The sequence below is a fragment of the Hippopotamus amphibius genome, chromosome 8 (assembly GCF_030028045.1).
Source record: "Hippopotamus amphibius kiboko isolate mHipAmp2 chromosome 8, mHipAmp2.hap2, whole genome shotgun sequence".
In the NCBI taxonomy this organism is placed as follows: domain Eukaryota; kingdom Metazoa; phylum Chordata; class Mammalia; order Artiodactyla; family Hippopotamidae; genus Hippopotamus; species Hippopotamus amphibius.
In genome coordinates this window covers 42,268,028-42,394,770 of record NC_080193.1, presented here as the reverse complement: position 1 = coordinate 42,394,770, position 126,743 = coordinate 42,268,028, and the positions used below count along the sequence as shown (strand labels likewise).

The window sequence follows — 126,743 nt, the reverse complement described above, 5'->3', positions numbered from 1 at the left end:
CATACAACTGGGTTAGGGAGGTAAAAAATTAAAAAAAGCATACTGCACAATATGGGGAAAAGAATTTGAGGTTGGGCATGGTGGAGAAAGGAATGTGAAAGCACATGTAGAAACTGATTCTCACAAGTCCCCAATGAGACAGGCAAATGTTTCTAAATCCAAAGGTTTTTTTTTTTTTTTTTTTTTTGGCCTCTCCCAAAGACACCAATTCTCAGTTGAAAGTAGTGGGCACTGGAGGAATCGGGCTCCCTGACTTCAGACTATACTACACAGCTACAGTAATCAAAACAGTATGGTCATGGCACAAAGACACAGATCAATGGAACAGAATAGAGAGCTCAGAAATAAACCCATTCACATATGGTCAATTAATTTATGACAAAAGGGGCAAGAATATACAATGGAGAAAAGACAGTCTCTTCAATAAGAGGTGCTGGGAAAACTGGACAGCTACATGTAAAAGAATGAAATTAGAACATTCTCTAACACCATATGCAAAAATAAACTCTAAGACCTAGATGTAAGACCAGAAACTATAAAACTCCTAGAAGAAAACATAGACAAAACACTCGACATAAATCATAGCAATATTTTTTTGAATCTGTCTCCTAAAGCAAAGGAAATAAAAGCAAAAATAAACAAATGGCACCTAATTAAACTTAGAAGCTTTTTCACAGCAAAGGAAACCATCAACAAAATGAAAAGACAACCTACTGAATGGGAGAAAATATTTGCAAGTGATATGACCAATAAGAGGTTAATATCAAAAATATATAAACAGCTTATACAACTCAACATCAAAAAAAAACCCAATTTGATTAAAAAATGGGCAGAAGGGGACTTCCCTGGTGGCACAGTAGTTAAGATTCTGAACTCCCAATACAGGAGGCCCGGGTTTGATCCCTGGTCAGGGAACTAGATTCCACATTCATGCCACAACTAAGGAGCCAGCAAGCTGCAACGAAGGAGCACACATGTCACAACTGAGGAGTGGGTGAGCTGCAACTAAGAAGCCCATCTGCCTCAACTAAGACCCGGCACAACCAAATAAATAAATAAGATAAATATTTTTTTAAATGGGGGCAGAAGACCTAAATAGATATTTCTCCAAAGAAGACATACAGATGGACAACAGGCACATGAAAAGATGCTCAACATCACTAATCATCAAAGAAATGCAAATTAAAACCACAGTGAGATATTACCTCACACCTGTCAGAATGGCCATCATCAACAAGAACACAAATAAATGTTGGCAAGGATGTGGAGAAAAGGGAACCTTTGTACACTGTTGGTGGGAATGTAAATTGGTGAAGCCACTATGGAAAACAGTATGGCAGTGTCTCAAAATACTATAATTAGAGCTACCATATGACCCAGCAATTCCACTCCTGGGTATATATCTGAAAAAAAAAATGAAAACACTAATTCAAAAAGATACATGCACCCCTATGTTCACAGCAGCATTATTTACAATAGCCAAGACATGAAATAGACATGAAATAGCCAAGACATGAAAGATGAATGAATTAAAAAGATGCGGTATACATATATATATACCATATTCCATTTCATATATATATATATATATATATATACTCAGTCATAAAAAATGAATGAAATAAAGCCATTTGAAACAACATGGATGGACCTGGAGGGAATTATGCTAAGTGAAATAAGTCAGATAGAAAAAGACAAATACTGTATACCACTTATATGTGGAATCTAAGAAATACAACAAACCAGTGAATACAACAAAAAAGAAACAGACTCACAGATATAGAGAACAAACTAGTGGTTACCAGTGGGGAGAGGGAAGGGGGGAGGGGCACGATAGGGGTAGGGGATTAAGAGGTACGAACCACTACGTATAAAATAAACTTCAATAATACATTGTACAATACAGGGAACCTAGCCAATATTTTATAACTACAAATAACCTTTAAATTGTAACCTTAAAATGATTATGTTGTACATCTGAAACTTACAAATATTGTACATCAACTATACGTCAATAAAAAAAAGAAAGAGAAAAAGAAAATAGTGGCCACTGCGTTAGCTTGGGTATGCCACGTGAATGAATGTATTGGTCTTTTCATTGTTTTATGAAACTGAGTAAGATTACATTTCCTCCTTCAGAGGCTGTAACTGAAATATCCTATGGGTGAGAAAAAGGAGAAAATTTTTGATAACAGATGTGTTGACCCTTTATGATGCAGAGCTGAGGCTATCAGACACAACCAACAATCACACTTTCTGCAGTAGACAAATCATGGCAATAAAAACGTTTGTCTACCTATTAAGTACTTTAATTTGAAAAATGGAGTCTCACATTGTTTCTCTGATTTCTATGAAGATTTTAATGAAACTTCCAAAAAATCAAAACGAATGAATGTTGATGGTATTTGACCAAATACGAAGGAGATTCTGCTCATCTGTCTGTGTATTTGGCAGATAGGGCAAGTGCAAAGCTCTGTAAATTCCGTTCACTCTATAAACTCCTACAGAGAAAATGCAGAGGTCTTACCTGCTGAGTGTCTTGTACAATTTGTCCACAGCATGGCTATGGGGGTGTGGGTTGCTTCCTGGGATAGCGAGGCTTTCATGATGAAATGTGTGGTGACTTCTGTTTCCTTAAAACATGCAAAAGCACTGAATGAGCTACTTGAGGTTCTAGAAATGGAAGGAGATGACCTCCTGTAGACATGTGCCTACAAGCTGGCTGGCACTGTGGTCAGTCACAGAAAAGATGTTAAAAAGTAGTCTGCCATAAAACCATCTTTTTAAAGTGTAGGACAAGAAGGACGTCCTTCGCTAACTTGGAGACAGAATGAGAATGGAGAAAAGGATTACAGTCAAATAGAAATTTCTAAACTGTTCCTCCAAAACTGTTGATGATCTTTGAAGAGGCCATATGGACCCTAAAAAACAGGTAAGCTGACGGCACCTGCGTTGTGCAATGTGATGAAATTTGAGTCATTACTCAAATAATTAAAAATGACTCACCTTGGGGGGAATAAAACAAAGGACAACCAATTTAAACAAGACTATCATTTCTTTACTAAAACTGGAAATTATTTGTCATTCAACTTTAATTTTCTAAGTTCAAGTATCGCTGTGCTTTAAAATCATGTTCCCTAAGAAAGACGTTTAACTTATGACATCCAGAGTGCTTCAGAATGTTTTAAAAGGACATTTTAGACATGGGTATCCTATATACTGAATTTATAGATACAAAGGAGCTGACTAACAGCTGGTCGACCAAAACCAGCCTGTAGGTACACAGAGGATGGACATTTTTGGAGAGCCGGAAACTAATCCCTACAGTCTAAAAACCTGCTGTTGTTGTAAGACCCTAAGTATTCCATGCTCAAATGATTTTGTTGAGAGGATTGTTAGCTTGACGCCATCACACTGGACTGACAGCCGGAATCAGTGTAATGTGGGCTTAATAACAGCAGGGTTGCAAGTCAAAGAATTCTATGTTTGACCACATTCAGTTTGATCACTACGTAAAAGAAGCGTTTCCTAAAGGCTGCAGGCAAGGAAATAGAAAGAGGTAAAAACAGCCTTTGTATCATAGGACAGAAATGTCATTGTTATTTTTTTAATTAAATATTGGTAATATTTGTTTAAGTAGTCCTATTATATTTACATTCTCCTTTTTAAAAGTTTTACATGTATGTATTTTTTAAAATTTATTTTTGTAGAGCAGTTTTAGGTTCAAAGCAAAATCGAGGGGAAAGTACAGAGATTTCCCATATGCTCCCTGCCCCTGCACATGCGTAGCCTCCCCCACTATCAATGTCCCCATCACAGTGGTGCATTTGCTGCAACTATGAACCTGCACTGACACAACATCATCAGCCAAAGCCCATAGTTTGTATTAGGATTCACTCTTGATGTTGTGCTTCAGCTATACACCTCTGGCACTACCCATCTCCCTCCCCAACCCCTGGAAGCTTATGATCTTTTCTTTCTCCTCATAGTTCTGCCTTTTCCAGAACGTCTATAGTTGCAATCATATAGTATGTAGCCTTTCATATGTATGTATCTTAATACAAAATTTAACCCGTAATGGGTTAAAATAAATTGCCCTATCAGAGGAAAGAAACATTGTAAAACTATTTTTCTATTTTTTTCATACATGTTATTTAATTAGTCCTATTAATTATTAATTGCCATTGTTACTAATCTTATTGTTTTGTTTAAACAATAGCATTTAGGTAACAGAAAAGTAAATACAAGTAAACAATAGCATTATGTAACAGAAAAGTAAAAATTTCATATTTAATATGTGTAATTCTAATATATATTTCAAATAAACGATTCGGTCGTATTTCTATGTTAAAGAAATAAATATGTGCGTGTAGAATTTTTTTTCATATTGTATTACTATGGGAATAACAAATATGTGTCTATTTTTTACCTATTATAGTAGTATGGGTTTGGGGGATCTGGTATGGCTGTGTCTCAGGTGGGATCTACAAAGCTGGTTACACGAATACATGTCCACCTCCTCCTCTGGCCAGGCTTTGTTTAAGCCCCAGGGCTGCAGAGCCAACTGAGCTCCGGTCGCTGCCAGACACAAAACAGGCAGGCGAAGAGCAAGGTCGACGGTGCCTGGAGGGAGATTCCCCAGGCAACCCTGTAGCTGGTCCTACCTAGCCCGGAGGGGGCCAGCCGGGGGATGGAGGGGCTAGGCGTGGGCGGAGGGCCCGCGCGGGTGGGGAGGACGGGGCGGGGGCGTGGCTGGAATTCCGAGAGAGGGCGAAGGTGGGAGGAGCCGGCGCATAGGCCTGTCCTGGCCGGGGACTGGCCCCAGTGGACCTGCGCAGCCAGGGTCTCCCACCCGGCCTCCCCGCCTGCGGGCCCCGGGTTTTCCGGGCCTGGCCTGCGCGGGGGTCTGCCGTCCTCTAGAGCCCAGTGAGAGCACCGCAGCGGGCAGCGCGGGTCGCCCGGCCCCGCGGAGGTCAGGAGCCCGCAGGGCCGCCCTTGCGGCGGGGCGTGCGCCCGGGGCCGCGCCGCTAGGTCCCCACTGCGGCCGCCGCCACGCCCCTACCTCCGCCGGCAGCGCCGCCAGCCCGCCTGCCGTGAGCCCGCCCGGCGCCCAGCCGCCCGGCCGGGGCGTGTGCTGGCTGCGCGCCTGCAGCTGAGTCAGCCTGTGAGTCAGCGCCCCCTGACCGCTGGCCGCCGCGTCTGGGCTGCAGTCGGGGACCCGCGCGGAGAGCGGGGGAGGAGGGAGGGATGGGGGTGGGGAGAGGGAGGGAAGGAGGGTCACTTCCAAAGCCAGGGTTTGCGACCTATGGCCTGCGGGCCAAATCCAGCATCTCATGTTTTTGTTGTGTCCGGGAGCTAAAAATGGTTTTTACATTTTCAAATGGTTGAGACGTACCAAAAAATGATTTATTTTGTAACGAACAAAATTATATGTAAAATTCAAACCGCAGCGTCCATGAAAAAATTTATTGGAACAGCAGTGCTCATTTGTTTATCTTCTGTCCATGGCTGCTCTGCACGACAGCTGCAGAGCTGAGTAGTTGTGACGGGCTGTGTGGCCCCCAGAGCCTAGACTCCACACCTTCACAGAAGGTTCGCTCAGTGCCGGCTGTTCAGGAGGCAGTTTGGTCTGCAGGGAGCACGTCCTGGGGTGAAGTTGGAGAGGGGAGCGGATTCCGGCCTCAGGGGGATTCCCACCCTGGGAACGATTCCAGCCCAGCGAAGTTACCCCAGGAGAGCCCTCAGCACAGGCGCCCCCAGGCCTCCTCTGTGGTTAAACTTGCTAGGCTATGGGGCAGGGGGCTCCCCGCTGCAGCCCTAGAACCCAGGTTTGTCCCACACCACCCCTGGGAGCCCTATACTCTGCGGTGTGGCAGGGTCCCCCATGGGACCGTATACTCCCGGCTGAGTGGTTGTTGCTCCTGGTTACCCATTAACTAGCTAGTCCTCACGTAAAGTTTCACGGAAGTCAGGCCTGCACATTTATTGCCTGTTGGATCCCAGGAAGGTGACATGCGCTGTCACTGGCAGCCTGGGGCAGACTGTCTTGGTGATCCAGCCTTATGACAGTTGTGGCTTAAGGCAGTGTTTTTCAAACTTTAAAAAGACAACAAGGCTTCAACGCTCAGTAAGAAACACATTTTACGTGGTAACAAAGTTTCACAAAACTACCCCTAATACAGTGATGCACTTTCTCCATTGCCTATTCCTTTCTCCTCCCCTGTCCCCTTCTTTTAATGGAAAGAAAAGCTGCCTAGGAGATATGTTTTTACAGAAACTGTTGTGGAACGCCTCAAACACAGAGAAGTAGAATAATGTCATCAGCTTCCATATAGCAGTCCGTCAGCTTCAACAATGAGCGTTCTGTCCATCTTGTTTCATTTACTGTATTTCCCTCCTTTTCCCCTAGAATATCTTTCCTATTTTTAAAAAGTGGTGGTCATGAGACACTAAACTGATTTTTTGACCTACTAATAGGTTGCAGCCTGTTAGTGCAACACCCATGTGTTTGATGGTATCCAGACATATCTGGCTTTTCCCTTTTGAATACAAGGCACAGCAGCAGGAAATGACCTCCATCACATTGGCAGAGGCTTTCTGGCTCTCAGTCATCATGACCCTCCTTGACTTCCTTTGACCTAAGACAGAGCCCCCAACCTCTATGGGCAATAAATACACATACCTGTTTGTTATTATCTGATGTGCATCAAATCCGTAACTGTGATAACCTGGGGGTGGGGGAATGGGGTGGGGGGAGGGGAGGAACTGGGGATGGGAAGAAGACTTTTCACTGTTGTGTTTGAATTTTGTCACATATATATTACTTTAAATTTTTAATTTAAAAACATTTTGAAGCTATACAGAGGTGTCGTGAACAAATGTAACAGTCCTATACCCACCACCAAGTTCACCTGCTTGGCCTTTTTCCCACTCCCACTTCCCTCCACCTCCCCACAGACAACTGCAGCCTCAGCACTGCCCCTGGGAGTGGATGAAGCTGAAGAATTAGCATTCGAGGCAGCCCTGAGTTGAAAGTTATTTGGCATCTTGTAGGCTGTGCCCTCCTGACCCTGTCTACCAGCACCCAGTCTTTTTATTTTGAAAATCCCACATGTCCTTTAATTGTGTCTCCTCCTGGGTCTCCTCCCACCTGGGACAGTGCCTCAGTCCTTGGCACTGCAGCACTTTGGCCAGTTATTTTGTAAGACATTCCTCACTTTGGGTTTGATGTTTTTTCTTTCCTAGATTGAGGTTATGCATTTTGAGTACCACGGAAGCGATGTTGTGCCCGTCTCAGGACACCACATCAGGTATCGTTGTCACGTCTAATTATAGGAACACCTCATTTTATTGCTCTTTGCTTTATTGCACTTCACAGAGGTTGCATTTTTTACAAATTGAAAGTTTGTGGCCACCCTGCATCAGGTAAGTCTATTGGCACCATTTTTCCAACAGCATTTGCTCACTTTGTGTCTCTGTGTCACATTTTGGCAATTCTCATGATATTTCAACTTTTTCCTTATTATTATATTTGTTATGGCTGTCTGTGATCATTGACCTTTCATCTTCCTACTACCACTTGCTGAAGGCCCAAAAGATAGTCAGTGCTTTTTAGCAATAAAGTGTTTTTATTTATTTATTTTTGTTTCTTTTCTATCATACTCTTTTTTAAAAAAAATATTTATTTATTTATTGGCTGTGTTGGGTCTTTGTTGCTGTGTTCGTGCTTTTCTCTAGTTGTGGTGAGCGGGGGCTACTCTTAGTTGTGGTTGCGGTGCTCAGGCTTCTCATTGTGTGGCTTCTCTTGTTGCGGAGTACAGGCTCTAGGCATGCAGGCTCAGTAGTTGCGGCACACCAGCTTAGTTGCTCCGTGGCATGTGGGATCTTCCCAGACCAGGGAACAAACCCATGTTCCCTGCATTGGTAGACGGATTCTTAACCACTGTGCCACCAGGGAAGTCCCAATTAAGTGGTTTTAAATTAAGGTATATACTTAGCTTTTTTTAGACATAATGCTATTGTACGCTTAATAGACTAAGGTATAATGTAAAGTTTTATATGCCCTGGGAAAATAAAGTGTGACTCCCTTTATTGCAATTTATGCTCTGTTGCAGTGGTCTGGAACCCAACTCAAAATATCTCCCAGGTACACCTGTACTAGTCATGGTAACTTTCGTCACTTAGTTAAAGTGATGTCTCTCTGAGGTTTCTCCACTGTAAAGTTACTGTTTCCCTTTGTAATTAATAAACATCCTGTGGGGAGAAGCTTTATGACTATGTAAATATCCTGTTTCTCATCTTACATTTTCATTCTAATTTTAGCATCCATCAGTGATTCTTCTTTGCAAGAGTTATTATTGTGTTTTTTTTATGAAATCGTGATTTTTCTATTACCATTTTTCTTTCTACATTTGTCCATTCGGCTGTAAAAAAAAAAAAAGGTTGTCTCTTTCCCCCATGTATGTATTTATTCCATTATTTCTATGTCTGTATGGACTTTGGGGTGTTTATTTCATTCTATGGGTTATAATCCATTACTATTACCTTTTAATTTTTGTTCAGATTGTACTACATTGGCTACTGGGAGCTCCTTCGAGTTGGTCCCTGTGTCTATGATGTGCCCCCGTTATCCTTCGAGTACTTCCTTATTGTCTGACACAAGATGTTCCAGGCTCATCTTGTACTTTCCCTGCTGCAGCTCTGGGATGAACCCTTTCTCTAGGAGCCTGGTTTGTTTCACTGGAGACTGGTATTTAGAAAGTAACATCTAGGCATGAGTCAGATTTAACTTGGTTAAATGAAAATGCAGAACTGGGCTGGCATTGGGGCAGCTTGGGAAGGTGATGAGGAGAGGGGCAGGGGGACACATAGACCATGAGACTGAGAGCGAGCCAGTGCAAGGGAGGGCAACTTGGCCCTTCAGTCCTTGGCTGGGAGCCCCTTGGCTGGGAGCCCCTGTGCAGACCTGGCCTTCATACAGGTAAAAGGATGGATTCAGAGCAGCGGTGCTTCTCCACTGGGCTCCACACAGAGCTTGCCTCTGGGATGTGTACCTGGGGCTGGAGTTGAAAGGGAGAGGAGGAGTTTTCTTTAATCCCTTGCATCAGTACTGTGTGAATTTTTTTTTTAAACCACAGCATTATTTTTAAAACAGTACAGGACTTCCTAGGTGGCGCAGTGGTTGAGAGTCTGCCTGCCAGTGCCAGGGACATGGGTTCGAGCCCTACTCTGGGAAGATTCCATGTGCCACGGAGCAACTAAGCCCGTGCACCACAACTATTGAGCCTGTGCTCTAGAGCCCATGAGCCACAACTATTGAGCCCGTGTGCTGCAACTATTGAAGCCCACCCGCCTAGAGCCTATGCTCCGCAACAAGAGAAGCCACTACAATGAGGAGCCCATGCACCACAATGAAGAGTAGCCTCTGCTTGCAGCAACTAGAGAAAGCCCGTGTGCAGAAACGAGGACCCAACACAGCCAATAAATAAATAAAATAAATAAATAAACCAAAAAACAGTACAGAAGAGATCTACTATTTTTTTCTTTAGCAATGTCTATATTGTTTCTTTTATATATATATATATATATAAATTTATTTATTTATTTTATTGGCTGTGTTCAGTCTTCGTTGCTGCACATGGGCTTTCTCTAGTTGTAGGAGTGGGGGCTACTCTTCATTGTGGTGGGCAGGCTTATTGTAGTGGCGTCTCTTGTTGCAGAGCACGGGCTCTAGGCAGGTGGGCTTCAGTAGTTGTGGCACATGGGCTCAATAGTTGTGGCTCATGGGCTCTAGAGTGCAGGCTCAGTAGTTGTGGTACATGGGCTTAGTTGCTCCACGGCATGTGGGATCTTCCTGGGTCAGGGATTGAACCCATGTCCCCTGCATTGGCAGGCGGATTTTTAACCACTGTGCCACCTAGGAAGTCCCTATGTTGTTTCTTTTTCTCAAACTGAAGAACAGTGGAGGGGATGTGGATGAATTGTTACAATGAGGTGTTCATCCCCCACCAAAAATGTTTGTGGGGGGGCCACCTGCACTCCAGTTCCGAATGATGAAATCCTCGGGGCTCAGAAGGAGCAGGGCTTTCAAGTTCTCCTGATTGTCACCCACAGTAAAAAATATATTTTACAAAATATCCTGCCCTAGAGACACACATTGAACTTAAAATTTCACAACACAGTAGTCACTCGTGTCATGTGTGACACTTTCTACCCCATGCAGGTTATTTCCTGCTACTTTGATTTGACAACATACTAATGAATGGATCAAGACCTGCAGTTTAAAAAACACCCCGCTAGGCCAACTTCTTATTGTGCAAACAGGGAAACTGAGGCCCTAAGAAGGGGTATGAGTGCCCATACTGCTGTGGCTTTTCAGGATACATTTACTTATAGCCTTTAAAATGATGCTACATTTTTACATCTATAGGGGAGAAATACGTCTAAATAGTAAGAGTAGATTTTTTAAAAAAGTGTCCAGAGCTGGATGAAATTAGGCTAAGGGTCATGAACCAGAGAGTTCCTGCCCTTATTCAATAGCCTCAAATTCCTAATGTTGGAGGCTTTAGGCTCTTTAAAGTAAATGTTTTGTCCTTCACCTACCCATACCTCCACTTACTCAGCAATATGCACAACTGGTCCTAGGCAGAAGCAGACATGAAGGATGGAGGTGGGGTGCTTTGCCCTTGGGGTGCTTTCAGTCTCATTGGGAGGCAGCTGTATAAACAGCCACAGAGGACCTTGTGGTAACAGAGATGGACAGGGTGGGAGTGAGGGCTGTCAGCCTGGCAGGATGGGAGTGTGACTGTCGGAAAGTCATCTTTCTGAGCCTCAGTTTCCTCCCTATAAGATGGGGCAGCTAAGACCTGCCTGACTGAGTCATGGTGAGCCTGGGAAGCACCCAACACAGGGAGGCTAGGGAGGGCCACCGGAGAGCATCTCAGGGAGACCTGTGGAAGGAGCAGGAGGAGAGGAGGAGGCATTCTGCGGGGAACCTGCTGGCCTGAGAGGTGAGGCTGGTTGAGGATTTGGGGTGTGTGGAGAGCAGGGGGTGATGAGAATGACAAGGAGGGGCTGAAGAGACAGAGGCCCCAGGACAAGACCTTGTCTCCCTACCATACAATGGAATTTAAACTTCATCCTGTGGGCAAGGAGGCCACTGAGGTGCTCTGTGAAGGGGAGTTGAGAGAGGCTGGGACCTGGGACCTGGGACCCTTTGCTGCAGTGCTTACACCTGGACAAATGTCTCCTCGAGCAACCAAATGCAAAGAAACTATAAGGGACTAAAAATAACTGAATATGTGTGCAGCTGGGGCAAATTCTGGACAACAAGATACAAAAAGATCAAAAACCCAGCTGCCACTTCTAAAGATCTGTGAGCAAAAGCAGGGTACTGTGCATGCCCCATGCACACAACACCAGCAAAGGGGGAGGGCAGACCGCCTAAGCCACCCTTCTGGCCTGAGCCCTGGACACACCCCGACCCTCACCCCATATAAGGAACCAGCTTGCCCCGACTCAGGCAGTAAGCAAGGGAACCGTTACTTGTTCTCACTCCCCTTGCTGCAGCAGGAGCCCCAATAAAGCCTTTCCTGAATGTATCTGGCCTCTGATCAATTTCTATTGATTAAGGAGGCCAAGAACCCTGGTCTGTGATAGAGTGACATGGCCAGATCTGTATCCTTTACACTGACTGAAGAGATTCCTGCAGCAATAAGGAAACTGGTCCAAATCCGACACTGTGCAGCCCTAGCAAGACGCCCGGTGAGGTGACTCAAAAATAGTAAAGGGAAGCTGGAGTTTCCAGCAAGAGCAGGCAAGCTGAGGCATGAAGGCAGCCGCAACCTCTCCCAGCCAAGTGCAAGGACCATCCAGGCTAGTCTGTGACCTGGCCCTGATGTCAGAGGGAATTCCCCAGCCCTCCATCCTCTGAGGGGCTGCCCTGGAGAACTGCCTCAGGTTGAGCCCAGGAACTCAGTCCCTGAACCCCTGGGAGGGGCCAGGTATTTGAGCACTTGAGGTGGGGTGTCACAGTGAAAAGACAGGGCGCTGTACCACACAGATCCAAGTTGGAATCCTGCCTCTTCCACCTACAAATTAGGTAGTTTTAGGAATGTTAGTTAAGACTACTGTTTCCTCATTGTCAGTTGGAGGGGGTCGGGTAAGCGTGAATGAGGTAATGTGTTTAAAGTCTGTTGTAAGATTAGGAGTCGCACGAAATGTGATCTCATACTCTTCCTTTACACTTGAGGAGGCTGAGGTCAGAGAGGTTAAGGGACTTGCCCAAGGCTACGCAGCTGGCGGAATCAGGAGCCCAGTGGTGGTCTGACTTTGTGCAGCCCACGTTCCTTCCAGGAGCTCGCGCTGCTCTAGGCTGGGTTCCACAAGAAGAGCCCTGGCCGGCTGCACTCAGCCTGAAACGACGTGTACCTGGTCACCCTGTCCCAGGGGCCACAGTGTGCAGGGATGAGTCACCGCAACCCACTACAGCAAAGAGACCCCCCCTCTGCAGCCCGTGGGCGGCCCAGACCTGGTTGCCAAGCAACAAGACACAACACATGTAAACACCGCGCGATCTCTGGCTGTAACAGTGAGGCTGTCTACCGCGCTGCTGTCTTTCCCCTGCCCCAGCCCCGGCCCCTCAGCCTTCCCTCCGGCTTCTCCTGGGGCAGAAGGTTTGTCTTAGGGCTAAGGCCTTCCAGACCACGGTGCCTGTGGACTCCCCGGGGTGGATGTGGGGCTCTGCCCGGCGATGAATGGGACGAAACTGCGCGGGGCAGGGCGGAGGGAGGGGCGGCCGAAGGCGCAGGCGGCGGCAGGCGGTGTGGACTTTCACCATTCTGGCTGGGTGAGGTGGTGCCCGGCAGGATTTCCTGAGGCCTAATCGAAGGACAGCAGGATGGCTCCACGATGGGAATGCGTGCCCATTTCACAGGGGCACTAGGGGCTTCTGCTGCTCTTGGTGCCCCAAGCGCGGTGACAGCGGCCTGCGTGGGTCTCCAGGACTCTGCGGCCCCTCTTCTCGACCCTGCGCTTTCCTGACTCCACCTCTCACCTCCTGGTTACTCAGTTTAGCTGCGAACGTCCTGAGAGAGTGGCTCCCTGTGCGGCCTCTTGCCTGCACACTCGCCTGCTCAGCCGAAGCCTGTGCGTGTGGTTAACTGCGATTATTTCAGGCCTCCTGTCCTACTCAGGCACTGAACTTGGAGCTGCATGTATATCATTCCATTAACCCTCACAACTACATTGTAATGTAGGTATTTTAAAATCAGCTTCATTAGGCTTAATTGGCATACAACAAAATTCAGCAATTTTATGTGTACAATTTGATGAGTTTTGAAGAAAGTATACAAGCTTTTAACCATGACCGCCACAGTCAGTGTTCAGGACATAGAACATTCCCATCACCTCTCTGCAGACAGTCCTCCCCTCTTGGTCCCTGGCAAACACTGACCACGACAGCCTTACCTTTTCTAGACTTTCATATAAATGGAATCCTGTACCCTCTAGACTTTTGTCTGGCTTCTTTCACTCACCATAGTGCTCTTGAAATTCATTCATATGAGCACTGGTTTGGTCCTTTCTTTGCTAACCGGTTGATGAATAGTTGGGTTGTTTCTGGTTTGGGACTATCATGAAAAAAGCAGCTATGAACATAGATGTGCAAGTCTTTGTGTGGACATACGTTTTCATTTCTCTTGAGGAAATACTAGGAGTGAAATTGCTGATTCATTCAATAGGTATCATTATCTCTATTATAGAGATGAAAGATTGAAGCTCAGAGAAGTGAAGCCACTTGCCTGAGCTCACATGGTTTGGCAGAAATTCAAAGTCAAGTCTGACTTGTAGGCCAAGTGGCCACCCATAGAAAACAGGCATGTTTTGAGTTGAAAGTACTTCTTTGGTCAGTAATCACTGTAGTCATGTGTATGTGGGCTGAATTCCGCTGCTTTCAAGTTCATAACCTGACGCTGAGCACAGGTTGCTGAGCACAGCATGTGCACAGCGACAAAGGTCACTGCTGGAGGGCACTTCAGCAGGTGATTTCTGCACACTTACGTAGCAGGGCTGCAGGGTGTTTGGTAAAGGTGGTGATTGCCAGGTTTCTCCACTGTAAAGTGACTATTTCCCCTTTGTAATAATAATTAGAGAGACTTTGAAAGTAAGTGTCCTGTGCCTCATCAAGCTTTCACTCAGTGGTTTGAATATCCAATATGAATTTCATTGCTCCACCAGTCCTTCTACATTTGTTAGTTGACATTCTTCTGCTGCGGAGGGTTTTCCCTTCTTCCTCCTTTGTGTGTCAGTATGCCCCTTGGGTTATTTAGTGATATGGGATACAATTCATTACTATCACTGTTTTAATGTTCAACACGTCCCATATTTGGCCAGAAGTAGTCCCTTTAAGCTGACTCCTGAGTCGTTTTAACATGCCCTCATGGTTTTCCCAGCACCTCCTTACTCTATGGTGTAAGATGGTCCAGGCTCTGACACTTCTGCAGCAGCCCTGGTCCCTTGCGTGGACATGGTATTCAGAAACCAAGATCAGGGTGGTAGATATACTTTTTGTCACTGGGCTGTCTGACCTCTAGGCCCCCTCAGGCTATAGGGTCTTAAGGTGAAAGGCAGGGTCCAGAGACCAGACTTGCAAGTGAGGGCTCAGCAAAGTCAGGCATCAGCCTGTAAGGGAATCTATAGTAAGAGCCGGGTTCACTGGCTCTGGGAACCCAAGCCAGGCCAATCACAGTGCTCAGAAATATCTCTACAAACTTCCTAACTTTATAAACCTCCAAGGGTAACATCCTTCAGTTCTTCCGGCTTTGGTGTGAATTACTTCCAGGGCAGAGGACATGAGAGGCTGGTTCTCAACAATGAGGAAGAGGGTCAGGGAGAGTGGAGGCAAGTGTGGTGGGGGGAGGGTGGTCTTAGGGGCTCCAGATGGGGAGGTTGTGTCTCCCATGGCGACAGAAGGCTGCATAGATTTCTCCTGGCACAGACCCTGTGCTGTGCTCAAGGCTGCCTGTCAGCTGGTTCACGAGAGCCTGATCATCAGCGTGAACTCCAGGAATGAGAGGTGGTGACGCATACAGTGAGGCCACAATCTCAGAGCTGGTCTCCCTGAAAATAACTGTGACTTCCGGTGGTGTTGGGCGCCCTCCATTCTGAAGGGCCTGCTGGCTCTTAGTCTACTGGGGAGGGGCCACTGCTGGGCTTCCTATGGGCAGCAGGTGGGGACAAGTGCTGCCTGTTTCCAGTGGCTTCCACGTGCTTTACCCCACTGCGTCCACCACAATCCTGGGGCAGGATGCCTTCTTCTGTCTTCAGACAAGGATGCTGAGCGAGGTGTCAAGAAGAGCGGGCACCGGTGTCTGCCAACTCCAGGGTTCTGCGTGGTTCAGCCTGGCCAGAGCCACCAGGCCTGGTCACGGCAGGGAGGTCACCATTTGAGGGCCCAGGAAGCCCCACTGGTCTGAGCAGTCTGGAGGGCCTGAGGGGTCTGTGGTACTGCTGTCTCTTGGGACACTGAACCCTGCCCTGCTCAGCTCCAGCCTGGCTGGCCTATGATGAAGAACCTGTGGAACAAAGGACCCCAACCCTTGTGATCTGACTTGTAGAAACCATCTGTGGAAGGAGCTACATCACACTGGGTTGAGAGATGTGATGAGCTCTAAGGATGAAGATGACTAACCCTTAACTCACCTCTGCTGGTGTCAACCCCCTTGATGGTGTACCAAGGGGGTTTAGGGTCCTGCAGAGGAGCTCTGAGACAGGGCTGGGAAGGCTTGGAGTGAAGGACCAGTGGTTTCAAGAGTGGCGAGGCTGAACCTGGAGAGCAGAGCCCGGGTGCTGGGAGGGGCCCCGGGGGCATGAGGCAATCAGGGAGGGACCCAGCATCAGGGAACCACGTGAGACATCAGGGAGCCACGTGGGACATCAGGCAAGGGGGAGGCCGGACAGGCGGACTCCAGTTCAGGGCTCCTCCATCAGGTGTCCCAGGGGCCTGGTGACAGCAACCCAACCTTTGTCTGCCACTTTTTCCTCATAGGCAAATGAGAACAATAATTCCGCTGATCTACTACTTGAGATGTTTGTGAAAAGTAACGAATAAAACTTGGTAAATTAAAGAGAGTGGGGAAGCAGCAGAGAAAGAAGGAAAAAGAGGAACAGGAAGCAAATAAGAAGACAGTATAAACAGGAGAAAGGGAAGAAATAGCCTTGTTTTGTTGACAGAGGAGTCCATGGTGTGTGTGTGTGTGGTGGGGGGGGGGGGGGTGGGTACTGCCGCAGTGGTGGAGGTCACCAGGAGGCCCCAAGCAAACAGCTACCTTCCAAAAAAAACTGGTTATTCGTGTTCACAACTTGATGCTTTAAAAGTATATCTTTTACTATACAGTCTTAGAATGCACAAACTCAGATAAACTGTAAGATACACGTACCTCCGGGTCCTTTTCCAAAACAGGAAGTTCTCCCCCAATGCAAATCCACAATATTCCTTTCGCATTGTAAGCAAAACTAGCTCACGCTGGGACAAGGGCTAAGGAAATATGAAAGGGACAGTCATTTCCCATATGAGGTTCGCTTCTCAGACTTAGGTTAGCATTGGGATCGCCCAATGGTTGCTCTCACTTTGCCTCAAATGCTAAGGACAAAAAGAAATCTCTGACATGTTCCATGGCAGCTGAGAAGCTGTCATCGGCTCTACATATATCCATTTTATGAACATTTTTCATTAAAAAGATTAGAAGAAAGGTAAAATTTTAAGTATATGTACCAGCAATTCAAATTTATGTTCAGAAGTATAAGGGAAAATAAAGTCAAACTACTTACACTGTGTAAGTGAAAAAAGGATATAAAATTGCGTGTACAACTACCTAAAAACTATCTAAAAATGTATCTAAAACTAAAAATCACCCCCACAACAAAGATCCACGCGTAGAGAAAAGATGGGATGGAAATAGAGCTACGGGAGGAATTAGAGGGTTCTTTCTCTTGTGTTTTCCACATTTTTTGTTAATATATATAACAACATATGTAACAACTACAATTTTAAAGATATGTATGTATCAGCAACAGATAAACGGAAGAATTGGAGATGATCAAGATTATAGAAAATTCAAGATAATCCTCTGTTAGAAATCTTTCATATGGCTTTTTCCAAACCTGGAAAACTTCTAGGGCAGTTCCAAACAGCAAAAATCCCAGAAATGACTTTACTTTGGTTGTGGAAGCACTGTGCACTTTGATCAGGAGATGTACCTTACTAATGTTTTGCTTTTTGAAGCAGCAAAATGAGTTTCCACGACGACTGCCCTGAGGATGATAAGAATAATAGACTAGCCACAGATCATTTACACAATACAAGATATGCTTAGGGGTCCTGCTCCGGCTGCCCGGGTCCTGACTCTCTATGGCCGCTACGCAACAGCCATCCATCCCTCCCAACAGCCATCCATCCCTCCACTCCCCTGTAACGTAACCTGGGTTTCTGTCCAGACGTGGCCTGGCAGTGTGCCCAGCCACAGGGCAGGTCTCATGTGGGCTGAACCCATCATGGTAAAGCTGAGTCCTTTGCAGGGACAGGCACGTGGCCCAGCTCCTGCCTACAAGATGCTATTAGGAGTAGGTTCAGCTACTGGTGACAGGTATTTACTCCTCTCTCATGAGAAAGTACAGAGCCCTGTGGTCCAGACTGGGAAGGGGGCTCTGCTTCCAGGCCCACCATTCCTGTGTGTGGTCCCTTGTCCTCACTCTCCAAGATGGCCAGGAGGTATTCCAGGATGGAGGAAGGGATGAAGACAGAGGGGCAAAAGCCGTGGTCTGTTGAGGAAGGATCTCTTGAGGCAGGTACTTGGACTAGACACTTCCACTGATTTCCCTTTAGCCAGTACTTAGTCACATGGCCACATTTAGCTGTAAAGGAGACTGGGAAATGAACTCTTTATTATGAGGGGAGGGGGGGCCCAGGTATTAGGCTAAAATCTGATGACTTCAGAAAGAAAAGAATGAACTTGGGGCCACCATTAGCAGACCTTGCCTCAAAAACAAAAGAGGCAGTCTTCTGGGGGTGGGGTGGGGCTGGGAGACTGATGTGACATCATTGTTAATAAAAAAAGAACCTCAAGCATACCCAGCCTCAGATCTTCATTTCTAATATCACTCCCCAATAAAAGGAAACAAGGCGCCTTAGAGAAATCGCTGAATCTAGGATTGGGGCAGGAAACAGTCAAGATGCATCTGGCCCCTCTGGTAAGGCCAGAAAGTAAGGGAGCGCTCAAAAAGTAAAACAAAAACTCGTAAGGATGTCTATTTGCTCGTGAATGATTACAACTGATTTAGAACTCATGTGTATAGAAATAAAGATTCAGTGCTATTGTGTACTACTAAAAAAAAAAGTAAAACAAAAAACAAAACAAAACAAAAAAACCTCCTCACGATGATATGTGGGTATGTCAAAGGGTCACAGGAGTCAATGGAGAGAGTTCCTAATGCCCAAACCTGGAGCAACTTGAACAAAACAAATAACACGGTATCGGGTTATAAACCAGAGTACAACATAAATATCCGTGAGTCCACAGTAATATAAATAAATGACTGCATATGCAAGTAACTGAGAAAGAAGGGACCCATCTCCCACGCAGAAGAATTCCGCAGAATTCACGTTGATACCCTGCACTCCAGGGAATGGAGCGTAACTCCCCACTCCTCAGGTGTGAGCACGGTGACTTCTCTGCAGAGAGTACCGTATGGAAGGGGAGCGGGAAAGAGTGGAGAAACCTGATGAACAATACTTCAAACAGGCAATCAAGGTCAAGCTCAACGGTCATAAATCATATGGACAGGAATATCCTTGACAGGCTGCGGTGAGAATGGCATGTTACCTCTGTTATCTGCATTTCCCACACCCATAACCCTGGTCTAATCACCAGGAAAACAGCAGACATACCACAGTGAAGGGATATTCTACAAATCACCTGCCTAGTACTCTGTAGAACTGTCAAGGTCATCAAAAACAAGGGAAGTCATGGCCAAGAGGAGCCTAAGGCAGCATGATGACTAAGTGTAATGTGGTGTCCTGGATGGGATTCTGAAACAGAAAAAGGATGTTAGGTAAAAACTAAGGCAATCTAAATAAAGTATGGACTTTAGTTAATGATAATGTAGTAATATTGTTTCCCTAATTGTGACAAATGTACCACTTTAATGTAAGATATGAATAATAGAGGAAACCGGGTGTGGGGTATACGGGAGTTCTCTGTACTATCTTCTCAATTTTTCTGTAAATCTAAAACTATTCTAAAATTAAAAGTTTATTAAGGAGAGAGACAGGGACTTCCCTGGCAGTCCAGTGGTTAGGATTTGGAGCTTTCACTGCTGTGGCCCTGGGGTTCAATCACTGGTCAGGGAACTAAGATCCTGCAAGGCACGTGTGTGGCCCACCCCACCCCCCCTCAAAAAAAAGGCAAAAAATTGACTTCTCCTCTCTTTCCTGAGTGGGAGGTCATAATGTTTGGAGCTGAAGCAGCCATCTTCTGACTGCAGAGACAATAATTCACAGCCCTAACCAACTTTAGACCCATATTGGATTTTTGTTATGTGAGAAAATAAACTTCATTGTTTAAGCTGTTTTTGGTCCAGGTGTTTTGTTCCATCCAGCCTAATTCATCTCAACTGACAATTTTTTTAAAAATTAATTTATTTATTTGGCTGCATTGGGTCTTTGTTGTGCTGCGCAGGCTTTTCATTGCCGTGCCTTCTCTTGTTGCAGAGCATGGGCTCTAGGTGCGAGGGCTTTAGTAGTTGCGGTGCGTGGACTCAGTAGTTGCAGTGCGTGGGCTTAGTTGCTTCATGGCATGTGGGATCTTTCTGGACCAGGGCTCGAACCTGTGTCCCCTGCACTGGCAGGCGGATTCTCAACCACTGTACCACCAGGGAAGTCCCCTCACGAACTCTTTAAAGGCAGACAGTTTCCTCTGGCCGGTAGCAAAAGAGGAAGTCAGATATTCAATATGTGAGGGGGATCTGCCAGAAATCCTCTGTTCTGGCTCTGAAGATGGAGGGGGTCCTGTGGTAAGGAATGCCAGTGGGCTCTAGGAGCTGACAGCAAGCTCTGGCTGACTGCCTGCAAGGAAATGGGGATCTTGACCCTACAACCACTAGGAACCGAATTCTGTCAACAAGAATGAGTCTGGAAGTAGATCTTTCCCACGGCCTTCAAGTGAGCACTCAGCCCAACTGACATCTTGCTTTCAGCCTGTGATACTGACCAGAGAACCCAGCCAGGATGCTCTGCAAACTTCTGACCTACAGAACTGTAAGCTAACAAATAGGTGCTGTTTGAAGCCACTAAGTCTCTTGTCGTTTATTATGCAGCAATAGAAAATAAACACATCATGCCTCCTCTCGGAAGTTTTCCTTCACTTCTTGGCACCGAGGACTCCAGCAGGCTCGAGGGGACCGAGCTGCGTGTGTGTGCGCGCGGCACACCCGCCCGGAGCCGGCTGCCACGAGCTTGGCACCTGACACCGCAGCAGCTAGGCCAGGGCCGGGTACCTCCGCACCGCGCAGCAGGCGTGGGCAACGGGGTGTGCGTGGGCGCAGCGGGCCACTGCGCAGGCGCGGACACGCTCCCCTCGGCCGGCGCGCGCCCGCGGCGGGTTCCGCTCCCGACAGGCGGAGGGCTGCGCGCGCACGAGCGAGCCGGCCGTGACGTGCAACGCGCTACGCCCGACGTCACGGGTCCGTGTGTAGTGGCGGCCGGGCTGCCCTCAGCAGCGGTTCCTGACGAGGGTGGTGCGACCGCTGGGTGCGGCGTTCGGGGGTCCTGCGGCCCGCGGCGGCGGCGACGACGACGACCGGGAGGCCCGGCGCTCCGAGCCGCGGAGTCGCCGCTCCCGCCGCTTCTCCGGCCTCGGCGGCGCCCGGCCCGCGGCTTCCTCCTTTCCTGCCCAGCTTCCCGCGGGCCTCCGGGCCGCGGCGGCGAGAAGCACCGAGGGGCGCCGAGAGGCTCCGGCCGGCCGCCACGGTCCACGCGCCCGCCGCCGCGCCCGGCCCGGGCTCCATGTGAAGGAGGGACGGGCCTGGCCCCCCGGCCCGCGCCCGACTCCTCGTGCGCCCCTCCGGCCCCCGGGGGCCCGCAGCCTCCTCCGACCGGGGGGCGCGGTGACAGTCCGCGCGGGGGCGGAGAGGCGGGCCTGCGGCTCTCTATGTCCCCGCGGAGCGGCCGGTACGTGTATGTGTTTGTGTGTCTGTGTCTGTGTGTGTGTCTGTGTGTGTGTGTGTGTGTGTGTGTGTGTGTGTGTGTACGCGCGCGTGCGCACGGGAGCGCGCGGGTGGGGGCGGGGGCGGGGGGGGGGGTTGCGGGCCGGACGTGGGGAGGGGGCCGCCGCCGGCCTGTGCGCTGCTCCTGGGGCGGAGATTTCGCTAGGTGGTTGCCTCGCTCCGGGTGGGCGGATCTCGCGTGCCCTGCATCCTGTCCTGAAGTCCAGGTCTGAGCGAAGTAGACTGCTGGGCGGTGGAACTGTCAGACGCGTACTCTGCAGGGCTTTTGGAAGGAAGATTGCCCCTGGTCCTTGGGAGAAGCAGACATGTTACATGCAGTAAGCGAGAAAGTGCCTGTCTTTGCACTGCTGTATCGTGGTGCACTAGTGATGAGGGTCATGCCCCTTTCTCTCTCCCGACTATTTAGCGAGCACTTACCACTTACTGCGTGCCCGGTCCTTGTCTTGCGTTGTCTCACTTCACCTTCGAAGCCCAGGGAGATGGGTACCTGTCTCCCCATTTCACAGATGAAAAAACCCAGACTCAGATTCAGGAACACGCCCAAGGTCGTGCCGCTTGGTAATCTGGGAAAGCCTTGATTCGAATATGATGTCTTTTCTGTCGAACCTCATTTCTGGGTCTTGCAGAAGTACGTGTGTGAGGAAAATGAGAATAGCTGTAAAGTTTCTTGGGAGTAAATTCTAAGTACATAGGTGGATAGAGTTTACTTGCCCCTCATGTAGGCTGTTCGATGAGTTTTGCTACAGCCTAGCTAGATGATTTTCTTGGCTCTTTTTAAAAAAAAATTTATTTATTCATTTTTATTTATTGGCTATGTTGGGTCTTCTTTGCTGCGCATGGGCTTTCTGTAGTTGCGGAGAGCAGGGGCTACTCTTCCTTGCGGTGCGTGGGCTTCTCATTGCAGGGGCTTCTCTTGTGGCGGAGCACGGGCTCTAGGCGTGCGGGCTTCAGTAATTGCAGAGCATGTGCTCATCATTAGTTGTGGCTCACAGGCTCTAGAGTGCAGGCTCAGTAGTTGTGGCACACGGGCTTAGTTGCTCCTCGGCATGTGGGATCTTCCTGGACCAGGGATAGAACCCTTGTCCCCTGCGTTGGCAGGCGGATTCTTAACCACTGTGCTACCAGGCAAGCCCTCTTGGCTCTTTTTAAAAAAAAAAAAAAATTAGAAGGCGACTCTATGCAGCTTTACCTTTTTTAAGCAGTGGGATTGACTGAACAGAAAGTATTTACCCTCTTATCAAAAAGAAGAAGTAGATTTGGTAAAACTCCATATTTCTTGAAACATTATGGTTTTACTTGTGCAGTTTATTTTTGATGCATACAGGGAACTCACAGTTGGGTTATTTGCTTGAGATTTCCTTATTGCAAAATTTTTTGCTGGATTATGTGGCAATGGCAACACGCTTAGTAATTTGTGCATTAACTTATGCAACATTTCTGAGTACAGTGTCAAAATCTAATGTGTAATCCACAAATGGGCGGAAGACCTAAATAGACATTTCTCTAAAGAAGACATACAGATGGCCAATAAACACATGAAAAGATGCTCAGCATCACTAATCATTAGAGAAATGCAAGTCAGAGCCACAATGAGGTATCACCTCACTTCGGTCAGAATGGCCATCATCAAAACGTCTAGAAACAGTAAATGTTGGAGAGCGTGTGGAGAAAAGGGAACTCTCCTGCATTGTTGGTGGGAATGTAAGTTGGTACAGCCACTATGGAAAACAGTTTGGAGAGTCCTTAAAAAACTAAAAATAGAACTACCATATGATCCAGTAATCCCACTACTGGGCATATACCCAGAGAAATCCAAAAAGAATCATGTACCATAATGTTCATTGCAGCACTCTTTACAATAGCCAGGACATGGAAGCAACCTAAATGCCCATCAACAGATGAATGGATACAGAAGATGTGGCACACATATACAATGGAGTATTACTCAGCCATAAAAAGGAATGAAATGGAGCTATATGTAATGAGGTGGATAGACCTAGAGTCTGTCATACAGAGTGAAGTAAGCCAGAAAGAGAAGAACAAATACTGTATGCTAACTCATATATATGGAATCTTAAAAAAAAAAAAATGGTACTGATGAACCAGTGACAGGGCAAGAATAAGGATGCAGATGCAGAGAATGGACTGGAGGACATGGGGTTGGGGGGGCAGGGGGCGAAGGGGAAGCTGGGATGAAATGAGAGAGTAGTATACACATATTTCCACTACCAACTGTAAAATAGATAGCTAGTGGGAAGTTGCTGTATAACAAAGGGAGATCAACTCGATGATGGGTGATGCCTTAGAGGGCCAGGACAGGGAGGGTGGGAGGGAGTCGCGGGAGGGAGGGGATATGGGGATATATGTATAAATATAGCTGATTCACTTTGGTGTACCTTCAAAGCTGGTACAAGAGTATAAAGTGATTATATTCCAATAAGGAGCTTAAAAAAAATCTAATGTGTAGAATATCATAAAAAGTTATCTTTTAATGGTGTGATTTTTTACGTAGCCACTAATGAGCGTTTATAAACTAACTGAAATTCTCATTTTAGCATTGGCCTGTGCTGCTTCTTTGGTTGTGCTTAGGGAAAAACTAAAGAGCCTTTACATTTCTCTTTACAGAAGAAAGTGTTGATGATTTCCTTTGAGTAGTTCAAGCTTCATGGGTAGTTGCAGATGTTTAAGAAATCTATTGATGCCCAAATCATAGTACTTTATAATTTCTTTTAGCGTATTATCATGTTTAAGAAAATTTGTAGTTGAATGTCTGTAGAGAAAAGGTTGACTTATCTAGTTAAGAAGTGGATGGCTCACAGATTGATTTGTTATTTGGTTAAAATATGAATGTATGTTGAGTCTTGTTAAATACAGTGTCATTATAGAATGTTTATCTAATCATGCTCTCTCTCTCGAAAGAAATAACTATTAAAGATTAATCTCAAATAATTGGATTACATTATAGATTCAATCTTTTAAGCAGTGCTTTAGTTGGAGCTTTCATTCCTAGTTTACCTTATTGCTACCAAAGGGGTAAACTATTGATATATTTAATAGATGCTGTGTTAAAATGAAATCGTGTTTGGTTCTAGACAGTTCCCATAGCTTTGGTTTCAGGTTGGTTTTTTTTAAATTTTTTTCCTTTTAGAATTGGAGCTCTCTTGCCATATTTGCTTTATCTGTAAATGTGTGTATATTATTTTTTGCTGTACCATTTGGAAACTAAGCTGTAGACATCATGACATTTTACCCATAAATATGTCGGTAAGGATGTTTTCTTATATAGCCAAAATAAGGATGTTTTCAAAGATAAGGATGTTTTCTTACATAGCCAAAATACCATTATTGTTAACTTTCTTAATTAATAATTTTTGTTGACAGTTAATAGTTTCTTATTGATAATTTATTAATGTAATCTACTATCCATCCATATGTAAATCTTGTGCTGCAAAATTTGTGCTGCAAGGCCTTTTACGGCTTTTTATATTCAGTCCCACGAAACCAGGATCCCATCAAGGTTTATTCACTGCATTTGGTTATGTCTCTTTGAGCTCTTCAAATCTAGAACAGCCTCACCTCACTCATTTATTTATTTATTTATTTTTTGGCACACGGGCTTAGTTGCTCCGCGGCATGTGGGATCTTCCTGGAGCTGGGATCGAACCCGTGACCTCTGCATTGGCAGGCGGATTCTTAACCACTGCGCCACCTAGGAAGCCCTCATTTATTTATTTATCTACCTATCCATCCATCCATCCATCCATCCATCCATCCATCCATCCATCCATCCATCGGCTGCACCATGTGGTGTATGAGATCTTAGTTCACTGATGAGGAATCAAACCCACAGCCCCTGCACTGAAAGTATGGAGTCTTAACCACTGGAGAAGTTCCATCACCTCTCCCTTTTAAAATGATTTTTTATTTTATTTTATTTTTTTTAAAGAGATCAAGCCAGTTGTCTTATAAAATGAGTCACATTCTGGATTTGTTTGATGTTTTCCCTCATGGTGTCATTTAGCATGTTCCTCTATTCCTCCTACACTAACTAACTGTAAGCTAGGTTTAAACGATTGATTAGTTTCAAATTAAATATTTTGGGCAAGAATAACTATGGCGTGTTACTGTGTACTTTATATTGCTTCCCATTAGGGAACGTATATTGTCAAGTCCTATTATTTGTTATGCTGAGTTTGATCACTTGGTTATGGGGGTTAAGGTGAGGTATATTTTCCCCACTGCAATTGGAAAGTAGTCTGGCATGATAAATTACTACTGTAGTGTTAGCCTGTTCTCCAGTAATCTTTCACCTAATAGTTGTATCAGTTGCTGCATCTGTTGCTGATTGTTGTCAAGGTAACTTTTGAATTTCAGTGTTAACAGGCTTTGTTGGCCTATGGATAGTAACAAAATTGCAGGAATTGTAAAAATAATCTATGCAGCTGTATTAATCAGGTTCTGATTTCGAGGATGTTAAAGATTATTAATTATGAATTCATGGTTATGAATAAAACGAAACCTGGCCTGAGAAGAATGGGAAAAATTCAATGCCTGTCTTTTCCTGTATTTCAAGGAGTTTGTGTGTGTGTGCACGCGCGCGTGTGTGGCGGGGGGGTGGGGGGGTGGTTGGCTGCGCTTTGCGGCTTTTGTGGCTTCGAAGATCTTAATTCCCTGACCAGGGATTGAACCCAGGCCCTCGGCAGTAAAATCGTGGAGTCCTAACCACTGGACCTCCAGGGGATTCCCTCAAGGAGTGTGTTTCCTTTAAGTTTTTCTTAGCCAATGATTTGTTGCACGAGAATAGCCAGAAATGTAATAAAGGGAGAGTAGCTTTACTAAAAAATGTTTTGAGAAAACTGTTTGTTTTCTGGTGTAATGCAAATGAGCACTGGATTGAGAATCAGAAGATCTAAACTCTAGGCCTAATTCTACCATTCTATGAAGCCAAGGATTATAAGTTTTTAAACTTCACTCTGTATTCTCATGTCATAATTATTGTTAGTAAACATTTGTGAATTCTGATAATGAGACATTTTGTTTACATTCAGAGGCAAACTGCACTTTAATTAAGCCAGGTAGAAAAAAATATGTGCAATATGAAATTGAATTTATTTCACAGTGAATGAACTGACATTTAATAGGTGATTGTTTTGCTGAAGGGTTCATAATAGGGCTTACTTAAGTAACACATTTTCTCATAAAAAATATGATTTATTTCATGAAACAAGCTTACATGAAGTTTTTCCACACATCTCTTTTATAAACAGGATGAACTGTATATATGGAAGTTAAAAAACTTTTCCCTTATTCTTAAGTGTTGTGAGAGGTATACTTCCCTGTACACACACATTTATAAGAAACATGTCTGTAAAATTTAATCTTTTGTCTAGGATATCCCTGGGATTTTTTGGGAACATTGGCTGACTGTGTTTCTTATGGTGGTTAATCACATATTTGCTTTGTAACATGTCTTGTTGCCTTTATTGTTACTTAACTCTTGTTGCTTACTTTTTTCGTTATGCATACTTTGTCAGGAGGATAGGGATAGAATTTTCTTTGGAGTTCCTCTGGTAACTAGCTCACCACAGTTCTTGTAAGTGCTCAAGAGTGTTACGCTTGAGATTCATAGTACCATAATTTTAAAAAGCACTGTGTGGTTTATAAACTTTGGAAGTTTTTCTTAGAGTTTTCCCCCCATTTGTGCAGTTAGTCATTTAGTGTGGACTTTAATAATTAATAATGACACATTAAAAAATGTTTAAGATATGATTTTATCAGTATTCTTTTGATAATTCCCCAGCTGGGTCCCCTCAATGCCACTACTTCAGGCAGAATGCTCCTTGAGCACTCTGCACCTGTCTCTGCCACCCACTGACCACACTGTACTGTGGTCACCTCTGTGTCCTCCACTGGGAAGTTAGCTATTCAAGGACAGAGGCAGTGTTTTGTTGATTTTGGTGCTCCAACACCTAGCACAATACCTGTTGCCAAATGTTTTTTAAATGAATAGGGAATTGACAGAAGAGACCTCCTTTTACAGTGCTCTAAAAGTCTTAAAAGATGGTGCCTTCCTGAGTTGTGTAGGGTGGGAAGTTCAGTAAAATATGTCCATATGCCCAGGAGAAAATCAAGTATTTGTGAACAGCTCTACCTCAGAGGCAAGGCTGTGGAAAAGTTTTTGAAAATTATTAATAGGAGCCAGTGGGAGACTATGAGATATATTTATTATTTTTTAAGTCTTTGAGAACACATTCTGCAGTCTAAGGTGAAGTCAGTTTTTAATTGTTTCTGTGCTGTTGTTTAGTAATAAAGTGCTCCCAACTCATATCATATTTTAGATTTGTGACTTGAAGATGCTTCATTATCATTATTTGATAAGTTTGTAATTACTCTTAAGTTTGACTGACTTGTTTACATTTTAATGGTATTGGTGGAGTTTTAACCCAAAATATGAAATGAAACCAATGTCCTCTAAATTTAAGGAGAGATTAATATCATGATTTATGTGATGGCCTTTAATGTATTTTTTTAAGAACTTTTATTGAGATACAGTTAACAGACAATAAACTGCGTATATTTAGAGTGTACAATTTGGCATCCCAATCTCCCAGTTCATCCCCCCCAACCCTCCCCGCTTTCCCCACTTGGTGTCCATATGTTTGTTCTCTACATGTGTGTCTCTATTTCTGCCTTGCAAACGGGTTGATTTGTATATGGTCGGCATATATGTGTTAATATATGATACTTGTTTTTTCTATAGTCCGCATATATGTGTTAATATATGATATTTGTTTTTCTCTTTCTGACTCACTTCACTCTGTATGACAGTCTCTAGGTCATGATGGCCCTTAATGTATTTTTAAATCAGTTTAGGCATTTTCAGGTAGCCTGTTGAATCATTTGTAAATTTAGTAATATTTTATTGTATAGTATGACATAATGTATAAGAACAGTATGTCAAACAATATTTACAAACTTTCTGATTTGCATAGACATTATAAGGAAACAAAAGAAGTAGAAGGTAGCTCAGCCTTAGCGTTGATAAATATCTGCTTTGAGAGATGGTGCAACATTAACCATCTGATATGTGAGCAGTACCTTGCTGCATTATATTGACTTCACTGCCAAACCACTGTGTACCTGCGTATATAAATCTTGCCCCATGATTTGAGAAAGGGTAGATTAATTATGTGTTCTGAAATCATGTAATGTATTTTAATCAGCATCTCAAAGTTATGTCCCGTAGTCATGGACTGCTGCATACTGCCTTAAAGTTAGAAGGCTTACTCAGGGATGTACCTGAGGAGTTTCTTGCCTAGAGTGTTCCTGAAATAAGTACCACAAACTACAAACTGTATTTCATAGTTTGTTGAACACTGATGGTAGGTAGGAAGCCTGAGTTATTCTTAAATCTGCCATTAATTAGAAATAGACTGTGACAGAGTGACCTCAACATTTCTGAATTTGAAAAAGTTGCCTTAGTTGATTTCTTAACGAACTGTCTAGCCTGTGATTCTGTGAGATCCACAACATAATAGAAAATAGTTAAGAGTCAAAAGAGATTTAAGTTTTCTTGCTTAGAAGGTTGTAAAGATGACAACAGCCAGGGAAGATTTGTTATAGGGCAGCATTTAGAAGATAAATAGCTCTGTTTAAATGTGATTAATTTGTCAGAATGACATCTTTCACTTAAAGGTTTTTTTTTTTTTTTTTTTTACTTAAAGATATTTTATAGCCAGGTACCTTGTGTTGAAGTGTGATGACCTATAGTAGGCTCTCAGTAAATACTTGTTGAAAGAGTACGTGAATAACTTCAGGACTGATGTGATATAGAAATCAGAATTACCCATGGATCAGTTTAGTGATAAAATCCAGGATAGTAAGCATTGAACCCTAGAAAATAACAGAGAAGAACTAAATTATTCTCATGATTGGGGAACCAAGACTAGTGAAACACATTTTCGGAAATACTGTAGCCAAAAGGGAGGGAAGATCTCTTTTGGAAAAGAAAACAAAAATTATTGAAAAAATTGTACATGCAGTCTTTTGTGCCCACTAGAAATTTTAAAATAATTTATGGATGTATTTGGATAAGCCCAAAATAATTACATAAAAAAATAAAGCTTCCTACTTCCCAATGGAAAAAACATTTGGGACAAACCATGCATCAGCAATTTTTTTTTCTCAGAATCTTTCTGTATCCTCATTCTTCCTTTCTCCATCTTCACATCTCTAACCAAAGCATAGAAGTACCTTAAGTGTTCTTAGCTTCTTTTGTTCTTAGTTAATAAATTGGTATTGGCGTTTGTTAATCTGATACCTACTCTAGTGTTTTCTTGTATTTAAATCTTGCTCTTTTGCAAATGGGAGGATCAAGTAAGGGCGATATGAAGAATGGGAAGAATGAGGGACACTTCAGCCTGTTTTCAAAGATGGGCATCTTAGAACTGATAAAAGAAGGCTTCATTGGAGATTATGAAAGGACTGAATGGCCTAGATTTGGTTATGCTGGAAGATCTTAGAAGGGAAAGTTGCAGAAATCTTCCTCAGTAGACTGGGGGAAGGCCTGAGTAGTTGCGTGAGTTAGGGTTCAATCACAGAAGCAGAACTGCTGTGGTATTATGGAATTAAGGGATTTGTGAAAGGAGGAAGACCTTACTGAGTTGTGGGAGAAACTTAGAAATCAGAGTCTGTAAGGGGGAATTGGCTGATCGGAGAAGTCACTAATCAGCCCTCCTGAAGCAGTGGTGCAGTGGGCAAGTGAGAGTTTGCAGGTGAATCTGAGAAGCTAGGTGTGCCCAGCTGCTGGAGTGGGACCACACAGTAGAGTGGTAGAAAGTATGGAAAGCTGTTGCCTCTGCAGTCAAGCTTTTGGTGGTGGGTCTGAGGTTGCTGTTTGGTCTGCAGGGTTGGCAATCAGGAAGAAGAGCTGCATGCAGTACAGAGGAGAGCAGAGACATGGTGAAATCCCCTGGCAACTCTGCATCGGTCTATCTAACCATAATCTTCAGAGAGTAATTTCTGTCTTTGACCAGCTCTAACCTGGAACCATGTGGGAAGAGGATTTTGGGAAATGTAGTTTGTACTTAAAAGTCCACATAGTACAAACTGTCACAGCAGATGAGAGTGGGGGGTGGGAAACCACAGTGGGGAATGTGATAGTTGTTTGAGTCCACAGTGATATTTTATAGATCTAGGTTCATCCTGTGGTGAGAGAGCAGGTTCTTTAAAATCTCCAAGCCTTTTTCTTCCTCTGTGAAATGGGGAGATGATATCTACTTTACAGGGTTATTGTGAGGATTAAACAAAATGTTTGTAAAGCATTTAGCAGAGTGTCAGCACAATGTAAAGTATTGTAAATAGTAGCTTTTATTATTAGTAGTAATTGTGGTAGTAATGAGAAGGGATTGAGAAATAGTAAGGGAGTATTTTGAAAGGGAGGGGAGAAGTAGAGAACATGAATGGAGATAAGAATGAAGTAGAAGACATGATTCTTACACAGTATTTGAGAATGTTATAGTCAAGCTGCAGAGGGCACATGTAAACATATAGCATGGTTGGGAAGCTGTTAAATAAGGTAATATCCTTTAAGGAAAATGACTCTGTCGTGATGAGTGGAGAGACAGCAAGTACCGTCATTCCAGTGTAGTTAAGGTTAAGTGGTAATGTATGTGAAATTCCTATACACTGGCAGTCCACAGAGGTTAACTGTTTTCCACTTCTTATCATTTATAGAAGGAAAGATGGCCAGATAAGAGGGATAGGGAAGGCTTAAGCTGGGTCCTTGTTTAGACAAGTAGAAAAAAGAGAGGAAGCATTTCAGACAGCAGAAATAGGAGGAGGCATCAACAAGGCTTGTAGTGCTTCATTAACACATTTTGGTACCTGATGACCCCTGTTCTTTGCTTTTGGTAATCTGTTTGTAGTTTCTAGAGATTGTGTTTGCTCCTGCTTTGGCCGGTTGCCCACCTCTGGACCATCACCTATGGTGTGGGACCATACTGAACTAATTTGGTGACACTTAGTAATCAAGTGGGTGGTTGGAGGTGGTGGTGGTAGGGGGGACAAGCCTCCAGAAGAAGGCCACTATGGATGAGTCATTCCTTTTGTAGTCATTCAGTGTAATAATTCTACCTTGTTAGTTTCAGTTCCTTGAATTAAGCACTTTATTCTTTGAATACAATTAACATTTGTTTAAGTTAACCATGCTTACCAGTTTCTTGCTAGCTTTTGTTCTCCTGGAATCACTTTCCTTCTTCATGAAATATATCCTTTAGAAATTCCTCAACTAAGGGTCTGTTGGTGATAAATTATGATTTTTGTTTGTTGGAAGTCTTTAGCTCTTGTTCTTGAGTGATACTTTAATTGTGAATGAAAGTCTAGATTGGCAGTTATTTTTTCCCTCAGCATTTTGAAGATACTATTCCATTCTGTTGTCTCTCATATAATCAGACCTGAAAGACTGTATGGATGTTTTATTAATGATAATTTTTTTATTGTGTTGTTAGAATATATAATTGACATTTAAAAAAATAAATTTATTTATTTATTTGGCTGTGTTGGGTCTTTGTTGCTGCACATGGGCATTCTCTAGTTGCAGCGAGTGGGGGCTACCCTTCATTGCAATGCGGTGGCTTCTCTTGTTGTGGAGCATAGGCTCTAGGTGCATGGGCTTCAGTAGTTGTGGCACACAGGCTCACTAGTTGTGGTGCACGGGCTTAGTTGCTCCACGGCATGTGGGATCTTCCCGGACCAGGGATTGAACCTGTGTCCCCTGCATTGGCAGGCAGGTTCTTAACCACTGTACCACCAAGGAAGTCCCTACAATTGACTTTTTAATAAAAGTATTCACATTGGTTTTTCTTTTTTCTTTCTATTTTAATTTTTAAATTCACTGAATGTTTATTGAAAATTGTAGGAATGTCTTAGGAATCAGTAAAATAAGCTTTTAATAAATTTGTTATCTAGTTTTAGTTGTTTGTGTGCACAGTTACTAAAATGTTTGACTCCCTTCTCTGTGTTAGCACTGAAGATAAATAAATTGGTCATTGTTCCTATAATCATAGAGCTCCATTCTGGGGCAGTGGAGACAGACGTATTAGGGTGACCTCATGATTTGTTATCCAAACTGGGCTACTTTTGAGAGTGAAAGGATGCTGTTTTAATAATTATCTTGGAGCAACAAAAATAAACTGGGACTATTCTTAGCAAACTGGGACTTATGGTTTACCCTTCTCATGTGCAAATGAGTTTGATACAGTGAAGTATGTACAAAGTACCATGGGAATATTATAGATAATATATTATAAAATATGAAAATAATATTAAACACAAAAGTGTAGGTAGTAATACAGTATACAAATACTGAGGCTATATGTAATTAAATAATGATAGCAATAATACTTTTGATCTTATAGGAATGAAGGATACCTAGATGTCAGCTTAGCCTAATGAAAACATGACAAAAGCCACAGTGGACAAAACATTTTAAGAAATTTCAGATTGGATATGTAGGAGATCATGCCCAGAAATGGGGGAAATGGGGTGCAAAGTGCACAGAGTGGCAATTAAGTTAATTGGAAAAGGTTTCATGAGTAAGTTGTTTTGAGATGAATGTTGGGAGTAAGAATTCCTAAAGAGGAGGGGGAAATGGGTGTTCAGGGGATGAACAGAAGCCAAGGCCCGGGAAGTGGGATCTATCAAGTCCTTTGGGGAAGGCAGGTAGAGTGGATTGACTGAAACAGGTGTGTGCTGTTATGTTGTGGTAGTAAAATGATTCAGATTTGAGGTTTAAGGTATTTGTTAATGGCCTGGCTATTTACAAAGTACTTTTAGGTGCTGTGAGATATAAAGATTTGTTAGTAATGTTTCTTGCCCTCCAGGAGCTTACTGTATAATATGGACACAGCCCGGTACACGTAACTTTTTTACAAAGCATGAAATGAGAGGGATTATGGGAATTGATTTGATGAAAATTGGCTAGCCTTGGGGTTTTATATTGGAGTTTGAAGTTCTGGCAATATATTGCTAACTTCAGCGTTCTGACAGAGAAGTTCTGTGGTTCATATTATTTGGTTTATATGATAAGCAATTTTGATTTATATGATAAGTAATAGAAAGTGTCCGACTCGTGCCAGCAAAACAAGCGTACTCAACGTAATCCTATTTCGATTATAACCCTGGCTGTGATTTTATTATACCAGTATAAGGTATACGTATTTGCTTACTCTTTAAGGTTTGGATAGATTTTAGAATTTTAAAAAGAAATTAGTATAGAATTTGGTATTTTGTTATTTTTAAAATCTGGGAGATTAGCGAAGGGAGCATATTGGTACACAGTAGGCATGGTGGGCTAAGTGATGGTGAACAAGTGAACAAATGGGAGGCAGTATAATATAGCATGTAAGCCTGGATTCTAAACAAGATTCTCTGGGTTCCAAAGCTTAACTTAATAAATAAATAGATGTAGCTTATTATTTTTTTGAGTGTTCACTGTGCTTTGGTATTGTTCTAAGTGCTTTACACATGTTTTATTTAAGCCTTATAATAATCACATGAAGTAGGTACAGTTACTGTCCCCATGTTATAGATGAGGAAATGAGCACTGAGAGCCATCATTGTCATTATCGTCAATGAATTTTGAGTGGCATTTTTTGTAAAGTAATGATGAGTTATAATGACAGTCAGGGTACAAGTACATCTGCATCAGCCTACAGTGATTTGAGACTTTTAAAAAAGCCCAAATTTCTTAGAGTATTGACTAAAGAGCTGCCTCATTCTCCTTTAAGATCCATTTAATAAATGTACAAAAGAATTAAGATTTGTAGACATTTAAAATAAATATCCTGACATTCTCAGTATGAATTAAGAACTAAGAAATAGGGAAAAAAACCTTAATATATCAACTTAATTTTAACAAATATTTACATAATTATTACTATATGCTAGGCCCATTCTAAGCACTTTATGAATATTAACTTGTTTAATTTCCATGGCAGTCTAGTGATGATTATACTTCTATAAATCTTCCTATTACAGATAAGGAAACTAAGGCAAAGAGAGATTGAGTCATTTGCCTAAGATTACACAGCTAGTGAGTGGTAGATGCAGATTTCAAACCCAGGCATTTTGGCTCCACAATCTGAGCTCTTAACCACTGTGCTTGCTATTTTTGTTTTTATAGGGAGCATGACCTGTTGAATGTTAAAATGCGGGTGAGTATGCCATAATGTTACAGATTATAAATATATTGTTTTTGTGTAATACTTAAAAAAGGAGAAATGGTAGAATTTGCTTTTTAGAGTTTAGTCTGCCTTTAGCTCTGTGTTGTTTGATGGAAGAGAAGGCAACCAATATCTATTTTTTTTTTCTTTTTAACAGTTTATTTATTTATTTTTTATTATTTTTTTGGGGGTACACCAAGTTCAATCATTTGTTTTTATACACATATCCCCGTATTCCCTCCCTTCCTTGACTCCCCCCGCCTCGAGTCCCCCCCACCCTCCCCGTCCCAGTCCTCTAAGGCATCTTCTATCCTCGAGTTGGATTCCCTTTGTTATACAACAACTTCCCACTGACTATCTATTTTACAGCTGGTAGTATATATATGTCTGTGCTACTCTCTCGCTTCGTCTCAGTTTCCCCTTCACCCCCCGCCCCCTCCCATACCTCGAGTTCTCCAGTCCATTCTCTGTATCTGCATCCTTGTTCTTGTCACTGAGTTCATCAGTACCATTTTTAGATTCCGTATATGTGAGTTAGCATACAATATTTGTCCTTCTCTTTCTGACTTACGTCACTCTGTATGACAGATTGTAGTTCTGTCCACCTTATTACATATAGCTCCATCTCATCCCTTTTTATAGCTGAATAATATTCCATTGTATATGTATGCCACATCTTCTTTATCCATTCATTTGTTGATGGGCATTTAGGTTGCTTCCATGTCCTGGCTATTGTAAATAGTGCTGCAATAAACATGATGGTACAAGTTTCTTTTGGGATTATGGTTTTCTTTGGGTATATGCCCAGGAGTGGGATTAGTGGATCATATGGTAGTTCTATTTGTAGTTTTTTAAGGAACCTCCAAATTGTTTTCCATAGTGGCTGTACCAACTTACATTCCCACCAACAGTGCAGGAGAGTTCCCTTTTCTCCACACCCTCTCCAACATTTGTTGTTTCCAGACTTTGTGATGATGGCCATTCTGATTGGTGTGAGGTGATACCTCATTGTGGCTTTGACTTGCATTTCTCTGATGATGAGTGATGTTGAGCATCTTTTCATGTGTGTGTTGGCCATCTGTATGTCTTCTTTGGAGAAATGTCTATTTAGGTCTTCTGCCCATTTGTGGATTGGGTTATTTGCTTTTTCGGTATTAAGCTTCATGAGCTGCTTGTATATTTTGGAGGTTAATCCTTTGTCCGTTGTTTCGTAGGCAATTATTTTTTCCCATTCTGAGGGTTGCCTTTTAGTCTTGTTTATGGTTTCTTTTGCTGAGCAAAAGCTTTTAAGTTTCATGAGGTTCCATTTGTTTATTCTTGATTTTATGTCCATGATTCTAGGACCAATATCTATTAAATTAGAACCTCTATGTCAGGTATTTGTGTTAGGTGCTATACGTATCATCTTATTCAGTGCTTAAAGCAAACCTGGAATATGACCTCTGATATCTTCATTTTATAAACAAGACCGTGAATACTCTGTGTTCTGAATGGCCAGAGTTTTGAATGCAAGTCCCTGTGTGTCTCTAAAACATTCTGCTATAGTACTCTGCTTCCCAAGGAAATGTGAAAACTCAAATTTGATTTGCCAGATAAACTACATGTTCTTTTGAAATGTCAACTCAAGAAATAATAAAACATTTTATTAACTAAAAAATGTTTTAGAACTTGATAGCAGGGAGCAAAAATATCCTAAATATGATGATTATCATGACAACAGGGACCACTAGTTGGACATTAGATTTTTCTCTGCCTTTCTGAGGATGTGCAGGCCTGTGTACAAATGATTGCCACTTTATATGAGGTGATCATTCAGCCAGTTTGAAATTACTTTAGAGCTAGGGCTATTAATTTTTTTTTAAGAATTAACCAAATTTATTGCATCTGGGTATTTTCTTTTTATTTTTTAATATTTAATTTATTTGGTTGTGCCAGGTCTTAGTTGCAGCAGGTGGGCTCCTTAGTTGTGGAGGGCGGGCTCCTTAGTTGCGGCTTGCTGGCTCCTTAGTTGTGGCATGTGAACTCTTAGTTGCAGCATGCATGTGGGATCTAGTTCCCTGACCAGGGATTGAACCCTGGCCCCCTGCATTGGGAGCACGGAGTCTTTAACCACTGTGCCAGCAGGGAAGACCCTAGGTAAGTATTTTTTTAAATCATTCTAGGAGGCTATGTATTGTTGTTATTACTTATGTCATTACTTAAAATGTTTTGGGAACACTTTTAAAGTTCTCTTTAAATTTGAATTTTAAATGATTTTGAGTAGATAATATGGTACAAAGTTCAGAAATTATGAAAAGGTACACAGTGCAAGTCTCCCTTCCCAGCTACCTAGTTCTTCCTAACTGGAAGTGACCAGTGTTACTAGGGAAATACTCCTTTGAAATTGTCTTCAGAATTTTTGAATACCTGAAATTGGGATGTGTCTGACAAATGATGGCAGATTTTCTTTTTTAAGAGTCAGAATTCATTTGTAGTCTGGCAAATAAGGGGGCTACCAGTCTGTGTAACATTTTTAAAAATCAAAAGCAAGGGATATCTGTAAGGTAGTAAGAGTTGTGTAACTTATAAATTGGCTTAAAGTCAGTGGTCAGAGTTGCAGTGCTAGTAGCACTGTAGAATAAAATTTGTAGCTAGATTGAGATAATTGACAGACTGCACATTTAAAGTATGTGAGTTGGTAAAATTGGACACATGTACATAGCTGTGAAACCATCACTCCATCAAGATAGTGAACATATCCACCCCACCCCCAGAAGCTTTTTCATGCCCTTTTGTAGTCCCATCACTGTTTTGCCTCTTTCCATTGTCCCTAGGCAACCAGTGATCTGCTTTTTGTCACCATAAATTAACTGTTCACCTGGTGATGGATATTTGAATTTCCAGTTTGGGGCTATTACACATAGTGCTGCTATGAATGTTTGTGTACAAGTATTAGTGTGGACATATGCTTTCATTTTTCTTGAGCAAATACCTAGGAATGGAATGGGTGGGTTGTCACATTTTGCCAAACTTTCATAAAGTGGTTGTACCATTTGACATTCTTACCAGCACTGTGAATGTTTTTGTTGCGCAGCATCCTTGCCAACACTTCATATGGCCGTTGTTTTGGAATCTCGTTGTGTGTGTGTGTATGTGTGTGTGTGTGTGTGTGTGTGTGTGTTTCTCCCCTCCTTTCTGAAGGTGAAAGGGAAGGAATTTTAAACTCTTTTTTGAGCAGTTTTAAGTGTATAGAAAAATTGAGCGTGAAGTACAGAGTTCCTATCTACCCCCTTACTCCCTCCTGTTTTTCCCCATTATTAACATTTTGCATTAGTGTGATGTTGATGCATTTGTTACATTTGATGAGCCTGTATTGATACATTCTTATTAATCGAACTCCATAGTTTACATTAGGATCCACTCTTTGTGTTATGTATTGTATGGGTCCTGACAAACTTATGACATGTTTATACCATTATTACAATATCATACAGAATAGTTTCACTACCCTAAAAGTCTGCTGTGGCCCACCTATTCATCCCTTCCTCCCTCCCTGGCTGTCACAGGCAGCCACAGGTCTCCACAGTTTTGCCTTATCCAGAATGTCATATGGTTAGAGTCATACAGTATATAGCCCTTTTAGATTGGCTCCTTTCACTTAGTAATATGCATTTAAGGTTCCTCCATGTCAGTTTCATGGCTTGACAGCTCATTTCTTTCTAGCACTGAATATGCTATTGCTTGAATGTATCACAGTTTATTTATCTACTGACTTAAAAAAAATCACTCTCATTACTGTATGAGAGTTTGGAGTGAAAAAAGGCTGATTAGATGGAAAGGTATTGCAGTAATTCATGTAAGAGATGATCATGCCTTGGAATGGAGTGATAGTGGTGGAGATATGTATTTAAGGAGAAGCTAACAGGATTTGCTGATGGGTTGGAATATAGAATGAAAGAATGAGAGGAATCAAGGCTGTCCCCAAACTTTTGTCTTGAACAACTGGAAAAATAGAGATGCTTTTTTTGTAAGATAGTGAAGACTGGGGAGGAATAGTAATGTTTATATTTTCCCAACTTTGTTTGTTTAAAATTTTTTCTTTAGAAATTTCCAGAAGTTGCAGAAATGGTTAAAAAGAAGTTTCTTTTCTGATCATTTGAGAGTAAGTTGCCAGCATGAGGCCCCATCACCCCAGAACACTTAGTTCGTAATTGCTATCAGCAAGGACATTTTCTTACGTATCTGGAATACAACCATCAAGATCATGAAGTTAACATTGATAGAAGAGTATCATCTAATCCACAGAACCCATTCAGTTTTTGCCAGTGGTTTCAATAATGTCCTTTTTAGCAAAACAACTCAATCTAGGACTATATTTTGTATTTAGTGTCTCTTCAGTGTTTTCCGTCTGAAACAATTTTTCCATGTTTCCTTGACTTTAATGATCTTGATAGTTTTAAAATTTATAGAGAAGTTAACTCTTAAAATATTCCTCAGTTGAGGTTTGTCTGATACTTCCCCTATGATTCAATTTAGATTATATATTTTTGGCAGGAACATCACAGAGGTGATGTGATAGTCTTCTCAATGCATCCTATCAGGTATAAGTGGTTTTAATCATCATTACTGGTGATCTTAATATTGATCACTTAACTAAGCTTTCTGTCAGATTTATACACTAAAAAAGGTAGTTTTTTCCTTTGTAATTAATGAATATTGGGGGAAAAGGTATTTTGAGGCAAAATATCTCATTCCTCATCACTTCACCCACTAGTTTTAACATTTATTGATTTTTCTTGGCTGAATTATTACTATTGATGATTGCTAAATTATGATCTTGTAATTTCATTATATTATTATAATTTATTTACGTTCAAATACCCATGCTTTGCATGTCAAAAAAAGGAAAGGCTTCTTCCTCTTCTCCCATTTATTGATTCACTTTTCAGTGATGTATCTGTGGACTCATGGATTCCTTTTTTGTTCAGTGGATTGTAATCTATCCTTATTTATTTTGAAACCCAAATTGTCCCATATTTGGCTAGTGGGAGCCCCTTAAAGGTGGTTCCTGTGTCCTTTTGACATGTCCCATGATTCTTTGTATATTTTCTTTCTGGCACAGTTTAAGATGTTCTAGGCTTACCTTGCAGTTACGTGATTCATACATGGAAATAACTCATATTTTCAATGAGCCCTCATTCCTCAGATTGGTATTTAGAAACCAACATCTAGCAGGTGTACTCATTGAGAGTAGGATGTCACTGCTTCTAGGTCTCCATAGACAAAGCTGTATGACATGTATAGGTACAAGTGTGTCTTTGTGTACATCTTTGTCTATATCTCTTTTTTCTCTTTTCTTTTTATGTATTTCAAAACTGTGATTTCATGATGGTATCTTCAATCCCAATTCCACACCACAGGGTTCATTCTTTTTTTTTTTTTAAGATGACTATTTTTTTAAATTAATTTACTTATTTATTTTATTGGCTGTGTTGGGTCTTTTTTGGTGTGCGCGAGCTTTCTTTAGTTACAGTGAGTGGGGGCTACTCTTCGCTGCAGTGCACGGGCTCCTCATTGCTGTGGCTTCTCTTGTTGTGGAGCACGGGCTCTGGGCGCATGGGCTTCAGTAGCTGCAGCACATGGGCTCAATAGTTGTGGCTCATGGGCTCTAAAGCGCAGGCTTAATAGTTGTGGCTCATGGGCTTAGTTGCTCCGAGGCATGTGGGATCTTCCTGGAGCAGGGATCGAACCCGTGTCCCCTGCATCAGCAGGCGGATTCTTAACCACTGTGCTACCTAGGAAGCCCCACAGGGTTCATTCTTGCCTTACCTCTTTCTATATTTGCAAGAGCCCAAAGGACATTAGATGGGGCAGTTGTTGGGTGGGTGAAGGCAGGTGTAATAGCAGCCCAGCATGGTGCTATAATTTTTCCTCTCACCACTTCTTTGCCTGCATTGTACATAATTTTACATGGTGTATTTCCATTCAGTTCTATATATTTAAAATTTTGTTGAGATTTTCTCTTTTAGCTGCAGATTATTCTTTATGTATGTTGTTTTACTTCCAAATGTTTGGAGAGTTTCCTGTTTTTCTGTTATTACTTTCTGGGTTGCTTTCATTATGGTCAGAGAACATAGTTTATATGATTTTAATTCTTTTAAATGTGTTGAAATTTATTTTATGGCCCAGGATGTGGCCCAGGTCTACTGTGGTAAATGTTCCGTGGGTGCTTGAAAAGAATGTGTAATCTGCCATTAATGGGTGGAATGGTGTGTGTGTGTTCGTGCGCGCATGTACATGTTAATTGGCTTTATACAATCATGTATTTTTTAAGAAGCTTAAGAGAAGAAAAAATAAAACATTTTAATAATATTTAAACTTACTCATTTAATTCTTTCTAGCGCTCTTCATTTTGTCTGCTGGATTTGTGTTACCTCATCTGATGTCACTCCTCAGTCTGAAGAACTTCCTTTAGTATTTCTTATAAGGCAGTTCTTGCAATAAATTCTCTCAGTTCCTGTTTATCTAGGAATGTCTTTATTTCATCTTCTATTTTTGAAGCATAGTCTTGAATATAGGATTCTTGCTTGACATTTTTGTTCTTGCTTTATTTTTGTCATTACACATGCCATTTCACCTTCTTCTGACTCAGTTATTTATGGTAGAGTTGGTTAGTAGTTAATTGTGTTTTTCTCCTCTAGCAAAATAAGTTATTTTTCTCTTTCTGCTTTTCAGTTTTTCTTTATCTTTGGCTTTCTGTAGTTTAACTATGATGTGTGTCTAGATGTGGATCTCTCTCTCTTTTAAAGATTTTTCAAATGACTTTTTTTTAATTTTAGGTGTAGATCTCGATATTTATTGGGTTTTGAGTTTATTGAGCTTCTTGAATCTGTAGATTCCTGTTTTCATGAAATTTGGGAACTTTTCAGCCATGGTTTCTTCAAATATTTTTTTCTGTGCACTTTTTTCTTTTCCTTTCCTTGTGGGATATGCATTAAAATGTTTTGGTCTACTTAATGTCTCATAGGTCTCCGAGACTTTGTTAATTTTCCTTCAGTCTTTTCTCTGTCTGCTCTTCAGATTAGATGACTACTATTGATCTTTTTGTGGAGTTTAATTCTTTCTTCTGCCATCTCAGATTTATTGTTGAATCCATCTGATACATTTTACATTTGATATGGTGTTTTTCAACTCTAGAATTTCCATTTTAGTTCTTTTTTTACAGTTTCTACTTATTGATATTTCTTATTTGTGGAATACTTTTCATCATATTTTCCTTTAATTCTTTTAAATATGTTTATAATATATATAATAGCTACTTTGAAGTCTTTGCTAATTCCAGCATCTTGGCCTTTGCAGAGTCCATTTCTACTGACAGCTTTTTTTTTTTAATCTTAAGTATGGGTCCTACTTTACTCTTTCTTTGCTTGCTTCACTCTTTTTTTTTTTTCTTTGAGAACTAGACATATTAGATAATATATTAAAGGAACTCTGCATTGGGTTTTTTTAAAATTTATGTTTGTTTTTTATTTATTTATTTATTTATTGGCTGTGTTTGTTGGGTCTTTGTTGCACGTGGGCTTTCTCTAGTTGTGGCGAGCGGGGGCTACTCTTCATTGTGGTGTGTGAGCTCCTCATTGCCGTGGTTTCTCTTGTCGTGGAGCATGGGCTCTAGGCGTGTGGGCTTCCGTAGTTGCAGCACATGGGCTCAATAGTTGTGGCTCATGGGCTCTAAAGCACAGGCTCAATAGTTGTGGCACACGGGCTTAGTTGCTCCTCGGCATGTGGGAGTTTCCAGGACCAGGGCTCAAACCCATGTCCCCTGCATCAGCAGGCGGTTTCTTAACCACTGCGCCACCTAGGAAGTCCAGGATTTTTTTTTTTTTTAAACCAACTTGCTGCTACTTAATCCATGGAATACATTGTTGTCCATGCTGGTTTGGCTGTTATTGTAGCGGCTTAGTTTTTTTGTTTTTCTGTTTGTATTTTTTAATGCCAGGCTTCCAGGGGTTGCCCTGTGACTGCATGACTTAGTGGTCAGTCAGTGATTGGGCAGAGGTTGCACTCAAATACCTGAAGCCTGTAAGGCTTCAGCTACCTTCTCGTGGATGTGTGTGAATTAGAGAGCACAACTTTAAGGCAATAACCAAGTATACCTTCGTTTTTACTTTGTACCTGGCCCTCTTAGGTTTCCTCTGTCTACATATGTCCACAGTTTCCTAGTCAGCCAGGAATTTGTAGAGTCCATCTAGCACTTCTGTGGCTGTCTCATTTTCAAGATCTTCCCATTAAATTTTTGACTGCTCTGCCTTTGCCCCCAGCTGAGACGCTTTCCTCCTCCACCTCCTAGCAGAGCTACTGGTTTTCCCCATTCATTTTTATTGTTTTTTTTTTTTTTTTCCTTTTATTGACAGTGTCATTCAGGTGACTTTCCATCTTTCACTCCAAATCAAGTCAACCACTCCAGCAAGAGTTACTGAATTTCAGGGCCTGCTCTGCCCTGTTGACAGTTCTCATGTAGACCAAGCTGTGCTAGTGTTGGGAATCTGCTTACTCCCACTGCCTTACCTGAAGTTCTGGTAGTTTTCCATGAGTAGATACTTCTCAATTTGTTATTTATCTTTTTGGCAATGTCCAGATCCCTGAAGTAGTTATTTTTGGCAGTTTACCCAGTTTTATTCTTATTTTTGGAGACGAGAATTTGCTGACCTCTTTATTCTGCATTAACTGGAAGTCCAAATTCTTTTTATTTTGTCTTCAAAATACACCTTGAATCCATCTTTTTTTTTTTTTTTCTCCATCTTCTCTGCTGCCATATTATTCTAAACACTTTAATATACCATCATCTCCCTCTGGACGTTAAGTAACCTTATAACTGTCTTTGCTGCTTCTGTTCCTCTTACAGTTCATTCTTTAAATAATTTTTTGAGTTTGGGAATGTTTTAGATTTACAGGAAACTTTTAGATAGTTCAGAGTGTTCCTGTACTCTGTACCCAGTTTCCCTATTGTTAACATCTTCTGTTATTATGATACATTTGTAACAAGTAAGAAATCAATATTGATACATCATTAAAAAAATTTTAAGAACTTTTATTGAGATACAGTTAACAGACAATAAACTGCATATATTTAGAGTGTACTCTTTGGTATCCCAATCTCCCAATTAATTCCCCCCAACCCTCCCCGCTTTCCCCACTTGGTGTCGATACGTTGGTTCTCTACATCTGTGTCTCTATTTCTGCCTTGCAAACCGGTTGCTTTGTACCATTTTTCCATAGTCCGCATGTATGTGTTAATATACGATATTTGTTTTTCTCTTTCTGACTCACTTCACTCTGTATGACAGTCTCTGGGTCCATCCATTTCTCTACAAATGTCCGTTTCATTCCTTTTTACAGCTGAGTAATATTCCATTGTATATATGTACCACATCTTTTTTATCCATTCATCTGTTGATGGACATTTAGGTTGCGTCCATGTCCTGGCTATTGTAAATAGTGCTGCAATGAACATTATGGTACATGTTTCTTTTTGGATTATGATTTTCTCTGGGTATATGCCCAGTAGTGGGATTGCTGGTCATATGGTAGTTCTATTTTTAGTTTTGCAAGGAACCTCCATGCTGTTTTCCATAGTGGCTGTATCAGTTTACATTCCCACCAGCAATGCAAGAGCGTTCCTTTTCCTCCACACCCTCTGCAGCATTTACTGTTTGTAGATTTTCTGATGATGCCCATTCTCACCGGTGTGAGGTGATACCTTATTATAGTTTTGATTTGCATTTCTCTAATAATTAGTGATGTTGAGCAGCTTTTCATATGCCTCTTGGCCATCTGTATGTCTTCTTTGGAGAAATGCCTGTTTAGGTCTTCTGCCCATTTTTCGATTGGGTTGTTTGTTTTTTTGGATATTGAGCTGGATGAAATGTTTATATATTTTGGAGATTAATCCTTTGTTGCTTTGTTTGCAAATATTTTCTCCCATCCTGAGGGTTGTCTTTTTGTCTTGCGTATAGTTTCCTTTGCTGTGCAGAAACTCTGAAGTTCCATTAGGACCCACTTATTTATTTTTGTTTTTATTTCCATTCCTCTAGGGGTGGATCAAAAAAAGATCTTGCTGTTATTTACGTCAAAGTGTTCTTCCTATGTTTTCCTCTAAGAGTTTTATAGTGTCTGGCCTTCCATTTAGGTCTTGAATCCATTTTGAGTTTATTTTAGTATATGGTGTTAAGGAGTGTTCTAATTTCATTCTTTTACATGTAGCTGTCCAGTTTTGTCAGCACCACTTATTGAAGAGGCTGCCTTTTCTCCATTGTATATCCTTGGCTCCTTTGTCATAGATTAGTTGACTGTAGTTTATCTCTGGGCTTTCTATCCTGTTCCATTGATCTATATTTCTATGTTTTTGCCAGTACCATGCTGTCTTGATCACTGTAGCCTTGTAGTATGGCCTGAAGTCAGGAAACCTGATTCCACCAACTCCATCTTTCCTTCTCAAGATTGCTTTGGCTATTCGAGGTCTTTTGCGTTTCCACACAAGTCGTAAAATTTGTTCTAGTTCTGTGAAAAATGCCATTGGTAATTTGATCGGGATTGCATTGAATCTGTAAATTGCTTTGGGTAGTATCATCATTTTCACAATGTTGATTCTTCGAATCCAAGAACATGGTCTGTCCCTCTATCTGTTTGTGTCATCTTTGATTTCTTTCCTTAGTGTCTTATAGTTTTCTGAGTACAGGTCTTTTACTTCCTTGGTTAGGTTTATTCCTAGGTATTTTATTCTTTTTGTTGCAATGGTGAATGGGATTGTTTCCTTAATTTCTCTTTCTGATCTTTCATTGTTAGTGTATAGAAATGCAAGAGATTTCTGTGTGTTAATTTTGTATCCTGCAACTTTACCAGATTCATTGATTAGCTCAAGTAGTTTTCTGGTGGCATCTTTAGGATTTTCTATGTATAGTATCATGTCATGTGCAAACAGTGACAGTTTTACTTCTTCTTTTCCAATTTGGATTCCTTTTATTTCTTTTTCTTCTCTGATTGCTGTGGCAAGGACTTCCAAAACTGTGTTAAATAGTAGTGGCGAGAGTGGACATCCTTGTCTTGTTCCTAATCTTAGAGGGAATGCTTTCAGTTTTTCACCATTGAGAATGATGTTTGCTGTGGGTTTGTAGTACATGGCCTTTATTATGTTGAGGTAGGTTCCCTCTATGCCCATCTTCTGGAGAGTTTTTATCATAAATGGGTGTTGAATTTTGTCAGAAGCTTTTTCTGCATCTATTGAGATGATCATGTAGTTTTTATCCTTCAATTTATTTGTGTGGTGTATCACATTGACTGATTTGTGTATACTGAAGAATCCTTGCATTCCAGGAATAAACCCCACTTGATCATGGTGTATGATCCTTTTAATGTGTTGTTGGATTCTGTTTGCTAGTATTTTGTTGAGGATTTTTGCATCTAAATTCAAAGTTTTTCTGGCTGCATTGCGGCATGCAGGATCTTTTGTTGTGGTGCATGGACTTCTCTCTAGTTGTGGCATGCAGGCTCAATAATTGTGGCACACAGGCTCTGTAATTGTGGCATGTGGGCTCCAGAGTATGTGGGCTTTGTAATTTTGGCACACAGGCTCTCTAGTTATGGCTTTGTGGGCTCAGTAGTTGCAACGCATGAGCTTAGTTGCCTCGTGGCATGTGGGATCTTAGTTCCCTGACCAGGGATCAAACCCATGTCCTCTGTATTGGAAGGCAGATTCTTAACCATTGGACCACTAGGGAAGCCCTGATACATCATTTGTTAAACTCATACTTTATTCAGATTTCATTGTCGTTTCTCCATTTGAGGATCCCATCTAGGATGCCACATTAGCTTTTTATAATGCTTTAATTCCTCTGGATTGTGGCGGTTTCTCAAACATTCTTTGTTTTTAATGACCTTGGCAGTTTTGAAGAGTATTGATCAGGTATTTCATAGACTCTCAATTTCATTTGACTGATTTTTCTCATATTACTTAGTATATGAGTTCTTGGAGGAAGACCACAAAGGTAAAGTGCCTTTTCATCACATTTTATAACATCATGTTAAAGGTTGAGTATAAACCTGATTTATCACTGTAATGTTGACCTTGGTCACCTGAGGTAGTACTTGTTATTTTGCTGCACTGTAAAGTTATTCCTCCCTTCTTTTACAAATGAAAACACACTGTAAGCATTCTTTTTTGTTTGCTTTTTTGCTCAACGTCTGTTTTTATTTTTTTAATTTATTTTTTAAAGGAATCTTTTTTTAAAAAAGTTTATTTGTTTATGGCTGTGTCAGGTCTTTGTTGCCGCACGTGGGATCTTTTGTTGTGGTGTGCAGGCTCTTAGCTGTGACATGTGGGCTTCTTTCTAGTTGTGGCATTCAGGCTTTTCTCTAGTTGTGGTGAGCAGGTTTTCTTTTCTCTAATCGTCGTGTGCAGGCTTCAGGGCACGTGGGCTCTGTAGTTTGGCCACATGGGCTGTCTAGTTGACATGCCACGGGCTTAGTAGTCAAACCCGAGTCCCCTGCATTGCAGGATGAATTCTTTACCATTGGACCACCAGGAAAGTCCCATATGTTTTTAACTTCAAGCATTGTTTGCTCAATATGAATAAATATCCATGTTTTGTTACATGTATCTATAGTAATGGAAGTGAACAAACTAAGTAACATTCAGTGTCTGAATTGATAATGTATCCATTTTATGACTGATATACATTTTGGCTGTTGTATTTATTCCACAGCCAATGTGATATTTAAAAACAAATCAAAAACAAAAAACAAAAACAAAAAGCCAGCCAACCAAACAAAAAAAAACCCAAATCAAATCATATCTTATCTTTGCTTAAAACCATTTATTGGCTTTCTATTTTATTATATTATGATATGCAAAATCCTTTATGAATTTTCTTGGTTGTGGCTCTAGCTTACATTTTCAGTTTATTTTTTGCCACTCCCCCTTTGCTTTGTAAAGTACTGACCACACGGTCCTTCCTACAATTCTTGGAACATGCTGAGCTTTCTGGGCATTTGCAGTGTGCTATTCTTTAGTCTTGAGAGTTTTCCCACTGACTCTTCTTAAGACTGATACTGTTTCAGTTTTTAGAGATTTACCTATTTACTCATTCATTTAGTTTGTTTTCTTCATTGGCGCTTTGTAGTCACTTGTATGTCTTCCTCATTGAAATGTAAGCCCCAAGAGTACAGGGACTTTATTTTGTTTACTACAGTATATGTGGCACATAGTGGATGGACACTTAATAAAATGTTGGTTTTTTTTTTTAAGACATTAGTGAATGGTAGTCCTCAAAGTATATGAAATGGAGGTATTTAGAATGTTAGTATATCATGTGAAGTGCAAGATAAAATCCTATATTTTAGAAGTAAATGGTTGCATTTGAAGGAAAGCACAGTGTAGGATCACTAAGTTTTAGATTTGAGTCTTGTTGGGATTTTTTTTTTTTTGGTATTTTTAAAATTGTGGTAAAATAAAAATAACTTAAAATTTACCCCTTCACTATTTTTTTAAGTGTACAGTACAGTGGCATTAAATATATTAGTTTTTGTGCAACCATCACCACCATCCATTTCTAGAACTCTATTCATCTCATAAAACTGAAACTCTAGATCCATCAAACAAAACCTCCTTTTCCTCTGACCCCAGTCCCTGACAACCACCTTTCTACTTTCTGTCTGTATGAATTTGACTACTCTAGGTGCCTCAAATACATAGAATCATACAGTGTTTGTATTTTTGTTGGCTGGCTTATTTCACTTAGTAAAATGTCCTTAAAGGTTATGCATGTTGTAACATATGTCAAAATCGACTTCCTTTTTAAGGCTGAATAATACTCTGTTGTATATATATACACCATGTTTTGTTTATTCATTCATCTGTCAGTGGGTGCTTGGGTTGCTTTAACTTTTTGGCTGTTGTGAATAATGCTCCTATGAAAATGGAAATACATATAGCTGTTTGAGTCCCTGCTTTCAATTCTTTTGGGTATATACTCAGAAGTGGAATTGCTGGATTGTATAGTAACTTAGTTTTTAATTTTTTAAAAATATTTATTTATTTGATTGTGCCAGGTCTTAGTTATGGCAGGCAGGCTCCTTAGTTCTGGCTTGAGGGTTCCTCAGTTGTGGCACACGAACCTGGGCCCCCTGTGTTGGGAGCTTGGAGTTTTAACCACTGCACCACCAGGGAAGTCCCAGTTTTTAATTTTTTGAGGAACCACCATACTGTTCTCCATAGTGACTGCACCTTTTACATTCCCACCGTACACAGTACACAAGAGTTCCAGTTTCTCCACATCTTTGCCAACATTTATTATTTTAAAGTAAATATAAAATAATGGCTACTATACTTAATAGTAGCCATTGTAATGAATGTGAGGTGGTATTTCATTGCAGTTTTGACTTGCATGAGTTTCCTGAGTGATTCGTGATATTGAGCATCTTTTCATATTCTTATTGGCCACTTGTATATATGTCTATTCCAGTCCTTTGCCCATTTTTAAATCATGTTATTTGTTTTCTTGTTGTTGAATTGTAAGTGTTCTTTATATATTTGGACATTAACCTCTTATCAGATAAATGATTTGCAAATATTTTCTCCCATGGGTTACCTTTTCACCCTGCTGGTTGTGTCCTTTGATGCACAGAAGTTTAGAATTTTTAAAACAGTTTTATTGAAGTGTAATTGATTTAAAAAACTGCACATATTTAGTGTATACAGTGTTATGATTTTGGATATATACAAACACCCATGGTACTATCACCACAGAGTAATAGACATAGACATATCCAATACCTCCCCCAAATTCCTTGGCCCCCCTCCCCCCTTTTATTGGTGGTGGTAAGAACACTTAACGTGATATTTACCTTCTTCACAAAATGTTAAGTGTGCAATACCATATTAATAACTTAGGCATTATGTTGCATAGCACACCTCTAGAACTTAATCGTCAGCATGACTGAAACGTTATATCATTTAATAACAATGCTCCATTTTTGTCACCTGCAAGTCTTCCTAGCCCACAACCACTATTTTATTCTCTGTTTCTATGAATTTGGCTATTTTAGATACCTCATATAAGTGGAATCATACATTATTACAATCTTTCTATGACTGGATTGTTTCGCTTAATGTAATGTCCTCCAGGTTCATCCATGAGATGTTTTACACTTTAATGAGCTCAGATTTGTCTATTTTTTCCTTTTGTTGACTGTGCTCTTGGTGTCATATCCAAGACTTTTGTTACAAAAAATGAAGCTTTCCCCTTATATTTTCTTTTAAGAGTTTTATAGTTTTAGCTCTTACATTTAGGTTTATGATCCATTTTAATTTTTGTATTTGGTGTAAAGTACAGGCTTTTTTTTTTCTTCTTTTTTTTTTTTGCATACGATGTCCAGCTTTCCCATCACCATATGTTTAAAGAACTGTTCTTTCCCTATTCCATAGTCTTGGCATGCTTGTCAAAAGTTATTTGACCAAATATGCAAGGGTTTAATTCTGGACTCTATTCCATTGGTCTTTACGCCAGTACCATGTTGTTTTGATTACTGTAACTTTGTGGTGAGTTTTGAAATCAGGACGTGTGAGTCCTCCAGTTTTGTTCTTTTTCAGGATTATTTTGGCCATTTGGGGTCCCTTGAGATTCCATATGAACTTTTGGATGGGTTTTTCTATTTCTGAAAAAAAAAAAAATCGTTGGAATTTTGATAGGGATTGCACTGAATGTGTAGAACACTTTGGGTAGTATTGACATCTTATTATTGTCTCCTAATCCATGAACATGGAATGTGTTTCCATTTATTTGTCGTTTTATTTCAGCAACATGTTGTAGTTTTCATTGTATAAGTCTTTCACTGCCTTGGTTAAGTTAATTTCTAAGTATGTTATTCTTTTTGATACTATTGTAAGTGGTATTTTCTTAATTTCATTTCAGATTGTTCACAGTGTATAGAAATGTAACTGATTTTTGTGTGTTGATTTTGTATCCTTCAGTGTTGTTGAATTTGTTTATTAGCTCCAGCACAGTGTGTGTGTGTGTGTGTGTGTGTGTGTGTGTGTGTGTGTGTGTGTGTGTGTAGGTGTGTGTGTGTATACAGTCTTTAGGTATTTCTACATATGAGATCATGTCACCTTCAAACAGAGATCATTTTACTTCTTTCATTCCAATTTGGAAGCCTTTCTTTTCATGCCTAATTGCCCTTACTAGAACTTCCAATGTATGTTGAATAAAAGTGGCAAAGTGAGCATCTGTGTCTTGTTTCTAATCTGAAGCAGGAAGAGCTTAGGGGAAAAGCTTTCAGTCTTTAACCACTGAGTGTGATGTTAGGTATAGGCTTTTCTTAAATGAGCTTTATTATGCTTAGGAATTTTCCTTCTTTTGCTAGTTTCTTGAGTGTTTTTATCATGAAAGAGTATTGAATTTTGTTAAATATTTTTTCTGCACCAAGATGATTGTGTTTTTTCCCCTTCCTTCCATTTATGTGATATATTACATTGGTGGTGGTGGTGGTGTTTTTGGCTACCTTGGGTCTTTGGTGCTGCGCACGGGCTTTCTCCAGTTGTGGTGAATGGGGGCTACTCTTTGTTGCGGTGTGCAGTTGTCTCAGTGTGGTGGCCTCTTGTTGTGGTGCACAGGCTGTAGGTGCACAGGCTTCAGTAGTTGCAGCATGTGAGCTCAGTAGTTGTGGCACATGGACTCAAGAGCACAGGCTCAGTAGTTGTGTAGCACCGGCATAGTTGCTCCACGGCATGTGGGATCTTCCCAAACCAGGGATTGAACCCGTGTCTCCTGCATTGGCAGGTGGATTCTTAACCACTGAACCACCAGGGAAGTCCCTACATTGATTTTTCATGTGTTGAACCATCCTTGCCTTTTAATAATCAATCCCACTTTGTTGTGATATGTAATCCCTTTAATATACTGTGTAGTTTAGTTTCCTAGTACTTTGTTAAGGATTTTTGCATCAGTATTCATAAGAGATAATGCGTCTATAGTTTTCCTGCAATGGCTTTGTCTGGCTTTGGTATCAGGGTAGTATTTGCCTTATCCAGTGAGTTAGGAAGTGTTCCTTCCTCTTCAGTTATTTGGAAGAATTTCTTCTAATGTAGAATTTTGCCAGTGAAACTATCTGGACTGGGCTTTTTTTGTTGGGAGGTGTTTTTTTTTGTTTGTTTTGTTTTTTTTGGCCACACCGTGCCACATGGCATGTGGGATCTTAGTTCCCCAACCAGGAATCGAACCCATGTGCCCTCTGCAGTGGAAGGCATGGAGTCCTAACCACTGGACTGCCAGAGAATTCCCTGATCCTTTTTATTTCTGTAATGTTCCCTGTTTCATTTTTTAAAAAATATCTCTCATGACTCTCTTTATTTAAAAAAAAATTATGTATTTATTTTATTTTTGGCTGCGTCACATCTTAGTTGCAGAACGTGGGATCTCTGTTGGGATCTTTGTTGTGGCACACAGGCTCCTCATTGTGGTGCCCGGGCTTCTCTTTAGTTGTGGTATGCAGACTCCAGAGCGGGTGGGCTTTGTAGTTGCGACACGTGGGCTCTCTGGTTGCTGCCTGCATGCTCAGTAGTTGCTGCATGCAGGCTTAATTGCCCCACAACATGTGGGATCTTAGTTCCCCAACTAGGATAAAACCCACATCGCCTGCATTGGAAGGCAGATTCTTAACCACTGGACCACTAGGGAAGTCCCCCCTATTTCATTTTTGATTCTAGGTTTTTTTTTTTTTTTAACTTTATTGAATAAACTCAATGAATGAATGAATGGATGAATCAAGCACATTTTAAAGATTACCAACGTTTGTTTGTTTATTTATTTATTTATTTTTTAAAAAAAGGGAAGCCCGGATTCTAGTTTTTTGAATCTTCTGTTTTCTTAATCTAGCTAAAGGTTTGTCCATCTTGTTGATCTTTTCAAGGAATCAACTCTTGGTTTTATTGATTTTTCTCTCTTTTTTTTTTTATTATTTTGCTCCTCTCTGCTCTAATCTTTATTATATCTTTCCTTCTGCTAGCTTTGGGTTTAGTTTGTTTTTTTCCTAGTTCCTTAAGATGTAGAGTTATGTTGTTGATTTGGAATCTTTTTTAAAATTTTAATTTAATTTATTTATTTGGCTGCACTGGGTCTTCATTGCTGTCTGTGGGCTTACTCTAGTTGTGGCAAGTGGGGGCTGCTCCTCTTTGCAGTGCGTGGGCTTCTCATTGAAGTGGCTTCTCTTGTTGTGGAGCACGGGTTCTAGGCATGTGGGCTTCAGTAAGTTGTGGCACGCAACAAATGACAGTCAAAACTGGTACTCAATTTAAATTTGTTTAACTGTTCTAACAGGATTTTAATGACTTTCACATTTATAAGAAGCTAATAATGATAAGAAGACTCCATCCTGGGACTTTGTAGGTGGCGCAGTGGTTAAGAATCCACCTGCCAATGCAGGTGACACGGGTCTGATCCTTGGTCCAGGAAGATCCCACGTGCCGCAGAGCAACTCAGCCCGTGTGCCACAACTACTGAGCTTGAGCTCTAGAGCCCGCAGGCCACAACTACTGAGCCCATGCACCGTAACTACTGAAGCCCACGTGCCTAGAGCCCATGCTCTGCAACAAGAGAAGCCACCGCAATGAGAAACCCTCACACTGCAGTGAAGAGTAGCCCCGGCTCACCACAACTAGAGAAAGCCCAGTGCAGCAGCAAAGACCCAATGAAAAATGCTACAGAATTTCTTTCTGTTTTGAATGTAGCTTTTACTTGATTGGATATTCACTTGTTTGTTGTAGTTGTTTAACTGTTTTCCAGAGCTCCAATCTCATCAGCTTTTGGTTGATTTTAAATGTTCCATGGGGGAATAAGAGCTTGGAGCTTCATAGTCCATCATGTTGCTAATATCACTCCTGAGTATCTGATTTCTTTATATTGCCTAATAGTAGACTACTGTGTAGATATACCACATTTTTCTTATGTATTCCTCAGTTGGACCTTTGGATTGGTTCCACCTTTTACTCTTGAAAATAATCCAGCAATGAATCCATTCAGTTTTGAGGGAAAGACACTCTATGCATCAGAAGTGTCCTGTCCATTTTATGAATCTTAAGCAATAACATATTAAGTATAAATGTAAATACTGTAAATATACTTTTAAAGATTTAAAATATATAAGTATATATGTATAGGTAGAATGGTATTTGTATTGTTAGAATTGCATCACTTGGTAGCTCCTACATCTCTGTTTAGTTAATATTTTTGTCTGGAAATATCAATCAACATTTACATAGATATAAGAAGTTAATGTTTGCCTCTGTGTTAATTGTCTATTCTGCCTAAGAAGTTTCCTTAAAACTCAGGGGTTTAAAACAGCAAGCATTTGTTATCTCACTGTTTATGTGGAGCAGGAATCAGAGAACAGCTTATCTGGGTGCTTTTAGCTCTGGATTCCTTACAAGGCCACAGGGAATTTGTTGGCCATGCTGTAGTCATTTTAAGGCTCACCTGGGGTGTGACCTGCTTCCTCCGTCATTCAGTTGGTTGTTGGCAGGCTTAAGTCCCTGTTGGATGTTGAGTGAGATATCATTTCTTTGCCATGTGAGCCTTTCTGTAGGGCAGCTTACAGAATTTTGTCTGGCTTTCTTCAGAGGGCTACTGAGAGAGAGAGAGCGTGCGCAAGATAGAAGTCATTCTTCTTGTATCCTAATCTCAGAGGTGATATCTCATCATTTTTTTCCTGTTCTTTTTGTTAAAAAGTGAGTCACTAGGTCTAGCTTTGTTTAACAAGAGGACATTACACAAAAACATGAATATAAGTTTTCAGTGTGACACCTTGTTGAAGTAAATGCTTATAATTGAGGTTCTGGACAGTGAGGAACATTGTGATATCAAGACTTTTCCCTAGTCTAAGCTGAAGTGATCTTAGATAAAGACTTAGGTTGTGGATGACATGAAATGTATGGTCAGTGTAAATCATTTTCTCTTTCGAAAGCTTCAGAAGATTACAGGTGTTAGTGATATTTCAATATAAATTATAGTTTTCATTTTTAGCATATATTTTTGTGGGTTTAGTGTTTTAGAAAGTTGTTTGAATTATTGAGTTTCAGAAATAGGTTACTTTGGGGCTTCCCTGGTAGCACAGTGGTTAAGAATCCACCTGCCAATGCAGGGGACACGGGTTCGATTCCCTGGTCCGGGAAGATTCCACATGCCGTGGAACAACTGAGCCATGCGCCACAACTACTGAGCCTGTGCTCTAGAGCCTGCGAGCCACAACTACTGTGCCCACGTGCTGCAACTACTGAAGCCTGTGCACTTAGAACCCGTGCTCTGCAACAAAAGAAGCCACTGCAGTGAGAAGCCTGCACACCTAGAGGAAGAGTAGCCCCTGCTTGCTACAACTAGAGAAAGCCCACATGCAGCAGCAAAGACCCAACACAGCCAATAAATAAAAGTAAATAAATTTAAAAAAAAATAGGTTACTTTGTTTTAAGTGTGTTTTGATTAGATCCTGGAATGAGGATGATTCCAGGACAAAGGGTATGTCCTGGAAAATAAAGCCACCTACAGTCAGAATTTTTAAAAAACTTTTTTACATGATACATAGAATGTAGGTCATCTTTGCTTTACGCTGAATCTTTATAGTCTGAAATGTCATGATATGCTCTCAATTTACTGTCAGCTTCTTTTTAAATTGGGGTATAGATGTTTTACAATGTCATGTAAGTTTCTGCTGTACAGTGAAGTGAATCAGCCATGTGTGTGTATATATATATATATAGTATATGTATAAAATATTTATACATATTAGTGTATATATGTCAATCCCAATCTCCCAATTCATACACCCTTCCCCCCTTTACTGTAAATTTCTCATACACCACTTTCATACATCTCTTTTAACTTGTAATTTATTCATATCAGGATGAAGGCTTTTTTTAATTAACTTATTTAATTTGTTTATTGGCTGCGTTGGGTCTTTGTTGCTGCACATGGGTGTTCTCTAGTTGCAGCGCACGGGGGCTACTCTTTTTTTTTAAATTTTTTTTAATTTTTTTGGGGGTACACCAGGTTCAGTCATCTGTTTTTATACACATATCCCCGTATTCCCTCCCTTCCTTGACTCCCCCCGCCTCGAGTTCCCCCCACCCTCCCCGCCCCAGTCCTCTAAGGCATCTTCCATCCTCGAGTTGGACTCCCTTTGTTATACAACAACTTCCCACTGACTTTCTATTTTACAGCTGGTAGTATATATATGTCTGTGCTACTCTCGCTTCATCTCAGTTTCCCCTTCACCCCCCGCCCCCTCCCATACCTCGAGTTCTCCAGTCCATTCTCTGTATCTGCATCCTTGTTCTTGTCACTGAGTTCATCAGTACCATTTTTAGATTCCGTATATGTGGGTTAGCATACAATATTTGTCCTTCTCTTTCTGACTTACTTCACTCTGTATGACAGACTGTAGTTCTATCCACCTCATTACATATAGCTCCATCTCATCCCTCTTTTTTTTTTTTTTTGACTTTTTTTTTTTTTTTTTTTTTTTTTTTTTGGGGGGTACACCAGGTTCAATCAACTGTTTTTATACACATATCCCCATATTCCCTCCCTTCCTTGACGCCCCCCCCCTCGATTCCCCCCCACCCTCCCTGCCCCAGTCCTCTAAGGCATCTTCCATCCTCGAGTTGGACTCCCTTTGTTATACAACAACTTCCCACTGACTATTTTACAGTTGGTAGTATATATATGTCTGTGCTACTCTCTCGCTTCGTCTCAGTTTCCCCTTCACCCCCCGCCCCCTCCCATACCTCGAGTTCTCCAGGCCATTCTCTGTATCTGCTTCCCTGTTCTTGTCACTGAGTTCATCAGTACCATTTTTAGATTCCGTATATGTGAGTTAGCATACAATATTTGTCTTTCTCTTTCTGACTTACTTCACTCTGTATGACAGATTGTAGTTCTATCCACCTCATTACATATAGCTCCATCTCATCCCTTTTTATAGCTGAGTAATATTCCATTGTATATATATGCCACATCTTCTGTATCCATTCATTTGTTGATGGGCATTTAGGTTGCTTCCATGTCCTGGCTATTGTAAAGAGTGCTGCAATAAACATTATGGTACACGTTTCTTTTGGGATTATGGTTTTCTTTGGGTATATGCCCAGGAGTGGGATTACTGGATCATATGGTAGTTCTATTTGTAGTTTTTTAAGGAACCTCCAAATTTTTTTCCATAGTGGCTGTACCAACTTACATTCCCACCAACAGTGCAAGAGAGTTCCCTTTTCTCCACACCCTCTCCAACATTTGTTGTTTCCAGACTTTGTGATGATGGCCATTCTGATTGGTGTGAGGTGATACCTCATTGTGGCTTTGACTTGCATTTCTCTGATGATGAGTGATGTTGAGCATCTTTTCATGTGTGTGTTGGCCATCTGTATGTCTTCTTTGGAGAAATGTCTATTTAGGTCTTCTGCCCATTTGTGGATTGGGTTATTTGCTTTTTCGGTATTAAGCTTCATGAGCTGCTTGTATATTTTGGAGGTTAATCCTTTGTCCGTTGTTTCGTAGGCAATTATTTTTTCCCATTCTGAGGGTTGCCTTTTAGTCTTGTTTATGGTTTCTTTTGCTGTGCAAAAGCTTTTAAGTTTCATGAGGTTCCATTTGTTTATTCTTGATTTTATGTCCATGATTCTAGGAGGTGGGTCAAAAAGGATCTTGCTTTGATGGATGTCATGGAGTGTTCTGCCTATGTTTTCCTCTAGGAGTTTTATAGTGTCTGGCCTTACATGTAGGTCTTTAATCCATTTGGAGTTTATTTTTGTGTATGGTGTTAGGAAGTGTTCTAATTTCATTCTTTTACATGTTGCTGTCCAATTTTCCCAGCACCACTTATTGAAGAGGCTGTCTTTTTTCCATTGTATACTCGTGCCTCCTTTGTCAAAGATAAGGTGCCCATATGTGTTTGGGCTTACTTCTGAGTTCTCTATTCTATTCCATTGATCTTCCTTTCTATTTTTGTGCCAGTACCATACTGTCTTGATCACTATGGCCTTGTAGTATAGTTTGAAGTCAGGAAGCCTGATTCCACCAACTCCATTTTTCCTTCTCAAGATTGCTTTGGCTATTCGGGGTCTTTTGCGTTTCCATACAAATCATAAGATTTCTTGCTCTAGTTCTGTGAAAAATGCCATTGGTAATTTGATCGGGATTGCATTGAATCTGTAAATTGCTTTGGGTAGTACAGTCATTTTCACGATGTTGATTCTTCCAATCCAGGAACATGGTATGTCCCTCCATCTGTTTGTGTCGTCTTTGATTTCTTTCATCAATGTCTTAAAAGTTTTCGGCATACAGATCTTTTGCCTCCTTAGGCAGGTTTATTCCTAGGTATTTTATTCTTTTGGTTGCAGTGGTGAATGGGAGAGTTTCCTTAATTTCTCTTTCTGCTCTTCCATTGTTAGTGTATAGGAATGCAAGAGATTTCTGTGCATTAATTTTGTATCCTGCTACTTTACTAAATTCATCAATGAGTGCTAGCAGTTTTCTGGTAGAGTCTTTAGGGTTTTCTATGTATAATATCATGTCATCTGCAAAAAGTGACAATTTTACTTCTTCTTTTCCAATTTGGATTCCTTTTATTTCTTTTTCTTTTCTGATTGCTGGGGCTAAAACTTCCAAAACTCTGTTGAATAATAGTGGTGAGAGTGGACACCCTTGTTTTGTTCATGTTCTTAAGAGGGAATTCTTCCAGTTTTTCCCCATTGAGAACGATGTTGGCTTTTGGTTTTTCATATATGGCTTTTATTATGTTGAGGTAGTTTCCTTCTGTGCCCATTTTCTGGAGAGCTTTTACAATAAGTGGATGTTGAACTTTGTCAAAAGCTTTTTCTGCATCTATTGAAATGATCATATGGTTTTTATCCTTCAAGTTGTTGATATGATGTATCACGTTGATTGATTTGCGTATATTGAAGAATCCTTGCATCCCAGGGATAAACCCACTTGATCATGGTGTATGATTTTTTTAATGTGCTGTTGGAGTCTGTTAGCTAGTATTTTGTTGAGGATTTTTGCACCTATATTCATTAGTGATATTGGTCTGTAGTTTTCTTTTTTTGTGACATCTTTGCCTGGTTTTGGTATCAGGGTGATGGTAGCCTCGTAGAATGAGTTTGGGAGTGTTCCGCCTTCTGCAATATTTTGGAAGAGTTTGAGAAGGATAGGTGTTAACTCTTCTCAAAATGTTTGATAGAATTCGCCCGTGAACCCATCTGGTCCTGGGCTTTTGTGTGTTGGGAGATTTTTAATCACTGCCTCAATTTCCGTACTTGTGATTGGTCTGTTCATGGTTTCTATTTCTTTCTGGTTCAGTCTTGGAAGATTGTATTTTTCTAAGAATGTATCCATTTCTTCCAGGTTATCCAATTGATTGGCATATAGTTGCTTGTAGTAGTCTCTCATGATGTTTTGTATTTCTGAGGTGTCCATTGTTACTTCTCCTTTTTCATTTCTAATTCTGTTGATTTGCATCTTCTCCCTTTTTTTCTTGATGAGTCTGGCTAATGGTTTATCAATTTTGTTAATCTTCTCAAAGAACCAGCTTTTAGTTTTATTTATTTTTCTTATGGTTTCCTTCCTTTCTTTTTCATTTATTTCTGCTCTGATCTTTATGATTTCTTTCATTCTGCTCACTGTGGGGTTTCTTTGTTCTTCTTTCTCTAGTTGTTTGAGGTGTAAGGTTAGGTTGTTTATTCGATCATTTTCTTGTTTCTTAAGGTAGGACTGTATTGCTATAAACTTCCCTCTTAGAACTGCTTTTGCTGCATCCCATAGGTTTTGGGTTGTTGTGTTTTCATTGTCATTTGTTTCTAGATATTTTTTGATTTCCTCTTTGATTTCTTTAGTGATTCCTTGGTTGTTTAAGAGTGAATTGTTTAGCCTCCATGTGTTTGTATTTTTTGCAGTTTTTTTTCCTGTAATTGATATCTAGTCTCATGGCATTGTGGTCTGAGAAGATGCTTGATATGATTTCAGTTTTCTTGAATTTGCTGAGGTTTGATTTGTGACCCAAGATGTGATCTATCCTGGAAAATGTTCCATGTGCACTTGAGAAGAAAGTGTAGTCTGTCGTTTTTGGATGGAATGTCCGATAAATATCAATTAAGTCGAGATGGTCTAATGTGTCCTTTAAAGCTTGTGTGTCTTTATTTATTTTCTGTTTGGATGATCTGTCCATTGATGTAGGTGGGGTGTTCAAGTCTCCCACTATTATTGTGTTCCTGTCGATGTCCCCTTTTATAGCTGTTAGCATTTGCCTTATGTATTGAGGTGCTCCTATATTGGGGGCATAGATATTTACCATTGTGATATGTTCTTCTTGAATGGATCCCTTGATCATTAGGTAGTGTCCTTCCTTGTCTCTTGTAGTAGTCTTTACTTTCAAGTCTAATTTGTCTGATATGAGTATTGCTCCTCCAGCTTTCTTTTGACTTCCATTTGCATGGAATATCTTTTTCCATCCCTTGACTTTCAGTCTATATGTATCCCTTGGTCTGAAGTGGGTTTCTTGTAGGCAGCATATAGAAGGGTCTTGTTTTTGTATCCATTCAGCCAGTCTGTGTCTTTTGGTTGGAGCATTTAATCCATTTACATTTAAGGTGATTATTGACATGTGTGTTCCAATTACCATTTTCTTAATTGTTTTGGGTTTGTTTTTGTAGGTGTTTTCCTTTTCTTGTGTTTCCTACATAGAGAAGTTCCTTTAGCACTTGTTGTAAGGCTGGTTTGGTGGTGCTGAATTCTCTTACCTTTTGCTTGTCTGGAAAGCTTTTGATTTCTCCCTCAAATCTGAATGAGATTTCTTGCTGGGTAGAGTATTCTTGGCTGTAGGTTTCTCTCTTTCAGGCCTTTCAGTATATCCTGCCATTCCCTTCTGGCCTGCAGAGTTTCTGTAGAAAGGTCAGCTGTTATCCTGATGGGTTTTCCCTTATATGTTGTTTGTTGCTTTTCTCTTGCTGCTTTTAATATGTTTTCTTTGTGTTTAATTGTCGTTAGTTTGATTAATATGTGCCTTGGTGTATTTCTCCTTGGGTTTATTCTGTATGGGACTCTCTGTGCTTCTTGGACTTGTTTAATTATTTCCTTTCCCATGTTGGGGAAGTTTTCCACTATAACCTCTTCAAATATTTTCTCAGACCCTTTCTTGTTTTCTTCTTCTTCTGGGATGCCTATAATTCGAATGTTGGTACGCTTAATGTTATCACTGAGGTCTCTGAGACTGTCTTCTATTCTTTTTATTCTTTTTTCTTTTTCCTGCTCTGTGGCAGTTATTTCCCCCATTCTATCTTCCAACTCACTTATTCGTTCTTCTGCCTCAGTCATTCTGCTGGTTATAGCATCTAGAGTATTTTTAATTTCAGTTATTTTGTTATCCATTGCTGTTTGTTTTTCTGAGTTCTTATGAACTGTTTCTTGTACTTTCTCTATTTTGTTATCGAGATTTTGTATCATTTTTACTATCATTACTCTAAATTCTTTTTCAGGCATTTTTCCTATTTCCTCTTCATTTATTTGGTCTTGTGGGTTTTTTTCCTGCTCCTTTGCCTGCATGGTGTTTCTTTGTTTCCTCATGGTTGTCCAAACTTTTGGGGTTGCTTGTCCTGGCGATAGAGGTGTTTATAGAAAACTGTCCAAGCCTCAGACTAATGTCCAAGTATTGGATTAAACGAATATTAAGTCTAGGAAACACATACAAGTATAAGACACAGAATTACTGAATCTGTTAGGACATAAGGCTCTAGAAAGACCTGACAGAACCCCAGTGTGCTATCAGATATTCAAAGAGAAACCCAACAGAAATTGACAACTGAAACAGAACAAATCAGAGACAAAAGCAAAAGCAAAGAAACAAACAAATAACACCCTAGGCATACAAACATTAATCCAGGGAGATTTTGTAAGCTAGGATCCAATATAGAAAAGAGCCAGAGTACCTCAGAGAGAATGGAGATTCTCAGAATGTAATTAGACAACTGTACTAAGAACTAAGATAAAGACAAAAGCCTAATATTAAATACCAAGGCAGTGCGTCATCTGGAGAATAGAGCAAGGAGTCTGAGCAGACCAATAGTGTTGCTTATAAGTATGTTAAGATAAAATAAACTTAAAATGGCTGGAAGAAAGGGGAACAGAAGAGCGTAATGTGGTTGGCAATATGCAAATAAAAAGAAAGGAATGGAAATGTATAAAAGATAGGGATGAAAGGAAAGTATGAGAGATATATTGTCCGTACTACCAAAAACTTAGCTAGATATAGAAGTATATAAAAAGGCAAAAAAAAAAGAAAAAAAGAAAAAAAGAAAAAATATCATTAAAAAATTATGTTATAAAACTTGTAGATCCCTTAGGGCTAAGATCGTATTTAATAAAGAAAAAAAAAAAGAGAGCGAGAAAGAGAGAAAAAAAAAAATCCAGAACTGATCCCAGAATGGACCAGTTTGATAGGTATTGATACTACTATTTCTGTTTCCTTAGCGTCTCAGCTGTAAGTGTCCTTCTCCTTGCCTTGGGTTTTTTTGCATTATTCTGTGACCAGCAGAGGTTCCTTTAAGCATTGGTGTATGGGGAGGGAGAGGGTACAATAGTGGCTCCTTCTCCTGGGAGTGAGTGAGCAGTGGCTCACTGTTGTTTCAGTCAGGCTTGGAGGTGCCTGATGCAGAGGGACGCAGGTGGCTCAGGCGTAAACAGAAAGTCTTAGAGTTGGGCCTCTCTCGGGTTTTTTTTGTTGTTGCTGTTGTTGTTGTTTTTGTTTTTCTCTCGGCAGCCTCCCTGCTGCTGGCGTTGCAAGGGGTTTTAATCTAGCCCTGCCCGAGCGCCTGAGGGTGCTTGTTATCCCTGAGCGCCTTAGGTGGCCCACGGGTGTCTCTCCACTGCCTGTTGCAGAGGCACCGAAAGAGAGAGAGAGGCTATGCGCGCGGCTCCTCCCCCTGGCCCGTGAGCCTGCAGCCTCCAGCCGCCATCATGGCCGGGCAGCTCTCAGGGACGGGCACTCCTCTCCGCGGACCTCCTCCCTCCTGTCCTCTTGGTCCGTCACCCTACCAGCAACAATGTTTCTCACCCTGAACCAGCCCTCTGGTTCCCACGCTCCCACTGCTGGACCCTCCGTTCAGCCGCGGATCGATGTCTCGGTCCGGGAATGCTGAGCTGCGCTGCGGACCCTCCGTATGTTTCTCGTTCCCTCCCGTCTGCCACAGCTCCGCCACTTCACCCTCTTTGAGCCGTCGTAGATGCCTCCCTACCGGCTATGTCGGGCTCCCTGCAGTCCTTTCTGGTGTCCGAGGCCGTCTGCTGGTGTTCAGCTGGTTCTCTGTGGGAATTACTGCGTCCTTCCGTGCATTCCCAATGCATCCGTGGAGAGGGATGCACTCCACGTCTCTCTACTTCGCCACCATCTTTTTTCTCTCCATGGGGGCTACTCTTCATTGTGGTGTGTGGGCTCCTCATTGTGGTGGCTTATCTTGTTGTGGAGCACGGGCTCTAGGTGCATGGGCTTCAGTAGTTGTGGCACATGGGCTCAATTAGTTGTGGCACATGGGCTTAGTTGCTCTGTGGCATGTGGGATCTTTCTGGAGCAGGGCTAGAACCTAGGTCCCCTGCATTGGCAGGTGGATTCTTAACCACTGTGCCACCTACAAAGTCCCAGGATGGAGTCTTCTTATCATTATTAGTTTCTTATAAACGTGAAAGTCATTAAAATCTTGTCAGCACAGTTTAACAAATTTAGATTGAGTACCAGTTTTGACTGTCATTTGTTGGTGAAGACAAAGAGATACATAACATTTGGTTTCATCTCAGTGAACTCATGGTCTGCTTATGGATAGGGGTGGGCCTAATTATAATGAAATGCACTTACTTGAAGTAGTTTAGTACAGTATGGCAAATATTGTCACACAAGTGGGTATTTCTTACCTGTATTTTAGTGACATATCTCTGTTAACATCCATGATACTACAGCAGTGCCTTTCCCTCTTTTCTTTATTGGTTCATGGGCTTTTTGAGTGTGGAGTGCAAAACTGTCTTACTAATGTCTTCCTCATTTTCTTATTGTACAAGCATTTGTATAGATCTTTTTCCCCCTGTTCTTTAAGATTTAGTTTTTTATCTTTGCAAGCTAACACCTCTTTTGTCTTATTCCCCACCTCCTACTTTTTTGCTTTCTGTCTTTTATTCTAAAATACTCAGTACCTTCTATGAGCCAGGCACCGTCCTGTGCATAGAAGTACAGTGATCAACCATTTCAATAAAGTCTCTGTTCTTAAGGCTCTCGTGTGCCAGTGAGGGTGGAGGTACAATAAATAAGTAAATTAACAAAATCAAAAGTATTTTTATATCATGATAAGTTCTATCAAGAAGCAAAAATAGGCTGATGAAAAAAAATAATTGAGTGAGTAGGGGAAATCTTTTATATTGGATGGTCAGTAGACCTGAGCAGCCATTTAAAGCCTTAGGGAAAGACTCTTAGATGTAGAAAAAGCAAGTGCAGAGGCCCTAAGTTGGGTGTTGTGAATTTGAACAAAGTCAAATTGGCTATGCACAATTATTGTGTTCTTTTAGGTAAATAGAAGTAGCTACCTATCAGTGAAGTTAAGTGAAGATCAGCTGCTTCCTTGTAATTTATGGCTTATAATGAAAGTAAACCTTAAACCAAATTCTGCCAAGTATAATATTTCACCAACATTTATTAGTAAGCAAGTTCAAAAATAATAAGTGCCATCTGCTTTGTAAACATGTTAACTTCCCAGCTTTCTATCCTTAAGTTACTTCAGCCATACCTTGCATGAAAGATTCACTTGATATATAGATGCAACAAATTGTAGAAGTAGGAGTTGGTTAGTCTTATTGGTGGCATCAAATGCCAATCAAAAATACAATGAGGTACTACCTCACACCAGTCAGAATGACCATCATTAAAACATCTACAAATAACAAATGCTAGAGAGGGTGTGAGAAAAGGGAACCCTCCTATGCTGTTGGTAGGAATGTAAATTGGTGCAGCCACTATGGAAAACAGTATGGAGGTTCCCCCCAAAAAAACCTAAAAATAGAGTTGCCATATGATCCATCAATCCTACTCCTGGGCATATATTGAGGGAGAACTATAGTTCGAAAAGATACATGCACCCCAGTGTTCATAGCAGCACTGTTTACAATAGCCAAGACATGGAAGCAACCTAAATGTCCATCAACAGATGAGTGGATAAAGAAGATGTGGTATATATACACACTGGAATACTACTCAGCCATAAAAAGAATGAAATAATGCCATTTGCAGCAACATGGATGGACCTAGAGATTATCCTACTAAGTGAAGTAGGTCAGACAGAGAAAGACAAGTATCATGTGGTGTTACTTATACATGGAGTCTAAAATATGACATAAATGAACCTACTTATGAAATAGAAACAGGCTCATAGACATAGAAAACAAACTTGTGGTTACCAAAGGGAAAGGGGGTGGGAGAGGGATAAATTAGGAGTTTGGGATTAGCAGATAGAAGCTACTATATTATATATAAAATATTGGATTGGCCAATAAGTTCATTTGGGTTTTCCATATATGGAAAAGCCCAAACAAACTTATTGGCTAACCCAATAGATAAAAAAGTTTCTGTGTAGCACAGGGAACTATATTAGTATCCTGTAATAAATGATAATGGAAAAGAATATGGGAAAGAATATATATGTAAAACTGAATCACTTTGCTGTACACCAGAGACTAACACAACATTGTAAATCAGCTATACTTCAATAAAAACATTTTGAAAAATTAAAAAAGAGAGTAAAGAATATAGGCTTTTATACCTTGTTCATGCAAGGGTAGAGGAGTGTTTTGTTTCTATGGTATTTTAGCCAGTCCATATATTTGAACCCTACCAGTTTTGTAAATGAAAACTCATTACTAATATCTTTCCTGCCAGTTAATAACCACTGGAACACACATGCACATTTTTATCATTTATTATGCAAATAATAAAGGCTCTGATGTTGGGAATAAAAGGAAAAAGGATAGCAGAGGCAGTAGTAACTGGAATGTAGCCATTTCTCAATAAATAATAACTGTGCGTATTCAAATTTTGTCAGTTGACCTAACAATGGCCTTTATAACATTGTTCCCCTCTAGTACAGGATCCAGTCTAAGGTCAGGATGGATTAAGTTGCCATGTCTCTTTACTCCCCTTGAATCTGCAGCATTTCCATAGCTCTTCTTTGACTTTTATCTCATTGACTTCTTTGAGGAATATCATCTCCTTTTTTGTTTAAATACAATGTTTCTTATTTTATATTTGTCTAAAGTTTCTTTATTAATTATATCTAGATTATACTTTCTCAGAAAACTGCTTAGTTTATGTTGTGTCCTTCTCAGAGTATCACATTTAGAGACACAGGATGCCCATCTGTCCTATATATGTGATGTTAATTTTGATCACCTCATTAAGGAGTTGCCTAAATTCTCCACTATTTACTTACTGACTACATTAAATTTGTTAGAATGAAGATACCATAAATAGAGTGTAAGGATAAGACACAGACCATAATGGACATATCCAACAAAGTTTTTGTATCTAAAATTTTAAAATGTGCAGTGACTGAAACAATCACTTTACAGAAGAGGATATCAGAATGACCAGTAAACCAATGAAAATGGTACTCAACATCATTAATCATCAGATAAATGTAAATTAAAACTATAAAGAGATGTTACACAACCACCAGAAAAACTAATAGAGTTACTGAGTATGTGGAAGAACTGGAACTCTCTGACATTGCTGGTAAGAGTATGTATATTTAACACAGCCACTTTGAAAAAATGTTTGGCCATAACTGCTAAAGCTAACTATATGCATGTCTTAGAGATCTAGCAGTTCCCTCCTTGGGTATATATCCAACAGAAATATGTGTTTATGTTTACCAAATGGCATGTTCAGACAGGTTCATAGAAGCTTTATTTGTAATAGCCAGTAACTGGAAACAACCTTCATGTCCATTGGTAGTAGAATGGGTAAATTAGTTGAGGTATAGGCTTATAGTGGAATATTACACAGCAATGAAAGTGAACAAAATACTCATAGAGATAATGTGGAAGCATTTCAGAGACATAATATATCAAGTAAAAATAAATACAGGGAATTCCTTGGTGGTCCATTGGTTAGGACTCTGTGCTTTCACTGCCAAGGGTACAGGTTCAATCCATGGTTGGGGAACTAAGATCCTGCAAGCCTCACAGTGTGGCCGAAAAAAAGAAAATAAAAAAAGAGAGAGAGAGAGAAGAAAAATACAGAGTCTTGTCTTGTATGATTCAATTAACATGAAATTTTAAAAGGCAAAACTATGGCAATATATATCAAGATGATGATTATCATTGTGGGGAAAGGGTGACTGACTGGGAATGGCTACAAGGGAGCCCTCATGGGTCCTGGAAATGTCTATACCTTTATCTGGTGGTTATGGGGGTGAATGCATATGTAAAATGTATATTTAAAATTTGTGCACTTTAGATAAGTTCTGCATTGAGAAACTCAGGGTGGTAGGTAGAAAAGGATGTTTATACCTCTGTTCCCTCCTAAGAGTTTTGTAGATTTAGCTTTTCCATTTAGTCTTTGATCCATTTTGAATTAATTATTGCATATTGTGTGAGGTAGGGGTTCAACTTCATGCTTTGGCATGTGGATATCCAGTTGTCCAGCACCATTTATTGAAGACTGTTCTTTCCCCCATTGTCTTGGCACCCTTGTCAAAAACCATTTGACTGTAGATGTTTGGGTTTATTTCTGGACTCTCAATTGTATTTCATCAGTCTCTCTCCTTATGTCAGTACCCCCCCTGTTTTGATTGATGTAATTTTGTAGCAATTTTTAAAATCAGGAAGTGTGAGTCCTCCAGCTTCATTTTCCTTTTTCAATATTGTTTAGCCTCTTCGGGGTCTCTTATAGTTCCACATGAATTTAAAGGTCAGCTTTTCCATTTCTACAAAGAAAGGCCATTGGAATTTTTTTTTTAAATTAAAAGTCTATTTTTTTTTCACTTAAATTTATTTATTTATTTATTGGCTGTGGTGGATCTTCGTTGCTGCACACGGGCTTTCTCTAGTTGCAGCAAGTGGGGGCTCCTCTTTGTTGTGGTGCACGGGCTTCTCATTGCCGTGGCTTCTCTTGTTGCAGAGCATGGACTCTAGGTGCATGGGCTTCAGTAGTTGCAGCACACGGGCTCAATAGTTGTAGCTCATGGGCTCCAGAGCACGGGCTCAATAGTTGTGGCACACGGGCTTAGTTTCTCCAAGGCATGTGGAATCTTCCTGGGGCAGCGATCGAACCTGTGTATCTTGCATTGGCAGGCAGATCCTTAACCACTGTTCCACCTAGCAAGTCCCAGGCCATTGCAATTTTGATATAGATTACATCAGATCTGAAGATCACTGTGAGAATTTTGCCATCTTAAAAAATATTTTCTTTCAATCCATGAACATGGAATCTTTCCTTATTCTTAGATATGTTTGTTTGTTTCAGTGCTTTGTAGTTTTCAGTGTACAAAACTTTTTGTTGTTCTTTTGATGCTGTTATTAATGGAATATATTTCTAAATTTTATTTATGTATTGTTCATGATGTTAGCTGTGGGTTTTTCATGCCCTTTTTCACGTCCTTTTATCAGCTAGAGGAAATTCCCTTCTCTTCCTAGTCTTTTCAGTAAGTAGGCAGTTGGATTTTGGCACTTGCCTTTTTTTTTTTCAGCTCTTTATTGGAATATAATTGCTTTACACTGTTGTGCCAGTTTTTTTCTGTACACCAAAGTGAATCATCTGTATTTATACATATATCCCCATATGCCCTCCCTCCCTCGAATCCCTCCCTCCCACCCTCCTATCCCAGCCCTCTAATCATCACCCATCATCGAGTTGATCTCCCTATGTTAGGCACTTGCATTTTCTTTGTTGAGATGATCAAGTATTTTTCTATGTTTTATTTTACCAGTGTGGTGTATTACATTGATTTTTGTATGTTGAGCTTACCTTGCTTTTATGGGATATATCCTACATGTTCATGGTGTAGAGTCCCCTTTTTTAACGTTCTGGATTAGGTTTGCTAGTTTTTATTGAGGATTTTTCTTTATTCACAAAATTATTAATCTGTAGTTTTCTCTTGTAATGTGTTTGTCTGGTTTGGTTATCAGAGTGATATGGGTTCAATATTCTCTCTCTCTTTTTTTTTTTTTTCTTTTTTTAAAAATTTATTTATTTATTGGCTGTGTTGGGTCTTTGTTGCTGTGAATGGGCCTTCTCTAGTTATGGTGAGTGGGGGCTATTCTTCCTTGCGGTGCACAGGCTTCTCATTGTGGTGGCTTCTCTTGTTTTAGAGCATAGGCTCTCAGTGCGTGAGCTTCAGTAGTTGTGGCATGTAGGCTCAATAGTTGTGGCTCATGGGCTCTAGAGTGCAGGCTCAGTAGTTGTGGTGCATGGTCTTAGTTGCTCCGAGGCATGCGGGATCCTCCTGGACCAGGGATCAAACCCGTGTCCCCTGTATTGGCAGGTGAATTCTCAACCACTGCACCACCAGGGAAGTCTCTTCTTTTTTACATAATTAGTGGTAATTCTTACTTAAATGCTTGAAGGCATCTATCTGGGTTAGGACTTCTTATTTGTGAAAAGTTTTTAAATTTCTAATTCAGTCTCTTTATTTCATCCAGGTGATCTAATTTGTTGCTGTATATTTATTCATAGTATTCCCCTTATCCTTTTTATTTCTGTAAGATTGGTAGTAATTCTCCTTTAGTTCCTGAGTTTAGATATTTGTATCTTCCCTCTTTTTTTTTGGTCGCGGGGGTGGTGCTGTGTTGGGTCTTCATTGCTGTGCACAGGCTTTCGCTAGTTGTGGCAAGCGGGAGTTACTCTTCATTGTGGTGTGCAGGCTTCTCATTGCGGTGGCTGCTCATTGTGGAGCATGGGCTCTAGGCGCAAGAGCTTCAGCAGTTGGAGCACACGGGCTCAGTAGTTGTGGCTCTTGGGCTGTAGAGCACAGGCTTAGTAGTTGTGGTACACAAGCTTAGTTGCTCCTCAGCATGTGGCATCTTCCCAGACCTGGGATTGAACCTGTGTCCCATGCATTGGCAGGCAGATTCTCAACCACTGTGCCACCTGCCACCAGGGAGGTCCCTTCCCTGTCTTTTTTCTTGGTTAATCTAGCTAAAAATTTGTCAATTTTATTGCTCTTTTCAAAGAGCCATTGTTTCATTGATTTAAAAAGTTGTGTTTTTTTTTAAATAAATTAATTTACTTGTTTGTTTATTTGTTGGCTGTGTTGGGTCTTCATTGCTGCACACGGGCTCTCTAGTTGTGGTGAGCGGGGGCTGCTCTTTGTTCTGGTGCTCAAGCTCCTTATTTTGGTGGCTTCTCTTGTTGCAGAGCAAGGGCTCTAGGCGCGTGTGCTTCAGTCGTTGCAGCACATGGGCTCAATAGTTGTGGCTCACAGGCTCTAGAGCACAGGCTTAATTGCTCCTTGGCATGGGAGCTTCCTGGAGCAGGGATTGAACCCGTGTCGCCTGCATTGGCAGGCAGATTCTTAACTACTGTGCCACCAGGGAAGTCCCTCTGTTGTGTTTTTATTTTCTCGTTTGTTTCCACTTCTAATCCTTATTGTTTGTTTCTTTCTACTTACTTTGGGGTTAACATGCTCTTCTCTTTTCAGTGTCTTTTTTTATTATTATTATTATTTTTTAAATTTATTGGCTGCGTTGGGTCTCTGTTGCTGCACGCAGGCTTTCTGTAGTTGCAGCGAGAGGGGGCTGCTCTTCATTGCATTGTGCAGGCTTCTTATTGCGGTGGCTTCTTTTGTTGCAGAACATGGGCTCTAGGCGCACGGGCTTCAGTAGTTGTGACACATGGACTCAGTAGTTGTGGTGCTCAGGCTTATTTGCTCTGTGGCATGTGGGATCTTCCTACACCAGGGGTTGAACCTGTGTTCTCTGCATTGGCAGGCAGATTCTTAACCACTGTACCACTATGGAAGCCCTCAGTGTCTTAAGGTAGAAGTTTAGGTTATTGCTTTGAGATCTTTCTTGTTTTCTTTTTATTTTATTTTAGTTATTTTATTTTAATTAATTTATTTGGCTGCATCGGGTCTTAGTTGTGGCACTTGGGATCTTCGTTGAGGCATGTGGGATCTTTAATTTTGGTGCTCGGGCCTTTCTGTAGTTGTGGTATACAGGTTTTCTCTTCTCTAGTTGTGGCACGCAGGCTCCAGAGTGTGTGGGCTCAGTAATTTGCAGCACGCAGGCTCTCTAGTTGAAGTGCAGAAGCTCAGTAGTTGTGGCTCATAGGCTTAGTTGCCCTGCAGCATGTGGGATCTTAGTTCCCTGACCAGGAATCTAAGCCACATTCCCTGCATTCAAATGTGTATTCTTCCACTGGACCACCAGAGAAGTCTGTCTTTCTTATTTTTTAATATAAACATTAACAGTTATAAATTTCTCTTTTTTCTTCTTTTGGCCATGCTGCATGGCTTGCGAGATCTTAGTTCCTCCACCAGGGATTGAACCTGGGCCTCGGCAGTGAAAGTGCTGAGTGCTAACCACTGGACCACCAGGGAGTTTACACAGTTATAAATTTATCTTTAAGTTGTACTTCAGGTGCACCCAGAAATTTTCCGTATGTTTTGTTTTTATTTTCATTCCTCTCAAAGCATTTTCTAATTTTCCATGTGACTTCTTTTTTGTCCCATTAGTTCTTTAGGAGTGTGTTTTTTAATTTTTACATTTGTGTAATTCCCCAAATTTCCTTCTATTATCAGTTTCTCATTTTATTGCATTGTTGTCAGGGAACATACATTATATTTCTTGAATCTGTTTATACTTCCTGAGATAAGTTTTATTGCCTAAGTGTTCTGTAGGTATAGTGCTCTATATCTATATAGCATTATTGTATCTATATAGTATATTATAGCATTATCTAAATCTTCGTTTTCTCATTGATTTTCTGTCTACTTGTTTTATCCATTATTGAAAATGAGGCATTGAAATCTCCAGCTATTATATTTGAATTATTTCAAGGCTGTCTTTTTTTTCTTCATGTATTTTGAGAGTCTGTTGTCAGGTTGCATACATGTGTATAATTACCTACATCTTGTTGATAAGTGGCCATTTTTTCACTGTAGATGTCCTTCTTTGCCGCTAATAACAATTTTGTAATATATTCTGTTTTGCCTGCTATTAGTACAGCCAGGTCTCTTTTGGCTACTGTTTGCATGGTATATCTTTTTGCAGTTTTTTACTTTCAGCCTGTTTTGTGCTTGAATCTAAAATGTGTCTGATGTAGACAGCATACGTTGGATCATGTTTTTTAACCTAGTGTGATAATCTCTGCTTTTTAAGTGATTTTGTTCATTCCTCTTATATTTAATACAATTACACATAAGGTAAGATTACATCTGACATTTTATATTTGTGTTCCATGTGTTTCATGTCTTTTTTTGTTCTTCATTCCTCCTTACTGTTTTCTTGTGTTAAATAGATATTCTGTTGTGTGCTATTTTAATTCTCTTGTTTCTTTTGCCATTTAAAAAAACGTATTCTTTAGTTGTTGACCTGGGGATTAAAGTTAACATCTCAACTCAAAACAATGTAGTTTGAGTTAATACCACTTAATTATAGAGGCATACAAAACTTCCCTTTTAACTCTATCCCTCTTCTTTCCTTTGTGCTATTATTGTTATACAAATTATATCTATATATCATACTCCCAACAACACACTTATAATTATTCCTTTATGCAATTTCTTTAAACTTGTCTATTAATTTCCTGCTGCTGTTTGTGTAGAAAAGAGTTAACATGGCCTCACTGCTTATCCTTGGAATGAACCGCTTATGAGGTCTGCTCTTGGCTGACATCTGGGAACTTGGATTTCAGGAGGGTTCTCACCTGCCTAACTGATAAGAATGGCTTGTTGTGCCGAAGCTGCTTATACAAACAATGTAGTTTATGCTGACCACTTGCTTTTCATCTGGGAATCTGGAATTTTGTTGTGTGTCTAGTTAGTCTGAAATTTAGGCTTCCTCAGGGGCAGTTTTTGTTGATTGCTTTTTCTCTGTCTACAGACTAATGTCTTTGTATGTCTCTTTTTTTTCTTGAAACCTGGACATTTAAAATATGGATAAAGGGACTTCCTAGGTGGCGCAGTGGTTAAGAATCCGCCTGTCAATGCAGGGGACACGGGTTTGATCCCTGGCCCAGGAAGATACCACATGCCACAGAGCAACTAAGCCTATGTGCCACAACTATTGAGCCTTCGCTCTAGAGCCCGTTAGCCACAACTGCTGGAGCCCGCATGCCTAGAGCCCATGCTCTACAACAAGAGAAGCCACCACAATAAGGAACCTGTGCACCACAATGAAGAGTAGCCCCTGCTCGCCACAACTAGAGAAAGCCTGTGTGCAGCGACAAAGACCCAACACAGCCAATAAAAAAAAAATAAATAAAATAAAATATGGATAAAGAAGATGTGGCACATATATACAATGGAATATTACTCAGCCATGAAAAGGAATGAAATTGAGCTATTTGTACTGAGGTGGATGGACCTAGAGTCTGTCATACAGAGTAAAGTAAGCCAGAAAAAGAAAAACAATACCGTATGCTAACACATATATACGGACTTTAGAAAAATGGTGCTGATGAACCGAGTGCCAGGGTAGGAATAGAGATGCAGGTGTAGAGAGCAGACTTGAGGACACTGGGGGCAGGGGAAGCTGGGACGTTGTGAGAGAGTAGCATTGACATATACATACTACCAAATGTAAAATAGATAGCTAGTGGGAAGCTACTACAGAGCACAAGGAGATCAGCTTGATGCTTTGTGAAGACCTAAAGAGGTGGGATAGGGAGGTTGGGAGGGAGACTCATGAGGGAGGGGATATGGGGATATATGTATACATGTGGCTGATTCACTTTGTTGTACAGCAGAAACTAGCACAATACTGTAAAGCAAATTATACTCCAATAAAGATTAAAAAAATATTATAATGTCACACCTCTGGAAATCAAATTTTTCTCCCTCCCCAGTGGTTTTTTTTTTTTTTTTTGGCCATGCCACGTGGCATGCAGGATCTTAGTTCCCCAACCAGGGATTGCACCAGTGTCCGCTGCTTTGGGAGCATGGAGTTTTAACCACTTGACCGCCAGGGAAGTCCCCTCCCCAGTGTTTTTTGTTTATTGTTCTTATTTGTTTGTTTAGTGACATTTCAGAACTCGTTGTTTAAAGTCTGTATTCTTTGTCATATATGGTCACTGAAGACTGCTGTTAGTTTAGTTGTCAGCTAATGATTAGACAGATATTTCCTTAGATGCTTGGAACCATTAAGTCTCACGGTCTTTTTTTGAGAGGTTTTCTGTGTGTGTGTTGGGCCTGGCCTTTAACATTCTCCTGGGCATTTACAATCCACCTTATCCTTTACTTAACTGCTGCACAGAGCCTCAGAGTTAGCCAGAGGTGAAAGCCGGGGGTCTTCTTAGGCCTTTCATGAGTATGCAGCAGCCTTGGGCATTTGTGTTCCTTCTAGATTCCCAGGAGTCTGTTGGAGCTTTTCAAAGTTCCCTATGGACATCTCATTCCTCAGCTTTTCTAAAAAATTTTTTTCTTAACCTATTGTTTGCCCCAGCTGTTTTCCCCTTCCTCAGACAGTTGAGATGTGTTGTCCCTGATTGAGCTCAGCAAACACCCCAAGCGCTTTGCACTGGAAAAGCTTTGAGTCAGGTTAAATAAAGGCAGCCTTTCAAATGGGGTCTGTCAGCCAACCATTAGATGGGTCAAATAATGACAGTTTTTTTGGAATCAGAGTTTGAAGTCATTCCAGTTCCATTCTGCCCTCTGCAGTGGCTGCCAGGCTGCTCATTTTCTTGGTGATTGTAGGCTGTTGGTTTAGATTGCTATTTTGGAGCTGGGAGTAAAGGGCAGGAAGATAGAAATAGGGATGGTCAGAACACCACAAGGCATGCGCGCTCTCTCTTTTTTAAGAAATATTATTTAATTTTTGGCTGCATTGGATCTTAGTTGCGGCATGTGGGATCTTTGTTGAGGCACGTGGGCTTCTCTCTAGTTGTGGCTCATGGGCTCCAGAGCACGTGGGCTCTCTAGTTGTGGCTTGTGTGTTCAGTTGCCCTGTGGCATGTGGGATCTTAGTTCCCCAACCGGGGATCGAACCTGTTTCCCCTGCATTGGAAGAGCGATTCTTAACCACTGGACCACCAGGGAAGTCCCAAGGCACTCTCTTTTTCACTGTGACTCCTAAATGCTGCCCAGATTGCTGCAAGCTTTTGGTTAATTCGTTTTTGTTGATTCTGACAATTTTTTCTTTTATGGAGAAGAGAATTTTTATAGGCCTTTACTATTTCACTGATGTCTCTAAACATGACCTTTTCCCCTCTGTCTTTAAATCTGCCATTGCTCTGTGGGAACTCGAGTTTATTAGATTATCTCTTGTTTCTTTTTTTTATATAAATTTATTTATTTATTTATTTATTTATTTATTTATTGGCTGCGTTGGGTCTTTGTTGCTGTGCACGGGCTTCCTCTAGTTGAGGCGAGCAGGGGCTGCTCTCTGTTGCCATGCATGGGCTTCTCATTGTGGTGGCTTCTCTTGTTGTGGAGCATGGGCTCTAGGTGTGTGGGCTTCAGTAGTTGTGGCATGTTGGCTCAGTAGTTGTGGCTTGCGGGCTCTAGAGCGCAGGCTCAGTAGTTGTGGCACATGGGTTTAGATGCTCCACAGCATGTGGGATCTTCCTGGACCAGGGATCAAACCCATGTTGCCTGCATTGGCAGGGGGTTTCTTAACCACTGAGCCACCAGGGAAGTCCCTCTTAAGGTTTTTGACTCTCAAAATTGGCTTCATTTTATTTTGCTTTAGCTTAGATAGATAGGAACCTGAAAAATACTGAAGTAAATTTAATATGAAATAATAGTGAGTTTTAGTTTACTCTCAATAATTGAATATCTGGAAAAAATAAAGCTCTTCTTCCCAGCAAAATGTGTAAAGTATTAATATTGTACATTCTCATTAGTGTTAATTATACTGACTTGTTTTCTTTTTGTGGCTACCTCTTCTCTTTCTTCGTCTTACATGTTTGTCTTTTTACCTCCTTAGGCAATAGAGAATGCTGATGAGAGAACCATTTCCCTAATTTTGAAATAGTCAAGCTGGTTGTCATGATGGGTGAGTTCCGACTAAAAGCAGTTCTCATCTATGATTAAAGGATAAAATGGGAGGGAAAACTTTGTGCGTATGATAAGCTTTTTATGAAGAAATTTTATGATTTAGGAGATTTATGTAATGTTTTACATTTATTTACTTAATAGATTTTCGATTAAAGCACTTTTTGCATTGACTTTTACAGTTTTGGGATAACCAGTTTATGCAAGACATAGTATGGACATTCAAAATAAACTGTTAAGATGGACTGTGATTTTTTTAGAATCTGATGGCCAGAGAGAATACTTGATAAAGAAACATGACTTTTAAGGATTGAATAAATGCTGAGAATGAATTGTTATAATTACTCAACGGTGTAATAATATAAATAGACTAAAGAAAATAGCTGCATAAAAATAATAAATCATAAAACTTTGTAACAGAATAGAGCAGTAAATCATTGGTGCTGGGGGAGGGGGGGATATGTTTTACAACTCTTGTGAATTTCCTGTGGGGTCATAACGCTAATGGAAAGGGGGGATGAAGTTTGGGAATGGATTGTGGGTGTTCAGTTTATGTATCATTTTGTTTGCTTCTTTATTCTCCTTTCTTTCTCTCTCTCTTTCTTTCCTCTTTTTCTCCTTGGGGTTGAGGGTTCCAATGTGAGGCAGGGATTGGACAAGGAAACACTAGAAAGAAATGGAGCAAATGGCCTGCCCTATCCTAAATGGGGAAAAATGGACTGAGTAGTTAGAAGTTAAGGTTTTAAACTTAGATCAATATCTTATAACGATATCTTAATTCTGACATGTATTTGCCAGTGTTTGTCACACTTTTCCTACCACTTGCTTAACAAATTATTAATATTAGTCACTCATATATGTACATGCATGACATTTGGGCCAAAGAGCTTTAATTTGTCCATGTTGTGTAGTGGAAGGGTTAGCACACTTTCAGTGTGTCTGCTCGTGGCAAGTGTGTAGACCACACCTCCACCTTCCTACTTTCTGAATTTCTCTTCCACTTTCTTTTTTTGTAACCACGCATGCAGTGCCATCACGTGGTCCAAATTCTCCACTTTTGTCGCCTTCACCTCCAGTTCCAAATTGGATATCCTTTTACTGAATTCATACCAACTTTTCATTTTTGTTGCTCTCACTTGTGATCTGAACTTTGTATTAAATTGATATCCACTATACTTCTCAAATGATACTTCACTATAGTATGCAAAGAACAGTCATTGCTTAAAAACATGTGCAAAGCTAGTCACAAGAAACTATGAATATTTAAAAGTGTGAGCCACAAATAGATTGAAGATTTTCTCCTGTACTTTTAAAGTATAATGAATAAGCATATTAGATATTAAATTAAACATTTCTGATAAACTTATTTGAAATCATTTCCCAAATATTTTTTGGTTTTTCTGGTCAACTGCTTGTCCTTTTAATGTGTGTCACAAATCCAGTGCTGCTTCTGTGTGACTGTTGGTCAGATTCTGGGATCCTCCAAGCATCCTCTCCTCCATTTAGATCAACTCATGATCCTATGATGTTTACAACCTGTACCTGTAACCACCATAGAGATTCTTAGTAGAGTTAAACCACCTAAGAATTATTAGAAGAGTGCTTGTAGTGTATGTTCACCACTTTGCTTGATCTTTTGGGGATTTGTTAGCTTACATCTTATCAAAAGTAAGTTTCCTGTTGGGCACTTATTGACCATCTGATTCTCCTTCACTCCAGAAAAAGAAGGAACTCAAGTAACCCTTCAGTTGTATGTCATCTCCCTAAGAGGTTCCTTTTATTCAAATGACTCTCTTTACTTTTCTACATGTACTATAGAAAATGGTATTCATTTTTTTAAACAAGAAAGTTAGTATATGTAAATGTGATAGGAGATTTAAGCCAAACCCTTCCCAGGCATTTATTTATTTTGGTGTTATAATATTAAACATGTAATGTTAAACATTAAATACTGTGAAAATGCCTAAATTCAAGTGTTTAGTAAAGAAAATAATTAAAGCATAGATATGTTTAAGTACTAAGAGTTCTCCTTTCCCCAGTGTAGAATTAAGGGTCTTACTTTTTTTCTTAAGAAGATTGAATCAGATGATTTTATTCCAGTTCAGATCATTTTCAGCATATTCTTTTCCTAAGGGAGGATTTATTTTTATCAATAAATGACATAGTCTAGCTTGGACCCATGTACAGTACATGTGATTACATTATACCCATCTGGCTCAGTTACTGTTTGGCTAAACTAATATTATGTAGAAAATTTATTTTACAAAGAATACTTTATGAAGGATTAAACTTTTCTCTAGACCTGGAATTTATTAACAAAACCTTTGGAGCCATTATTTAATTTCAGTATGCAAGTAGTTTCACTGTAGAACAGAATATATTGAGTGTTATAAAAAATTAACACGGTAAAGAAGTCAGCTTTTTGTGTGCTTGAAAGACTGATGAAGCCATTGACTTGCCACATTCTTTTTAATGATCTCCCTTTACAGAATAAAGCATGTTTTAAATACTTTTCCCCTGAAATGTAAATTATTGTTCACCAAAATGGTTACATTTTAAAATGTTAAGTTGTAAAAGTCCCTCAATTCCTTTATTTACCAATTGTTGATTATCATTAGTAGAATTGATTTACTAGTGAAAATCAATTAATTGTCTCTGAAGTTTTCCAGAGATCATATAATTGTCATTGCTAGGAGACTCATGCGTATAGTCTTAGAAATAAATCTTTGATGTGTTTGGAAGAGATTAAAATTTCATGGTTCATGATCCTTTCATTCAATTTTATGGATTCAGTACTTTTTTCTTGCATTGATACCTTTTAAGTTATTAGTGGCTGAGATCATTAAACAATCTGTTACATATAGTCTTGTTGAACCTTATGGTTAAGAAGTTAAAAAAAAAAAACACTTCCAAATATCAGTAGGCCTTTATCCACTGATAAAGCTTTCCTGTGTTTCTGACTTGAAGTACTGATGAAAGAGAAAAACTAAAAGGAATTCTGTACTTTGAACATAAATGCTAAATAATGATGGTATTTATATAAAGTTTATTTTTTCTCCACTTGTTTTAATTAAGATTTTAGATGTCTTGTTGATGTTTTGTTTGAGCCATAGAAAAAAATTTGTCGTAACAGGACTGTTTTGACCCATATCCTGGGATGTTACATCATTAGAAGTGTCAGAATGACGTTACTTGCCTTATAAATGTCTTGTGTGAACATCTGTGCAAGTATGATGCAAGTGCTTGAGTCTAGTGCAGTTTTAATGTTACTTGTCTTCAGTTTTTAAATAACTAAATTTTTATTTAACAAAAATAACAGAAATGTAGGCATTGAAAATGTTCTAGATGCATTTTTGCATTAATGTATTTTTGCATTAAATTTTATTATAAATTTTGTATTGGTGATAAATACATATTGAAATTACAGTTCTCTGTATATGTTATTTTAAAAATACCTAGATGATCAGCAAGCTTTGCACTCAATCATGCAAGATTTGGCTGTTCTTCATAAGGCCAGTAGACCAGGATCATTCATGCATGAAACCAGAAAAACAAAATCCTTGTCACCAAAAAAGCAGGTATTTGTCTCAATAATATTTTAATAAATATATATTGTTGTTCTATGAATTATTTTCTTTGAATATCCTAATCATAGAGGGCTTGTTTAAAGTGATTAGCTTTTACACTTTTGAATCAAGTATTTTGTTGTTTGTCATATATTTTTCTATAAGGATGTCTGTTTTTGTTTTTGTTTTAAATGGTAGTTTCATTTAATGAGGTATCTTCTGTCTAGAGTTGATATTTCATCCAATTCTTACGGCACATAACAAAAGCAAATGTTTTTTATTTAAAATAGTCTGTTACTCTGTATATTTACAGATGAAGATCATTTTGAGTCTTTCCTTTAAATTAATTTTTATCAAAGTATAGTATAAAGTTTGTTTAGGATGTCTAACATAAAAAGTGGAAACACAGTATTCTATATAATTGCCCTTTAACAGAATTAGCAAATGTCTCATACCCGTGATGTCATCACTAATAGATCTTGGTGCTCTTTCCTGTTGAGCCCAGATTCAGCAACCTAATTCTCAACTCAGCCCTTTGGTAGACACTAGCGGTTGATTGGAGTTGACAGCAAAAATGAAACCTCCTTCCCCTTCTACTCTATTTTAAATGAGTGACTGAGTAGAAAATGATTTAGAAATTCTGGAAATTTTCTCTGATCTCTGAACTGATTTATCATTGCATTACAGAATGATGTCCGAGTCAAATTTGAACACAGAGGAGAAAAAAGGTAAGGAAGGAAACATTATATGTTGGTTTATTGATTTAATCAAATACATGTCCTAGTTAAGACTGTTAGAGGTTCTTTTTAGATTTTAACGAAGGTTCATGGCTTACAAATTGAAAATGGAGTAGTCCTTGGTAACTATAACGTGTACTTGGACTTAAGATAGAATCTATCAAAATTCAGGCTAAGCATCAGAAATGATTAATGTTTTTACTTTGCTGTATTAGGAAATAAGGTCATCACATAATGCAGTTTTAAATATTACCATTTAAAAAAATTTTTACTCAGTGGAAATTAATTTCTTCTTATTATAACTGTATCATCTGTTCAGATACTATACAGAATTTAGGTGCACGGACTTAAATTCACAATTTTAATTATTCTCAAGAGACTTTAATTATATGACCTGTATTTAATTAATAACGTTAAGGAAAGTGAGTGGGAATGGTGGCTACAAATCATTTAGCAGAGGTGGAAGCCTAGCCTTCAACTGGGTATCTGTCTCTCAGTGGAATGGTGGAAGTGGTAGTAGTGGTGGTTGATAACAGAATTGCTAACAAGACCTAATAGAGAAGATAGGATTTTATTTCTATTATTAGTGTCTCATTAAATTAATTTAATGAAAGATCTGTCCATTTTAAGGCATTTAAAAAGGCTCACAAGTCATATAACCTGAAGATATAAAAATGTTTTACACAGAGATGTTTAAAAAAAAGTGGGGGGATGTACCAGATATACCATACAAGTATTGTCCAGTCTACTTTTTTCCTATTTATAATTCTTTATGGATAGTTTCTCAATTTTTTTTTAATTCCTTGATCACTGTTTATTGAGTACTAACTATACGCTGGGCTATGAAGGGAATAAAGTAAGTGAAATAGACATGGTCCCTCCTGTTACAAAACTTACAGTCTAGTAGAGTAGTAGAGTAGTCTCCAAGCTTAGGTGCATGGTCCCCAAGGACAACACAAGTCAATCCTTTGTGAAATAAATAGAAAATTCTACAATTTAAAAATTTTAACTCTTTGAAGATATTTATTTGAGGGTGGGGCTATGCTTACATAATATATATACGTGTGCTCAGAAATGTTGAATTGATGAGGGTACAGAAGTCAAAATTTGGATCTGCAAAGAACAGCTTTATTCTTTTTAACAGTTTCGTTGCATTTCATTGTATGGATGACACATAGTTAAGTTTAATCACTTTTCTCAATGTACATTTTACTTTGCTCTTTAATTTATATAACATTTGCAGTGCAAATTATAAACTGCAGAACATTTTGAGAATTTCCTTTTTATAATTTTTATTGATAGAACAAACTTCAGAGTTCTTGAACTTAGTGTTGAAATTAGTGCATTTGATCTAAAATGAGCCATTGTAGTGTTTAAGTGAATGTTTACATTTTAACTTTATATTTCTCTATCCAAGAGGTAACTGTTGCAAGTCAGTTGTTTAACTATGCCTAAGAAAATAAAATATATAAAAATTCTGTCTATATAGAATCCTTCAGTTCCCCAGGCCAGTTAAACTGGAAGATCTGAGGTCTAAAGCTAGAATTGCCTTTGGACAGTCTATGGATCTACATTATACCAATAATGAGGTAAACATGTACAGTTTAATTTTCAATAGTTCTTATTTTGGAAAACAATGTGTTTAAGAGATTGTTTTCAGATGGTTGTGCTTTTATTTGACGATTGTTAAGGACACGGTATTTTAGGGGAATAAGATATCAGAAGTAAATTTTAACTTATTAAAATGAATTTTTTCATTGTGGAAGATATTGAAAGGTGCTACTGTGCACATAATTGAGAATCTATTAAAGGAGGAAATATATGTATTACTTAAAAGTTTGCTGCTTATTTATGTTTTATTTTTACTCTTTGTTCTTTACTGATGCACTCTCTTTTCATACTTTCTACTTGCCTACAGAGACAACAGAGCTTTGGTAGCTGGACAGTTTAGTTAAAACTCAAAGGATTGCTTTAATATTTGTAAGGATGTGATTAGATTGTTATGTTTATGTTTGGGAGTCAGTACGTATAATATTAAGGGCTCACTATGACACTGAGGAGCTCTTTGTTCTGGAGAATCCCTTTTGAACTTTCCGTAAAATTCATATTGCAGATCTCTGAGATTTTTTTCAGATCCTATGATCTCAGATCAGTATCTTGAGATTCACACATTTTTAGGGACAATTTAGTTAATTGGTTGGTTTTTTTCCCTCTCGAAAAATACTGTTGCATTTGCCAGGCATAGTGGCTGTGATTTATGAATTGCAGCCCCTCATGGAGTGTATAGACTTGTGGTAGAAGCAGACAGTTAATAATCGAATCGTTTAAATATGTGAAGTACTTTGAAGGAAACGCGTGAAGTGTTTTGATGAAGGATAAAGGCAAGGGCAGTAGGTGTCCTGTTTAGGTAGTACTGAGGGCTAAATGCAGTGATAATGTTTCATTGTTGAGATTTGAAGTATGAAAAGCCCACCCTGCGAAGAGTTTGAGGGGAACAACATTCCTGAGAGAGAGCAGCTTGAGAACAGAGCATACAGAGATCCGAAGATGGAAAAAACTTGGGTGTCAGGAGTAGAAAAAGCATCAGTGGGAATGGAGTGACACTAGAAAGTTCAGTAAAAATTAATTTGAGAAAATGTGAAAGTACTTTGCAAATGTTAAAGTTTGTGCTAATAAAAATATTTGAAATATTAGATTTTCAAATTGTTATTTTAAAGCAAAAACAACATGTTAATGTAGCTTGTCTAAAGAAACCACTTATAGCTGAAAAGGGAAAATATTTTGATAAAGTAAAAAATCCATATCCAAATAATATTTCTGAACAGAGTAATGAGTAATATACTACAGTAATACCTTCAAATGTTATTTTTCAAATACTTTTTGGGTTTTCAGTTAGCCATGAACACCTCTTGTTGCCTGGCCTTATTTCTGTTTGTGCTGGCCTGATTTCCAGCTGCCAGCCCCTGAGACTCTGAGGGCTTTTCAGAGGTATGGCTGTAGGGTGTAAGCTGAAGTACGAATTGGGGCGGGGGGAACGGGGATTGGCAAGGTGAGGATCAAGGATGTGGTAGGCAGTGGGGATGGATGGGGCCCCCTTGCCCGCAGTGGTAACTTGCTGGATAATATACCCTTTATGGGGCTCCTTCTCTGCCCTGTCTTCCCCGGTCCCCTACCAGTGTTTCCTAGTATCTTTTATGAACATACTTGAATCTTTATCACATGGTATGAGTCTAAGTAACCCAGATATATCTTTGTTTTGGTTTTGTCTGGTCTAAAATTATATCATGGACAACTTTTGAATGCCAAGATAGATTGACTACAGTATTGTTTTGATCTATGAGCATAGTAGGTCTATCAAGAAAAATGACGTTAGTTTGACATGATTTGTTCGTATTGTACCTGTCCGAACTCCTAAAATTGCTGTTTCTTTTCTGAGTTTTCCCAGTTTGTTAATAGGCATACCTTGGAGATATTGCAGGTTCAGTTCCAGACCACTACAATAAAGTGACTATTGCAGTACGAGTCACATGAATTGTTTGGTTTCCCAGTGTATATAAATTATGCTTACATTATAATATAGTTTCTTATATTATATCTCTGTGCAGTAGCATTATGTCTAAAAAAAAAAACTTAAAAATAATTTATTGCTGAAAAATTTTAACTATCATCTAGCCTTCAGCAAATTGTAATCTTTTTGCAATAGTAACATCAAAGATCACTGATCATAGATCATCATAACAATTATAATAATAATGAAAAAGTTTGAAACATTTGGAAGAATTACCAAAATGTGACACAGAGACACAAGGGGAGTAAATGCTGTTGGAAAAATGGTGCCAGTAGACTCGTGGCAGGGTTGCCACAAACCTTCAACTTGTAAAAAACATAGTATCTGTGAAGTACAGTAAAGTGAAGCACACTAAAACAAGGGGTGCCTGCATAGAATTTTTTCTAGGGCTTTCTTGAGGATTGACATCAAGCTAGTTGACCTGTAGTGTTAGGAACCCTCCCCCATTTTCTAAGAATTGAGAACTTCCTCCATTTCAGTTTCTTTTTCTCATGCTTTCTAAAGCATTTCTGAGGGTGGTTTTGCCGTTATGCTGGGTGGCCTCTTGGCAAAAATGTGGTAGAGGACGCATCGGGGTAACATTACATTGTTTAAAATTTTCTAGCAACTCTGAATTTCTGTTAGAATCTTGATTCTGTGAGTTAACCATGTCCTAATTTACATCATGACAAGCCCAATGCGTGTTCTTGGACATTGGGGGTACTAGGAAAAGGGTATTACAAGGGGGATGTTTTGTGGACCTGTAGACAAGCAAAAAACTCATTTATACTGCTTGTTATTCCAGTTCTATAAATATTTTTTTCTTGTGTAATGTAAAATCCTCTGTTCTGAAAGACTATAAACTTTTGGTTTGCTAGAATTGAAACAAGGAAATTTAAGCTGGGATTGGTTGGATTTGTGAGTTAGGCTACTCTTTATCGAATAAAGTATTGGATGTGTGTGTTGTCACGGGGGATAAATGGGGGTGTGCAGGCAAAAGTAAGTGGATTTTCTAAGACCTTTCCCATTTTAGGTGGGTGGAGGAGGACAAGCCTTTTTAGGGACAGTTTTCATGTTTCACTATGTAAAGTTAGGAAGATAATTCACTTATTTCAAATTTAGATTCTATTTAATGAGGTCTTGGACTGAATTTTTAGTTTCCTTTCCAGAAATGATTTTTATTAACGTACAGCTGATTTATCAGTAATAATCCAGAGGCAAATAGATTTTATGAGTGAGACCAAAATGAATTCACCAAGCAGGAAAATATTGGGTGATTTGTTTAGTATAATTTAGATAAGGTGGGACTTGTTCTTGACTTTTAGTCCTCATTTTAAAATTTGTAATAGGTGACCTCAGCACATGTGAGGGATTACATCAGAGCTGTAGACAGTAGTCCAGGCTGCCACTCAGGTACTCTTCCAGAATGTCCAGATTTCACTTTAGCAAGCTAGAGAAGAGCAGAATCATTTATGTTAATATTTTGTTACTGTGGTTTAAACTAGTGTCTTTTCCTTCAAAAGCTATGGTATCTTGGAGAAATAAACAATCCAGTTATAAATACTGTGTAGTTAAAGTAAATATTCAGGTTTCCCCCCAAATGAAAAATTGGCAGAACAGTCCTCATCATTGCTTTAAAATGTCTTCTAGTGCTTAAAATATAATTTAAAAACTATTAAAGATGGGAACAAGGTGTGCCAATATCGTTGATGATTGATAGGAAAATGAAAGGAATTTAATTAAGTAGCTCAGACTTGTTCTGTGATACCAAACAGTTAATATTTTTTTATTAGAAAAAAGTTCTCACAGAGAAAAAAAAGACCTGATAGTACATGTTATAACAGTATAAAACTAGCTATATGTGGACAGAAATTGGGAATGTAATTTCAAGTACAGAGTAATTAAATGTAAGCAGGTTGTGTAATGTAATTCACATTAGCCCTGCTTTGTATTTGTGTCTGGAAGCCTTTCTTGTAACAAAGAATAGTTTTCATAAAGAAATCTACAGAGAATGAATGCACACCATGTCAGCTAGTGGGTTTGGGTGCAGATGAAGCTTTTACCCTATGATATTTATTAAACAGTATTTACCAAGTATTTGTATTTTGCTGTGCTCTGTGTTCATTGCTGGCTTAGGGGGAGTCCTTGTCCACAAAGTATTTATACTGTAGAGGACCCTTAACTAACTAAGCCTTGACATAAATGGCTTATATACTCTTTTAGTGCAGGCTCACAAGTGTGGAATATGTTCACTTGTTTTTATTCTTTCCTTTCAGTGAAATGGAATATACTTTGAAGATTATTGACAAAATTGTCTTACGCTATGAAGTTTACGTTTTTTAAAAAAGAAGTATCTTGTTAAGTAGTATGAATCATGCTTTTTCCTCACAGACTGTTCAGGTGCTTTTGTCCCTTATAACATCTGATTCATGAGAGGACTAATGAAAGTAGATTTCAACATTCAGGGCTTACTGTAGGATGGCTCACCCATTTAGCTTACTTGTTTTAGACTGTAGTGGTCAAGTCAGAGGTAGGAGCTCCAGGTGGGCTGTAGATTGCAGGTACATTACTGGGGGCACCCCTCCATGGCATCTGTCACTGATGCTCATTCTATTTTGTATGTTGGTAAGCACACCAGGTGAGAATGAAAATCTGTGGTTACTATAAAAAAAAAAAGTGAAATTTTCATCAGTGCAGATGAAAGATAGTACTTTTATATAGTTTTTCTGTATGTTCCTTAATGCTGTTTCGAGGTGAAGATACTACAACTTAAGTTTAACAATATTATGGAAATATCCTAGAAAATTGATCTTTAATCCTTAATGTGTTTTCTAGAAGAATTTGTTTAATAAAACAACAGTTTATCTATATTCATTTTGTGATTTTAGTGATGGTAGGATGGGAAGAGCAAAACAATATAGATACATGTATTCATTCAGAATTTCATTATACTGACAAATCAAAGAGCAGGGTATTTTGAGATTTATAATTCCATAATAATGGAGATACTCCTGGGAGGACTTTACCTGGTGAGATGTCTACACAATTCCTTATGTTCCTTTTTGTTTAGTTGGTAATTCCATTAACCACCCAAGATGACTTGGACAAAGCGGTGGAACTGCTGGATCGTAGTATTCATATGAAGAGCCTCAAAATATTACTTGTAATAAATGGAAGTGCACAGGTATGAATTGTTTTGTTTTTTTTTTTTCCCATGAGAATTATAGGACTTATGCCAGTAAAGGTCAATATATGAAACATAGTTACATAGAATACCTGGGTTGTATTTGGTAGGGGAAAGGATTCTGATTAAAGCCCTAAAGCTGAAGAATAGCATTAATCCTCTTCTTCTTCTTCTTTTTTTTTTTTTTGTAGGCTACTAATTTAGAGCCATTGCCATCACTAGAAGATTTGGATAACACAGTATTTGGAGTAGAGAGGAAAAAAAGACTTTCTGTAGCAGGTAAGAAAGCTAATGTCTAGATCATGAAATCAGTGATTTCTCAGTTTCATCTCCATCCTTTAGGGCAACACCTAAACATAATTCTGGTAAATAGGAGCCTATTTCTGTATGCTGTGTAATTTACTTCAGTTAACTGTATTGTAGTATTTGACGTCCCTTGAAGTTATGTCAAGTATTAACAATTAGCAGTCTCCAGTTTAAATACTTTCTTTCTTTACCCAGGGTATTTTGATGTTTAACAAATGAAAAGAAAACCTCAGAAGGGTTTTAATCATACAGATAAGCTGAAGGGAAAAAAAAGAAGTAATTCTAACATTAAAATTAATGGATGGACTAAATTTGTAAGCCTTTCTGTAAGCTTTAGGTATTGTCAAGAATGCTATCAAAATAAAGATTGCTAAGAATTTCCAGATTATGCCTTTTAATTACTTTATTATTCATTAAAAATAACACTTATAATTAAGTTTATGGTAAAAAGAAAAACAGATCCTGTGTGCTATTTTTTTTTAAAGGAAGGCCCATTAAAGAGGCATGGTCTGGGCAGAGGTGCTTTGAACTCCCCAGTTCTGTATATCTTCTTCAATTTGTACAAAACATTATATTGCTCAAAAAACACTGGTATAAATCTTTTTTAAAAGATAGGGCAGTGAATATGGGCATTAAAGATAGCATGAAAACATATGTGAGGGATGGATTTAAAGGGGGAAGTAGAAGGAGGCATAAAACAGATGAATGGGGGAAGCAGCAAGGGAATCTTAAGACTGGTGATAGAAGAGGATTGTTAATAAGGAAAGAAAAGATTAAATTGGCATGTGAACCAATCAAAAAATCTGTTATTCATCTTCTGTTTTGGTCCCCAAAAGTTATTTTATGACTACTTCCTTCTAAGTGTCTGTCTTCTGTCTTACTTTGGGCTTCAGTGTTGGAAATATTAGCAGCAGAGATAGTAGACAAGTAAAATAAAAAATTGCTTGTCTTCATTTGGATATATTTTGATATAATTTAAATTTTTGATGAAAGAACATTAGGAGGACCTGAATTCAAATTCCAGCTCTCTAATTAACCTGAGACCAATAACATTGTTCTCATCTTTAAATCATAGGATTGTTGTAGCAATCAATTGAAAGAACGCTTTTAAAGTACATTTTTCTTTTCAAACTAGAAAGCATGACTATTACTAATCAGATATTGCTTTCTTTATCCCTTTTCTTATCATTATAGTACCTATCATTTTAAAGTAAAAAATTGCCAATTCATCTTAGTTGCATTAGACAGAACAAGCTAAATACATTAGTTAAATTGACATTTTAAATTCATTTTGATTTAAAACTGTACTGAATGCTTCCCTCTTATTCTACTAATAAATATTCTTGTTTGACTTCAGTGCCAGCATAAGAAGAAACTGGAAATTGTAAAGTATAAAATTGCTAGTCTTGTCTTGGCACCTCTTTAAACTTGAAATGGCTTTGATAGATAATGACCATTATTTTTTTTCTTTATTTATTGATCATTATTTCCTTTAGTTATTTTTACAAAGATAGAGGAAGAACTTCCTTTATGATGGGAGTATATGCTAGTGTGGAGGTCTCGACCAAGAATGCACTGTCACACCCATTACTAACAAAGGTTCGAAAAAATGGGTTATCAAGTAAGGAAATGAAGAAATTTTCAAAGCCTTTTTTGTTCCCCATCTGCTTTGAATAATGAGTATATTTATCTTCTTTTGTAAATAAGGGCATATGAAAGGAATAAAGAAATTAGGGACATTGTGATCATAGTTGTTACAAAGCCCAAATCAACCCCTGGCTCAGGAGTTCCTAGTAATTTTGGAGTCACGTGTAGAAAATTATCTTTTTTATGCATATCTCTTGGTAATCATTTTGTTCTTTTCTCCCTATCTCTTCACTAACAAATGCCGACATGTATTTACAGTGACTCCTTTACATGAGGCAAAAGCCTTTTTTGCATTAAATCTGACCAGAACTCAAGTGCTCACGTAACTTCCTCATATCCTTTTTATAGTTTAATTTCAAAAAATAAGGAACAGAGCGGAGAAACTGTGTTGATAAACATAGCATAATTAGATGAACTGTATTAGGTTCTCTAATTTTCTAAACTATGAAGAATAAATTCCAGGAATATGGCTTGCCACCAAAAGCCTAATTTTAAGTACCCAGGAATAAAATCCAGGATTCCAAATTGGACATATTCTAATATTGACTAAATGACTAAGAAGTAATCTCACTTTAGATTTCTAAAGATTAAAGAGTGGCAATGGAAAGAACATCATGTAGACAAATGTGCATAGCATATGCTCATTATGAATCATTTTGCCATCACAACACCCTTGCAAAGGAGAGATTTAGTCCCTTGTTTACAAATGAGGAAACAGGTTCATGGAGGTTGGATAACTTTCCCAAAGATGCAGAGCTGATAAATAACTGGAACTGGGATTTAAACTGAGGTTGGACTTTAAAGCCCATATTCTTTCCACAGCATCATGATGCCTTCCATAAATTACATTAAAGGGTAACATATGCCAGGGTACAAGTGACCTTTGAAAGTGCGGAAGCAGTGACATTTATCTAAAAGTCTTTACTGTATTATGAACCCCATCATGTAGTTGTCAGCAGTCAGAAGAACATACCACCTAATAAGTGTAAATGACTATTACAATAAGGTTAATAATTACAGTAGGGTGGGAGTTCAGAAAGAATTAAAAGCATTTGAAGTTTTACAGACATCAGTGCTCTGATAAGCTTTAATAAAAACTATATTTCAGTTGCTAAAAGCGTTAGTACTATAGTCCAGAAATTCTGAGTATATATTTAATTAAACAAGGATTGGTTCCCTACTGGAATTTATAAAATCATATAATTTTTCTCCTTTGAGGTCCCACTAGTAGAGATAGAAGCTCCCCTCCCCCTGGATACATTCCCGATGAATTACACCAGGTTGCCCGGAATGGGTCATTTACCAGTATCAACAGTGAAGGAGAGTTCATTCCAGAGAGCATGGACCAAGTAAGCAAAATTTGGAAGTGGTTTTTCATTTCATTTCATTTAAAGGAATGTTGTCGGGGACAGTGTGGTTTGGCAGGTATATGGAGGGGGTATTTGTTTTACCTCTTCTCCAGTCCCATCTCTTCCTTTTTAAGTGAACAAAATGATAGAAATATAGAAAAAAACCCCACTAATTTACGTGTCCGTGTTCATTCATGTGTAAAGAAAGGTGGAATAAAGCTGATTTTCTTATGTTGCTCATCTGTAAATGAATGAATGCGTTTGTTTATAATTCTGGGATTAACATTCAAAGTTTTTAAATTAACATTTGAAAGATACCGTAACACTATAAATATTTAACTTTATGAAGCTGATGTTTGTCTGCTTAAACATTTTTAAATGTTTTTTAAAGTTTTGTAGTATTGAAGTATTTTCATGGAGTTGCTGTTGTTTTCTTTATATTGCCTGCTTATAATATTACAGGAGTTTACATTTTCTAATAATGTAGCAGTACTGGTGTCATTTGTTTCAGTTTGGGTGGCACCTTTGTTCAGTTTTCAGTAAACAAAATTATGTGAAGTGTTTTAGCTTTTAATTATTTAGATAATAATCCAGAGAGAAAGAAATAGAAAATTTCTATTTTTTCTGTTAGGAAATTTTGAAGTTGTAGCCTACCTTAACAGGGACAGCTACTTTTAAAACATTTAAAAATGAATAACTCTGGGGATGACTGCTGTTTCTTTTTGGGTACTGAAAGTGTTCTGAGGTGGTGGTGAGGGTTATACATTCTCAGTATTAACCACTGAATTGTACTATATGCTTTAACTGGGTCAATTTTATGATACATGAATTATATCTCAGTAAAGCTGTTTTACAGTAACTTCTGGTTATCATGTAGAATCAAGGTGGACTCCTTATTTTTCTAGATGCTGGACCCATTATCTTTAAGCAGCCCTGAAAATTCTGGCTCAGGAAGTTGTCCATCACTTGATAGCCCTCTGGATGGGTAATGTCGATTGTAGCTTTTGTTTTTTTAATATATGTGGGTAAATATCCATATATATAACATGCTGACCTATCAACTCTTTTGTGCTACATTCAGAGGAATGTAGTTGATACTCATCTATACTTATGGCAAATTGATTCAGTTTGGAGTTCATGGGGCTCAGTATCTTTTTTAGTTAAAATGATATCTGATTATAATATTTTGAGTTTCCTGCTTGCTAAATTGCTTGAAACTGAAGGCAAACTTAGAATTTATGTATGTTTACTTTTAAACCTGTATTGGTGAAACTGCTATTAAATTTTTCATAGTAGGTTTGGTTTTGGAGATTCTTGAGTTGTTTCACCTGTTCAGGGTTATATTCATTCTGGCACCAAATTATAAATAATGTGCATTCTTGGTGATTATGTCCCAGTGTTTTGATTGTCAATTAAAATTAAGTAGTTTTGCGAGATATCTGTTCAGGAATATAAGCTGAATTGAGTTGCATCTGTGAAGTTTTTGTTACAAGTGCTCCCTCTCTCCTGGTCTCAATAGGACAGTGTTCACCTATAGCATGCAAAGTCAGTATCTTTAACATCATGACCCACTTAATCTCCTCTGGAATTGCTTTATGAAAGCCAGTGCTGAAAATATAACTAATATTGTATAGAAATATACATTTAATTTTCCATTACCTGTATACATGAAACTTTGTGCCCATGTCTATCTCAAGATAGATATTTAAAACATCTAAGAAATTCAGGGAAATAGTGTTGTGAAAGCTTTATTGTATTGAGTACTTAATATTTGAAAGACACTGTCCTGAGATAGGTATAAAATTGATGAGTTAGACATTATTATCTCCTTGTTATAAATGGGGAAATAGTCTCAGAAAGGTGATTTGCCAAGGTTGCAACAGCTAGTTTAAGTGGCAGAGCTAGGATTGAAACACAGTTGTTTCCATGCATCTGTAATTCCAAAATATATTGTTCTTACCACTGTACTCTGTGGGTTAATTTTAACAGCCAGGCTTTTGCATTCATGTAGCAAATAAGAGTTTGAAAAGAAGTTTCAGAGTAAGGGCACATATATGTGTGTCTGTGTATGTGTGTATATATAAAATATATGTCATTTTATATATGTATATATGCATATCTACACGTACGTACAGGTAGATATTGATATTGCATAAAGATTTTTAAAAATGTTCTAAGTGCTTTCTCTTAAAGTAACGAGACTTTTTCTGCTTTTAGAGAGAGCTATCCAAAATCTCGAATGCCTAGGGCCCAGAGCTACCCAGATAATCATCAGGAATTTTCAGGTTAGACTGTTCACACCCTAAGTGTTTAAATGTTTATGTCATTGAATAATCTTTTGGCTGGGAGGGCGAGGGAAATTTTTTTAAAAATCAAATAAAAATGTGTAAATGTGTTTTTCATCATTAGAAATATTTGACTTTTGTAACATATAACTTTCTTGTGTGTCTTAATAGACTATGATAACCCTATCTTTGAGAAATTTGGAAAAGGAGGAACATATCCAAGAAGGTATCATGTTTCATATCACCATCAAGACTATAATGATGGTAAGTTTACTAGATAAAAGAACAATTTGTTAAAAAATCTCAGCAACAATAAAAATAAATTTCCTATATCTGCTTAGTTTTCTGCTTAAAACTTTTTTTAAAGATATTTGATCATAACTAAAACTACAATAACATCTTAGCTTTATGCCAACTTACCTCATAATGCTTGTCTTTCCCTTAGAAAGAAAAGTAGTTAAAAATGCTGTTGATTAGAAAATTATTCCTTGATGATGAAATGCATACTTCATTGTCCTTTTAAGGAAAAAAAATTAATACCTATAAACTTTCCAATTCTTGTTTTATATTCTAAATCATTATTAGAAATGAGAATAAAATATATTTTTTCTCCCTTTTATACAAAACTGAAGGAGTTCTATGCTTTTATGAATGTGTGTTAACATAAGAAGTTATTTGAACTTATATTCAGATTCTGTTTCTTTTTTCCCCACTTTTCATTTCTGCTTTCACTTTCTCTGTATATTTATTTTTTACTTCATGATTCAGTATTTGCAAGGATATTTCCTTGAACCCTTAAAAATTACTATTCTTAAATTTAAAACATACAATCAAATAATCATTGCTGTTTTAGTTTCTTAGCCTAGTCACAGAACAAATTTCTGTTCCTTATGTTACAAATTTTAAATACTTTCAATTACAATATATTAATAAAAGTTGCAAGGTAATTTTGTTTTCATTTTGTAGGTCGTAAAACTTTTCCAAGAGCTAGAAGGACCCAGGGGACCAACTTCCGGTCTCCTGTGAGTTTTAGTCCTACTGACCACTCCTTAAGCACTAGTAGTGGAAGCAGTATCTTTACCCCAGAGTATGATGAGAGTCGAATACGAAGAAGGGGAAGTGACATAGACAATCCTACTTTGACTGTAATGGACATCAGCCCACCCAGCCGCTGTGAGTAATAGAAATTGGCATAGTGAAATGTGTAGCAGAACCTTTGCAGAATTTTATAGTATTAAAAGGAATAAATATCAAGCCAGTCCTCAAGGTGAGACCAGATTCTCAAAAGAAGTAAAAATGGTATTTCTAAAGGTGGTTGTAATGTCAAGTATAAGCATGGCATTACTGCTTAATTTAACTTTAAATGTCCTTTGCTTTTATTAGGAAAATTGTTACCAGTTAGTCATTCGTTCATTCATTCCACATATCCTTATTGTGTGCTTAGCTCTGAGATTTCAAATATGACCTCTAAGATGTAGTCTAATAGGGAGAATGATGTGTGGAGAAATAATTATAGTATAACATCTAGTCTAGACCTTTAATGTGAATAGGAATTCACCAGTTAAGGAGGTGACGTGTGTAAGAGGCCATGACATATTCTGAAAATGGGGAATAGTTCATTTTCGGCTGAAATTGAGGATATCTTACTTGAAACAGTGGAAGTAGAATTAGAATGGTAACTAAGGCCAGATTGTGAAGTATTTGAACTTTATCATGTAAGCAGTATCTAAAAGATTCATGCTCAGAGATATTCATTGCAGCAATATTTTTATACTCTGAATTCCTCTCTTTTGTGCTAGTATTGTCATATTTTACTTTTACATCGGCAACTCTCACTACATTGCTATTTTTGCTTTAGACAACTATATTTTAAAGTGATTAAAAATAAGAGAAGAATGTCTTATATATACCTCCAGTTTATTTCTGTAGATCTTTTTTAATTTTATTTATTTATTTATTTATTTCTTTATTTTATTGGCTGTGTTGGGTCTTTTTTGCTGTGCACGGGCTTTCTTTAGTTGTGGTGAGTGGAGGCTACTCTTCATTGTGGTGCGCAGGCTCCTCATTGCCGTGGCTTCTCTTCTCCTGTTGTGGAGCACAGGCTCTAGGCGCGTGGGCTTCAGTAGTTGCAGCACATGGGCTCAATAGTTGTGGCTCACGGGCTCTAAAGCTCAGGCTCAACAGTTGTGGCACACGGGCTTAGTTGCTCCATGGCATGTGGGAACTTCCTGGAGCAGGGATCAAACACGTGTCCCCGGCATTGGCAGGCGGATTCTCAACCACTGCGCCACCTAGGAAGCTCTATTTCTGTAGATCTTTATTTGTGTAGATCCAGGATTCTGTCAGGTGTCAAATTCCTTTTGCCTGAAGAATTGTTTTTAACCTTTTCTTGTAATACGAGTCTAATTAATTCTTTCAGCTTTTGTTTGTTTGAGAAACTTATATTTCTCCTTTATTTTTGAAAGACATATATTTTTTCTGGGTATAGAATTCTGGGCAGTTTTTTTTCTTTCAGTACTTTAAAGTTGTGTCTCCATTGCCTTCTGGCTTATATACTTTCTGAGAAGTGTGCTGTATTTCTTATCTTTGTTCCTCTGTTGTATATAGTGTGCTTTTTTCCCTTGCTGGCTGCTTTCAAGATTTCCTCTTGTTAGAATGGGAGTGATCGTCTTTCCAGCTTTCTACATTGTGGGCACATGAAAAACTAATTACAAATATTACTGCAATAAAGATTAGGAGTCGTGCTTCTTACATTTGGATGAACATGATTTTCGCTTAATATCCAAGCATATTCAATTAAGGATATCACTAATGCTGTAGTCCTTAACCATTGTGTGCTGTTGGGATATTCTATTTTAAGAAAATGTTCTTTTTTAGCACCTCGTGCTCCAACCAACTGGAGATTGGGCAAACTGCTTGGCCAGGGAGCCTTTGGCAGGGTTTACCTCTGTTATGATGTTGATACAGGAAGAGAATTGGCTGTTAAGCAAGTTCAGTTTGACCCAGATAGCCCTGAGACCAGCAAGGTAAGAATCACAGAACAAGCTACTTTGTCACATTATAGGAAGCATTTTTACTAAAATAAATATAACACACAATAGAAGTTTTTGTTTTTCTCAATACAGATTATTTGCCAAAAAAATAATTAGATATGTTTATTTACTTTGTACTATGGATTTTTCTCTTTTAGTACTCAGTTATATTCCTAATCTGGTTTAGTGTTGCTTTAGCATACCATCAATACTGTTACAAAAGTTATTGTTTAGAAACTTTAAGATGTTTATTCCATGGGAAGTGAAAATTTCAGAATGAAATCACCTTGATGGTTGATGAAGTTCGAATTTTGTTGCTTTTACTAGCAATGCTGTAAAGACTTAACAGTGAGTTCTGTCTTTCAGGAAGTAAATGCACTTGAGTGTGAAATTCAGTTGTTGAAAAACTTGCTGCATGAGCGAATTGTTCAGTATTATGGCTGTTTGAGGGATCCCCAAGAAAAAACACTTTCCATATTTATGGAATATATGCCAGGGGTAAGTTAGTACATCCTTTGAAAATAAAGATATTCTGTTTAAAGTCTTAGTTGAGGATAAAGGAAAACAACAAAACTTTGATTATAAAATGTTAAGGACATTTTAGAAGAGTTTTAAATTGGAGCTGGGTAATATAATTTTGTTTTCTGTCTTCATCTATCTTCGTATTTTTTAACTCATTTTTTATTTTTTATTTTTTTTAACTCATTTTTTAAAAATACTAAAGTATGCTAAAATAGGTTACAGACTTCATAGCAGTGTATACTCAGATTTCCCTAAATGCCCTAAAAATAACCCATAATAACTGGTTTATCCAAACCGGGATTCAGTCCAGGACCACACATTACATTTTGCTACTATGTCTCTTACTCCTCTTTTAATCTAGAACAATTTTTAGATGACATAGATTTGACACAGAGACCAAGCTAGTTGTTCTATTGACAATCTCATCTCATAGATTTCTCCCATCGTTTCCTCATGGTGGTGTTTAGTTTGTTCCTTTATCCCATATTTCCAGTAAACTCCAAGTTAGATCTAAAATCTAAATTTTATTCAAATTCAGCATGCATCCCATTAGGAGACAATTTCTGGTTGTTCTACTGGTAGTGATGCTAAGATTGACTGCTTGACTAGGGTGATTGACATCCTGATTCTCCATTGTTATGTTTTGCTTTTCCCGAAGACCAGAAAGTAATCTGAGCTGTAGCAGTGGCACATAGGAATATCCAGTTCCTTTTCAACCATCTGCCTAGTGTTTTAACATAGATTGATAATCATTGCCTGAGTCAGTAATTTTATTAGGAGGTGAAAAATGTGATTTACTCTGTCATTCCTTCTTTATTATTTTTAGTATTTGTAGAGTACATTCTAATACTAGTGATTTTCAAGATGGTGTATTTACTCACTTAAGAATACATTCATTCTCAAAATAGGCAATACATGTTAGAAAAAGGCTCGATTTATGGATCTTGAAGGGAACAGCTTATTAGAATTGTATGTAGGATGTACAGGTTGCAGTTTAATCTTATGGATCAATAAAACTGTGAATCAGTATCTCATAGTACAGTTGTCTCTCAGTATTGGAACCCGGGGAATTGGTTCCAGGACTTCCCACAGATATCAAAACCCAAAGATGCTCAAGTCCTTTATATAATGTTGTAGTATTTGCATATAACCTACACACATCCTCCCATATACTTTATCATCTCTTAATTACTTGTAATACCTAATACACTGTAAATGCTATGTAAATAGTTACAGCTACAAGGTAAATGCTATGTAAATAGTTGCCAGTGCAGCAGATTCAAGTTTTGCTTTTTGGAACTTTCTGGAATTTTTTTTCCAAATATTTTCAATCAACAGTTCTTTGAATCCGCAGATGTGGAGCCCGTGAACATAGAGGGCCATTGTAACGGTCCTAACCATCCTCAGTCTCACAGGAGCAACAGTAAACTTCACTTTGATTTTTATCTTTATGAATAATTGTTTATAGTGACACCATTGTTATTTATCATTGCTACTTTTTTATTTTCAAAGATCATATTGGCATTGTAAGTTGTTTTTTAAAATTTAGTCTGCAGAGGTAATCCTTAGGAATGAGAAAGCTGTGTACCTTTGTTTTAGTACTATCTGTGATGGAAAAAATAAAACATCAGTACCCCCAGTGGAGGTAAATTATGATGGCATTGTCCAAGAGAATATATATTAAAAATTAAAGTTGTGAAGGCCGTGTAGCAAAGTTGGAGGAAGTACTTAGAGAAAAAGAAAATAAAATGCTTTTTAATGCAGGTAATGATATATTAAAAGTATCTGTATTCGGACAAGAACAGAAGAAACTTACAAAAATGAAAATGTATTATATTGGGATTGGGATTGACTTTTATTCAGATTTCCATTACTTGTTTGTGCAATAAATATTTAAATTAAAAATAAAAAATAATTATGAATAAATGTGAATACAGACCCGATTGTTGAAGATAAAATTAATTAAAATGGTTCATTGGTTAGAACCAATTTATGTCACAAAGAGAGATACAGGTAATCTTTATATATTTAGCAATCTTAAGACTAAATTAGGACTATTCAGGAAGAGGTGTTAGATCACGTTTATCAGTTTTTGTAAAGACAGGTATCTTTTTTTCTTTTTTTAAAAAAAATATTTATATTATTTAATTTACTTATTTATTTTTGGCTGCATTGGTTCTTAGTTGAGGCATGCAGGATCTTTTATTGCAGTGCGAGGGCTTCGCTGTAGCTGTGGTGTGCAGGTTTTCTCTTCTCTAGTTTTGGCATGTAGGCTCCAGGGCCCTTGGGCTCTGTAGTTGTGGCACACAGAGTGAGTGGGCTCTGTAGTTTGTGGCATGCAGGGTCTCTAGTTGAGGCGTGTGAGCTCATTAGTTGTGACATGTGGACTTAGTTGCCCCACAGCATGTGGGATCTTAGTTCCCCGACCAGGGATCAAACCTGCTTCCCCTGCTTTGCAAAGCAAATTCTTTACCACTGGACCACTGGGGAAGTCCCATATTATCTCTTTAAAAGAAAAGATTTGGGGGATTTCCCTGGTGCTGCAGTGGTTAAAAATCTGCCTGCCAGTGCAGGGGACATGGGTTCCATCCCTGGTCCAGGAAGATCCCACACGCCACGGAGCAACTAAGCCTGTGTGCCACAACTACTGAACCTGTGCTCTAGACTCCGGGAGCCACAACTGCTGAGCCCATGTGCTGCAACTGCTGAAGCCCACATGCCTAGAGCCCATGCTCTGCAATGAGAAGCCTGCGCACTGCACAAAGTGTAGCCCCCGCTTACCACAACTAGCGAAAGCCAGCACACAGCAGCAAAGACCCAACACAGCCAAAAATTAATTAATTAATTAATTTTAAAAATAAAGATTTTTGTCCCTCAGGAAGCATTTTATTTCTGTCTTTTAAAGTTGTGATTATTTATCAGATTTGCACATTGTAATTTAGCAGGGAAGCTTTTTCAAAATTCAAGTGCCTATGCCTCATCTCAGATTGATTCCCTGTTCTCAGAGGTGGCACCTCATCCTGCCTAAAACCACTTAAAAAATTAGAAATTCCTTTTTAATATATTTATCTCATGTTTTGAACTAAAATGGTGAGTATATACAAGAAAAACTTTAAAATCTCATGTGTGTTCTGATCTTCTAATTATACCCATCCTTTCTCCTGAGAAGTAAATTTGCAGATATCAATAAAACAGTGTTTTAAAAACAGAGTAAGAACAAAATAAATAATATTAAAGTGGGACATATGTAGAAGGGCAAGTAGGACAATCAGAAATGTATTCAGAGCAAAATCAAGCAAAATAAAAGTAATAGAGAATTTAAACACAGTTGCAAGGAACAGGAGGTAGAATCAGCATAGTCACAGAAACAAGGGTATCAGTCAAAAAATAACTATAAAGGCTTCATTCAGCTATGACCCATACTCTTCCACAGTTCTAGTCAGGGAATGTGGTAGAGTTTTATGTTATATTAATGGTATATAATGTCCTTCATGAGAATTCTTGTGCTCTCCAGTTAAAGCCTCCCAGTCATGAACTAAGCTTCTCCAAATTAAAGCATCTAGTTTTAAGATAAATAAGTTACGGGGATATAATATACAGCATAAGGACTATAGTCAATAATACTGTAATAACTTCGTACAGAGATAGGTGGTTACCAGACTCATCATGGTGATCATTTTGTAATGTATTTAAATGTCAAATCCCCATGTTATACACCTGAAACTAGCATGACATTGTATGTCATCTAAACTTCAATTAAAAATAAATAAAATAAAGATTACTTTATTTAGTTGATAAGAATAACAGATAAATAATGTGCACAAATCTTTAAAAATATTTACTAGTAGTTTTCATTTCAAACCATACTGTAGTTTTCTTTTGTTTTCTTTTATCCTAGGGTTCAATTAAGGACCAATTAAAAGCATATGGCGCTCTTACTGAGAATGTGACTAGGAAATACACCCGTCAGATTCTGGAGGGAGTCCATTACTTGCACAGTAATATGATTGTTCATAGAGATATAAAAGGTAAGTAATGAAGTATTTTTTAAGTACACAGTTTTTTTTTTTTAATGAAACGTGCTGTAATTAAGAAATTCAACATTTAAATTAATAAATCTACCTCTAAAATACTATGGGAAAACAATTCCAGCTAGTCCTGTTATTCAGGTTTCCACAAGAGGGACGCTTCCCTGTGGGGGTTCACATTTTCATTAAGGTTCCAATGAGCATAAAAATGAGACGTGTTTTGATACATACCACGTAGGCATTAGAACACAGTGGTTAAGGATAGGGGCTCTGATTTGACCTGATTCAAATTCAGGCTTTATCCATCACCAGATGTGTGACCTTGGACAAACACTTAATCTCTCTGTGCCTCAGTTCCTCATTTTTAAGGAGGGTGATAATAGTGGACAGCTCATAGGAGTCTTATAAAGATTAAATGAGTTAATGCATACTACATGCTTAAAACCACGCCTGATACCTAGAAAGCACTGAGAAGTCAGTCACGATGATGGTGATGTACCTTATGTTGAGATCGTATCTAAAGCTTTGGTAATGGACCTCATTACCAAAGGAGAGAATAAGAAGAGAGCCCAAGACTGAGCTTTGATAAATTCCAACTCAGTTAAGCTCACTTTTTAAAACTCCAAAGCACAGCTGTTTTCATGGATCAGGTACATAAGGTAACTGCATGAAGTGAGCCAAAATAGTGATGAAGATGTGTAAGTTTGAGAGTCGTAAAATTCTGTAATGCTAGCATACTGGGAGGCTTCATTCTGTAAAAACCAGGTTGTGACCTGAATGTAAAGATCACTTTATTCAATCAGTTGATGAAATAATGAATCAAATACACAACACACTTTTATAAATAATAAATTAAAAAAATTTTTTTCATTGGTCTTTCTGGGGCCTCTTATTAGCTACGAGGAATTTACTTCCTTTCTGTGATGTGTCACACCCTGAATATGGCCATATTCAGGCTAAAGAGAACATTCCTAACCAGTGTCTGGTCATAGAGTATAATCTGCTGCAGAATGCCTGAGCCAGATCACATGTACAGCATAGACCTTACACCATGGCTTATGATCTGAAAGAAATAGGACCCTCTCTTTTACCTCAAGATCTACGCAGCTTAGGCAGACCTCAGTTGTCAGGTTCAAAACCTGAAAGCTTAAAGAACCACATAAGGTGGTGACCATTTTGTAATGTATAGAAATATTGAATCACAATGTTGTACACCCTGGAACTAACATAGTGTTGCAGGTCAAGTATACGTCAATTAAGTATACTCCCTGTACTTCACAGGGAAATGATTTGATTGTGAATTAATCTATTAGGAATAATCTCTATTCAAGCCAGTTTCTCTTTAGCCCTCATGGTAAGATAAGGTAAAGGAACTAAGGGGAGCTACCCTCCAAGTGGATCTTCTAACCTTGCCAGTAAAATGAGGAGGTTGGAATCAAGCTGATTTAAAAACATTATTGGGCAAATATGTTGATAAGAAAAACGTAAGATATAAAATTGGTTATGCAGTATGACCTCAAGTTTGTAAAGCATGACCTGGAAGAGTAACTTCCACATGATTAACAGTGGTTATTTCCAAGTGGCAGGATGAGTGATAGTTGTTTTTCTCCTGCACACTTTTTACTTTTTATGTATTTTCTAAATTTTTGTAATGAGCAGTTTTTAAATGGCAAGGGAAAAGGAAAGCTAGTTGATTACATTTATGTTTAGAATCATGAGTTCATAATGAAACCTAGGGTAAAAGTTAATTGATCATTGTTGCTAGGGAACCAACTCATTTCATAATAGGGTTTCTTTATTCTTTTGTGAACTATAGTACTGAGGACTAAATAGTGGATGAAAGGAAACTTACCTTTTTAAAAATATTTTGGCTAACAAATGAAGAAGACATGATAAAATAGTACCATTTTACAACCACTAACAGCTTAATAGATTAAAGCACTAAACATTAATAGCTGCTGACATCACTTCACATAGACAGTCTATCATTACATACTTCCTATTCATAGACCGTATCATTATCTACAAAGTAATTTTGCCAAAAAAAAAAAATTTGAACCTGAATCTGATCAAGCCTCTAGATTCAGCTACCAAACTGTAGAATTGTAGAACATATATAGAGAACAGATGAACATGTTAAATGACTCCTTGGGATGGACTCAGCAAAATCTAGACAATAAGAAAGCTGTAGGCAGACAACTTAGACTCTTCATAAATTGCAAGGGAAAAAAAAAGAAGATTGGAGGGAACTTTGGGGAAGACTTAAAAAATGTATCAGTGATTCTCAAAGTAAGGGCCTTATTTGGATTCTGATATTGTTTTTAAAGAAAAAGTATAAAAAAAAGTATGTATTTAATAATATTAAGGAGTTGTCTATTCTCTTAGGTGTGATAAGAGTTTTTATCTTTTGAAGTTGTGTACTGAACTATTTATTGATCATGATGTCTTTGATTCAGATAACATGAGAGGGGAAGGAGGAGCGGCTGGTAATATTGTTGGAAGAGGTTGCTCAGGTGGTTGTTGGGGCTGGGTATGGGGTGTTCTGTGTGCTTTTGTGTATATTTGAAAAGTCTTCTTAATAGCTTACTTTTAACATATCCAAAGTAAGTTTTTAAAAAATTAGATAACTATATTGGGAACCTGGCTATACATTTTCTCCTCAGCTCTTTGTATGTATGGGCATTGGTTCAGCATTGGTGATTACTCCCCAGAGATAGCTCTCCTTGTCTGTGATCTGTCTGGGACTGTTCATTCCCAGCTGTAGCCAGTGAAAACTGGCTTGTTTGTTGTCCTTCCTCAGCTTAAATATTTTAGGCACAGTGGCTTTTTTTTGACAGAATCCTTCCTTAAGTATTGGACAGTGGGAAGTGTTAAAAAGGCAGTGCTATTTTAGAGAATCGCCGGTACCATGGCATACTTAGGCTTATGGCATGCAGAGAATGTATCCTTGACCCTCCCCTGGAGAGAGGCTTTGGACAGACTGGGAAATTTGCTGGGAGAACAGAAAGACAGGTGGGGATGGACAGTCTGCATTCTCTATAATATATACAGTCTATATTATATAACTACTCTATAATATATAATACAGTCTATAATATAGATTTTTCTCCACTATTCACTCTCTTTAGAGGCCATTAAAAAAAAAAAGACAAATAAGGAATTTTTAAAGTTTAAAATATGGTTAACATTAGGAAGACTTAAAAATAAGAATTGAGGTAAAGTTTAGAATCTAAAATTAGATACACTAATAGTTGCTTATTTAAAAACAGGTAGTTTATAGAAAAAGCTAAAAATGAGACTAGAAGTAATTTATATATGAAGAAAGTAGACTGACAGTCCCAGAAAAAAAGATTGAGTTTAAAGAATGATAAAGGGGAAAATAGAGAATAAAAATAAATGAACCTAGCTCCTAGATCTTTGTTTCTGATACCATTCTCCACTAAAAGGAACTAGTGCTCCTTGGAGAAATGGCTGATTCTAGAACTGGTGCAGGAGATACACAAGGTGAGCCTGGAGCATCTTCTAGTACCAGAATGCTAACAACAAACCATCAATCCAGAAATCAAATCAAGGAAGAACACAATTGAGGTATGACAAAGGGACATAGGAACCAATAGAAAGAGAGCTCCTAGTGGCCAAAGCTGGAACAGCTTGAGCAAAAAATAAGTCATTGGATTATAACCCAGAATATAAAATAAATATCCAGGTGTTCAGACTGATAGAAATGGATAGTTGAAGAAATAAATGGGAGAGAAGAGGCAAATCTCCCATGCAAATAATGTATGTAACCACTAAGCCTGGAGCGTAACTTCTCACTCCTTTACACGTAGTGAACTTCTTCCAAAGAGCTTAATATGGAAAGGGGGAAAGAGTAACTTTATAGTGGAGGACTCTGCAAACACTACCTCAGCCAAGCAATTAAGGTCAGTTTATAATAAATAAAATTAAAAGTTTATTATAGAAGTAAATGAAATTTTAAAACAGAAACCTCAAAGCTTGCTTGGAATAGATTTAAAATATACTGTATCAAAATTGAGATTGAAGAATGAAAACTTTTGATTGTGAAGGTCCCTTAGGACGTTCCCCAGGAGGTGCTAGATTCTCAGGGAAATAAACTGTAGACCTGGCCTTCTTGCTTTATGACAGAGAAACTGGAGCCAAAAGCCTGCTATTGCTTTCTTCGTCCTTCTCTGAACTTCCCATTCTTAGTCCTTTTCCTTTTGTCTTCTTTTTCATCCTCATCTCCCACTTGCACTAGTCCTTTTCAATGGGAGAACCTTCTTAGGTCCTGAAGCACACACAGGTGACTCTAAATATTTATTGTTCCTGTAGTAAATCTTTAATGCACACTGACTGGCATTATGCCAGATACTGCTCAGAAGGTGAAAAGCAGCCTGGTTTTGGAGACAGATTGAAGAGTCCACTAAGTAATTTTTTGCCATTGTAGTATGTTATATTTCAAATTGCCAATAAAAATAATGAAGTGAGGATATTTCTTGTTTTAGGTGCAAATATTCTGCGGGATTCAACAGGCAACGTCAAACTAGGAGATTTTGGAGCCAGCAAACGGCTTCAAACCATCTGTCTTTCAGGGACAGGAATGAAGTCTGTCACAGGCACACCATACTGGATGAGCCCTGAAGTGATTAGTGGAGAAGGCTATGGCAGAAAAGCAGATATCTGGTAGGTTTTGATGGGGATTTGCCTGAAAACACATGCTTTCTTAACATATTTCCACCCAGGGTGGAAATTACTGAGATGGATTTAAATTATTTTTTGTACTTTTGAAATAGGATATCAGGATTACAAGGGTTAATATCATTTTAATTATGTCTCTTTGAGGCTTAATAATTGACTAAATAGAGCTTTTGAGCCTGTCTTCCATTCTTTAGGAAGGATTTCATCTTAAGCAAATTTCAGCATTAGAAAGCTATCTTCATTTTATTTTCCTGAAGAACTTTAAAAGTAATTAATCTATTGTTAGTCTTATAATTCAGTTAACCTTTAATTGCTTAATAATTTTAAGTTAGAACATAAAATGACCATTTCCTACCTCGCACTGAGAAAAGTTTCTAATAGATATTCATTTTAAGCACCTAAAGACAAAGAATTTCTAGTGTTTGTATTCTTTGTAGGATAAAGACAAAAAAATATATTCAATGCCAGATTAGAGAATTATGTAAAGCTAAAATTATTTGTTGTCTAACAAATTTGAGAGCTTAAATTACAGTTTATTTTCATTGATTTTTATGTTTAAACTTCAGGTTTTATTTTTGCTTTTTTTGTTTTTTTTAGCTCAAACACAAGCTGCTTACTTTATTTCTTTAACAGTGAAACAGTAATAACACAATAATTTAGTTGTAACAAAGCCATCAACAGAGCAGTATAAAAACAGCTAAAGCATTGCTTCAGCTCAAATTGGTTATCTCCTTTAAACAGGAAAAACCACCATTAGTCTAGGGATTCTCAAACCTATCCACACATTTAAGGAATGGAAGGAAGGAGGAGGATTGGTGCTTAAAAATCAGGTATACCTAAAGCCCATCTCAGAACGATTGTATGAGAATCTCTCAAGAGTGGGGCCTAGGCAAAGATTTTTGAAGTGTTGTCAGGGTTGAGAACTACAAGTCTACTAAAGGAATAAGGAATAAAAACCATGCCTTCAAAGCAATTTGAAAGCACAAAGTTAAAAAAAAAAAAAAAAAGAAATATGATAAATTTCTTTCATCTTATCTTGGGAAAAGGAGAAGGGAAGCACCTATTAATTTCTCATTATTTTTTATCCATTTTTGATTGCCCACATCAAGTTTAGCAAACATCCCATATTGGAAGTTATGCAAACATGTTACCCAAATTGAAATTCTCACTACTTTACATTTAGAAAGCTCTTTTAAAACAATACCAGCTTTCAGAAAGAAAAGTTTGCATAGATGTTTGTCAGCTGTTTGTTCAACTAAAAATGCACTAGAAAGCATTTTATTCATAAGTTATTACAAAACAATATTCATTTCATGTACCACAAATTAACTTTTTGGTGCAACAAGAGGAATATTTGAGTGTTTCCCATCTGTTTCTACGACTGTCAGAATTCGTTGAAGTGTAGAATTCAAACAAATTTTTCTTCAAGACTGCATACATAAAATACTTCCTCAATAACTGCACTATATCCTTAACAAATCCCTATTGGGAGGTTCAGTAGTAACTGCAGGCATATTTATCTTTAAAACAGCTTTTCCTCATTTTTCAGGTTTGGGAATGATATAACATCAGGTATGGAAAATGACATTTTTCCTCGAGAATACATAAATTCACTTAAAGATGTCTCCTCAAATTCAGAAAACCCCGTTTCTTTAGCCCTTTCTATCAGGTCTTCACATCAGTAGATGTTAACCACCTCACTCTTGCCCCAAAGCTGTCTTCTCTCAGGCTGTCTTCATTTGCGCCTTCAGTGTCTGCCAGACAATAGGTGCTGAGGGACTCTCCTCAGTAGCAGGAGGGGGCCGGTGCCCTGGAGCAGGTGTTCCCACCTTCAGGGTGCTGGCCGCGGTGCTAGCCGGGCCAACCGAAGTCACCTCCTGCGTGTTTTTGACGCTTTGCAGCAGCGGCACCAGGACGCTGCGGGGCTGCCCACCTTGAAAAGTCGGAAAGTGAAGAGTGGGGAGGATGAGCCGCTTCCAAGGCATGTGGAACGTCCACCTGGCCTTGGACCCTGGAGGCTCAGTTACAGTTTTCTGTAATTACAGCCTTTTAATGAAACTTTATACTTGAAACCAAGTCGTATATAAATGTATATGAACTTCACACCTGTTTCTCATTTTGTAGTTAGTTAACTGACTTTCATGATGATATTTTTTAAGGTATTTTTTTTTTTATTTCTTCTTAGGAGCGTGGGCTGTACTGTGGTAGAAATGCTAACTGAAAAGCCTCCTTGGGCGGAATTTGAAGCAATGGCTGCCATCTTTAAAATCGCCACTCAGCCAACGAACCCAAAGCTGCCACCTCATGTCTCAGACTATACCCGAGATTTCCTCAAACGGATCTTTGTAGAGGCCAAACTGAGACCTTCTGCTGATGAACTTTTAAGGCACATGTTTGTGCACTATCACTAGCAGCCAGTAACCTCTCCTGTGCCTCTACCCAGCTCCCATCTATTCATTCACCTTCTCTCTGACTGCACTTTTCTTTTTTTATAAAAAAGAGAGATGGGGGAGAAAAAAAAGACAAGAGGGAAAGTGTTTCTCTTGATTCTTGGTTAAATTTGATTAATAATAATAGTAACCTAAATTTTTTATATTTAATCTTTTTTTCCCTTACAAAAACTTGAAACTTCTTTTTTTTTTTTTTTTTAAATTTGTATAATGTACTGATGTGGTTCAGAGACATAAAGCACTTTAGTACATAGTCACTCTTTTTAGTACAAAAAAATCATTTGGAATACCTAAAGATTGTAGAGTCTTTCCCTGTGTCACTGACAGATTGGCAGTGGTGGGGAGACATGGAAAACAAGCAGAAGAAAATGATGTATAATTTGTAGTTTTTAGTGATAGTATTTAAAATAGATTCTCATTTGTGGGGTTGAGCCCTAAACTTGAGTTTAGGATAGGTACTCAACTTAAAGAATATAGGTTCCTTCTTGTATCTGTATTCTTTAGATCCTAACCTCTGTCTACCAAGCTTTTTGCTCAGTAGAACTCTTGATAGAAAATATGAATCTCTAGAAGGTATGTTTATTTGTTAATCCTAACCAGTATAATAAACAAATACACTATAATAGATCCATGTTACTGGAATCTGTAAACCTTGAGGGATAGCTTTCTGCTTAAAAAAAAAAAGATATTGTTTTATTTTAAAGCAGATGTGGGAAGTCAGTAAGCAAATCCAAATCAAAAGACAAAAGGAGATTACTCTGATTAAATGTGTGAGCAGTAGTAGAGACCACATTTGCCAGTCAACAGAAATAATGAAAATAAGAGCTAAGTGTTATTTAGTGTATTTTAAACTGTGTTCTTTACCTGAAGGGGAAAGTCCCAAAATTAAGGGGCAGGAGAAAGAATCAAAATCATGTATACTATATCTTCCTGTTTCTAGGTCTTGATTCCCCATAGATAACATTCTTTAGGAACTAAGAGTTTAACCCGGAGTATCCATGTGTTAGAAGCTAGTGTCGTGATATAAAACCCTTGTTCTTTGGATCACAGAATACTAAAGCACCTCAAAAAACAGTTATCATGTAAAATAGTGGTTTTCATGGCTGGGGTGAGGATAATTTTGCTTGGCATTTGGCAATGCCTGGAAACATTTTTGGTTGTCACAGCTAGGAGGGTGCTAGAGGGATCTAGTGGTTAGAGGCCAGGGATGCTGCTACCCAAACTAAAATATACAAGACGAGCACCTCCAGCCCCCCAGCAAAGAATTATCCTGCCCCAGTTGTTAAAAGTGCCGAAGTGGAGAAACCCTGATATAAATACCAGCCCCAGTTATAAATGAAAATGGCCATTTACAAAGCAGGTTCCTTGCAAAAAGTAAATTTCAGAGTGATGTAATACATGAGGGTTTTACAAGAGCAGATACCACTACTTCAGGTAGAGGGTGAATGAACTCAACAAACAGCAAGTAGCAATCCTTTCCTTTCCAGCTGTATATTGCACCCAAATCAATAACTTCCATTTTAGACACAAAATGAACTTAAACACGGAGCCTGTTGAACTCAGTCATCTGTATGTATTCTTTCCTCAAAAGTCAATTCCTAATTGTGGGGAAAAAAAGCATATCAAAACAAAGCATTAGCTACTTTATAAGAAGGTTAAAAACTGCCAGGAATTTCTAGTATAAGAGCAAGGACATTAAGTGGAAAAAGACAGCTGGGAAACTCCCACTATCTCTAATGGACTTGTGCTACTGAAAACATGAATGATATCAGTAATTTGGCCACTTGCAATTTTTTTCAACGTATTAAAGCAAGTACTAAGTACTTTATTTTTAAAGGTCTAGAAAATAGTATTCTTCCTGGAGGCCCTAAATGTGATGTCTTTCATGGGATTCATCAGGGACTCAGGTATTTTATTTTCTGGTAAAAGATATGCTTGTTTAGGAACTCTTTTAAAATACTTTGTTTCTGAAGTTAAGTAGATCTTGATTTACTGTATCAAGGTCCTATCTGGCATTCCCTGTAGGAATATTTGAAATTCTATTAGCTAGTCTGAGAAGAAGTCAAAGCACAAATATAGTTGTTAAAGCTTCTCCCATACCCTTGCAATGAAAGGAAGCAGCTTGCAAGGAAGGACATGAACTACTGGCCTCCTCCCCCTGAAAAATCAACTGCCAGATCTTGTGCTATAAACAGAATCCCCAAGGATGTGGATCTATTATAATTTCCTTATCTTTTATGAGTGAAGGCATCTCTTCTACTTGAGCAAGATCATGGTATCTGGACCAGTGGGCTTTTCCTTTGTTTCTTTGTATTGTGTGGTTGTGATTTCCTTTGGTTCATTTTTGGTCTGTCAGGGTAATCAGCAGTGCAAAAGATGAGACAAATGCTCTTTAAAGAGACATCTTGGGAGACTGTGAAACCCAAAGCAAAATTGTTTGCTTTTTTTTCAGTCTCTTTTTCTTTTCAAAATGCTATAGAAAATAAAATCATCTGAAAAGAAACTACTACTTTAACACTGCTGCACAAGACCGTTGTTTTATAAGAAAAATATTATTAGCTATGGAAAAGTATTTTTCTTTATGTAAAGACTTAAAAATAGACTAATAGTTTATAGAGTTATATAAAAACGTGATGTGAATTTATTTCAGACAAGTTGTAATGGTACCAAAAACCACAATAAAAGTTAATATATATAAAAACTACTAGAACAAAAAAGCTTAAAGTGGGGTGAGGTATGAAGACCAAAATTAAATTTTAAAAATATTTTGAAAGGGAACACCTCTATCAGGGGCAGTTGAATATAACACTCCAATTTTTTCTTTCTAATAATGGTATGGATCAACAAATGAAATTTGAACTTTTTAAGATGACTCTAAATGTATTTTGTTTTTTAAATGCACAACTGATTCTTCTATACTGTAATGTTTCTTTGCTGAGGCTGGAAAATGACCAGACTGCTAACTTTGTGCCTTTAAAATGCATTCTGCTTTGATAGTGGCAGACTTTTTGGTGCTGGAGAAGATTCACTGGCAGTCTTATATGTGCTTTTCAGGAAATATCTTTCTACTTAGGCCTTGAGAGATTCAAAATGGCATGACTTAGGCTTGGACCAAATATAAGATTTTTACATTGCAAAATGTATTGAATAAAAGGGTTGAAAAATATCATAATGACTAATGGAAGTTTTGATGGTAATTCTTTAAAATGTATTTAAAAATACACAGACTTTGAAATTTTCAGTATGACTATCTTTAATTTTCCTCATTTACAAAACATGTTTCTAATCTATAAAATGGTTAAAGACTACTGCCTTAGAAAATTTTCAAAGGCACAGTCAACCTTAAATAATTTATATAAGAGGTTGAATTGTTAATGCACAGGCTAAACTATAAAAGAAAAATTAAAACTTACTTCATAGTAAATTGAATTGGCTTTCACTTGGAGTCTTTATCTTATTCCCAATAGAAGCTACATTAAAAAGATGAAATTATTTCTTTAGAGTAGCTTTCTCTGCTACTTCAGCTGTTATCTGTGTCAGGTCTGGTGTGTCGTATTTCTGAGATGGAATTGTTACATGATACATGAAATCACTGAGAAAATCAAATCTGAATAGTTTATAGGGACAACCAAGCTTGGGTGCAAAAGCAAAGACGTTCGCCAGATTCAAACTCCTTGGCCCACAGCAGAGTTCTTTGTCAGTGATTTCATTTGGGACCAATAGCTTGATATAAAATCACCTGGTGTCAACCAACTATAGGAATCTATTGAGGTGAATCTTTTTCATTTGCTTACTCAATATTGTGGCTTATTATGTCGGGTACTAAATTAACTTATCCTTAAGGAGGTCACAGTCTAGGAGGAAAAATGGGCAGTTATTTATTTTTATGGCATATCCTAACTTTGAAAGTTCAGCAACGATGTTTTTAAATGTTATTTCTTATGAAGTGAGGGGAAAGCAATTTTGGGTAACCGTTGACTATTGTAAACTAAAATATCATTAACAGCAGTGATTAAAAGTATCCCCAAATTGGAGGGATCCGCATAGGTCAGGCAGCCTCTCTCTCAGGACTCCCTCTTAAACAACCCAGCCTCTGCTCAAACAGTTCCAGTGATGGGGGGCATTTATTCGATTACAGAGTATTTTTTCCTGCTTTTTCTTTTAAAGAAAAAGATAATTTCTTTTGGTCTAAATTGTTAAAATACCCAAAACGTTTACTAGAAATTGAATTCTGTCAACAGTGTTATTTATACTAAGATCAGGAAAATTTCTTGAGATCTTATTGTTTTATATGAAGCTTGGCCTTTGTTACAAATGTAATGTTCATATTTATTTGAATTTTAAGATTGGTTAAACTGTTAACGAAAAACAATTTAATTGTTAATTTTTCGTAGTGCCTTTTTCTCTGTATGCCTTAATTTTGTTTTATATCAGTAATAATTCAAGTTACCCACCGAAATGAAGGTTTGTCCAAAATCAGTAGGCTTGAAGAGTTCATTTGGCCTTAGACTGCGTATTGGCCCTTAAACATTTCCTAATGCCTGCTTCCTCCTCCTACCCTTTTCTACCTCTTTTTTTTTTTTTTTAATACGTTAGAAGAGAAACATTAGCATTGTTCTGTGATAGACATATTGCAGTTTTACTAGACACAAATTCCAAGATAAGGATAGAAAGAGGTATTCTAGTTCTAAAGAGACATAGTACATTGTTTTCCAGGTTGATTACTTGATTTTCAGTCACACTGGCACTGTCCAACTTCTTTGTATATCATGGTTCAGTTACAATTTTCAAAGCGGAACTAGAAAGGTGGTTTTTGTCCTAAAGAGATCGTTTAAGTGGTTTACAAATGTTAAGGGAATGAGACTTAGGGCAATGAACAAGAAGTCCAGGGATAGCAAATTCTAATCCTTACTTTTTAACTAACATTTTGACTAAAACTTTAGCTTACTTTTCTGTGAAGTGTGTGTGTGTGTGTGTGGGTGTGTTTGCATTTGGGGCAGGGGTGGGAAGGGAGGAAAGGTGTGAATGTCCAATTAGATTAGTCTCTGTTCTTGGAAGAACAACTCAGATGTGTATGACCTACTGATGATGGAATGCCAGCACATTTTCCGCAAGTAGCTAGTAGAAACGGTTGTTTAATAAAGGTATTTATTGTAAATTGCCAAGCTCTTGGTTGCTAAAAGTAGATTAAAATTGAATTTGTATGTGTGTTAATAGCTTATATATAATTCTTAAATAGAAAGTAATTGGTTTCGCATAGTTCTTCATGAGCTCTTTGGAATAGAAATTCTGCCAGACATTATCAAAACAAGCTTCCTTAGCTTACCAGGTGTTCAAAAGGAAATTGTTTTATACCTCTTTTTGGTTGGCTAGGGAAGGTGTGCTGTGAAGCCACTGTTCCTACTTCATAGTCATCTTTAGCTTTGCTTTGACTTCTGGCACAGTCTGGACAAGATGCCATAATAAGTGTGAAAGTATCAGGGCCAACCATCTCTCCGTACTCACCTTTCAGAGCTATAGATGGTAGTGAGCTCTCTGGGGAGTCTAGAGAACCTTCCCTCGGTTATGGTGAGAGTGGACATGATGTTGTGTCAGAAAGTTGAAGGAGGAGTCATAGCTATCGTAAAGAAAAGAATAAATTTTTTCTGTTGCCTGTATACAGTCTCTTATGTAATTCTTCATGTTTTTCATAATTGTGCATTTTAATTGACAGTAATGACATTTTTAATAACAGCAAAGGCATTAAATCAGTGAGTACTATTATCCCTCACGCCTGATGACTTCTTGTTTGTATTTACAATCTGTATTATCAGAATCACTTTAAACCAAAGCTTTTATATTCTCTGCACACATAGCCAAAATGATTAGCACTGTTACTTCTGCCCACCTGTAAGCTAATCATATACAAATGATAAAACAGGTACTAGTAGAATTTGTATTGCAATCTATCTTTCAAGTTTAAGGACAGGTGCTCAGTGTTTGCATGTAGACATGCAGAATTTACTTCAACTATTATGAAACTATATAGATATTACGAGCTTGAGCTTGTACACGTGCCATTCTTACTAATGTCACTTGACCATAGATGCACATACATATACATTGACATATGATGTCTCAGGTTGGTGGCGTACTTTCTTCCTAGTGTCTTAACGTTTATGAACCTATGTTTGACTTGAGGGGCATATCAGGAAAGCTGTGAAGAAAAGTAGGTTATGGACTTTTTGTGCCATAGACATTTTGGAACGTAGGGACAAGTCTGCTCTCCAGCATACATGCAGAATTTGTCCCCAAGTAGGATTTCTGAGTCCCTTAATGCCAGTTGAGAACAGTAAAGTTTGTGACTATACTGAAAAGCACTTTTGTGTCCACTTATTTATGTAACTAAACTATTGGTGATTTTAGCATTAGTGTTACTTGGAGGGGAGAGATAAGTAACAAAATTATATCTTAACTCTGTTAGATACTTAGACTCCAAAATGGATTTGTCATGTTGTCATATTTTCCAAAGACTTTTTTCCCACCTGGAATAAGAAGAGAGAGCTAGTGGAAACATTTGAGCTGGAAAGATTTATGGGCAAAAGAAAGTAGGCCAAACCCTTGCAATATACCCTGTTCAAGTGAAAGTACAGTGTCTAAGGATAAGAATACTTCTTTAAAAACAATTGTTTTTAATACAATCTTAATTAGTAAGTAAAAGGTTTACATTTTTTCTATTGCTGTTGGTTTTAAAATTTGCTACCCTGCATTCTGAACTATTATAAAAGAGTTAATACCAAAAATACTTTTAATGTCTGACATCTCTTACATTTCACATGGTTCTTTTTATTCAAATATCATTGTAAATAAAAGTAAACTTGGATGAATCTGAGAATAAACTTTTAATTGTTGCAAACTGATTATCAATTTGTAAATTTACCCTTTGACCTAATGTACATTTTTAAATGTAGCCATTAAATTCTCTATATTTAATCTATTAGTTTCTCTCTGTAAACGTTTTTAATCTCAGTTGAATGCTGGACAGTTTATAATTCTGTACAAAGGTGTTCTTTTCCTATCAAGGTTGACTTTTTTGCACATTTTTGGAAATGTTTAATTTGTACACTGATTTACTACTCTGACCAATAGTCGTTGATGGGTGTATGAGCATCATGAATGCGTGCATTGAACTACTGTCTGTCTCTGCGTTTAAACTTCTTTCAAGATGTAGCCATCAGTAACTGCACTGCTATTACTGACTTAAATGGACTTTCTTGCTTTTACAAAGTATACTTATCTATGGTTCTATCTTTGTTGAAGAACTCAGGAGTTCAACATCACTTTCTGATTTTATATGTATTCTATAATCCATGCCTAAGTTGAAAGTATGCTTGTAACTCTGTGTATCAGGGGATGTGTGTGTGGAGATGTCTTTTTCTGTCTGTAGGTACATGTATATATCCCAGTAATTTCTTATTTTCATTTCTACATTTTTATGAACTTGTTTTATAAGGGTACTGTTTAGTTAGAATAATTAAATATATATAAAGCTTTCTGAGAGATTATTTACTATATGAATATATTTTCAGCTGGCTGATCAAAAATATTTTTTTAATTTGGTTTTTAACCATTCAAAATGTATTTGTATTTCCACAATTGGATGCAGATTTACTTAGATATCTTATCAATTAAAATACTTTTGCAAAGAAGAACATTGAATTCTCTTTGAGAATTCTATGAAATGCAAATTAAGAGAAAAAAATAGGTTTTAAGCAGTAGCAAAAACACTGTCCACTAAAACAGTCTTTGAATTCTCAGAGCTCTGAAAAAACGTGAGAAACTAAATTATCTTGAAGAGATGTCAAGGTTTTTATATCTCCAGTTGCTGTTGGCCTGTCCTACTGTTGTCTTTGAATATTTCCTTTATTCTAACCCCAAAGATTTCAACTTTCAGTTTTTTTCTTACTGGGCAAGGTCAGACCTCATCCATAATATATTGACAAGTTGTGATTCTGTGTAATTGACTGTAAATTGGTTTAGAAATGTCCAAACATACATTGTGTCTTGATACCGTACTGTGTGTTTTAAGTAACTGGCAGAAAAAGAATTGGGAATTAAATTTCCAACCTGACAATGTTGTTGTGCTTAAGGAAAACCTTGTTTTTTAATATGCGGTACCATGTAAAATCACTTATGTTAGGAATAAAGTCCACTGTTGAAGTTGAATGTCACTAAGATTATTATGTTATGAGGAGCCGGTATGATTAGAAAAACCTACCAGAAGCCAGATACAGTGTGGTATGTGCCACATTTCATGCACATTTTGACTTTGTGTTCATTCAAAATTGTGCTTGTAAAAATGTATAAAATTTCTGAGTTTTACAGTTTTTATGTTCTTGTTTTTTCTTGCTGATAAATAGCTTTTCTTTTTAATCTAATGTGAAAGAAACCATGTTTATATTTTGTTAATGATCAATGGCTTTGTTTATATGGAAATTTGTATATTGTTGGCACACATCTTTGTTTAGATTTATCGTGCATGAAGGCCTGCAATAATTAGCACAATGAAAACTGCTTTTTATTACATGTTCATTTTCTGAAAGATTGTGGTGCAAAGGCTTACTCTAAGTAACCTTCTGGACTATGGAATGAATATAAATGAATGGCACTTTGAGTGTTAATAAAGCTGATATTTATTTCCACTGTGACTGCTTCGTCCAGACCTGTTCGTGGACACAGTGTGTTCACAGTTGTCTCTTCTTTGCCCGAGTTGATCACTTTCTAGGAGACCAATAACATACCAACCTAGAAACGTTGCAAGTAGATCTTCCCAGGATACATGTCTATAATGTTCTATTCAACATGCTCTGGCATATTTCTCAGGTTATTTTGATTACCCAAATCAGAAATTAACGGTGATTAAAAACAGAAAGCCTAGTGTCAGAGGGTAAGGAGTGGATGCTCGCTCCCACAGTATTGGAGATGCATTTAGGATAATACTGTCATGTAGAGTGCAACTTCGCAAGGCAAGTCAAAAACCTCAGAATCTTGTATATCCTCTGACCCAGCAGTTTCGTATGTAGGAGTATGATTGCAGATGTGCTAAAATATAGCCATAAAAGCTCAAAATTGAGATTCTACATGTCCAACAAATACTACAAACTGGGTGGCTTATAACAAATTTATTTTCTCAGCTCTAGAGGCTGTAAGACCAAAATTAAGGTGTCGGCAGGGCTGTGCGCCCTCAAACCTGTAGGGGAATCCTTCCTTGCCTCTTCCTAGCTTCTGGTAGCCACAGACTCCTTGGCACGTGGCTGTAACTCCTCTCTGCCTCTTATCTTCATGTGGTGATCTCCCTCTGTGTGTTTCCGTTTTTTTAATTAGGACACCAGTCATATTGGATCAGGGCCCACCCTACTGACCTCATTTTAACTTGATTACCTCTGTAAAGACTATTTCCCAGTAAGGTCACATTCTGAGGTACTGGAGGTTAGGACTTCAAATACTTTTTTGTGGGGAACACAAACCCATTACAGTCTGCCCTATGGCCTCTGAAAATTCGTATTTTCCCAGGTACCAAATACTTAGACCCCATCCCAAATTCCCCGAAAGTCTTAATCATTCCAGTATCAACTCTGAAGTCCAATACCTCAAGTAAACCACATCAACTCAAATATCATCATATATATTATGCAAATCAGTTACGGGTAAGAGGTATGATTCATGATGGAGCAAAACTCCTTCCCATCTGTGAACCTGTGAAACCAGACTGGCTATCTGCTTCCAAAGTACAATGTGGGGCAGGCGGAGGACAGACACTTTCATTCCAGAAGCGAGACATCAGAAGGAAAAAGGGACACGAGTCCCAAGCAGGTCTGAGACCTAGCAGGGCACATTTCAGTAGATTTTAAGACTTGAGAAGAATCCTCATTGGCTCTGTCCTAAGGAGCCCACAGGAGTGGTTGCACTGCCCCCTCAGAACCAAGAAGGTGGCCCAAAGAGTCAGCAGATCTGTACCCTGGCCTGTTTCTTCCAGGCTTGTGGTGGGAACAGCAGCCCTCTGGCATCTGAACTGCCCTCAAGTCATTCTTCCCTTTTCTTGAAGGATAACACATTTGCAGCAGAAAAGCTCTATCAATCCCTTTCCTGCCTGTAGAAGAATACCTGATGTCTACCAGCCTTTCTTCATATTGTCCCATCTCTGTCCTCTTCCAAGCGTCAGGGTTTCTGCTGATAGTTGATTGGATCCACAAATCACAAGCCTAATCTAGCAAACGGTTGTCCAGCTGCATCCTTGGTGTTTTCTCCAGAGCATCCTTTCTAGTTATTTGCCATATGGATAGGCTGAGAACTTTCCAAATCTTCAAATTCTGGTTGCTTTTTGCTTAAAAATTCCTTCTTCAATTTATCGCTTTCCTCTCACACTTTATACTTAGAAGCAAGGAGAAACCAGGCCACACCCTCAACTTTGCTTAGAAGTCTTCTCAGGTTATCCAAATCTTATCCAAGTTTATTACTTACAAGTTCTCCTTTCCACCCAAGGGAAACAGTTCAGCCAAATTTTCTGCCACTTTATAACAAGGATCATCTTTCATCTGGTTTCCAATAACATAATCCTCATTTCCATCTGAGCACTCAGCGCGATCACCTTTAATGTCCATGTTTCTACCACCCATCTCTTTAAGGCAATCTAGATTTTCTCTATCATGCATTGCAAATTTCTTCCAGCCTCTTACCCATTATCCGATTTCAAAGACACTTCCACATTTTGGGAAATTCATGACAGCAGTTCCCTCTACCAAAATCTGTACTAGCTTGGGTTCTCAGAGAGACAGAACTTCTGTGTTGCAGTCTGGAGGCAGAATTCCTTTTTCCTTCAGAAACTTGTCTTTACTCTTAAAGCCTTCAACTGATTGGATGGGGCTTGCCCACATTATTGAGAGAATTCTGCTTAAATTAAGTCTACTAATTGTAAATGTTAATTGTATCTAAAAAAATATCTTAACAGCAACATCTAGACTGTGTTTAACCAAACAACTGGACACCATACCGTAGCCAATTGACACATAAAATGTCCATACAATGGAATTCTTCATCACCTATTATCGACTGAAAGAAAGCAAGTTACATGAAATGTATAGTTCGATCCCACTTTTTGTTTAAAAATACTTAGAAAAAATACTGGGAGAATATATATGTTGCTCAAGTGGTGGTTATTACTTTTGCTTGTCTGTAACTTTAACACTGCTATGATAAATGTGGGTGTTTTTGTTTTGTGCAAAATACTTTCTTCCCCCCCCAGCTTCATTGAGATATAATTGACATAAAACATTGCATGTAAGTTTGAGATGTACAAAGTGCTGATTTGATACACTTACATATTGCAATATGATAACCACCATAACATTATCTATCACATAATTACCATTCCTTTTTTTGTGATGAGAAGATTAAGATCTAGTCTCTTAGCCACTTTTAAGTATTTAATATGGCGTTATTAACTATAATCACCATCCTGTATATTAGATCCCCAGAACTTATTCATCTTCTAACTGGAAGTTTTACTCTTTGATTAACATCTCCCCATTTCTTCCTCCACCCTATGGAAACCACCACTCTACTCTCTGTTTCTATAAGTTCGGAGTTTTTAAGATTCTACATATGAGTAATATCATATAGTATTTGTTACAAATGGCAGGATTTCCTTCTTTCTCATGGCTGAATAGTATTCCATTGTATATATAAACCAAATATTCTTTTTCCATTCATCCATTGACAGACACTGAGGTTGTTTCCATATCTTGGCTATAGTGAGTAATGCTGCAGTAAACATGGGAGTGCAGACGTCTCCTTGGCACCCTGTTTTTATTTCCTTTGGATATATACCCAGAAGTGGATTGCTGGATCTCATGGTAGTTCTATCTTTAATTTTTTGAGGAACCTCCATACTGTTTTCCATAGTGACTGCATCAATTTACATTTCCACCAACAGTGTAGGAGGGGATACTTTTCTCCACACCCTCTCCAGCATTTGTTATTTGTAGACTTTAAAGAAAATTTTTATTGGAGTTTAGTTGATTTACAATCTTGTGTTAGTTTCTGCTGTACAGCAAAGAGAATCAGTTATGCATATACATATACCCGCTCTTTTTTAGATTCTTTTCTCCTATAGGTCATCACAGATTATTAAGTAGAATTCCCTGTGCTATACAGTAGGTCCTTACTAGTTATTTATTTATATATAGTAGTGTGTATATGTCAATCCCAATCTCCCATTTATTCCTCCCTCTACTCCCCCCTGGTAACCATAAACTTGTTTTATACATCTGTGACTCTATTTCTGTTTTGTAAATGTTCATTTCTACCCTTTTTTTAGATCCCACATATAAGCAATATCATATATTTGTCTGTGTCTGCCTTACTTCACTCAGTATGACAATCTCTAGGTCCAACCATGTTGCTACAGATGACATTGTTTTGTTCTTTTTCATGGCTGAGTAATATTCCATTATATGTATGTGTACCACATTGTCTTCATCCATTCCTCTGTTGATGGACATTTAGGTTGCTTCCATGTCTTGGTTATTGTAAATAGCACTACAATGAACATTGGGGTGCATGTATCTTTTTGAATTATGGTTTTCTCTGGATATAAGCTCAGCAGTGGGATTCCTGGATTATATGACAACTCTATTTTAGGATTTTTTTTAAAATTTAAAAATTTATCTATTTGTTTATTGGCTACATTGGGTCTTCATTGCTGCATGTGGGCTTTCTCTGGTTGCAGCACGTGGGGGCTACTCTTCGTTGCGGTGCACGTGCTTCTCATTGTGGTGGCTTATCTTGTTGTGGAGCATGGGCTCTAAGCACATGGGCTTCGTAGTTGTGGCTCGAGGGCTCAATAGTTGCGGGTCATGGGCTCTAGAGCACAGGCTCAGTAGTTGTGGCACACGGGCTTAGCTGATCCGCAACATGTGGGATCCTCCTGGTCCAGGGATCAAACCCAAACCAGCGTCCCCTACATTGGTAGGTGGATTCTTAACCATTGCGCCACCAGGAAAGTCCCACCATCTCAAAATTAATGGCAGTCACAGAACTTCTGGATCCTGCTAGTGTTGGAGGGTCTCCTGCAGAGGCAGGGGGTGGTTGTGGCTCATCATGGGGACAAGGACACTGGCAGCAGAAGTTCTGGGAAGTACTCATTGGCGTGAGCCCTCCCGGAATCCACCACCAGCACCATCAAAGAGCCTGTAAGCCTCAGGGCTGGGTCACCTCAGGCCAGAAAACCAACAGGGAGGCAACTCTATTTTTAGTTTTTAAGGAACCTCCATACTGTTCTCCATAAAGATTGTACAATAACATTCCCACCAACAGTGTAGGAGGGTTCCTTTTTCTCCACACACTCTCCAACATTTGTTTGTAATTTTTTGATGGTGGCCATTCTGACCCGTGTGAGATGGTACCTCATTGTAGTTTTGATTTGCATTTCTCTAATAATTAGTGATATTGAGCATCTTTTCATGTTTCTACTGGCCATCTGTATGTCTTCTTTGGAGAAATGTCTATTTAGGTCTTCTGCCCATCTTTTGATTGGGTTATTTGTTTTTTTGATATTGAGCTTCATGAGCTGTTTGTATATTTTGGAGATTAATCCCTTGTCAGTTGATTCATTTGCAAATATTTCTCCCATTCTGTGGGTTATGTTTTCATTTTGTTTATGGTTTCCTTTGCTGTGAAAAAGCTTTTTTTTTTTTTATAAATTTATTTTTATTTATTTAATTTATTTATTGGCTGTGTTGGGTCTTCATTGCTGCACACGGGCTTTCTCTAGTTGTTGCAAGCGGGGGCTACTCTTCGTTGTGGTGTGCAGGCTCCTCACTGTAGTGGCTAGTGGCTTCTCTTGTGGAGCACAGGCCCTAGGTGCGTAGGCTTCAATAGTTGCGGCACATGGGCTCAGTAGTTGTGGCTCACGGGCTCTAGAGCACAGGCTCAGTAGTTGTGGCGCATGGGCTTAGTTGCTCTGTGGCATGTGGAATCTTCCCAGGGCAGGGCTTGAACCCTTGTCCCCTGCATTGGCAGGCGGATTCTTTACCACTGTGCCACCTAGGAATTCCATGTGCAAAAGTTTTTAAGTTTAGGTCCCATTTGTTTATTTTTGTTTTTATTTTCATTGCTCTAGGAGGTGGATCCAAAAAGATCTTGCTGCGATTTATGTCAGAAAGTGTTCTGCCTATATTTTTCTCTAAGAGTTTTACAGTATTCGGTCTTACATTTAGATCTTTAATCCATTTTGAGTTTATTTTTGTGTATAGTGTTAGGGAGTGTTCTAATTTCATTCTTTTATGTGTAGCTGTCCAGTTTTCCTAGCACCACTCATTGAAGAGACTGTCTTTTCTCCATTGTATATTCTTGCCTCCTTTGTCATAGATTAGGTGACCATAGGTGCGTTGGTTTATCTTATCTCTGGGCTTTCTATCCTGTTCCATTGACCTATATTTCTGTTTTTGTACCAGTACCACACTTTTGGAGAGAAGCGAGAGACCAAAGGAACCATAACTGATTTAATGAGTCACTCGCAGTTTCACTGTACCAGCCGTGCGTACTTAGACACACATGGCTTAATCTTTGAGACAAGTATATGCTACTGGCAGGACCAACCAGGTATGTTATTTGTAGACTTTTTAATGATGGCCATTCTGACTGGTGTGAGGTGATGCCTCATTGTAGTTTTGATTTGTATTTCTCTAGTAATTAGCGATGTTGAGCATTATTCATGGGTCTATTGGCCTCTTGTGTGTCTTCTTTAGACAAGTGTCTATTTAGGTCTTCTGTCCATTTTCTGATTGGGTTGTTTGCTTTTTTCGTCATTGAGGGGCACAAGGAATCCCTTTCCTCCACATCCTTACAGGCATTTGTTACCTCTTGTCTTTTTGACGATAGACATTCTGACTGGTGTGAGATGATACCTCATTGTAGTTTTGATTTGCACTTCCATGATGATTAGTAATGTTGACATCTTTTCATGTATCTGTTGGCCATTTGTAGGTCTTCTTTGAAAAAAAGGCCTTTACAGTTCCTCTGCTCATTTTTAAATCAAAATTTTTTGTATTGAGTTGTATGAGTGCTTTACATGCTTTGGATATATTAACCCCTTATCAGACATATGGTTTACAAATATTTTCTCCCATTCTGTAGGTTGCCTTTTCATTTTGGTGTTGTTCTTTTGCTGCACAGATTTTTAGTTTGTTATAGTCCCACTTATTTATTTTTACCTTTTTTGCTTGTGCTTTTGGCGTCATATCCAAAATGTTGTTGCCAAGACCAATGTCAAGGAGCTTTTTCTTGTTTTTTTTTTTTTTTCCCCTATGGGTTATATGGTTTCACGTCTTATCTTTATGTCTTTAATCCATCTTGAGTTAATTTTTGTGAGTGGTATAAAATAGGGGTCCAATTTAATTCTTCTGCATGTGGTTATCCAGTTTTCCCAACAAAATTTATTGAAGAGATTAACCTTTCCCAAATTGACTATTCTTGTCAAGTATCAGTTCACAAAATATTTTTTTAATTATGAAAATGTCAGATTAGTCATTCCTCCTCATCAACTCCTTCAGTAAAATTAACTAGGTTTGCCAGTTAGAGCTTAAACAAAGGCCATATGTTTAAGGCCATTATTTCTTTTCTTTTCTTTTTTTTGATATTCTAAAGTTGGGATAGCTTTTTTTTTAAATTTTATTTATTTATTTATTATTTTTGGGAGGGTACACCAAGTTCAATCTTCTGTTTTTATACACATATCCCCGTATTCCCTCCCTCCCTCGACTCCCCCCCCCCCCCCCCGAGTCCCCCCTACCCTCCCCGTCCCAGTCCTCTAAGGCATCTTCCATCCTCGAGTTGAACTCCCTTTGTTATACAACAATTTCCCACTGGCTATCTATTTTACAGTTGGTAGTATATATATGTCTGTGCTACTCTCTCGCTTCGTCTCAGCTTCCCCTTCACCCCCCGCCCCCCCCAAACCTCGAGTTCTCCAGTCCATTCTCTGCATCTGCGTCCTTGTTCTTGTCATTGAGTTCATCAGCACCATTTTTAGATTCCGTATATGTGAGTTAGCATACAATATTTGTCCTTCTCTTTCTGACTTACTTCACTCTGTATGACAGACTCTAGGTCTATCCACCTCATTACATATAGCTCCATCTCATCTCTTTTTATAGCTGAGTAATATTCCATTGTATATATATGCCACATCTTCTGTATCCATTCATTTGTTGATGGGCATTTAGGTTGCTTCCATGTCCTGGCTATTGTAAAGAGTGCTGCAATAAACATGATGGTACAAGTTTCTTTTGGGATTATGGTTTTCTTTGGGTATATGCCCAGTAGTGGGATTACTGGATCATATGGTAGTTCTATTTGTAGTTTTTTAAGGAAACTCCGAATTGTTTTCCATAGTGGCTGTACCAACTTACATTCCCACCAACAGTGCAGGAGAGTTCCCTTTTCTCCACACCCTCTCCAACATTTGTTGTTTCCAGATTTTGTGATGATGGCCATTCTGATCGGTGTGAGGTGATACCTCATTGTGGCTTTGACTTGCATTTCTCTGATGATGAGTGATGTTGAACATCTTTTCATGTGTTTGTTGGCCATCTGTATGTCTTCTTTGGAGAAATGTCTGTTTAGGTCTTCTGCCCATTTGTGGATTGGGTTATTTGCTTTTTTGGTATTAAGCTTCATGAGCTGCTTGTATATTTTGGAGGTTAATCCTTTGTCCGTTGTTTCATAGGCAATTATTTTTTCCCATTCTGAGGGTTGCCTTCTAGTCTTGTTTATGGTTTCTTTCACTGTGCAAAAGCTTTTAAGTTTCATGAGGTCCCATGTGTTTATTCTTGATTTTATTTCCATGATTCTAGGAGGTGGGTCAAAAAGGATCTTGCTTTGATGTATGTCATAGAGTGTTCTGCCTTTGTTTTCCTCTAGGAGTTTTATAGTGTCTGGTAAGGCCATTATTTCTTATTTCCTCCCTCCCTCCCTCTCCCTTCCTCCCTCCCTCTTTCTTCCTTTCCTCCCTTCCTCCCTCCCTTCCTCCCTCCCTCCTTTCCTTCTTTCTCTCTCTCTCTCTTTCCCCTTCTCTCTCCTTTTTTTTTTTTTTTTTTTTTGCCACACCATGCAGCTTATAGGATCTTAGTTTCCCAACCAGGGATCAAACACGTGCCCCCTGCAGTGGAAGTGTGGAGTCCTAACCACTGGACTACCAGGGAAGTCCCAAAGCCATTATGTTTATTTCTCAGATTAAAAAAATTAAAGAATTAAAAAAATTCAAGATGCAGTTAGAGATTAATATTCAATGATACTCATTACAGAGCTATTTATGATAGGATAACCTGGAACTATTCCAGTGCCCCCAAATTAGGGTTTGACTAAATAAATTATGATGTTACCCTACAACAGAAAATTAAGTAGTCATTAAACATTCATTTTAGTGAGAGGTGAAAAAAGCTTATGTTAGGAGGATATAAAATTATATGTCCAAGCAACATCTTCTTGGTATTAAAAACACCTACTCACAGGAAAAAAGCCTGGAAGAAAATAAACCAAAATGTAGATAGCTAGGGGTAGTGTTATGTATGATTTAAATAGACTTCACCATGCTTTTCTCTGTCTTCCGAGATTTTCACGTGGCATGTATTACTTTAATCAGAGGGAAAATATAAAAATGCAAAAGTCAGTTTTAGCAGTGTGGTTCCTCCACTTCTTGAGGAAGTGAAATTCATTTAGAGCAGGGAACAACAAAGCTTTGATTTACTGAAGGCCATTTAGCTAAGAACTGATCTCTGCATTGCAAATTCTGTGGCTGAGTCTTGGTCTTCCATTTGCTCAGCCGATTAGCAGCATCTAACTCGGTAGGTCACTTCCTCGACCTTGAAATGAAATGAATGAAAGGACTTCCAGGATGCCCGATTTTCCTGTCTCACTGACTGCTCTTCAGCTGGCATTGCCCAATTCTCCATCTTCCATTCTCTTCACTGTGAAATGTTCCCAGATGTTCTCTTCACCTATGTTCATTCCCTAGGTAACCTCACTCAGTTCTATAGCTTCAACACTATAGATATATCAATTCCCAAACTTATTTTCCTGAGTCCCTGACCCTCAGACTTCCATCCAACTGCCTGCTTGACACTTTCTTTGATTATGCAACAGCTACTTCTATGAACTGTATCCTCCCCCAAATTCATACATTGAAGTCTTAACCCACAATGTGACTGTATTTGAAGACAGAGCTTGTGAGGAGGTGATAAAAGTTAAATGAGGTCATAAAGGTGGGGCCCTAATCTAACAAAGCTGGTGCCCTTATGTGAAGAGAAGACACCAGACAGCTTGCCCTTCCCTCAGTCCCCATGTAAGGACATAGCAAGAAGGTGGCCATCTGCAAGCCAGGAAGAGAGCAGGACCTTAAGCTTGGACTTTCAGCCTCCAGAATTGTGAGAAAATAGTTTTTGTTGTTCAAGTCACATCGTCTGTGGTGTTTTGTTATGGCACTTGGGCAGGCTAATATAGCCACTCACATTCAATATATCCAAAACCAGTGTTCAAGTCTGTACCTTCTGACATGGGAGGAAGAGGCTTGCGAGCCCCTGGGAGAGGATGCTGCTGAGGCCTGGGAGCTGCCCCCACAGATTGTTTCCTTCAGGTGTTTCAAGGTCTGGGGAAAGGTGCAGCCTAGCAGGGACCCATACTTCCTGGAAGGACAGTGAGGATCTTGGCCAGTGGGGAAATTGGTTCAGAATGACGACCCCACGCGTGGGGACCACTACCCAACCTTGCATTAGCATTCCTAGACAGAGCTTTCTCAATAGGTGGCACCCCCCCCCCCCCCCCCCCCCCGCCCCGGGGTCCTAGCCCTCGCCAGCAGCAGGCCAGTGCCACACTGGGTGCTGCTTAGTCCCTTAAAAAAAAAAAAAAAAAAAAAAGAAAGAAAGAAAAGAAAAAATCTGTTCTTTCCCTGAGGTACATCATTTTTGCAGTTGCTCAGGTCAAAAAACTTGCAGTTTTCCAGTTTTCCTCTACTCCTCTCTCTCACCTTCCATATCTAGTCAGTCAACAAATCCTGTGCTAGCTTTAAAATATACTCAGAATGGAACCACTGTTCATCACCTTTACCCCTATCACCCGAATAAAGCCCATGATTTCTCAACTGGAGGGCTGCAACAGCTGCCCTTGACCTTGACAGCAGTTAGAGTGATCCTTTAATGCTAAATCAGATAACTTCTCTGCTCAAACCTCTCCAGTAGCTTCTCATTTGACAATAAAATCCAAAGTTTTTGCAATCACCTACAAGGCTCTACATTAGTTGTTCTCAAAGTTGAGCATCACAGTCTTCTGGAGGGCAGGATGGTTGCCCCCACCTGTGGGATTTTATGATTCAGATATTCTGTGTTCGTGCCTTTCGAATCAGTTTTAACTAGTTTCCATATGATATCAGTGAGCCAGGGGATCCCATTTTGAGAATAAGTACTCTCCACGACTGTACTGCCTCCTGTCCCCCACCTCTCTCAGCCACACTGCTCCCCCTCAGCTCCCCGTAAACGCCCAACCTGTGTCAGCCGACCCCTAGACCCACAACTGCTCCTTCCTGGTATTTACAAAGGACAGC

At 38.7% G+C, this 126,743-nt stretch overlaps 1 protein-coding gene across 2 annotated transcripts; it reads left to right on the top strand.

The window, feature by feature from the left end:
- Positions 1-21,096: 21,096 nt before the first annotated feature.
- On the top strand, positions 21,097-115,774 carry MAP3K2 (mitogen-activated protein kinase kinase kinase 2). Of its 2 annotated transcripts, XM_057744766.1 has the most exons (18): positions 21,097-21,223; positions 75,692-75,760; positions 79,219-79,337; positions 80,013-80,053; positions 81,552-81,651; positions 86,680-86,793; positions 86,985-87,072; positions 88,610-88,720; positions 89,965-90,095; positions 91,001-91,080; positions 92,313-92,380; positions 92,552-92,644; positions 93,347-93,553; positions 95,258-95,406; positions 95,779-95,910; positions 99,833-99,962; positions 104,468-104,645; positions 106,846-115,774. In XM_057744766.1, the coding sequence occupies exons 2-18, from the start codon at positions 75,754-75,756 to the stop codon at positions 107,069-107,071; spliced, it is 1,974 nt and encodes a 657-aa protein (XP_057600749.1). In that variant the 5' UTR covers positions 21,097-21,223; positions 75,692-75,753; the 3' UTR covers positions 107,072-115,774. The 2 variants fall into 2 exon arrangements, with proteins under 2 accessions (XP_057600749.1, XP_057600750.1); XM_057744767.1 differs by lacking the exon at positions 88,610-88,720.
- Positions 115,775-126,743: the final 10,969 nt, after the last annotated feature.

What these genes read in the sequence shown, in the direction of transcription:
- MAP3K2 (XM_057744766.1), top strand. An exon ending in TAATAAATGGAAGTGCACAG is followed by an intron (nt 86,794 to 86,984) that starts GTATGAATTGTT and finishes TTTTTTTTGTAG; the next exon opens with GCTACTAATTTAGAGCCATT. An exon ending in TAATCATCAGGAATTTTCAG is followed by an intron (nt 92,381 to 92,551) that starts GTTAGACTGTTC and finishes GTGTCTTAATAG; the next exon opens with ACTATGATAACCCTATCTTT.